The sequence below is a fragment of the Acomys russatus genome, chromosome 1 (genome assembly GCF_903995435.1).
Source record: "Acomys russatus chromosome 1, mAcoRus1.1, whole genome shotgun sequence".
NCBI lineage: Eukaryota > Metazoa > Chordata > Mammalia > Rodentia > Muridae > Acomys > Acomys russatus.
In genome coordinates this window covers 91530194-91633701 of record NC_067137.1, presented here as the reverse complement: position 1 = coordinate 91633701, position 103508 = coordinate 91530194, and the positions used below count along the sequence as shown (strand labels likewise).

At 47.5% G+C, this 103508-nt stretch overlaps 1 protein-coding gene across 2 annotated transcripts; it reads left to right on the top strand.

The window, feature by feature from the left end:
* The first annotated feature begins 1975 nt into the window (after nucleotides 1-1975).
* On the top strand, nucleotides 1976-61620 carry Map3k9 (mitogen-activated protein kinase kinase kinase 9). 2 transcript variants are annotated; one of them, XM_051148582.1, is made up of 12 exons: nucleotides 1976-2450; nucleotides 9535-9948; nucleotides 40825-41005; nucleotides 46877-47025; nucleotides 48162-48337; nucleotides 50284-50524; nucleotides 52169-52291; nucleotides 52825-52978; nucleotides 55319-55387; nucleotides 56678-56790; nucleotides 57686-58498; nucleotides 59821-61620. In XM_051148582.1, exons 1-12 carry the CDS (start codon nucleotides 2066-2068, stop codon nucleotides 60303-60305), a joined length of 3303 nt encoding a protein of 1100 aa, XP_051004539.1. In that variant the 5' UTR covers nucleotides 1976-2065; the 3' UTR covers nucleotides 60306-61620. The 2 variants fall into 2 exon arrangements, with proteins under 2 accessions (XP_051004539.1, XP_051004547.1); XM_051148590.1 differs by lacking the exon at nucleotides 55319-55387 and having other exon boundaries at nucleotides 1977-2450.
* Nucleotides 61621-103508: the final 41888 nt, after the last annotated feature.

Sequence of the window (103508 nt, the reverse complement as noted above, 5' to 3'; positions counted from 1 at the left end):
GCCATAGTGAGGGAGGAGAACAGAGCCGGGGTCCTCTGAAAGAGCGGCCAGTGCTCTTAACCGCTGACCACCTCTCCAGCTCCGCTAATGTGTGTGTTCTTTTTGTTTCTTCACCTACTTTGGAAAACTCTTCTTTCACACATATGAAAATTTTATTAAATAAAATATTAAAGTATTTGTTAAAACACTAATGGTTTTCTCCCCTCTCTTCCTCTTGTAGGTGGAGTGACAACTTTTTTTTTTTTTCCGTCGAGACTGGGTTTCTCTGTGTAGCCTTGGCTCTCTTTGTAGACCAGGCTGGCCTACTCCACATGCCTCTGCCTCCTCAAGTGCTGGAATTACAGGCGAGCACCTCTACGCAGGTGAGTGGCTTCATCTTAACACTAGAGAACCTGCCCAGACTCCCGCTTTACCATTTACCGATCCTCCCTAGACTTCAGCCTGTTAGACCTTCTTACGAACTTGACCGCATCAGGGAATTGACTTCTGGGACTCCATCCTCGGGACCTTCTGGGTTCTCTTTTGAACAGCGCCATCTCATCTCTCTCCTAAGACTTTAAATGCGCAAGGTGTCTACATTCACGGTATAGTCACAGTCGTCCGCAAACCACTGCATGGCCAACCTACAACACAGGAGACTTGCGCATCTGTGCTCCGCCCTTCACGGATGAGCCGGCAGCAGCGAATGTTAACCACTGGCCCAAGGTCATGTAGCTGCCTGGCTATTTTTTCCCCAAATTGCTCCAGTTTGCCTAACGAGAAACCTCAAATTCAAACGGAACCAAATAAGAGTTCATGCCTGTAATAGTTCATAGCACGTGCCTGTAATCCCAGTACTAGGGCAGCTGAGGCAGCAAGATTGTGTGAGGCCAGCCTGGGCTACACTATGAGATCTTGTCTCAAAAACACAAACAAACAGTGGAGTCCTAACTCTGGTTAAAGAAATCACATCTATTCCTGTCTTGGAAAAGGTAATACAGTCTGGTAGACATCATGGCTGGTTTGGAATACGGAAACCATCGCTATGATAGGCTTAAAAAAGCATATAAAATAGGTAAAGGTCTTCTTATTCCCTCTTAATCTTGTGTGTGTGAGGCATGTAACAAAAGGGCAGAGCATGGTTCAGCCCTTGCCCAAGAGTGGCAACACCAGCCTTTACTCTGCTTTGGTCCTTGATGTGATCTGTGTAGCCAGTCACCAGGGTCCTCGATACAGCCAGCTCCAAAAGGCAAGCGCAAACCAGCTGGTTCCGCACGACTTCCCTAGACTGCGGAAAGCCCGCTAGGTGACCTCCGCTTTCGGAATTCTAACAATGATGGCCTGGAACCTCTTCTCACGGAGATGTCTGCAGTCTTCCTTAAGGCCAGCAGAGCAATCCGAAGAGTTCTTCCATCCCAAGCGAGTGTGTGCGTGGAGGCGAAGGTAGACGGAAGCCCAGAGCCGACCAGGGGAGAAGTAGATCCAAGAGCTTGGTCATCTGAACCGGGAGCTGGCGCAGTTCGTAGGACGAAACGGCGCAGACAAAGACAGAGGCTCCGCAGCGGGCTCAGACCGTCCACACGCACGCAGTCTCACCTTCCGTAGCCACCCAATAAGGCCTCGGCCTCCCTCAGGAAACGGACAGCCGCAGCGGGCCAATGGGAGGACGGACTGGTTATGGAGGCGGGCCCATCTCAGAGGCCGCGCCCCCTGGTCCGCAGGGCTGGGGCGGAGCCAGACTCGCGTCAGGTGGTCCCGGGCGTGCGGGGGGCGGGGCGCACGGGACGGGGCGGGGAGGGAGCGGCCAGCGGGCGGCGGGCACTGGCGGCACGAGCAGGTGGGAGCCGCCGAGGGGCGAGGCCGCCCGCGGGGGCGCCAGGCGGCGGGCACTGCGCCGCGCTCTGTCCGCGGTGCGCGCTCGCGGTGCGCACCGGGCGTCCTCGGCTCTCGCGCGCCCCGCCTGCCCGGGCCCTACCTGCGGCGGCCGTCGGGGGCGCGGAGCCCCCAGCGCTGCCGAGCCGCATGAACAATAGGCGGCGGCGGCTCCCGCGGGCGGCCGCCCCGCACCCTATGGACCGGCCGCTCCATGGAGTCCTCCAGATCGCTTCTCGGCTGCCTGGCGAGCGCCGCTGTCGCCCCGCCGGGGGAGGATGCCACGGGCGCAGGGGCCGAGGAGGAGGAGGACGAAGAGGAGGCGGCGGCCGAGCTGGGATCTCACGCCGCGCTGCCCTACTGGACGGCTGTGTTCGAGTACGAAGCGGCGGGCGAGGACGAGCTGACCCTGCGCTTGGGCGATGTGGTAGAGGTGTTGTCCAAGGACTCGCAGGTGTCCGGCGATGAGGGCTGGTGGACCGGACAGCTGAACCAGCGGGTGGGCATTTTCCCCAGCAACTACGTGACCCCGCGCAGCGCCTTCTCCAGCCGCTGCCAGCCGGGTGCGGAGGACCCCAGCTGCTACCCGCCCATTCAGCGTAAGGAGAAGGCGGGCACCGGAGCTCGGTTGGGAGGGGAGGGTGAGGCCTGGGTTGGACGAGGAGAGGTCAGGGGATGACTGGCCCCGGTGTAGGTGGGTACGCGTGCTGCAGGGGCTTTAGCTGGTGCTATGGAGAAGCTCCAGAGCCGCAGGCCCTGCCTGGAACATTCGGCATCTTCACCTTCATCTGACTTGCTCAAGTAGCAACTCCTGAAACCCTAGCAGGAGTCTCAGCATGTCCCAACCATCCCTCCTTGTGCCCCTCAAGGTCTGGAATGGTTTCTGGAGAGCAGGTGGTTACTGTCATCAGTAACCTTAGTTCCCCAATCAAGGACCTGGAGGACCTCTTCTGTGGCTTGTCCCCGCCTCTTAAAGGTATTTGTCCAGGGAGAAGTGGAGGTGTCTCCCGCCTGTCTGGGCAGGCTCACAAGTCCCGGAAGCTTGCGTGAACTCAAGAGTCAGGTGCCTTTGAAATCTCGTGTTGATTTCTTTGGTTCTCGTACTGTACCTCAAAGTTGTACCTTGAGGAATATCGCCGAATAATACGCTAGGAAAGGTGTGTGTGTTGGGGGAGGGGGCAGCAAAGTCGTGAGTGGAGAAATAATTAGAGGGAGAAAGTAAGCCTGTCCCTCGCGGGAGCTCAGAATCAGCAGGTACAGTGGCTAGGTCCTTGTCATACTATTCAGAGAACGCATTTTTTTTCCATCCCAGATCCTTGCCTATCTTTGGCATTGGCCAAATCTCAGGGGGAGGGGGCAGGCCCAGGGTTCCCTCCCAGGGCCTTCCTCCTTGTGTCCTGATCTTCACTAATTTCCCAGGAACCCCCTGTTCCACGCCCCTAATGAAAATTTCTTTTCTTTTCCTTTTTCCATTTCATTTCCTTAACCACTTGTATATTTGGTTATTTTAGAAGATGGGAGTCTCTCCAAGTGCAGTTTAGCATTTAAGAGTTTCCATAAGCCTAGTTAGAAGGCATTATAACCATATACTTAGTCATTTGTTCCTTGTCCTATATACTTAGGTACTTTTGCACCCTACCTGAGTTAAAAGCCATTACAGAGGGCTAACTTTGACTTTTTAGTTTTAAATTTTCATCTGTGATAGTTATCTTTCTGACTATCACTTATTTTTACACGGACAATTGCATTACTTTAAGATGAATTTTAAGTACAATCGCAGCTTCTTTTTCTTCTTCTCCTTTTGACAGGTGAATTGTTCGGATCTCTAGCTCGCCTCAGATGTGCCCCCTTCCATTCAGAGTTTCTGCCTTATGCATTTTGATGTTGATAACACTTTAGGTTGTTTCTAAGAGCTACACATTTTTGACATATTTTGCAGTAGTGGTGAGGAGAAGGCCAGTCAAAGGTCCTGGCATGGTGTTTGGAATTAGTGTTGAAGATGAACTTGGCCATATGTTGAAAGACAGGGACAGTCTGACATATTAAGAAACAATGTGTTTCTTTGGTTGGTTGATATGGTTTTTTGAGACAGGATTTCTCTGTGTAGCCTTGGCTGCCTTGGAACTCTCTCTGTAGATCAGACTGGCCTGGAACTTGGAGATGCACCTGCCTCTACTTCCCGAGTGCTGGGATTAAAGGCTTAAAGGCATGCGCCACCACTGCCTGGCCACAGGGTGGTTTTAAGAGTGAGATTTTGAGGCCCTTTGTGGGTGGAGCTCTGTGCTGTTGTCTTTAGGGACAGCTAAGGTAAGAGTGAAGTTTATGAGCAGCCGCTCCTCATTTCCTCAGCGTCTTGTGCTCCGGCTGTCATAGCAGTCAGGAGCAAACGTGACTTAGGCTAAAAGGACCTTTTCCATGGAGCGTCAGACATAGCAACAGTGTGCTTCGTTCAGAGATGAGTCCTTGTAATGTGGCCAGGACTTCACCATTGTAGTAGACAGTGCCTTGGCTAGAGTGGATTCCTGGATCTGGAACCCAGGTGGGAGGACCTCGTGCTTGTGGAAAGAATTCACCCGATGAGCGTGGTGTGGAAAGTTCTGGTATGTCCTCTAACTTAACCTCACTTGGGACTGGCATTATTCTTGAGAGTTCCACAAGCCCCAGTGAAGAGCTCGGTCTTGAATACTCAGCGGCTACTGTGTTAAGTATCGAGGGATAGAAGGAGAAGACAGGAGTGTCTCACCTGGGAACTCTGCCCACCGGTTGAGCTAGTGTCACCCAGACAAGAAAGGTGATTGACAAACCTTGTCCCCCAGGACTTGGAATAGTAAAGCCACTGACAACACTTTCTCAGAGTTACCCTTTTGAACTTCCCCTCTGGGATTTGTAGCATGTAATATGTTCAGGGTTGTGAGTGTAAGGCCTAAGTCTAGTCAAGCAGGCAGAGTTAGATTTGCTTCTATAGTATCATTTTCAAGTGAAAATTCTGCTTCAAGCCATATTCAGATCAGAAGGAGAAGTTAATATCTTTTGTTAATATTTTGTCAAGACAAAACAGATTAGTGATATCATAAGACATTTTACATTCTGCTTTTATCCCTCCACTGTAGGTACCAGAGGTTGGCCCTCCATGGATGGCAAATCTATGTAACCTGGGTGCTCCCTCATCTGTTTTGTAAAAAGTGAAAAAATGTAAAGCTCCAGTTAGTCACCCTGGAGATACACAGCTAGTAAAGCATTTCTTCTATGCCAGTGTTAGTCTGTTTGTAACACAGAATTAAGGTCACTATTAATTTCCATTTGTTTCTCCTGAATTCACTACAAATGCAAGGACATAGTTTTAGATATGCCTAAGATTTGTATGTGTGTGTGATGTATGTGTTTGTGTGTGTATGTATGAATGGTGTGTGTGTGTGTGTGTGTGTGTGTGCAGATGCATGTACCCATGCACAGAGGATGCTGGGTGTCCTCTAATGATCTCTGCCTTATTCCCTTGAGTCAGTCTCTCACTGAACCTGGATCATTTTCAGCTAGACTGGAAGTCCCAGTGATGCTCGCATCTCTATCCTCCTCCCCGTTCTCCTCCCCCCCGCCCCCTCCCCCACCCTAGTGCTGAGGTTACATGCCATTCTTTTTCATGTGAGTCCTGGGAATCTAAACTCAGGTGTGCACAGCCAGCTCTCTTTCCCACTGAGCCTATTTTCTTTTTAAAAGTCATTTATTTCTTCCTTTTGGAACAGAATCTCACTATGTAGCCCAAGCTGTCCTTGAACTTCTCTTCCTGTATGTACCTCCTGAGTACTGAGACTACAGCTGTGTATCGCTCACTTGGCTCTGTATGTAACACTCTGTATGTGAAAGGAACACAGTATACCATTCCTTTGCTCCAAGCCTACAGGATGGGTCCGTGCAGTCGGTCTCCAAGCATACAATCTGGAGGAAATAACATCTTGACTCCAACATGAAATAAGGTTTTATTGTTGATATTCCTGGAAATAGGCTCCCACAGGGAAAAAAAATTAAAAAAAAAATGCGCTGAATGCAAATTGACCTGATTCTTGCTTAAAACCAGATCTTATTGGAGCAGAGAAGGAAAGGAGAGCCCGCATGCTCTCTGCAGCCGAAGGTCTAGTCCCGGGAAGCCCATCGAAGGGACGTCTTAGCAGGGAGAGAAAAAGAAAGTCCCCCCCTCCCAGGTTGTTTTGTCTGTTGGAAAACTGTGTTCTATACTTCCTTTGCAGGCTGGCTTCGTTATGGTGCTTAACTTAGTGGGCAAAGCTGAGATCTCAGCTTCTACACAGAGAGGTCGCTACCTTTCCTTCTACTCGAAGGGTCTGCCTGTCTCTGTACAGCTGCTGGAGGAGCTGTCCCTTTCAGCACCCTGGACCAGAGCCTTGTCTGTTTCTTACACTCTCAGGCGGTTAGGTAAACACTGAACACCTACTGTGTGTTGACAACTATGCTCCAGAGCTGAGAATCGGAGAGTGAGTATAAGAGGAAAACTATAGTTAATAAATTCAAAGACTTTGTTGAAGAAATAGGGTGATCAATACAATTCATTGAAGAGGCACAGAGCTTTTTATCAGTGTAAGGGCAAAGACCAAGCAGACATGTATTTTTCAGAAGGGTTTCTAGCCTTTCTTTACTGTAGGCATGTTTTCTCATTCATGTGGATGACATCAGGGAAAAGTTAGTAATTAGTCAGGATTCATTTTTAGGACTCAGAAACATTGAAGTTATTTTAAGCAAGAAATAGATTCAGCACAGGAAATTGGGTGCTTGCAGAATTGTTGGCTTGGAGAAGAGGCTCTTATGGGGCAAGCTCTGGGCAATGCAGGCCTGAACCACCAAGGAGTTGGCATTGTTCTTACAGACAAGGCTGAGCATCTGGAGCCGCCATGGAAGATGGGAGCTTCAGGAACACGCTGTTGTGTCTTCAGCCGGAGAGTAGGAAGCAGCATTCATTTGCACAGCCACAGAGCTCATGGCTGGGCACTGGCATACTGCTGCAGACAGCCATACTTGCCAGGAGGGGCAGCCAGAAAATATTCTCCATCTCGCTTTGTTTTGCAAATCTTGTGTGTCACTTAATCCACTTCCAGTACCTTTGCTGTAAGGAATCCTGGGACTTGTAGTTTCTTAGTTTTCTAGCCTCTGGTACTAAAAGGAGATGAGGTGCTAGAAGGATATTGGGATAAGTGCTGATTGCTGCTCTACAGCTTCTTCCATGTCCTTTGTACTTCAGGAGGATCCCCTTCCCGAAAGAGAATGACTTTCCTCTCTCTTCTTTATTTCATGGTATCAGGGTTTAAAACCAGCGCTACGCAAATACTGAGCTTGTGCTTTGCCTGCTGTGCTTTGAGCTGCGCTATGTCCTCAAGGGGTTAGTTAGCATCGTGGAACTTTGGGGGTCAAGGTGGACTCTGCTTCTTGTGTGCATAAAGACAGCCCACCTGGCTTTTCCTGAGCGTTTCCTTGGTGCAGATTGACAGTTGTATTGCTAAATACAAATGAACAGTGGGTCTGGGGAAGATTAGAAGTGCTAGAATTAAGAAAGAACAAATATTGAGGCCCATCGGCAGCTAAAAGAAGTGTGAGGTGTGGTGGGGCTGGCCACATAAGGAAGAACAGCCATCCAGTTTGCTCTTGACAAAAATCTAGAAATACATCTTTGTTTTCCTAGGATTTTGTTTTGTTTCCTGGTAGAGTGTGGTTATTTTCTTCCAGAGACTCTGACCCTCTCCCCCTCCTTTAAACAGATCTAAATTTCTTTATGCCCTACTGAGGTAAATTCTTTTTGTAGGTCACCCACTAACTACCTGGCACAGAGAGTACAGCGATGGCAGACAGAATCTCTGTCCTGTGGTTGGCCTAGTGTCACAGGTGATAGGCAGCTAATGAGTACTTAATTAGGGATAGCCTGGGTGCATCTTGCAGAATGGAGTCAGCTGCAAAGGCGTGTGACTAGCTTGCCCTCGTCTGGTCTTGAGGTCAGAAGTTTCTCAATGACACCGGTGTTTAAATTCAAATGCGAGAGATGAGTCTGAATCAGTCAAAAGCGAACAGAGACCAGGGCTTTAGGAGACACAGGACATGGGGCTGTGCCCAGTTCTTCACATCCTGTCTAGCCCAAGCTTACATTCACCGGTAGCTGCTGTGATCGTCTGTGAAAGCTGTGCAAACACTGCTGAAGGTATATCAGGTGTCCCAGGCTCTGGTTCTAGATCTCAGAAGCCGAATGAACGGTTGAAGTGACTGTCAGGGATTGCCTGAGGCGCTCATGTTCCTCACAAGGCTCTTTTCCTGTACCTCTTGGGAACTAGATCCTCATAGGACCAAATCCTGGAAGTCCTTCACATTGGCTTAGTTCTTTCCATGTCTAGAACCTCTGAGGCTCGGCAGGCCTGGGTCACTGCAAGGGCCTCCTTGATAATTTTTTTTTTTTTTTTTTTTTTTTTTTTTTTTTTTTGAGATAGGGTCTTTATTTAGACCAAGCTGGCCTCACACTTGCTCTGGAGCCTGGGTTGATCCTGAACTTCTAATTCTCCTGTCTTCATCTCCTTCATGTAGGATCACTGGTAGTGCTGTGCATTAAACCCTGAGCTTCATGCGTGCTAGGCACTACTGACTAAGATGCATCCCAGCCCCTTAGTGGCTCTTTGCTTCAGACCAGCAGTTCTCAACTTATGGTCAAATGACCCTTTCACAGGGGTCACATATCAGCTATGCTGTATATCAGATATTTATGTTACTATTCATGACAGTAGCAAAGTTACAGTTATGAAGTTGCAATGAAAATAATTTTATGGTTGGGGGTCAGTACAACATGAGGAACTGTGTTAAAGTCGCAGCATTACCACTCCAGATTTTCTTTTCCATTATATTCTGCATGGCTGTCAGAGTTAGTGTCCTTTCTAAACCACAAAACTCCTCTTCCGAAGGCAACATATGTGGCCCTTATTGATTATAGAATAACTATAAGTCCTTCAGAATGGCTCAAAAGCTTATTCTACCTTGTCACCCCCAACAAGGCTCAAGTCTTACCTCTTATCCCAGTACACACAGTCCAGCTGCTATGGACCTCCTGATGTCCTTTACATGTCATGTGCCCTGAGACTCCATGCTACTGCCCACATCCTTCTCTCTGTCTTTTACCCCATCCCATAATTGTCTGATGTGATTCCCCTCTACTCCTCCTCTCGGGCCCTTCTCACATGTTATTTTCACTCACCTCTCACCACATTACACCACCTTCTGTATTCATTGGTCGTATTTCTATAAAAGCTGTTTGCAAACCAAACTGTAGCTGCTGTGTGTCTGCTTAGCCCTGGGTTGTGGCTTCTCACTACTAAGAACAAATGAACCTAAGCGATTTTCAGAAAAGGTTGCCCCTGATATTCCCTTGAGTTAAAATGGGGTAGCCTTGGTACACCATTCTGCTGATAATCCAAGTAGGATTTACTTTACTGTAAACACTCATCGAGCATCTCGACTGTTTGCTCATCACTAAGAATATTATATATGAAATTAACCACAGTCCCTACTGCTTATGGGGTTTACTTTAGAGTGGGGAGACAGGGAGGCCCATTTACCTAGCATGGCTGTGTTTGCCCATCCAGTGTAAGTGTGGCTAGTTATACAGTGTTCAGAGTATACTGTTGACTTCCTGTTTTCTTCTTCCAGTGTTAGAGATTGACTTTGCGGAACTGACCCTGGAGGAGATCATCGGTATTGGGGGCTTTGGGAAAGTTTACCGAGCTTTCTGGGTCGGTGATGAGGTCGCCGTGAAAGCAGCTCGTCATGACCCTGATGAGGACATCAGCCAGACCATCGAGAATGTTCGCCAGGAGGCCAAGCTCTTTGCCATGCTGAAGCACCCGAACATCATTGCCCTCAGGGGGGTATGCCTGAAGGAGCCCAACCTCTGCTTGGTCATGGAGTTTGCTCGTGGAGGGCCTTTGAACAGAGTGCTGTCTGGGAAGAGGATTCCCCCGGACATCCTGGTCAACTGGGCTGTGCAGATCGCCAGAGGGATGAACTACCTACACGATGAGGCAATCGTTCCCATCATTCACCGAGACCTTAAGTCCAGTAACAGTGAGTATGGAGAGCAGCCACACCCTCACCGTGTGGCTTTGGTGGGCATGGGCTCCCAATGGGGAAAGAGGGACGAGGCAGCTGAGCAGTCCAGGGTAATTGTGAGTCCATTCCACAGGCAGAGTTTCAGTGTTTGAGTCTGATGTATTTATTTCCTGCTTGTGGGAAATGTGCATGTAATCCCCCAGAGAAGATTTCCCCTTTCTGGAGCAGCTGAGAAGGCAGACCTCTACAGTCTGTCTACATTTTTACCTCCACACCTCAGCTCACTGGAGAGGGAGCCATCGGGAGAAGGGGTGTGCGTTGAACTGGGATCCTGTGCAGGTGACAGTGTCAATCTGGAGAGTGTGACCTGTCTAGTGTTGTTTTAGACCTCTTGTTAGCCCAGGGGTGCTATTAATGAGTTCCATAACTCGTGTGTAATTGCAGGGAGCCGAGAAGTAACTGTGTGTTAAATACATGGAATCCATAAACTGGCCTGTAAAGTCGGTGTTAGGTATAATTAAGTAGGTAAGTTAGTAGAGACTTGAGTCTTACATGTGGGCTAGCAGAACAGCTGGGAATACGCTTCCTGGTGTCTCTCTGTCCATGCTGACTGCAGAGAGGGCGCTAGTGACTAATGGTATTTGTGTTCCCTGAAATATCCTCTTCCTGAGAGGAGGGTCTTTCACACGAAGAACTTTGGGGGGATGGCATAGGCTCTTGGGGCTACCCTCTGCATCTGTCCGCCTTGAGTCCATTGTTTCAGACCTTGTTTTTATCTGAGCTGTTCCTAACATGACTTATTTTTCTGTTGTGGGCCTGCTTTCCAAAATGCATTTGCAATTGTGTAAGTAGTGTTTGTTGTAGAAAATTAGAAAACACAATAGAAGAGATTATTTGCAATTCTTTCCCTTATTGAGAATGATTATTTTTTTGCCTTTTTGGTTTTTCAAGACAGGGTTTCTCTGTGTAGCCCTGGCTGTCCTGGAACTCAGTCTTAAGACCAGGCTGTCCTTGCACTCAAGATTTGCCCACCTCTGCCTCCCAAGTGCTGAGATTAAAGGTGTGTGCTACCACCTGTCCAGCTGAGGACAGGTGTTTGATTTGGCCTGTCCTACCGGACATTTAAGAAGTGTCTATGTGCAGAAATATATATATTGTACTTTAAGTTGCTTTAAAATGGCCTTTATTTCCTTTATCCCTTCAGTCTGATCTCTTTTCTTCATGATAATAGAAAACTTCCTCTTTGTGAGAATATAAACAATTAAGTATAGACTTTGATGGTGAGTGTATAAGATTTGAGTTATACGAGGTAAAATCTTACCTCTCCTTTTCTCTTTGCTGTGATTTTATGTTTTGTTTATCCCTTCTTGAAAACTATGTTCTTTCAGTAAATTAACTGAATTGAAACTTTTGGTGACTGATTTCAGCCCAGAGGTTGCTTTGGGTGGTGGGAGAAGAGGCAGCAGATGCATAGAAAATGTGATGGAAAAAAGAAAGAAAGAAAGAAAATGTGATGGAGAAACTGAATTTTCTTTAACATTTTCTCATGTCCTTACCGTTCTGAGAGAGCTAGGCAGGGTGCAGTAATGTTATATATAACTTGGCCCATTGAGAAACCTGATCCAGGATAATGGAAGTGTAAAAGTTTACAGTAGTTTCCTTGGTCAAGTTGAATCTTCAACCACATTCTGAAGCTACACATAGAAGCTTTACGTTCTTCAGGATTGTTGTGGAAATGGGGCTCTTGTGAAGGAGACGCTGCCTCGACAGGTTGTGCTGTTTGTAGGAGAGGGCAGGAGACTGCATGTCTCTTTCCAGGAGCCAGGGATCTGGTCCTGTCCATCCTTGAAAGCAGAGAGCTTTCAGGGAAGGGGTGGGCTTCTGCACAGAGTCTCTTAAAGGACGTTGTCAAGACATAGCTGTGTATAGCCCTGCTGGTGCTGATGGCAGTGTAGTCTGTAGATCTTACATGTGCCCTGTAGTTTGTGGGCGAGTGTTTGCCTGGGCCTGTGCATGCTAATACCAGCCCAGAGGCAGCATCATTGTCGCCCCATGGCCATCATTTCAGAAATGGTATGCTACCACTTTGTTCATTGCCTCCATCTTGGGGATTGTGGCTTCTTCGTGTTTCGTAGACAAGGGGACACTCTTCTGTGTTCTTTTGCTTTTATTAGGGCTTACAGAGGGTTGGACTTTTGGCCACTGCCGTATGGGGACAGGATAGTAGAAAGTGTCTGTTAGTGGAGTTTCAACTAGTCATGGACAGAATATGGCTGTGTGTGTGGAAAAGAGAAAGTAGTAGTAGTAGGCATCAGGCTGTTATGAAATCTTAGTAACAAGGAGCTGATTAAACTGTTCTTTTTACCTGGGCCGCCCGCTCCAGTCATTTGCCGTTTACCAGCAGTGGGATGTGCTGGGGGAGACTGTCCTTGTAAGTCTGTAATTGGCATTGGGTGTAGGTTGGACTCTGTGAATGGCAGCAGCTGAGAGATCCCCTCAGCTGCCTTTGAAAAGAAGCCTGAGGATTCCAGGGCAGCTGCACAGTGTGCCTGGGACTCCAGGCGCCTGTTTCTTATATCATAGTCCCAGACCTGGCTTCCATCCTCACTGTCTCCTGGCCCAAGACGGCAGTGAAGGGTTCCCTTTATTTGACTGAGGTACAGGCCTGAAGAAGGAGGAAAAGCAGAAGCACAAAAGATCTTTCTCCTTCAGCTGAGTCCCTACCCAGTCGCTGCCCAGAAGCCCCGTGTTTTGTATTAACTGCCCAGAATGTGCTAGCTGAAGAAGGGGCTTGGAAAGGGAGCCCCACTAATAATCAGGGTCTGTTACACAGAGGAGCAATAGGTCATGGAAGAGGCAGCCGGCAGCCTTTGCTATTGTGGCTTCGTATAGGGAAAACCCTTATCTCAGATGTTTAGGGTCACACAGCCAAGGAAGTTAGCCAGGCTGCTTTTAAAATTAATGGCTTATACTTCTTTACAGTATTACATCAGTGACTTGAACATCACATCTTAAAAATACCTGCAAAAAGCCACTGCCTATAAACATGGACCTGTGTCTGCTTCAAATGGGGAGACCAGTTACATGTTACTGGAGGCACTGGAGAATGATGGGCTGGTAAAGGAAACCTCGGTTATGGAGGGAGGTGCGTTTTTGTGTCATAGGAGGTTTGGCATGAAGGCATTTAGCAAAATCACAGTTGAATAGTTCCATAAAAAGTTACAGGGTATAGTGGTGAGATAGAAAATAAACCAGTCTTGCTGGGTGTGACAGCGCACACCTTTAATCCCAGCACTTGGGAGGCAGAGGCAAGCAGATCACTGTGAGTTTGAGGCCAGCCTGGTCTACAAAGTGAGTCTAGGACAGCCAAGGCTACACAGAGAAACCAAAAAGAAAAAAAAAAAAAAAAAAAAGAAAAAAGAAAAAGAAAAGGAACCAGTCTCACACATATACAATATACATTCAAGGGAAAAGATGGATGAACTTAGAAATCTTAACTTCAACTAGATGAAGTCAAGCATTCTAATTTCAATCAGATGAAGCTAAGACTCCCAGTTTCACCTGGATAAAGTCAAGCATACTAATTTCAATGCTGTTTATTGTTGGTCACTGTACTCCTGAGAAAAGAGAATTACCTCATAGCCAAAAAAGGCAATTAATTACTGAACAGATGAATTCTAAAATACAACAGGCTACATGTTTTCAAAACTAAACATTTTGGATCTATGTATCCATTACCTAAGTTCATAGTGAGTTCAGAGTGACAAAGGTTGACAAGGCCTAAAGGTTAACAGGGTCTAAAAGTTACAATATATGTCTTTTCAATTAGGACTGACCTGGCTACACATTTTCCAGCTATCTCTTAGTTCATAGTGAGTTTAAGACAATAATTTTATCTGTCTTTCATTCTAAGAAACAAAGTAAATTTAAAATGACAGCATATGATGCTACAAAGTGACAAGGTATAAGGAATTATAACAGAACAGTTTGTATATTTTGACATTAAGGTCCGTGATTAATTTAGACATTTCTAGGTAGCCCCATTATATCTTGGGTTCATGGTAAGTTTAAACCAACTTGCCTATATTTATGGTGAATATCAGGATTTGTGCTGCCATCTGGAATGAAGGCTTATCTGAGGCTACAAATCTGCTTCAAGGTTATCCCTTAGTGAGGTATCTGGAGGGCCACAAAGATATTAATTACATCCATACACTCTCTAAAATTCTTTTAGAGAATTTAAAACAATTTAACTTTTAAAACTATTTGAATCAAATCAGGAATTCCATAGTGAGGGATTAATTCATCTGAGCAGCAGTACATCTTCAGTAAGATCCTGTAGGAAGTTTGCTCAATCAGAAACACCCAGAGAGTGACAGTTCACACCAATGCCAGATTTTTTTTTTCTTTTTGGTTTTTCAAGACAGGGTTTCTCTGTGTAGCCTTGGCTGTCCTGGACTCGCTTTGTGGCCTCGAACTCACAGCGACCCACCTGCCTTTGCCTCCCTAAGTGCTGGGATTAAAGGCATGCACCATGACGCCCAGCTCTAATGCCAGATTTTAGAGAGACGCAGCAGTGCACAACTGACAGGATTGTCAGAGGCTGGAAGCAGTTCTGGGGTGCATCACGGTACCGACCTTGTAAAATACCAGATCACCTCCTAGAGAGCGCACATGCCTAATGTGCTCCTTTAACAGGATGGCTCCTGGCAGGGTGGCATTATGAAGTATAGTCATCCCTGTTCTTGATTGCCTCTGCCTCCTGTCTCCAGGTCCTCCTAAGTGCCATCCTGGCTAACCTGCTGTCCAGTGTCTACATGGAAGTCAGTTACTGGCTGCCAGGACCTGCTGGAACAGCTGCTATTACTGTGTAACTAGAATTGCTGCTAGCCTGCTCTGGCCAGCCTCAGCCCTTCACACTGCCACCCTGTCTGTACGGTGTTATTTGTCTGGACTGGCTGCTTCTCTTGCAATGCAAAGTTCATGCTCACACACCCACACCTTTTCCTGTGTTCATGTGTGTGCTGTGCCACTTTCCTTAGGGTTCACAAGCTCAGGGAGCTGAAGATGAGTTTTCTTACAGCATGGGGACTCAACTGCCATCTTCCCTTTGGCCTCACGCTGGCTTCCTTGAATTTTCTTACCCTGGTGTGTACTTGGGCCAGACATTAGCCAAAGTCTCTGCCTGTGGCTCTGTGGAGGGTTTTCTATGGCTGAGAGTTTGCTGGCTGATCCAGTAGACTTGACTCCAGCATATATTGCTGAGAGGTCACATTCCTGTCTGTAGATGAGCAGGTCAGGCACAGGCACCTTGGACAGGGCCAGTATGGCCTCACACTTCCCTGGAGGAGGAGGAAGATTACCCTTAAAAGCCTAGGGATGGTAGCGCACGCTTTTAATCCCAGCACTGGGGAGACAGAGGCAGGTAGATCTCTGAGTTCAAGGCCAGCCTGGTCTACAGAGAGAGGTCTAGGATAAATAAATAAACAAATAAATCTTAAGAAACAAAACAAAAGAGCACATCTCCACTGAGAGGCCCCCCAGTGTGGCTGCATTCATGTGCGCTGGATCTCTGTCTCCAGTCTTGTTGGAGTTCATTGCTACACTGAAGAGCCCTCTTTTATTTAATTTTATTTATTTATTTATATCTGGTTTTTCTTGACACAGGGTTTCTCTGTGTAACATCCCTGGCTATCTTGGAACTTGCTTTGTACACCAGGCTGGCCTTGAACTCACAGTGATCAGCCTGCCTCTGCCTCCCTGGATTAAAAGCATGCACTACCACGCCCGGTTGATGCTTCTTTTAAAGAGTCAAAAGATACTAGATTTTAAGATTTTACTGTGGAAAAGTATACAAACAGTAAACAAACAAACAAACAAACAAACAAAAAAGCTAACTTGGATTTGCCTCAGTCACAGGAGGCAGTGTGGAATTTTAGCTAGTGGCTGCCAGCCATGCTCAGAGCACTGTGTTCGGTGGATGGGATGGGAGGTACTTTCTGTAGCCAAAATACAGACGTAATCAAATAAAGTCAGAGTGAAGCAAATGACAAACCAGATTGGTGGGCGTGATTCTGCAGGAGAAAACAGTGTGGCCAGAGGCCTGACTTTTGGGGTGCTGATTTCCCTTTCCAATCCTTCCTGGCTGTCTGCTGTACCATCCAGCCTCCCTCCCTGTCCCCCTCCCCCTTTGCTTTTGGTAGCTCTGGAGCCTGAACTCAAGACCGTGGCTTGCACTTTCCTGTTGAGCTCCCCTGGCTTTCTTTGGATGTTATTAGTACAGCAGTCAGCTAGAGCACAGGCTTAGGCTCTGCCCTCCAGGAGTTCCCTATGGGATCGGGTAGAAGGACCTTGATTAAAACAATCTCACACTGGAGTTTAAAGTCAAGGCCAAGAAGGGCGGTTGGGACATGAGAATGATGATCCAGGCACATGCCTCAACACGGGCGTTGTGGGTGATCTGAGGAGCACTCATTGACTAGAAAGTGGGGAGAAAAGGGGGCTGAGAAGGTTCCAGAAAGAGGGCCCCCCACACCCATGTGAGACTGCCTTGGGAAGGCAAGTGGCATCATTGGCATTCCCTTTGGATTCTTTTACTTCAGTTCTTAGCTGTGACCAGCAGAGCTAAGGAACCACTGGGTCTCAGGAGGGACACTGAGCTCCTGGGCCCTCACCTGTTTCTGTAGACCCCCTCGTCCCCTTTTCTATTTCACCCTTCAGAGTCCTCTCTGCAGTTTCTTCACTGGGGCAGGGAGTAGCTCTAGACCTCGGGCAGGGAGTAGCTTGGGCACCATTTAGGCACTAGCAGAGCTTATGCTGGAATCGGGGCAGAAGGTTGCCTGTGTTGAGGACCATGGAAGGGATTTCTGGGCTGTGATTTGGGATGCTGATTTCAGGTGGATCTTAAAACTCTTTCCCTTGCCTCTCTGACTTCAAATTGAAGCTACGACGACCCTGAATGTTAAGCATAGTATTTTCCTGGCCCATCTCTATATGCTCTGTAAACAGAGCAGGCAGGAGGTAGTGGTGACCAACATTTTCAGATGGCCTATGGTCTTGCCATCGCTCAAGGTAAAGATGACAAGCAAGACAAGAGCCTGCTCCTTTCTCTCCTTTCCTTCGCGTCTCTTGGACAATTTTCTCTCCTTAACTTGGCGCTTCACCTTGTTCTCTGTGATGTGCCTCAGTGTTGCCTGTGAACACAAAGCCATGAGGTCATGAGGTCAGCTGTCTGGTGCACTCAGGAAAATATGGCCTCTTCTGTAGGCCCAGAGAGCACGGCTCTTTACATGGAGGTCCCTATGGGACCCTGGAAGCCTCCTGTAGAAGCACACTCTGTCCCTCTCACTAAGTCAGATTGTTAACATAGGGCCAGTCTACTCCAGACCTATGCAGTTTTAGGTTTGTTTTAGGGCAAGAAGGTTTAGGTTTTATTGATAAAAGTATGAGAGATGGTCACAAGTGATCATCATTAGAGAGATCTTAGAGGTGGCCTGGGATAGTCCTTGAGATCAACTGGCTAGACATTGTTGAATGCACCTTTCGAAGTTCCTGGAGATCTTAAATTCCTCCTCAGTAAAACGAGAGCTTTGGATGAGACCATGTCTGAGGTCCTTCCCAGCATTAGAAGTGAGCGTCAGTGTTGTTGGCGGTGGGTAGTGAGTACCGGTTTATCTGTGTACAGCAGACTGCAGTGTGCCCAGGCTCCCCTCTTTCAGGACTCCGTGCAGGGTCTGGGTCCCCTGAAAGAGATCCTTTGCCGAACTGTTTAATGGTGAAACAGCTGACCAGAGCCAGTGTGCACTTCTCTATCCCCATTGCTGCTGAGGCTGTGACAGATGGCCTTGCAGAGACAGAAGATGCTCTGGTCACATGAATCATGATGGGATTTACAACAGACCAAGGACAGTTGCAATCTTGAAAGCAGGATGCAGTTAGCTGTCACGTCTGTCCTTGGAACTAAGCAAGGGCCGGCAGTGGCTCAGCTCGGCTCTTGCTTTGACTTATATTTGCCCTTTGCACTCTGAATCAACACAGGCCTTCCTCGCATGGGGCTCAAGACCATATACATCGTGTTGTGTTTCTCTGTGTCCTTTCCAACATAATTTCCGGAGGACCTGGGGCCCTGTGTGAGTAACAAGAGTTAGATGTAGTAAAAGCTGAATTGCTGATTCCTTCCCTTTCCTGCTTCCCCAGGCTTCACCCTCTTTGTGGGAGATTTGGAGGTTTCCATGGAAAGAACAATGGCTTGGGGCCAGACAGATTTGGAATTATCCTGGTTAGGTTTTTTGTTTGTTTGTTTTATTTTTTGTTGGTTTTTTTTTTTGTTTGTTTTTTGTTCGTTTGGTTGGTTGGTTGGTTTTTGGTCAGCTTGACAGAAGCCAGGGCTGTCTGGGAAGAGGGAACTTCAGTGGAGAAAATGCCTCCCTCAGAGTTGGCCCTTGGATACATCTGTGGGGCATTTTCCTGATTAATGACTGATGTGGGAAGGTCCAGCCCACTGTGAGTGGTATCACCCTGGCAAGTGGTCCTGAGTTATATAAGAAAGCAGACTGAGCAAGCCATGGCTAGAACAAACCAGTAAGTGGTGTTCCTCCTTGGTCTCTACCTCAGTTCCTGTTTCAAGTTCCTGCTCTACCTTTTCTACCCTAGTTGCTTTTGGCTGTGGTGTTTATCACAGCAACAGAATGAACAAGAGCAGGTCAGATCTTTTCACGTAAGTACCTAGTGCCGTCCAGGAATCTTACCTATAAACTGTGGACAATACGGAAGACGGCAGCGATATGGAGGAAGATGGACTGAACCCAACACAGGCACCATGCCCAGCAAATTGTTCTATTTGACTTTATCTTTTTCCAAGAAGTAGGAGAAGCTTGTCCCCATCTCTGATCATTTTCAGTAGACACAGGTGTAACTGTACCTGACTGTGAATTGCCTTGCTGGAGTCAGGCCCCGCCTCCCTTCTGTGCTGGCTGGGTTTAGTTTCACTGTCACACCTCTGACAAGCCGATTTGTTTCCTCGGAAGCTATGTGACATGCTAGATCCCACAACCTCCTGATGATGGCACAAGGTCCTCTTGCAGAAAAGCATCATGGTTCTTGTTTCTTCTGGACACAGCCTTGGTCCCCTGGAAAATGCTACCCGTCTTGTCTTTTAGGACCTTTTGTCGGATGGAGTGGGACAGATGGCCAGTTGCTGGCTCTGCTGGACCCTCAGTTGATAATTAAAATACTTTCACTCCAGGAGGAAGGCAGGGATCTCTTCTCTGCTGCCCCTTCCCTTCTTTGCTGCTGTCATCTGCTACTGAGGTCAAAGAGAACGCCTTTTCTCACACCCCATCTAAGCCTGCTCCACAGCCTCTGACGACTTGGGAATAATTGGGGTGGGCTGAAATTCTCTGTTTCTTTCATTGCTTTGTGGTGTTATCTGGAAGGGAAGTCTAATGTGTCTGCTTACTTCCATCTGTGCCTACAAGAACTCTATTTCCTACAGTGCTCCCCAAGTCTATGGTGCACAGTATCTACTAGGTCCCCCAGAAATATTCATGGTTTTAAGCACTGCAGAGTCAGTCTTGTGTGTTTTCCTGTATGCGTTCCACGCAGGGACTGTTTCAAGTTTGCTGTTTTTCTTAGAGCCCCGTCTTAGCCTGTGAGCCCCCTTTTCCTGTGGAGATGAGTCACATGAACTGTAGCTGAACCTGGCTTTGTGTCCCCTCTGACTCTGCCAGCTGAGGACCTTGTATGGGGGGCATAGTCCATGTGCCTTTGTTTCTGTAGATGTGAACTAGGAATAATTGTAACATCACCTGTCTGATTTTATAGGATGGGAGTGAGGACTAAGTGGAGCTGCCCAGGTGAGCTCATGGCAGTCCCTGGCACTCCTGTTGGCCATCAGGCCTGCCCCTCAGCTGCTGCCCTTGGACCCCAGCATCTAGATCACACCCCATGCTGGCGCCTTTGGAATTTTGTCTTGTATTTGGGGTTTTCTGTGCTTTGGTGTGCTCTTTCTAGTTTCACTATAGATTTAAAAAAATAAAAATCAACACACAGCTAAAAGACAGTAAAAAAAATTGACACCCAAAGAAGTCAATCATCATCTTCCCTAAACCCCACCTTTACTTCTAAGAAACAAATTACAGTCAAGTTTTATTTTTTAAAAAAACTTTTTATTGCTTCATTGTGATTTTCACATTATGCACCCCAATCCCACTCATCTCCTTGTCCCTATCCACTCTCCACCCTTGCAACCTCCTCTCACCCGCAACAGAAAATAAAAGAAGAAAGAATTAAAAAAAAAAATCTTGTCCTGGACGCTGTAGTGTATCACATAGTATACTCTTCTGTCTACACATCTTTTCTTGTAAATGAATCATTGGTCTATTCTGAGGCCTCTGGCTCCTGCTACAATATCTATACTGGAATGTCACTGGGACTCCTCCGATATCCTGTTGTTGCCCTGTGTCATGGAGCCCATGCAGCTTTGGATCTGCAGGACTGGCCCTTTCATGAGCTCTAGCAGTTCGTAATTGGGCTTAGATGTTGGGGGTGGACCAACTCACAGCCCTGCATCTGGGCCTCAGAGGTAGCTCAGTTGATCAGCCCACCACATTTCCCATGCTCACACCCTTGGGGCGCCTCACCTGCACCCCTGCCACCAGGGTCAGCCCTACTGTGTTTCCCAGACAAGGTGCAGGGCCTGCTCTCCCAAGTGCTGCAGCCAGTGAGGGGCAGAGACAATTCTCTTGCTCTCTTGACCTCAGGGCCAGTTCTCTGGCCTGCCACCTGCAGGAGAGCAGGAGAGCTGCCCCTGCCCCATGCCAGCTGCAGCATTAGGTGAGCTCTTCACTGCTGAGCTCTAGCTCCATTCTTTGGGCGGCACAGTTCTGTCACCTTTTCCGGAGCACAGCTAGGTCGGAAGTGTTGCTGATGATACTGGAAAGAGGATCCATGCCCCACCCGAGGAATCAGGATGTTAAGGCCACATAAGGCCAAGGTCAGTGATGGGGATGAAGTGTATGTGTCCTTGGATGCTAACACAAAGTTCATCCTTTTCTTTATTGTGCTCTGTGGAAGGGCCAGATGCTTATTGCTCATGTGGGAAGTATCATATTTATGAAAAAAAAAAAAAAAAGATGTTCTAATTGTTCAGGCAGTCGAGTCCTGGCTACCTGTACACAAGGGCCAGAGGAGTAATTGTCTCTCAGCTGCCGGCTCAGCTGTATAAAGAGCTGTTTCCCGTCGTAAGTGTGGTCGGAGACCTGCCCTTCTAATTGCAGTTAGTAATAAGACTAGCTTGTGCTCCTGCTGCACAGCTGCTGACAAAAAGAAAAGGGACCCATCACAGCTGAGGCTGGCTGCAGAACTCCCGCTGCACAGGCAGGTTTTTTTCATAGAAGTTTTCTTCAGATGATGTGACGTTATTTTGATTTTCCTTTGCTTACCAGTCACACAGACAACAGTAAGTAGGGTGGCCTGGAGATGGGGTGAAGAGTAACCGTATTTGTATTTGGATCTTTAGAATTTTACTTGAACATCCAGGTGTGTCGGCACATGCATGCAGTCTTGGCACTTAAGAGGCAGAGGCAGGAGTCCGAGGCTATCCTCAGCTACCTGGCAAATTCCAGAGCAACCTGGGCTACATGACACCCAATCTCAAAGCAAGAGCAACAATAAAACATAAACAAACAAACAAACAGAAACATTTTATTTGAAACAATACCAAAAATGCTTCACACTAAGATATATGGCAGTTCCCTCATGTTAAAGTGGAGAAAACTGAGTTTCGGGGGGCTTGAATGCTTTGCTGAAGAGCACACAGCTAGAGAGTGGCAGAGCCTGAGCCCTGAGCTCTCGGTGCCTGGGTGGAGTTTCTCTACTCTATGCGCTGGGAACAAGCTGCACTCTGCAGGGCTCCAGTATCCAGTATAATGTAGTTTGACCCCGACTGTAAGCCTGGTCTTGGGCCCTTTGTGGGGTTCGCCTTTCCCACATCAGGAACTGCAGGACGAGTGTTCTTCCCCCTACCCAGGCACCTCTGCCACCTTCAGACCTCATGGTCCTAAAGTGCAAACCCTCACAGCCCTTCTGCCCAGGCCCCTTGGCCCAGGCCCCTCAAAAAGAAGCACAGCACGAATCTCAGTTTTGCTTTCATTCACATTTCTCCTGACCCAACATAGTTTTTACATACAGCTCTCCAAAAGCTCGGCTAACGTACAAGTCCTTCCTCTGCTGGGCTCTTGTTTTCATTTGAGTTTGTGTTGTAGTTTTGCTTTTATTTAAACCAAGAGAGTATAGATATATGTCAGATAATTGCGTATGGAATTAAACAAAATTTAAACCCAAAAAGTAATATAAAAGAGTTTGGACACCTTTGTTAGAGCCTGAGGTCATTCAGCTGTGGAGAGTGGGGAGGAAGTGGAGTAGTGCCACTACAGCTGAGTGTCATGCCAGGGTGCCTGTGCCTCAGGGAGGAGAGCCGAGCATGCCCTGCAATGCCCACTCACGCTAATTTGGATTAATACTGTGAGAGAAAACTGACTCCAGCATTCATTCCTAATGCTTCCATTTGGGCCTGTTGCTGGTGAAACAGCACCCAGCTGGCAGCCTGGAAAGCCCCAGCTGTTTCCCCGGCTCGGCTCGGCTCGGCTCGGCTCAGCTCAGCTCACTGTGGCTCACCATGAGAATCTTGATCTCGCTGCTCTGGAACTTTTGAACTTAATGTACTGGAAGGAAAAGAGAGGGGACAGTGACTGCAGTCCTGCAAAGCTGGCTTGGCAGAGACTCTGTGTGCATGCGTGCGTGTGTTTGGGGGTTTGAACCTTGGGCCTCCTCTCAGGTGCTGTAGCCATAGCCAGCCCCAGAGAAAGTCTTGTAAGAAGGAATTTGAGCAGGTAGTGGAGGAGCTCCTTTGTGTGAAGACACTGTGTGGGATTGAAAGGGAGTATTTGAAGCCCTGTTGCTCTGGATGCTGAGGAAAAGTGAGAGTCAGACAAATTTACCTTAAAATGTCTTCCCCTTCTGACTGGACACAGCTCTGCCCTGGGGTTCTTGTACATGAGCCTTTAGCTGAGACCTGACTGGGTTATGTGACCCACTGATTTTAACCAGGACTGTGTGTGTGGCCATACCACTATGCCTTACTGGTGAGGCAGGAACTCCCCACATTCCAGAATCTACCCTTAGCCAGTAGTTCATCCTCAAGGAAATCCACGTCTTGAGCTTCTCCTGAACCCACACCCGACCAGCAGTGAGCCCAGCTGCAGCTGCTGTGAGTTCACGGTTGCAGTTGTGCCTTGCTCAGAAGATGGAGGTTTACAGCTGTTCTCCGTATTTTCCAGTTCTTAGATCCTCCCTGGCCTCTCTTCTGCAATGCTCCCTAGCCGTAGGACGGATGGTATAGATGTCTTGCTTAGGACTGAGCAGTCAACATTCACAGGTGAGCCCCTTGAGCAGTCGTGAATCTCTGCATCCACTCTGTACTGGAAAGAAGGATTTACTGATTCAGGCTGAGAGTAGCGTTTGTCTGTGGGTGAAAACATACATATCTAGTAGGCAGGTCTTGTTTGTTTGTTCATAAATCCAAGCATGGATTTGTAACCTGAATCCAGGCTTTAAGTCCAATCAGAGAGGGATTGGTTACGTCCATAACAGTTATTGCCAGTATTGTGTAGTTGTGCATGGCTTGCTGTCCGTTTGCTATTGTAGGTTGTGTAGTTGTGCATGGCTTGCTGTCCGTTTGCTATTGTAGGTTGTTGGGTTCACAGCTGGGTCAGACTGTTGACACCTTTTCTCCTTTAGCAGCTTCCTAGTATCTTCTGGCACTATGACAGCCAGCCAGCAGGAAGAAAGTCTCTGTCTCAGTCCCAGCCTGACTCCTTTATTCTTGCAATCAGAGTGCATAGTGTCTGAGGCAATAGGCTCTAATTGTCTAGTTCTGCTGAGTTACCAAGAGGGATGGCAGGAGCCACTAAGACTTCCTTAGCCATGCCTGGTATTGGAATCTTTTAAAATAATCAATGGTGTCTGGAAGCATTATAATAGAGACTTTCAGGCCCCACCCCCGTGTGTCTGTCTTTTTAAATTGTGTTATAAGGGACTATATTGTTACGACATTTTGAAAAGATCTATTTCCCTTTTCTTCCTCCAACTTTTCTCATGCCTTCCCTCAAATTTATGGCCTCATTTTCCTTTAATGATTCTAATACATACACACACACACATAATCTGTACACATTTATTATACAGCCATACATATAAAAATAACACTTGCTGAGTCTGTTTAGTTCAGGGATGGTATTGATATTGATAACCAATTACAGGGCTCATCTTGGGAAAGACTTATTCTCTCTCAGCAGTCACTAGTCGCCTGTAGTATTTGGAACGGGGCCTGGTGAGGTTTCTTCTTTCCACAGTGGCATGTCTATTGGTGCTGACCTTGTCTGAGCCTTGTTTAGGCAGCCATATTATTTAGATAGTTTCAGCACAGCTTCCCTGCCTTTTCTAGGAGGCCCAGTCTCACAGCCGATTTCTTGATCCTCTGGCTCTCACAATCTTCCCGCCTCCTTTTCATAGACGTTGCCTGAGCTTTAGGTGCAGGTGTTGTGCTGTAGTTGTGCCACTGGGGCTGGGCACCCCGCGATCAGTTAGTTGTTCTCTACGCTTGGACCAGTTGTAGCTTTCTGACGTGGTCTCCGTGCGCTATAAAAGCTTCTTGATGAGTGGTGGGAGCTATGCTTGCCTGTGAGCGTAAGGATACATATGCAGACTGCAGGTAAGAGTTGTGTTGATTTAGTAAAGTGGTAGCAGTGGGTTCTCAGAGACCCATGGCATCATTAGCCCCAGGCGGTTAACTGGGTTTCCAGGACCAGAAATGATTTCCCTCCTGTCGAGTGGGAAGTCCTTAAGTGCAGTTAATGCCTGTTGGTTATGCCAAGTTAAGTGCTCCGCTATTGCACCTCTGGGAATCTCTTGTTATGCTGTTATTGTCCCTATGAATACACACACACACACACACACACACACACACACACACACACACACACACACACGCACGCACATATGTATATGTGTATATATGTATGTATGTGTATATATGTATTTATATGTATATCTTTCAGCCTGTTTGACCTCCCTCTGTGACTCATCTCCTTATCTCCAAAAGAAAGATTAAAAAAAAACCCTTTCACCTGGAGTTCATTCTTGACAGGGAATAAGGCATTAGAACATTTTCTTAGCAGTTTTTGAGTATGTCTGCTGCATTCCATATGCCTACTTGCAATCCACACTGAGAGAAAAGGGTGGATTCTCCTTCTTCTGCCCTGAACACTCCACCTTAGGGATCAGTGTGACTCTGAGTTTGCCCGGCCATGCTAGTTGGACATATTGGTTACTTAGGACGTGGCACCAATCAGGAAGCAGATTGCTCCACAATACTCAAGGCCTGCCCTCCCTACCCCAGGGACTGCCTTTTGGGGAAGAAGGCTTGTAAGAATTATGTTTGGAGGGAGACTGGAAAGGTATATATACAGGTTTCATCTTTCTTCCTGGTAGGCATAGAGATGTGAGAAGAGGCAGAAAAGCCTTCATAGCACAGTGTGAAGGACAGTGAGTGAGCAAAACTTGAGGTTGGTCTCCTTGTTCTTGTCAGTTTTGTTTTTTGTTCTTTGTTTTTTTGAGACAGGGTTTCTCGAACTCACAGAGATCCACCTGCCTCTGCCTCTCTGAGTGATAGGATTAAAGGTGTGTGCCACCACTACTGGCTTTCCTTGCTCTTGTTTAGAGAGGTTAAGAATGATTCACAGGAAATATTATTCGGTATGTCACAGCTTTCCACAGCCATTAAAAATACACTGTGGTTCTGAGTGATACCTCCCAGTGTTTTGGATCTGGGTCTCCTTGCCCCTGAGGTCTGTGGTATTTGTGGTATATGGTACTGTTTCTGTAGCCTTCAGATCATTTCTCTTCTCCATATCCTGGGTGATATGCAGGTGACGGCCTGGAGCGTTTGCATTGTGTGTGAATTATGGTTCTTAACCAGTTTGATTACCTAGCAAGTCTTCATGAAAATGGGGTGTGTTTGCTGTTGCTACAATGTTGTAGGAAATGTGGTGTGTCATCTGTCATCTACACAGCATAGACATCATTCTCATCTCATTCCTTCTGTCCTCTGCAGGCTTACTACATCAATACCCCAGACAATCAGAAAACTATGTTGCACAGTATAGAATAGTTTGCCAAAGATATATGGCCTCAGAGTTGGTAGAAGGAGAATTCCAAGCAAGATCTTAGTGGAAGAATTAGGTCTTAAAAACATTGGCGTGAGACTTAGGAGGTATTGGTCATAGGGTGGGTAGGCAACAGGCCTCTACCATGATGGGGCCAAGTATCCGTTGATGTCATGCCACAAAACAGTAAGCTCTCGAACATGAAATATTGAACACGGACATGACACTTCACATAGGTAAAGTATTTTATGTAGGCAGCTTGTCTTTGTGTGGCCTATTTCTGGCTTTGTGCAAAACCCTCAAACTCTGAGGCCTCTCCCCCATTTTTCCCCTGCAATGAGGACAACCCTGCTAACTCAGCATTGTAATAGGAAGGAAATGAAGTTATGGGTGTAAGCTGTTAGCGTAATGCCTGGCCTGCTCAGCGATGCACGCCAGTGATTCCAGCACTCAGGGAAACAGAAGTGGGCAGATCTCTGTGAGTTTGAGGCCAGCCTGGTCCAGGGCTACACAGAGAAACTCTATCTTGAAAACTCAAAAAACCAAACCAAACCAACTAACCAACCAACCAACCAAAACCAAGCAGAGCCGCTGCTTCTCTAGGAGCACAGATGGGACGGCACTTTCACATCGTCCTTCACTGCTTTCATTACCATTGCTTCACAACCAGCGGCCGGCGTAAGAACCTTCCATCATGCTCAGAGGTCCTTGGGTCAGGAATTTGTAAAGGGCTCAGTAGGATGTCTACTTCTTGGTGTCCTGGGCTTTAGCTGCAAAGACTCAGAGTGAGGCCACAGGGAGAGAAAGGGATAATCGTCCATCTGAAGAGTGTTTCCCATCTGGGAGGCTTTGAGGGATCATGGCCATGGCCCCCTGAAGGCCCTTCACTTTCTGTGATAGCTCAAGGCTGAAACAAAGCTGTACCCATGAACAAGGTAGAAACTGCACCGTCTTTTCTGAGGTAGCTTAGAAGCTGTGCAGTACTGTTTCTACACACTGCATAGTTATAGGGAGCCTCGAGGGCAAGCAAGGTCCAGTGCAGAAGACAGACCCACCTCTCAGCGGAGATACTGAGGTCATTCTGGAGAAAGCACTGAGGGAGGGAGGTGTGTGAACATGGAAATGCATTCTCCTGTGCTCACCAAGGAAGCAGACAGAGCGTGGAGTTGCAAGATCTGGGGCATCTGTGCAGCAGCCACACTCTGTGTGTGTGTCATTATGTCGGGAAAGAGGAACATGCTGACAAAACCCTCAATGGTCAGTTTACTTCCTCTTTCTCAGTTATTCTCATCCTGTTTATAGTTGGGTGTGACCAGGCCTGAATAATTGGGCTGTCCCTGGTCAGTTTGAGCTGTTAAAATGGGAGAAGGAAGCAGGACAGGAAGGTGCTTGAGGTTCTTTTTTCCGCTTTAAGACAGTGGCTGCCTGGAAGGCCTGCTTCTGGCTTTCTGCTTCCTACTTGTGATGTCTCTGTCTAGCTGGGCTCAGGGCTCAAGCCTCAGCTGTGTTATCTGGGCTTAATTTACACAAAGTGGCAATGACTGTAGATGTCTAATTTGACATCGTTTGAAGCAGCTATATTTTAGGATGTGAGAGAGGAGACGCGTGCTGGGAGACTCAGTTGGACAGCTGACTCCGACTTTTCTGTTTGAACCACAAGCAGCTTTTTCTCAGCAGTGTGGGAGCCATGGGAAGGGGTACAGTGGCCAAGCAGGAGATGAAAGTGAAGTCCCAGGAAGCTGGGGCTGGCCAGTGTCACTTTTCAAGTCTGATGAGTTACCACCTATAAATACATCAGTTCCCTATCTTGTCTCCCGCCCTGCAGCTCAGTAAGCTGTGGAAATCCACGTCATGCTGTTGAATCACGTGGCAAGCACAGGTGGTGCACACGATGAAGGCACATCTTTTGATTTGTTTCCCCTGCTCTGATCCACATGTATATACACTCTCCTGAGTCGGGAGTGGATGGAACCCCAAAACCCTTAAGTGTGAGCTGAGGCCCCAGTATCCAAGTCCTGTGAAGTAATTCCTGGACTGGGTCCCAAGCCCTGGGAAGCTTGATCTCTGTGTATGAAATTAATTTCTGTCTCTTTCTCTGCTTAGCCCCATCCTCAACCGGTAGTTGGCCTCAGCTATTTTATTAATTGCTTTTCTCACTGATGAGACAAAATGGCTGACAGAAGCAACCTAATGAAGGAAGGGTTTGTTTTGGCTCACTCTGAGGACAGCATGGCCGCAAGAGTAGCTGCAGCCTGAGCCCTCTGGATGCAGTATCTCCAAGCAGATACACCAGTACCGCTGCCCGGCTTATTTTAAACCCTTTTCCCATTCAGTCCAGGATTCTCCAGCCTACGGGATGGCTCCGCCCACATTCAGATTGGGTCTCCTCACTTTAACCTCTCTGGAAACAACCTTACAAATACCCTGAAGTGTGTCTCCTAGATGATTGTGAGTCCAGTCAAACCAACAGTCTCCTCTCTAGACAATGCCAGGTTACAAACTGTGTTCTTCCCGCCCGTCCATCGCTCTTGCACTTGACTGTGTTTCATTGCAGCCATAGTGGCTACACTGAAGCACAGATCTTATCACTTCTCTTCCGTGCTTAAAGACTCATACCACTCTAGTGTAACTTCTAAGCTCCTTGGCACAGTCCTATTCCCGCCCTTCACTCCCCTCCACCTCCTACTCTCCCAGCACCACCCACTACCACTGGCTCTGCCCTGCTCTCCCAGCACCACCCACTACCCAGGCCTTGCACTGAGCTGTGTCCTCCTGCCCTGCTTTTCCTTGTTGCTCTGACTGTGACTCCCCTACCCCAGCCTTCTGAGTAGCTGGGATTACAGGTCAGCACCTCCAGGCTCCACCTCTCTTCTTCACAAACGTTCTGCTCTACCTGCAAGGGATTGCTTCCTGGACGTCTTCACACTCACCTTACCCAGTGGGCTGGAATCACGTGATTCCCTCTGCCGGTTCAGAGTAACTTTCTCTTGATTCTCTTCCCTGCGCCAAGCCCCATCCTTTCTTTACAGCTCAGAGAGAGGCTTTGTGTTCTCCCTCTCACTGCGGTTCAGTTTCCTCAGTACCTTCCACTAACCTCATGAGAGCAGCAGGGCCCCCTACCTCATGACTCCCTCGCTGGGGAAGTACCTGCCACAGTTTCATGCACAGATGCAGTTTAGGAAGATCTCTTACAATGTGCTCACATGAGTAAGTTACGTAAAGATGGTTGATGTGGGGTAAGTGCTCAGTAAACAGTAGTGATTTACAGCCACCGTGGGTAGCGAAGCAGTGTGAGAACAGGGCCCGCTTCTTGCTGTTTTCCTGTAGGGGTCATCTGTAGGCTCTGCTCGCCGGCCCTCCCTGTGCCTACTGCTGACTGTCCAGGGGTCAGAACAGCTGGGTTTTTAACTTGCTGAGGCCTTGACTTCCCAGGCATGAGTACTGTCTGAGAGGAGCCTTACTTTCTTGGAGTAAGAGCCTGGGTTTTCTCTTGGTTTTCGTTCTGATCTTGGATAGGGACTGTATTCTAGAGGCTCTCGCCAACTACAGGCCCTTTGAGCCCCAGTTTTCTCGTGGGTAAAAAGGAGATGCTATGCAGTTTTCAGGGTTGCTGAGAGGATGCAAGAAACAGTAGCTGGGCTATTATTGATAAGCGACTCCTTCCCAGAGAACTAAGTGACACTGCAGTTAGGCAGGTGGGGCCTGATGTTCCAGCATGCCAGGCAGGCGACTCCCTGGGCAGAGGAAGGGCCTCTTACTTCAGGGCTGCCCCTAGCCACCCTGGTCACTTCTGTTTTCTGCCTACTCTTCAGCTTAGATCCCTGAGCCTTGAGGGAGGAGGTAGATGAAAATATCTCAGGAGGGGAAAAGCATGAGCAAAAAATATTATATGACAGGAAAAAGAAAAAGGATGGGTGACTAGGGCAACCTTGGGTTGGGATGTGAATGAAAAATGAAATAAAAGGAGGAAGACATGGCTACTCCTAAAAGTATGGAGAAGATTTTTATTGTAGGCATAAGGAGGAAAGCAGGCAGAGGGGAGAGTCAATGCTGAACACAGCCCGCAGACTAAACCAGACCATGAGAGCGCAGAGGAGAAGAGCAAGAGAGGTGGCCTGGGCCAAGAGGCCAAGAGAGCAGGGTAGCCAAAATGGATGCGTTATATAGAGATCAGGCTTGAGGAAGGGAAGTGGAAGCCTAGCTCCCCTGCAGAGAGGTTAGAGTAGGGGTAGGGGTGAGAAGTGCTGGGCGGAGCCACGGGTAGTGGGTGGTGCTGGGCGGAGCCACGGGTAGTGGGTGGTGCTGGGCGGAGCCACGGGTAGTGGGTGGTGCTGGGCGGAGCCACGGGTAGTGGGTGGTGCTGGGAGGAGCCACGGGTAGTGGGTGGTGCTGGGCGGAGCCACGGGTAGTGGGTGGTGCTGGGCGGATCCACGGGTAGTGGGTAGGCTGGGAGAGCTGAGTAGAGCCACGGGTGGAGGAGCCACACACAGGTAGTGGGAGAACTAGCCAGCATCAGCTTCGATAAATTAATAGGCACCTTAGACATCTGCCATGATTTCTGAGACCTAACAGGATAGAGTAAGGAAGGAAATCTGCTTCTTGTGAATGAACAGCTTCTTGTGAACTGTCATTGAGTGCTCCATGGTATGGCTAAAGGTGGGAGAATGAGTGAATATGAGAATATATAGACAACATCACAGGGGTGAGGAGAATGAGTGGCTGGGGGAGGGAAGCCATGAGCTGGAGGTGAGAAGGGCTAGGATGTGAGCATGAACTTTAAAATGTGTAGTAGGTATTTGTGATACTAGTGGACCTGGTGCTTTGGAATGCTAGTAGGCACCACAGATAGTCCTTATGCCTTTTAGAATGTGAGGAAATGGACTCTCCTTTGGAGCTGATGAATGGAACCTCTCTGGTGGAGGAGTGAAGGAGGTTTTTTCCTGGGGTGGGTGGGCAGTGGGTGATGTTTCTTCCAGCGTTGGTTCAGGCTGCTGGTGCACTGTGGGGCTGGAGTCCCGAGGTCTGCGACGTGACACTTGCCCTTGGCATCTGTACTGTGTGAGTCTTAGCATTTGTCACCACTCTCTGGAGACTGTTCTGCTGTCCTAAGGTAGAGTCACCGAGTAAGATACAACATTCTAGAAAAGAGAACAGAACAGGTAGTTCGATGATTTTTAAAATTTTTTAATTTTATTAATTTATTCAGATTACAACTCAATTGTTATCCCATCACTTGTATCCTCCCATTCCTCCCTCCCTCCCGCTTTCACCCTATTCCCCTCCCCTAGGTCTAAGACCAAGGAAGACCTCATCCCCCACTATATGGTCATAGGGTATCAAGTCTCTTCTTGGTAGTCTGCTTATTCTTTCTTTGAGTGCCATCAGGCCTCCCCACCAAGGGGAGGTGGTCAAATATGGGGCACCAGAGTTCATGTCAGAGTTAGTCCCTGCTCTCCACATAACTGTGGAGAATGTCCTGTCCACTGGCTAGATCAGAGTAGGGGTTTAATGTTTACTACTTGTATTGTCCTTGGTTAGTGCAATAGTTTGAGCAGAGTCCCCTGGGCCCCGATCCACCCATCACGATATTCTTCTTGTAGGTTTCTAGGACCCTCTGGGTCTTTCTATTTCCCCATCTCCTATATTTCTCTTACCTAGAGTCCCAGTAGGATGTCCTCACATCTATCCCAATCTCCTGGTAAGTGAAGACTTTTGTGGGACATCCCTTGATGATGATTTCTTATGGGTCTCAGAGGACAGTGTGATGGGAAAGGGTAGGGAGACAGGAACTGAGGAAGCCACAGGGCCTAGAGGTCAGTAGAAAAGGAGTGATAGATCAGGCTTGTCTTGTAGTTCTAATAGCCTACAGTCTGAAGAACTGATGGGAGAAGATTCTGGAAGTTGAGACAGAGAAGGTGCTGGATTGGTAATGTCTGTTGTGATCCCCAGCTGTGTTAGGCCTGGAGGTTACACATTCCCATTATGAGAGTGATGTTCTCCTAGGGGAAAACAGGCCTTCAGGGTCCTAGGAATTCCTATGCTTCTTCAGTCTTATCCTTGTATTTGTGAGCATCTTAGATTTGGAAGCTAGCACAAGCCTGATGTTCTGATGCTCTGCCTGCATTTGCCAGGTGGAGCATCTCATGCAGTTTGCAGGGGCGGGCCGTACTACTCAATGGCCGGTCTCAGATCTTCTCTAAAGGCTTCATACTTGGGGTAAGAGGGTTGCTTGTCCTGCCCATTAGCTCTGTTGTTTTAACTCTCAAGCTAATGTATTGTCTTGCCCCTGGTGCTTTCAGCACATATTTGTCCTGGATTGTGCCTGGAAGACTGGAGAAATGTCTGCCAGCGAGCATTTACCACCACACCTGGCCAGAGCTGTCCTGATCTTATGAGCTTCTGAGATCCCCAAATGCTTGCTTTTAATCTAGGAATAAAAGGTCATTACAGAATAGCACTCAAGTTGTTTGCTTTTAGGCTAAGATACCCCGCCCCCCTCTGAGTTCCAATGGAAGGAGCTTTGTCTTCAGGAGTAAAATTAGTGTTGGTAATAATTTTGGTAGCATCTCTCCTAGTTTTCATTTTAAACACGGGTTTTCTTTCTTTGGTGTGTCAATGCTGTGACAGTGCCATGCAGAAAGTTACCTGGAGTGCTGGTGTGTCCAGCAGAGATGCACGCACTAGTTTCTTTAGATTCTAAACTTTAGAACATAGGATTAGAGGAGGTTCTTGCCCAATTTTATACAATCTGAGGCTGTCCCAGGATAAGAAGATGGCTTCAGTGCTGTAGAGAAACAGAAGGCATAGAGACAAAATTGCTCAGCATCTGGCCAGTGTCTAGGGGCATTGTGGAGTGCTGGAGAAGCCAGAGTGACTTTCCAGGCCTGCCTCTTCCTCTTAGATATGGAAAAGCCGTTTAACTTTGAGCCCCAGTTTTCTTGTGGGTAAAGTGATGCTTTGCAGCTTGCAGGGCTGCCGGAAAGAGTGGCTCAGACACCATGTCTGTGGAATCCCTGTAGTGCAACAGATATAGAGGCATGCAAGAAACAGTAGCCACTGCTATTACTAAGTGACTTAAATATATTAATTAACTACATATAGAAATGTAATGAGTTTGACAGTTTAGGTGACCATAAAAAAAACCTGTCACTTGGATTCCCGCTACACAGAGATCTTTAGTGTTTGCATCTCCATATATGTCTTTAAGGTGCTTTTTCCATGTGACAGAAGACAGATAGAATAGCTAAAATTTAAATTGAACTATTAATTTTGCAGACTACTGTTTTATTATAATGTAGTTACAGATAGTGTTAAACTGTTTAGTATATTGTGTGTTGGTGTGTGTGTGTGTGTGTGTGTGTGTGTGTGTGTGTGTTTGCGTTTGTATGAGTAAATGCAGGCACATGCAGGTCCTGGTGCACATGTGTGTGTGTTAGAGTATAGCCTTGGGTGTCAGTTGGCTTTCCACGTTTTTTGAGATAGTGTTTCTTGCTGCTTTTCTACTGTGTGAGCAGGGCAGCTGGCCTGTGAGCTTCTAGGGATCCTCCTGGCTCAGCCTCCCATCTTCCCAGAGGAGCCCTAGGATTACAGAGGCTCGCTCTATTGTGTCTCGCTTTTCGTGGGTTCTGGGAATTCAGACTCAGGCCCTCAAGTGCTTTCCCCCATTGAGCCAGCTTCACAGCCCCTACTATGCTAGTTTCTGTGTTGGTGATAAACTCAGGGCCTTATGCGCAGTAAAGAAGTGCTAGGCTACTGAGACGCATGCGTGTCCCCAGTAAAAGAATTTTAAGTATCGCATAGATGACCTAGGTTAAAAAGACAAAGCAGGTCACTGTTGCTTAGGTATCTGTTAATGTAATTAAATGTAAAGTTCAAAATGGTGGAATCTCTTTAAGGCAAAACAGAAGTGTAGCCAGACACAATGGTATGCACCTGTATTCCCAGCTAATTGGGAGTCTGAGACAGGAGGATTTCATAAGCTAGATAGTGTTTCCTGGTTAACAGTGAATGACCTTCTCAAAAAGGGATATCAATTCATGCCTATAATCCCAGTACTTAAGAGGCAGAAGTACAGGAGGCCACAGCCATCCTTGGCTACATGGTGTGAGTAAAGGCCAGCCAGGGGTGCATGCTTCCTATTTCAGAAAAACAGAGAGAGGCTTAGAGAGAACCAAAGCATATACATGGCTAATAATAGAGAGCGAAGGTCTCTGATGCTTTTTCTGGCTGGTTAAACATCTTTGTGAGTCCTAGTTCAATTTCTTTTTCAACACTAAGTCCTTTAGCGTGGAGTCTGGTTCATTTGGATTTTCAATATACAGACTTTTTTTTTTCATGTAGAAAGATTTGTATCAAAACTTATTATAGAATGTGACATAATACTTTAAAAATATACAGCAGAAGCATATGTTTCAGGTTGGTTCATTTCACAGCAGCACAGAGGGGCTCTGCAAAACTCTCCTGAGAGCTGGCTCACTGGGATGCTGCTTCTGTGTAGCTGTGGAGTTTGAATCCATGTATGTGGTGGTTTGAGTGTGCAGTGTCCCTCCCAGGCTCCTGGGTTTGAACATTTGGTTCTTGGGGCGGGGGTGGAGGAAGGGGGAGGGGGGGTGACGAAGGGTGGGGAGGCATAGGTGTTGTGGGAAGGGGGTTGCTGTCTGGGGAAGCTACATGAAAGTGGATGGCAGAAACTGGACTGCGGGGTTGGCGTTAGACCCCAGTTATAACCCAGTCCAGGTTCCTGCCCAAGCTCTGTGTTTCTTGAGTGCCAATCCTATGTAACCCATGCCTTGTGCTCCCACTGTGGTGAGCTGCAACCCCCGAGCCATGAGCCAGAATAAACCTTCCCCCCAGGAGTTGTTTCTGCCCGGTATTCTGACACAGCAATGACAAAAGTAGCAACACAGAACATTTGTGGCAAGAGACAGAGCTGTTGCCATGATGGACCCGGCAGTTTAGTTCAGGCCCTTGGAACTGGTTTGTGGGAGGGATGTGGAAGGGTTTGAAGCTGCCGAATACTGTAAGCAGAGCTTAGTGGGGTATTCTGGTGGCAGTTCTGAAGACTAGGATGCAGCTAGAAATGCAGACAGCAGGCCGGTCTCCTGGTGCTTCTGAGGGGAACAAAGTCTACTTTGGTGGTTAGTGTTTTTGTCAACTTGACACAAGCTAGAGTCGTCTGAGAAAAGGCAATGTCAATTGAGAAACTGTCTCCATCCAGTTGGCCTCCAGTGGGCGTGGCACACTGTGGGTGCTGCCACCCCAGGGCAGGCGGTCCTGGGCTATATAAGAAAGTGGGCTGAGCAAGCCACGAAAAAAGCAAGCCAGGGAGCAGCACCCCTCCAAGGTCTCTCTTCACGTTTCTGCCTGAGTCCCAGTCCTTCATCAGGGACCACGAGCTGTAAGATGAAATAAGCCCTTCCCTCCCTGGGTTGCTTTCAGTCATGGTGTTTATCACAGCAGAAACCTAACAGGGTTGGCGCAACATCTCTGCCATTCACAGCTCTGCTGGCTCTGGTGTGGTCCCGGCTCGATGGTGGTCCTAGGTGGTAGCTGTCACTTTCCTCTTCCAGGCCACACAGTGTAGGGATGGGTGAAGATCAAGGCTCAAGGCCCCCCAGCCGCATACCACTGTCAAGTAACTGTTAATACTGATTGTTAACTGGCTGTCCTTGCAGCAAAAACTGACTGCATTACTGCATTGTGCTTTAAGTCACCATGCCCTTCTGGAACTGTGTACAGTGGATCTGTTGCTGTGCAGGGAAAGAGAACAAGTGAGGTGACCAACAGTGGGTCACAGATCTCAGGCTCTTCCTGCCATTAATCTCAGTCCTTCCATGACAGGCTGCCAGCATTGCTAGTGCTGCACAGGCCATTTCTGCTTTGTTTTCAGTTTGGCTTCTCTCACCGACAGTGCTGACTCTAACCTTCTGCTGTAACCCTTACTTACAGCTCTCTCCCTCCCTCCTTTCCCTCCCTCCTTTCCTCTCCTCTTCCTCTCCCTCTCCTCTCCCTCTCCCTCTTCCCTCCCTCTCATTTGCTAGCACTCTGGAGTTGGAGGCCTAGGGTTACTGTTGTGGATGGAAAAGGCCACAGGCACGTGGCTGCGTTAGGGCCTGTGATGTGCTGCTGACTGGCTGTATGTGCCTGCAGAAAGGGCAGCTATTTCTTCTTCTGGTTTTCAGCTGTGGGTAGGTGGTAATACTGAAATGTAAACACCCATAACTGTTCTCTTTGGGCTGCACACCACAGCATGGTTGTCTGGAGCCTTGGTTGAGGACTCAGTTATGTCTAGCTTCTGCTTTTCCTGCGGACCATCCTGTTTCAGTTTGAAAGTAGGCTTAGTAATTCACTTGCCTTCATTTTTGTTGAGAGGGTTAAAGATGATGATGAGTGTAACTCACGAAGGCCATGACCACTAGCTGTGGTATGTTTTCTCTTTAAGTCAGTGCTCACTATAACTTTAAGTAGCATCATAAAGACATTTCCTAAAGCAGAAAGGATAGTTTTAAAAGTTAGAGACCATTAGGATAGTTTCTTCAGTGACTGATGGAGGGCCCTAGAACAAGTATTTGCAGCCTAGTGCCCGAAGAGATTTAAAAGAAGCATTCTGTGATGCCTTGATTAAAAAAAAAAAAAAACTCAGTCAAGACACATTTGTCCAGTATCCTGTGCTCCACACAGGAGAGGCCATTATGGCTCAGCTTTGCGCTAGCTGAGACCAGGGAAAGATTCCGGTCCTGAGCACTCCTGGCTTTGTCTGTCTAGTTCAAGAGGAGGTGGATCCTTAGTGCCCAAAGACTCCATTTTCTCCACTCCTCCGTAGGCCTGTGTGCTTGTGACGAAGCCCGGCTTTGCTGGCTGTGCAGGTGGAACTTGGTGAGACTCTGCTGACGTGAACCCAGCCAGGGCCCCAGCTACTGCTGGCATCTCCCGGCCATGCTCCGGCAGCACCACACCTCTGCTGGAGCCTGGAGTCAGGGAGTCTAGGCAGTGAATCATTTGCCCAGTAAGCAAGTCTGCCCTCTCTTGGCCTTGCCCAAAGGGATAGAGTGGGCAGAGGGCCAGGCCGGGAGAGCTGGGGGATGTGCCCTGGCTGGCTGTACTGTTGTGCCTGGCAGTGGCCCCTGCCAGGTTTCCTGTTAGGCTCTTGCTGAGTCAGTGCAGAGGCACTGCCCCCATGTTAGCAGTGGCTCTGTGGGCACTCATAACTCCTGGCTGCAGCTGGGGTCCTAGATCACCCCTCTTCTTCCCTTGGAGACAATTGTAGTGCAGAAATGAAATGTCACAAATGTCACCTTGGGTACCCTAAAGCTGCAGTGGGAGGGCATGGGCTTTTTGCTTTCCCTCTGGCACAGTCACTTCCCCTAACATCTTTACCCTTGGGTTTTGGGTTCTGGATTTTTCCATTCTTACCTCAAGACAGTTGGCAGAGCTTGACTGAGCCCTGGGAAGACTGATGACGCTTTCAGGGAACTACAGACTTTAAGAATGTCAGAGGTAGAGAAGTAGAGTCCTGGAGAGGGCTTCACAGGTGTGGCACTGGGGCAGATCCGGCGTCCTAGGTCCCTGTCTGTCCCTCTTTTCTTCCTCTTCCTATGGAAGACACGCCCATATGAGGAGAATGGCACCGTGAATCCTCTTCTACTCTGTCTCAGCAGTTACCAGCTCATAGCTCTTCTTCCTTCGGTCACTCTGTCCATTGCCATCCTGTACTATTTTGAAGGAAACCACCAACAGCCAATTAACATGTAAATATTTCAGTGTGTACCTTTAAAACTTAAGGAGTACCCCTTTGAACACAAGCATAACTATGTGCTGAATCACAGAAGAGAGCCAAGGATGAGCCTGACTCAGCAAAGTACTCTGTGGCACCCGCCTGTAATTCCAACACTCAAAAGAAGGCAGAGGCAGGTGTGAGTTCAAGGCCAGCCTGGTCTACAAAGTGAGTCCAGGACAGCCAGGGCTACACAAAGAAAGCCCATCTTGTAAAACAAACAAACAAACAAAAACAAAAAACAAAACAAAAAATAATAATACATTTAAATAATAAAAAAAAGAAAGTGGCAGAAAACAAAAAGGCAGAGAGGAGACATTAGGCCCATCCTACAGAAGCTGCTGCTGCCAGGAGCATTTGTAATTCTCCCCTCCCCTCCCCAAATGAAACTTAGAAAACCATGATGGGGAATAAAAACACAGTAGAAGGGTCAGAAGTCAGAGCAACAAAACCCAGAAAGAAAAGAAAAGAAAAGGAAAGAGTATGGAAAAAGCAAATGAGAGAAGGCAATTGGAGCAGCTGTCAAGAAGGCTTAGAGCGCACAGGTGCCTGCTAGGAAGACTGATGGGCTGGGTTGATCCAAGACCAACGTGGAAGGAGAGAACTGATTCCTACAGCTGTCCTTCAACTTGCACTTCAATGCTGTTAGCATGAGCATGTCTACACACACACACACACACACACACACACAATATCTGATTTTTAAACATGCTGGAGAACTAGTTCATGAAGCCCATTACCAGACAAGTAGGTGGTAGAACCTTTGGGAGACGAGGCCTGGCTGACATAAGTAGGTGGTTAAGAGCAGGATTTGGAAGGTTGTAGCTCAGTTTCGGGGCAGTAGCATGAGGACCACCACCACCATTCGATCCTCTGCAGTGCCCTCCTTAATGTGGTGGACTGAGGTCCTCTGAAGCAGAGAACCTGGATAAAACTGTCGCCTGGCTGATGCATCACTCCCTCTGACTCAGCTCCACTTTGTGTCATCATCCCCCAGTACTTGTCAACGTTAATGTTAGGGAAGCCATCGGCAGAGAAAATGCACAGGTGCACCTCAGTCAGTAACTGGCCAGGCAGGAGGCGGCGCTTGCCGAGAGCCTGACCTCATGCATGGCTCCTGGAGCAAGATGTCATAGGTTCTGGAAGAGAAGGAGGAGTCAGGTCCCATGGCGGTCTAGAGGGAAAGGGGGTAGGCACTGTGTAGGCATACGAACTGCTGGGTTGTGTGCAGTTGGTTTTGGCTGCTGAGGAGGAACTAGCAGTGGGATAGCAGAGTAGACAAGCCAGTCAGCTGCAGCACCGAGGAAACTGAGTTAAGCTTAGAGACAGAATTTCTTTCTCAACTCTGGATCACGTAGCACAGATGTGGAGAACAAGGCTATGAGGTGAGGAATATAGATTCTACTCTAATCCCCATCCCCATCCCTCACCAACCAGACACTGACCCAACCGATCTTCACATCTCTTTTGACATGGATGAGACAGGGAGAGTCATCCTGCCTCTCAGAGATGCCTAAAGGACTCTGTAACAGGTTTCTTCCTCACAGGGGCGAAGAAAGAACCTTCCTTCTTGCCCTGAACTCCCACTTACACAGATTCAGGCAAGGCCATGTCCTGCTAAACAGGCTATGCTCACACAAAACTTTTGAACCATCCCACTTGGGACAAGGAGGCTTGTCCTGCCTTTATCCAGGTAGCTCCCTAGTCACCTAACTCCACAGAGTTCCTTGTTACAGTATGGCATCTTAGACAGCTTGGTTCAGGTGATTTTTAGCTAGAATTGTCCCCTGCCAGGTTACACCTATGGCTGGGACCACCATGTGGGTGTGGTGGCTGCCTCATCTGCCATCCTGGGTGCACCAGGCTGCCTCCCACACTTCAGTGCCTTGAGGTCACCGCTGCACCAGCTCCTCTTCCTTGAGCATGCTCACTGAGGATATCATGAGTGTGCGCAACTGTGTGTCTCTGACCTTCCACAGCTCATCAGTCAGTCTCAATTGGTTGGGGGACCTGCCTGGAGTATGACAAAAACCTCCAGAGTCCAAGAGTATCAGTGGTGTCCAACCCACAGCACGTGGACCTCAAGTATCTAAGGTCACTATGGATGTGCTCCAACACTAAATGTAGACTTATTTAAAACACAGAGGGGAGAGTTGTTTTCATGGGTTTGTTTTTGGGTTTTGGGGTTTTTTGGTGTTTTTGTTTTTGGGTTTTTTTTTTTCAATATATATTTTTTGTATCCCATGTTGAACATGTATTCTTCCTCACAGAGGTGAAGAGGGAACCTTCCTTCTTGTACTGTGATGGTGTCAGTTTCACAGTGTCAGAGGAGGGTGGGATATGCCTGTAATGGGGTCACAGAGTTGTCTAGACACTGAAACTTTGAAAATCTAACATACATCTCCAGTGACCTGTGAGTGGGTATAATATATGTGTGCTTTGATGCAGGGAGCCCAGGTGGCTGCTGTTCATAAGGGTCTGTGTGGCTCATAGCAATTCTGTCACTGCAGCAGGGGATCAGGCTCTAAGTCAGGCCGCCTGGAGAGTGACACCATGTTGTCTGAGTGCCCCTTATCCTACATTTGTGGGACCAGAGAGTTTCAGAATTGGGGTCCTTTTAGACTTGTAAACACCTTTGTAGACTTGACCTCTAAATAGCTTTTGGATAAAGGATGTTCGGCCTGCAATGCCTACCTTGTAAGGGCATCGCAGAGACTTGAGAAGATGTCAACCAAAGTATAGTGTGCAGAGTGAACTGTTGTGGGCTTCAGATGGTGTTTTTGCTGTCAGTGTATGTCAGCGGAACAGCAGAGTCTGCAGGAGGTGGCAGGTGGGCGGCAGAGGCCCTGTGGCTGGTGCTTACCTGGTTTCTTCTCTGTTGCCTTCTTCTCTCAGTATTGATCCTGCAGAAAGTGGAGAATGGAGACCTGAGTAACAAGATTCTGAAGATCACTGACTTTGGGCTGGCTCGGGAATGGCACCGGACCACCAAGATGAGTGCGGCAGGGACATACGCTTGGATGGCCCCTGAAGTCATCCGTGCTTCCATGTTTTCCAAAGGCAGCGATGTGTGGAGGTAAGGTGCAGCCCCTGAGTTCCCAGGTCTGTTTTGCCTGCACACTTCAGGACTTGGAACTGAGGTTGCATAGACCCAAGGCACCCCATGTAGGTCTGCGACCTCTGTAATGATTTCCTAGTGTTGCTAAGGAATGTTGTGGCAATTGCTTCATCTGTGCAGGCACAGCATGTCCTAGATGGCTGGCTCTTCAGCAAAGCTCAGATTCCGGGGCACCACGCACTTCCATCTCTGACCTGTAGGGTGGGAAATCCCCTGCATCAAGCAGTAGCTTGGTTCAGGCACCTGGCTGGACTTCAGGAGCTGCTACTGCTAAGTGTGGGGAGGACTTAACCCGGGGTCTTCCCTGTAAGCTGCTGAGCCAGTGGGTCCTCTCTGTGCTGTCTTCTTTTTGATAACTTGGAAAATATCCTTCCCAGTTATCTGCTTATTCTCTTACTCAGGGCTGTGTGTATGTTGGACATTTATCTAGAAATGGGAATAAAGGGGTCCCTAGCAGGTTCTAAGAACTGTGAAGTTACAGACTACACATGGCCAGATATCTCTACTAGCAAGTGTCAACCTAAGAGGTCACAAGGACATAGATCTAAAAAAATAATCATGTTGTCATTGAAGGAGGATAAGCTACTGTGGGACAGACTACCCTGTCTGAAGGACAGCAGTGACACCTTCACATACAGAAGAAATCTTAGCATCATTTTGTTAATTTAGAAAATAAGCAACTGGAGGTGTTTGGTTTTGCTTTAAGACTGATCTCCTATAGTTCGGGCTGGCTTCAGGTCAGATACACAGGCACGGATGCTCTTGACTTCCCAGTCCTCCCTGCTTTTGTATCCCCAGGCACTGGGGTCATAGGTGCCACCATCTAGGACGACACCTAGGATCTCCGGAGGAATTGTGTTTACTCTGTGAATTATGTGTAACACATCATAATAATTGTGTTTTCTAACCCATAAGTTTGAGATATTCTCATTCCTTTAGTTTCTTTCAGTGTTGTTTTCTATTCTGAATGTCTACTCTAATCTCCCAGTATATTAGTTACAGAATGAAGGGCCAACTGGGGAGTATGTTTTCCTCCTTGAAAATGTTTGACCTGATAGTCAACTGCTATAGATCTGTAAAAAGAGCAGTTCTATGTGGCCTGACACTAGCAATGTCTCACCACACACTAGTGAGATTGATAATAATTAGGCCTCGTCGATGTATTAATTAACCTGGCATTACAAGGAGACCCATCGATGTGGATGCTTATTTAAGAGAAGTGTGTTTCAGCTTCAAGAAGCAGTCTAGGAAGCCCAGGCTGGCAGGATAGCTGTGCCCCCATGGGACCCAGATTCTCCAGGTTCCCCATTGTCCTTGTCCCAGTGGTTTAATCTGAGCTGCAGTACTTCTGAGCTACAGTCTGCGGGGAAGGACACCAAGCTTATCCGTGGCCAGAAACTTGCCTTTGCTCTGGAGACCATCTGTGTGTTCTACACAGCTCCTCTGTCCCATTGTCTGCACTTGCTTATCCACTTGGACCTGAAGAGACACCAAATGCAACTTTAGCTACTGTGTGTCCAATGAAAATTCTCTCAGGAATCGGGAGAGAGTGATTGGAGGAGATATCCCCTCCTACCCCTTCGTCACAGCCGCTGGCCACCTCTCCCTCCCTTCCCTTTCTCTATGGGCTAACCTGCTTTGTTGTCCCGTCTCACTTCTCTGAGGCTTTGTTCTTTTCTCAGTTGCTTCTGCTGGTGATGATATGGACAGAGTCTCACCAGGCTCCATTCCTCTTCTTAGTGGGAAGGGAATGTGAACACCTAATTTAGGGTCTTAAAGTGACAGGAAGTGGTAGTCAGGAAAGAACAGGACTACTGCAGGGGCTTGTCCTCCATGGGGGAATAGACAGGACTCTTTCAACTTTTACCCAAATATCCTGTACAAGTCTAAGATTTGGGTCTTGTTCCAAAGTCAGTGTTGAAAGCCAGTTGCAGGAGCTGTAGTGAGAGGCATCCAATAAAATCATTCGGTTCCCTAACGGGAAAAGCTTAGTGATGAACTTCAGATCAGCGGAAAATACCGGTCTACCAGTGTCTTAGTCAGGCTTACTGCTACCCTATTGAAACATCACGACCAAAGCAAGTTGGGGAGGAAAGGGGTTACTCAGCTTATGTTTGCACATCGTTGTTCGTCAGTGAAGGAAGTCAGGATGGGAACTCAAGCAGGGTAGGCAGCTGGAGACAGAAGCTGATACAGAGGCCATGGAGGGGCGCTGCTTTCTTACAGAACCCAGGGCCACCAGCCCTGATGGGATGGAACCTTGCACAGTGGGTTGCGCCCTCCTCCATCACTAATTAAGAAAATACCCTACAGGCTTGCCTACAGCCAGATCTTATTGGGGGCATTGTCTCAATTGAGGCTTCCACCTTTCAGATGACTCTAGCCTAGGGCAAGTTGACTTTAAACTAGTCAGTAAACCAGTGACTCTCTAGCTTAGATTGTTCCCAGCGATGCTGGAGAGATGGCTCAGTGGTTAAGAGTCCTTACTGCTCTTGCAAGAAGATCCAAGTTTAGTTCTCAGCATCAGTGTTGAGCAACTTAAAACTGCCAGTAACCATAACTGGAGAGGGTCCGATGCTGTCCTGGACTCTGGGGGCACCTTCTCCCCTGTAATTAAAAAAATTAAGTAAAAATCCTTTTAAATAACAAAATGTTCCTAGGACTTAAACCCTTGGCCCTGTTTGGTTGATGGCTGCAGTTTGAAAAGATAATGCACCTGCTTTTTCCCAGCATTCTTAGCTCCAATGCTGTGGCATTTTCTTGAAATCACAGCTTACTGACTCCTTTATATGGGCCTTCACCCCTCACCACTCAAGCGTGCGCTGAATGGCTCCGAAATATCTTGTCTTTACTAGAGGAAGACATCTATTCATACAGAAATATTCACACCCTAGAAACATGTCACCATGAGGTTTTCTCCATCCACTTCAGCACGTCACCTGGTGTCCTTATGCAGGTCTCGTGTGGACAGCCATACTGAGATCTCACAATTGCAGCTCCCTGTCTTGTCTAAAGACACTACTAGCAGCAGGGGGCCTGGCCCTTTGAATCTTAGGGTTTTTCTGCCTCCTTTTCCGCAGTTTCCCATGAGTCTTAGGTATGGCGGTTATCCTGGAGATGTACCACTTGGGGCTGAACACCCTACGGTCGTTTACTCTGCACTTTGACATGATCTCTGTAATAGTCTCCACCTGATGCAAAAAGAAGATTGTTTGCTGAGAGATGAGAGCTGCAGTGATCTGTCTATAGACACCTATTAACAGAGTGAGAGGTGCCTTTAACTGGAGAATGTGAAGACTAAAAACTGGTAATATTATTCCCACTCTTTAGGAATCGTAGATTGGCAAACAAACAACTGCAGTGCATGGCAGTCAAAACTTAGTAGGCCATGGTAGGCTTACTGTGTCTGAAATTCAGCTCCTCTAGAGAGACAAGACAAGTTCTACGACTGACACATCCTGTCAAGATACATAGAGAAAGTGACAGTATCTCGAAGCCTTAATAAAGTAAAGGCAGGATGGCCGGATCATCCCAAGGTGCAGGTCTCCAAGCCCAGTGCCCTGGTACGTAGGCTGGCGCACTGTTTGGAGTCATGAGTGATTTGGAGCAGCCTGCTCACTCATCTTTATGTGCTGAGCCTTGTCCTCGGAACCCTGACTTTCCTCTTTCCCTAAGCCTTCAGGAGTTAGCTCAAAGGTTGCTTGCTTTTCCTGCTCTGGTCTGTTAGGGGTTCCTTCTTTGTGCCCTAATATGTCTGTGGTGGCTCATCTCCGTATTCTAGTTTTGTCTTTTCTGTGCCTCTCACTAATTTCTATGTAGATGACCTATGTCTTTTACTCTGATTCACAGTGACTGGAGCTGAGGGTTTATATCGACCACCAAGCCCATCCAAGACTTCACTTTCTTCCCTTGGGAAATAGTGCTCATACTTACCTACACCCTTGCACAGATTCAGGGTGATGAAAAATGCTGTCCTCTCTACACATGCAACCTATCATGAAAGGTTTTAGGCATGTTAACAGCACACCTTTAATCCCAGCATGCAGGAGGCAGAAGCCGGAGGATTCTTGAGTTTGAGGCCAGCCTGGGCTACAGAACAAGTTCCAGGAAAACTCAGGGCTACACAGAAAAACCCTATCTTGAAAACAAACAAACAACAACAACAGCAAATCAAACCGAGAAAACACATTGATAGGTCTGGCAGAGGGGCACAGTGGCCGAATACTTGCCTAGCATGTACAAACCCCTAGCTTCAATCTCCAGCATTGTGAAAATACAAAGGAAAACAGAGTCTAGTGCTGGCACAAACCTGTTATCTAGCACTCAGAAGATTGCAACAGGGTAGAAAGCTTGAAACAGCCTGGGCTACATAGCAAGGCCCTTTAAACAAATAAGATTTTCTGTTAAATACACACTGGGCTGTTTCTTCCTCCTCTTCCGCCCCCCTCCTCTTCTTCTTCCTCTTCTTCTTCTTCATCTTCCTTCTCCTCCTCTTCTTCCTCCTTTTCCTCTTCCTTCTTCTTCTTCTTTTGCCTTTACAAAAATGTTTAAATTGCATATTATATATATGTATGTAAATGAGCATTTTGCCTGGATGTGTGCATATGTGTGTGTCACATGCATGCCTGGTGTCCACAGAGGTGAGAAGGGGGTATGAGACCCCCCGGAACTGGAACTACAGATGGTTATTAGCCACCATGTAGATGTAGAAACTAAGCCTGGGTCCTCTGCAAGAGTAACAAGTACTCTTAACCACTGAGAGATCCCCATCGTCACTGTTATCATCATTTAATTTATATGGCCTTCATTGTAACTGCACACTAGTGAGGAGCTTTACGGTAAATTGAGACAGTGTGGCGCCTTCCTTCTGGGTGTTCATAGCATTATGTTTTCTTGTCCTAACTTATTCCTGGAATGACAGCATGCTGGGTGGGTTTTCCTGGTTTTGATTGTAGATCCATGGACGCTTTCTTCCATTAAGCTTTGTGTCCATTCCCTGCCTCGAGGAGATGAAGAACTGTTTCTATGAACTTGCTAGGTAGGAGACACTGGAATTCTCACAGCTAGTGTGCTGCTTTGCTCTGCTGACCCAGTCTTCCCTGTGGAGCTTTCCCAACAGAGCTAGGCAGAGGCCTCTGTGGAGATCCCACTCATACCAATCTGGAATCAGAAATGTATTTCACCTAGCAGACATTTAAAGACATATTTTACAGGAGCAAAAGCCATGTTGAATAGATGCTCACTGGTTTTTTTCTAAAGCTAAAAATAAACATAACCAGAACAAAAGTTGTCTAAAAACAGGAAGATTCTGTTTGGAAGCATCTCTTCTACAGGCGTATTTCATTAACAATAGCAGTGAGTCATGGTGGTGCACACCTATAATCCTAGCCCTTGGGAGGCTGAGGCAGGAGGATTATGAGTTCCAGGCCATGGCTATGTTAAATGGTCAGACCTTGTTTTAAAACAATAAAACTGATATGGCCATTGAATACTTATTTGCGCTCTGAAAGACTCATTGGGGTTTATGACAACTTGTGAGACTGATAGTGGCATTGCTCCTTACAGAGGAGAGATTAGAGGCTCAAAACAACAAAGTGATTTGACCATGAAGTCAGAGGTGGGGACTGCTGGAACAAGACTGAGACCAGATGTTCCTGGCTCCAGAGTCTGTGCTTTGAATCTAGTAGGCTTTGTGACTCCCCATTATATTGCTGTGGCTATTTCACCAGCCTTCCTGTGGACTGAGGATGACATGGGATGCCTGGAAGAACATCGGTAGCTGTTTGGGTGAGGTAGGAGCTATTATTTCTGTCTTTTTCCTCTCTACAGCTACGGAGTGCTGCTTTGGGAACTGCTGACTGGTGAGGTGCCCTTCCGAGGCATTGACGGCTTAGCAGTGGCTTATGGAGTGGCCATGAACAAACTCGCCCTTCCTATTCCTTCTACATGTCCAGAACCTTTTGCCAAACTCATGGAAGGTAAGCAACTCCTGGCCCGAGGAAAACTGGTGGCTGTTCACCTTTCTGCAGCGCTTGGAAGATACATCCCAATGTCATGATGTCTGCTGCAGAAAGGGGATGTGAAATCTTAGCCTCCCAGGGGGAAGGAGGAGTTGGGAGAGCTGTTTCTAGACAGTGGCTACACCCTGCCAAAGCAGGTTCCTTTCTGTAGGGACTGTAGAAATTAGTAACTAAAGCCTGCATCTTATGATGCAGTACAAAATAAGCTGCAGCTGCTTTCTTCCCAGACCTGCATATCTTGTGTGTAGAACAGAAGGTCATCTAGAAGAGAGGGGCTCTAAATGAGGTCACTGGCATCGTGAGGAACACAAAGCTAAGCAAAGCCAAGAGGGAATGTGCCTATGTGTTGCTGGCCGGGCAGCGACTGTGTAGAACTCACTCTTCCTGTCTCACCCTGATGCTTTTCTCTTTGCTTTCTTATCCCATTGAGATTGGGGGATAGTAGCTCTGTGTGTGTGTGTGTGTGTGTGTGTGTGTGTGTGTGTGTGTGTGTGTGTGTGTGTGTGAGAGAGAGAGAGAGAGAGAGAGAGAGAGAGAGAGAGAGAGAGAGAGAATTTGGGGCACAGTCACCATGGCCCACTGGAATCATGTAAGGGGTAATTGGGCAACGTGTCAGGCACAGAAAGCTTTGTTCTTGTTTTCCTTGGCTTACTCAACAGCGTGTACAGGGCACAGTGTTTGACTTCCAGTGTCCCCTCGTCGTGGTTATGATGACATAGTCTGCTTCACTGTCTGGGGATTCCCTAAACTCAGGGCTCTATTTCCTTTTCTTTCTTTCTTTCTTTTTTTTTTTTTTTTTAAAGATTTACTTACTTTTATGTGTATTGATGTTTTGCCTACATGTGTGTCTGTGTGAAGGTGCCAGATCCTCTGGAACTGGAATTACAGACAGTTGTGAGCTGCCATGTGGGTGCTGGGAATTGAACCCGGGTCCTCTGGAGGAGCAGCCAGTGCTCTTAACCTCTGAGCCATCCCTCCAGCCCTAGAAGGAGAAATTGAGGCCATTTTCCGGTAAGTGGGGCCATGCAGTGTCCCAAGGCTTCCGTTTGCCTCTGCCCACTCACGTTTCCTGCTTTTCTCGCTCTTCCATCCAGACTGCTGGAATCCAGACCCCCACGCACGTCCGTCTTTTCCAAGCATCCTGGACCAGCTGATGACCATAGAAGAGTCTGGTTTCTTTGAGATGCCCAAGGACTCCTTCCATTGCCTGCAGGATGACTGGAAACATGAGATTCAGGAGATGTTTGACCAACTCAGGGCCAAGGAAAAGGTAGAGAGGAGGGAAAAGCATGCATTGTCTCAGCAGACAGGCCTCACCGGGGCTCCTGCACTCAGTGCGCCTACCCACTCACACCAGTACCTTTCTCTGTGGGGTCCGCGTGATGATCCACATCACAGGGTAGCAGCCCGAAACAGTCAGTTTTCGTGTTTTTATGGGAAGCGTTCCAAACTCAAGTCATCTGGGGACTTTAGCACTCTTGGCTTGTCGGAGCTCTGCTTTGGGGTTTAATAGTCATTCCCCCAGTGGCCCTCTCCTTTTCTGTGGTACGGCCCGAGCAGTCAGCGTTCACACACATGAAATTGATAGTGTGCAGTTGGGCAGGGCCAAATGCAGGGACCTGAAAGGTAGTCATATAGTCTTGGTTAGTTTCCTTTTTTCTCTTCTCACTCCGTACTGTAGAAATTTGTGGAGTTAATAGTGTGATAGCCAGACATGGTAGCACATGCCTGTAATCTCAGCTCTCAGGAGGCTGAGGAAGGAGGATTGCAAGTTTGAGACCAAATTGGAGTACATTTTAAGTTCAACCGGCCAGGGCTATAAAGTGACTGCAAGACTAGCCTGGGCTACAATATAAAACCCTGTCGCAAAGGATTAAATGAATAAATAAATAGCAGTGTGATAATAATAGAATGTAAAATTGTATAACTTACTGTTTCTCTTTTTTTCCCCACTTGAAAAGCCTAATGAAACCTCTTTGTCCTGCCAGTATGATAGCATGTGGGGTCGGTGTGACTGTTTCCATCTCACAGCTGAGGGCCCGTGGCTTCCACCTTCCCGGAGCTAGTAAGTGAGGAAGTAGGACCTTGAACTGGGGCCACCTAAGTCCCAGCCCTATGTTCTTTGCATTACCACTGTTGTCCCTACACAGGTGGTTTAAAGGTAAATTCAGGATCTAATTCCAAGAGGCCAGTCTCCTTTGCAGCACTGTGACCCTAAGCAGAGTATCGTTTGGTAGATCATACAATTAACATGCCATAGCGGCTGCGGCTGTGGCTGCGGGGAGCTAGTGGCAAATCTTTAGGGTCCCTCTGAATGAGCCGATGATAGAGCTCCTTTCACTTCTACTCTTCCAGCTAGGAGGAGCCCTACAGTGTCTACAGTGGCTGGGTTTTGTTAAGATTGCTAAGTCACCAACTCTTGGCCACTTTTTTTTTTACAATCATAATATACTTTGTATATTACACAAGCCAGTAGGAAAAATGAAATTTTGATCTTGTCAAGTAGTTTCATTAGTTTTCTTTTCATGGTTTGACTTTACCACTGTCCACCACAGTCCAAAAGTATTAAATGGACCATTGCAGAAGTGAACAGTTTCATGGTTTCAGTTGCATGCTGTTCTGAGCATCATCATCATGCAGTCTTGTTCTGTCCTTCCTGGGGACGGTCATCCTCCTGACACTTGACAGTATTGATCTTGGATTTCTTGCTGGCTGCTGTGCTATGCCAGTTCTATGTTTAGGCAACCCTTATTTTATTTAATAAAGGTTCCAAAGGATAAGAGTAGCAACGCTGGGGATTTTAATGTAATATATTGTTATCAGTATACTATTAGTTGTTAATCTCTTACAATGCCTAACTTATAGTTTAAATTTTAAGATGGAGGCATTTTAAAGGAAGATGCACAATACACAGAGAGGTCAGAAGAATCCGTTGCTTCATACCTTCCCTGTGGGTCTTGGACATGCTCCCCAAGGATAAGGAGGCAGGTCATGTCTCCAGGCTTGCACTATGGCATTAGCCTCTCTGGCTGTATTCACAGTGTGGCTGGGCTCCACTTTCCTTTCACGCTGTTCTGGCGAGTATTCCCTTTCCGGCTAACTGCTGGGTGTTCTCTCTCTCCTGGGCACGATGGGAGAGCTCTCCGGGTTGTCTTAGCCCAGATCCTTTCTGCACTGAGCCCCGGTCTTCCCTTGGCTGGCTCTACCTGTCTGTAGGAGCTCCGCACCTGGGAGGAGGAGCTGACCCGGGCTGCGCTCCAGCAGAAGACCCAGGAGGAGCTGCTGCGACGCCGGGAGCAGGAACTGGCTGAGCGGGAGATCGACATCCTGGAGCGAGAGCTCAACATCATCATCCACCAGCTGTGCCAGGAGAAGCCCAGGGTGAAGAAACGCAAGGGCAAGTTTAGGAAGAGCCGGCTCAAGCTGAAGGATGGCAACCGCATCAGCCTCCCCTCGGGTCAGCGGCAGTGGGAAGCGGGAGCTGCTGTGGGAGTTTGTGGAGTCAGGGTGTGCTTGGAGACACAGACCATGACTCTCAAAGTGAAGCCTGTTGGAATGGTCCATGTCACTCAGTGGAGGACATGCTTTCTGGGGGACTATTCACTGTGAGTGACCGCAGAGTACCAGCCCACTAGGCCCAAGTTGCTCAAAGCATGCAACCCGCAAAGGCACACTCCACTTTAGACAAAAGCTGGATGTGTATCGTTGGGCCAGAGGATTCTCAGGTGTTAATATATGAGAAATCTTCTTTTGGGGGGGCGGGGTTTCAAGACAAGGTTTCCCTGTGTAGCCTTGGTCGGCCTGACTCGCTTTTTAGACCAGGCTGGCCTTGATCTCACAGCAATCTGCCTGCCTCTGCCTCCCAAGTGCTGGGATTAAAGGTGTACGCCACCACCCCGGGCATATATAAGAAGTCTTAACCCTACAAAGTAGCTTATCTCAAGTTTCTTTTAATAATTAGTTCTAAGTGCATTTAACATTAGGTTAAGATGTAAAGATTTCCTATTATAAGATTCATCAACAGCCTCTCAGAGGCACATTGGCTCCGTAAAGGTACATTTTTCAGTACTGCTACTGAATCCCCCTGGGGAAATCCAAAGAAATAAGAAACTGTGAGTTAGAGTCTTGGTGGAGTGTACTGTGCCCATGGGGGAAGATGAGTATTTCTATAGATAAAAAAAATCCTAGTCCTAAGGCCTTAGGAAGCAAGCTTATTAGAAGTTAAGGAAATGAAGAAAAGGCACAGAGTGGCTACGGGTGATCTTTGTAAGCTTGGGATGATGGCTTAGATACAGTCAAGGGAATTAAGTCATCAGATTGAAAGAATGTGCTCATGGGAGCATACACCCTTGTCACATATAATTTGGTTGTATTTTGTTGCTGTTGTTTGGGGTGTGTGTGTGTGTGTGTGTGTGTGTGTGTGTGTGTGTGTGTGTGTGTTTTCAAATAGTGTGGTCTCTTTAGGTACATTTGGAGCGTCTGGAGTGTACCAGGGCACTGCTGTTAACTAGCAGTGTGGGTATGAAGTTACTGTTCCCATGTGCAGGGAGCGGTTAGTCTGGTGGAGGCCCAGCGCCTCTCTGGTGGTTGAGGAAGCTCAGGATTTAAGAGCTGGGGGCTTCATGTTCTTCGTGCTGCATCAAGGCTGCCTTTAAGCTGTGTGAGGGTTGGGGTCCCTTCCCACTTCTGCTGTCTCCCTGAGTGCCCAGCATGGGCTTTGCCTACACTTGGAGAGGAGCACCAGACACTCCCTATTTGGTACCTAAAAAGGATGTGCATGGTGACAGATCATCTGAAACATAATTTCAAGTAGCATTTCCTAGAATAATCTACATGGTGACATGCATTGAAAAGCAACTCTCAGTCTGTAATCACATCATCTGTGTCTGTGAAACCAGGAGCTTTATGAAGACTGCCCTCAGTGTACTCACGTTGTCATGCGTCCCTTTGGGGAAAAGGGATGGCTCTGAGAGAAAACATTTCCCAGATAAACAAAACTTTTTAGGCCTATCCCTCAGGTCCGCCAGGAGACACAGACTTCTTGAATGAATGTGACTATGTGGTAACCCTGACACACGCATGTTTGTCTCCCCCCATGCAGATTTCCAGCACAAGTTCACCGTGCAGGCCTCCCCAACCATGGATAAAAGGAAGAGTCTGATCAGCAACCGGTCGAGCCCCCCGGCAAGCCCCACCATCATCCCTCGCCTCCGAGCCATCCAGTGTGAGACAGTTTTCAAACCTGAGGCCACACATACCAGGGGCACTTGTCCCCTGCTCTGCTCAGCCACTGACTAATCCAGGCTTGTCCACCCATAACATCTGCCACCGTCTCCAACAACGTGTATCCACATGCATGTACATTTGCATACCCTTAGCCTTCCTGCTATGTGTCTCCATGTTAACTTCTGTGTATCTCCTCTACCTTTAACCCCCAGTCAGATATCAGCACTGGGGATTATGGGTATGAAAAGTTCTTCAGGAAATTGTAAGCAGTTTGGAGACTGATATGATAAAGATGCAGGTTGGTGTCCCCCTTGGGGACCTCCACACTATCTGCCCTACTTTCCAAACTGAGGCTTTCCAAAGCCTAGGTCTTGAGAAAACTTGTCAAAGCCACAGCGTGGGTCAAACCTGGACTGGTTTATTTTTACTATAATATTTGCTTAAAATAAGTGTGTGTGTGTGTGTGTGTGTGTGTGTTGTCATCTGCCATTTTTGGAGACACTTATCTTACTTAACCTTTGTTATTCACAGTGACACCAGGAGAAAGTAGTAAAACCTGGGGCCGGAGCTCAGTTGTCCCAAAAGAAGAAGGAGAAGAGGAGGAGAAGAGAGCCCCAAAGAAGAAGGGCCGGACATGGGGACCAGGAACACTTGGGCAGAAAGAGCTCCCCTCAGGAGATGAAGGGTAAGGGCCGGCTGATGTGAAGTTCCTCTCACCTAAAGACCGGCACAACACTGTCAGATGTGACAAGAAGTGCTTTCTCTCGTGTGCGTTTTAATACTTTCTAGGAAAGTATAAAGGTTTTGTTTTATTTTTTAAAACAGACTAGCCGAGGCTGTCTCAATCTCTCCGTCCTCCTGCCTCCACCTCCTGAGTGCTGGAATTACAGATGGGCACTGCTACCACTAAGCAATTCTTGAGCTTTCTGGGGAGTTGCCCACTCTCCTAGATCCTGGGTTCTTTCATAGGGCAGGAGCTGTCAGGCTATTTCCACGAAGGGCCAGATGACATTTTAAGCTTGTGGCTGTGCATGGTGACAGAGAAATATAAAAGCTGCCCCAGACTCTGAGTAACACAGAAATGAATGAGCACATATGCCTGTGTTCCAGTCAGACTCACAGTGACAAGGGGCGGGCGGGCTGGGTTCAGCCCAATGTTTGCTGCCTCCTGCTGATGTTCTTCTCAAGGCAGCAGGTAGCCCAGAGATGACAGACATGAAGGGAATCAGGCCAAGTGCTCCACGTAGACCTGCGTCTTCCCCATACGTGTGTGCTAAGAGGAGGAGGGAGGACGAACAGGGTGAACGAGGCCCAGTACCTCAGCCCTGGGAGTGCCCTAGACTGTGCTGTGCACCCACTGGGCTGTTTTCCTACTATACCCCTAACCACACCCCTTAGTGCCCTCCTAGGCAAAGGGTCTTAGCGCCTTAAATATGCTGCATCCTCACTTGTAGGCTTGAGGCCTGGGAGACAAACTCTTCATAGGCCAGGCCACCGGATGTCACAGAGAGGGTCTTGGATGTGGACTCAGCTCCACATATAGCTGTGGGAGCTCGTGTTTGCTCACCTACAGAATGGGCTTAAGACTAGTACCCAGCTTGCAGAGTGCATGTAAAGGGTGGCTGAGTTACTCTTTGTGAAGTAAATCAATTAGCTGGCTCATGGTGGACATATGTAATTATCAACTGGGATGATTGTTTTCTGCCTTCCAGATCATCTACCTAACACCCAAAGTGTGACATCATAGTTTGTATTTCTTTTAGAATATGTCCTGGCTATTCTAAGTATGAGGATGGCAGTCCTGTCATCATTTTCAGTGGCATCCCATTGGTCACTGAATTGAGCCTCCAAGCCTGTCAAGCTAGCTTTGGTAATCTTTTGAGTACTAACGTTCACCTTCAAACTCTGCCTTCTTCATGTCTGAGCTCAAGAGGAAAATAACAAGTTATTTAAAAATTTGATCTATACTGACAAGTAAGACTTTGAAATCACTAAGTTCCTTTGAATAGAGAGTGTACACTTGTAGGAAAAGCCACCGTGCTGTGTGTGGATGCAGCACGAGTGGCCTTGGTTTGGGGGAAGATTTGCAGCAAATGTGCAGAACTCAGGAGAGGAGAGGAGAGGAGGGAGGAGACCCTTGCACTCTGCCCTCCGTGGCCTGGCTCTCAGGAACTCAGCCACCTTGAATCACTGGCTGTTTCTGACGTTGGCATGAAGTCTAGGGTTAACCAGCCTACCTGGAGTCTGGGGATTAATCTTTTTACACTAAGTTTTCAGTGAACATACACTGTAGCGGGTTTTACTGTGGCATATTTGTAATAAAGATCATTATGGCTTTTCTCACCCTCCCCCTCTGCCCTCCCCCTTCCCTCCTCTCCCCAAATAGGATTCTAGTGATTTTTTCTGGTTTTGCTTCACTTAATGTTTTTTTGTTTTGTTTTGTTGGTCTTGATAGTAAATTAACCTTCTTGCTACACCAACAAAATGTTAACTTTGTATTTGTTTTTCTTCTTATAAAAATCTGTCCTTGTAGACTTTTGAGGCAGTTAAGAAGCACATGCCTTGATTTTTTTTATTACTCTCAGTTCTCATTGAAGAAATAAAAGTGTACTCTAACAAGCTTGAGTGTGTATCTTTTTGATATCAGAAATGTTAGAGATCTCTCCATGATAGTGTTTCTAATTTTAGTGCAGGTTAACTGAAGAAAATTCATAATGGCAAAACCCTTGAATTCAGTAGAGTGACTCCCACCTTCCCCTTCCTCTAACAGCGCAGCTCACTGCTGGCAGCTTGGGCATTTTGGATTCCCAGCCCATTGAAGTTACCCTCTGGCTCTCCTTACATTGGAAGGGTCTGGGCCTGCAGAGCTCTGATGTGGCAGTCTTTTCCTGGGGTGGGTTTGCTGATTGGACAAGCAGAGGGCAGCTGGCCACCTAGCTGGTCCAGCAGGGGCAGTTTGACTATGGGGGAGGGTGAGCTGGCTGTGGTCTCCACTACATTTGCTGACTCTCTTTATTCATTGAAGATCCCCCCAGAGACGGGAAAAAACTAATGGCTTAAGTACCCCGTCAGAGTCTCCACATTTCCACTTGGGGTGAGTCTGGGCTCCACCCATCCACAAGCTGTATTGGGAGCAGCCTTTCCATTTCCTTGTCCTCATTTCTCATCTCTGCAAGGGACACCCTGGTTTGGTTTGGTTTTGCTTTGTTTTAAGAGCAGTGCACCTTGGGAAAATCCCTCTGTTGACCCACCCCAGTTGCTGGGATGCTCCTTGCACAGTGTTTCTAGTGAAAGCCATGTGACTGTGTATCCTTGAGCACTGGCTTTTATTTGCAATTCTGGCTTCCTTGGGGCCCAGGACTAGAGGAAATATCGTAACATTGCAGCCGGAAGTCCCAGGCTGTGGATTTGGCTTCTCTCTAGCTCTGTGTTCTGTGCTTCAATTTGTGAGTGTTTCTGACTGCACTTAAAACACACTTCTGAGGCCAAGGAGAAAGTTGAGCCTTCTCTCTCACTCTGGTGGCTTGAGACCCTGAGAGAATAGACTCTGCATGAATGGGTCTTTAGCATTTAAAAACAAGAGTCCCCTCTGGTTGACTGCTAGATTTTCAATGCCACCATAGCATGCTTATTCCTCACCACTCCCTTTTATTGCTCTCCAGGGAGAGATCAGATCCCTCTTTGTAAGGGAGCTGATGGGAATCCATTCTATCCTGAGAGCTTCCAGGCTTGCCCAGTGAGCAGGGATTTGAAATCAAGCTGCTGTCCTTTATCTCCATGCTCAGACAAACCAAGGGCTTGAGCACCACATAGTGTCTTCCCCATAGAGGTCTGTCTCGAGTGCACTGGGTTAGTGCAGCTTTGTTGCTTGATTTTTTTTTTTTTTTTTTCCTTTTGAAGAGTGAATGGCTTTGGAAGCTTAAGCATGCGAGATAGACGCTTGGAACGAGAAGCTGAGAAACATTATGAGTGGAGTGGCCCGGGCCATTTCTGCTGGCTCATCTGCCCCGTGCTTGCCTTGCACTGCAGGTGTCTGCACTGAAATACTTGTGATATTACGAGTGTTTTGTGTTCACTTCCATGAGTTGATTGCCTTTCCTTAAGAGTGGCTCAGACAAGACCCTCCCCAAGCTCAGCCCTTACTCTCTGTCTGCTTGCCTACCTACCCACTCAATCTTCCCATGATTCACAGCATGTGAGGGGCTGGGTTAAACCACCACTTCCATCCCCCAGCACCTGTGCTGTCCATGAAGTAGGAGGGCTCAGGAAGACCCGTCTGCTCCCCGCGCTTGTGGCGGGATTAAGTAGACAGTCTCTGAATGCCCGTGGAGGCCAGGGTAAGGCAAACAGCCAGTCCTGACAGGTCTCCTCCCTATCCCTTCAGCCTCAGGTCCCTGGTAGATGGATACAAACAGTGGTCATCCAGTGCCCCCAACCTGGGGAAGGGCCCGCGGAGCAGCCCCGCCCTGCCTGGGTTTACCAGCCTTATGGAGATAGGTAAGTATAGCTTTTGCCTGGGCTTCTTCCCATTTCCTTAGAGAACTCTTGGCCAGACTTCCAGAATTGTTTAAGGATTCCTAATACTATCTATAGGATTTGTCTTGTTTTTGTTCCCAGCCTCCGATCCCCTGCTCTCACTCTTCCATTTTTTCAGGTCTTCCTAAACCACAGTGTTCTTGTATTGTAGCTATGGAACCTATCTTTGGCTTCGTGCCCCAAGAATTCAGCAAGGATCTCCCTGGGGCAGTGTGCAAGGATGAGGACTTCCCCCTTTCCAAGCCTTTCCAGTGTTACTCTCTGGCTATTGAGTGGTGGCTGAGCTCTTCAGATGCTCCCCCAGTGTCCTTTTCTCTGTAATTTCCAAGTCACAGTAGACCCATAAGTAGAACAGATTGGCCTTCACCAATGTACAGGATTCTGGTTTCTTTTACAGACCAGCCTTAAGTTGTTTTGCTAAACATCATGCTATAAATCCAAAGCCTTTCCATTTCTAAGGTACAAGAATATTAGAAACATTTCTTTTATCTAGTGTTCTAGGAATTCATACTACATGTTCTTGTAAAAAGTCCCTGTCGAGCTAAAGGTGTAGCCGTGGTAGCTCACTTGCCTAGCATGGATGAAGTTGTCTTTAGCACTGTATACACACACTCAGAGGAGTCCGGAAGGAGGGAGCAGATTAGCTGATCCCCTTTCCTGCAGTAGAGGATTGGGCTTTGGAATGCAGGTGAATTTCCCATGTTGTTCTCAGTTGAATGTGGTAGAAAACATTCCCTGGTGGCTCCATGCCCAGGTTTATATCCTGCATCTCTGACACGGAGTCAGAGGAGCCAGAGTTGGGAGAAGGACCAGACCCATCACTCCATATTTCTGTATATATCTCTTGTTTTCACAGAGGATGAGGATAGTGAAGGCCTAGGAAGTAGAGAGAATCATCTACAGCATTCGCCCAACCAGTCCTACCTCTGTATCCCATTTCCTCGTGGAGAGGATGGGGATGGCCCCTCTAGTGATGGTGTTCATGAGGAGCCCACCCCAGTCAACTCAGCCACCAGTACCCCGCAGCTGACGCCAACAAACAGCCTCAAACGCAGTGGAACCCACCACCGGCGCTGTGAGGTGGCTCTGCTTGGCTGTGGAGCTGTTCTGGCAGCCACAGGCCTTGGGTTTGACTTGCTGGAAGCTGGCAAGTGCCCATTGCTTCCCCCAGAGGAACCTGAGCCACCAGTCCGAGAAGAGAAGAAGAAACGAGAGGGTCTTTTCCAAAGGGCCAGCCGTCCTCGTCGGAGTACCAGCCCCCCATCCCGGAAGATCTTCAAGAAGGAAGAGCCAATGATGTTGCTGGGAGATCCCTCTGCCTCCTTGACACTGCTGTCTCTCTCCTCTATCTCTGAATGCAATTCTACCCGCTCCCTGCTGCGCTCTGACAGTGATGAGATCGTGGTGTATGAAATGCCAGTCAGCCCAGCCGAAGCTCCACCCCCAACCCCATGCACCCACAACCCCCTGGTTAATGTCCAAGTGGAGCGCTTCAAGCGAGACCCCAACCAGTCCCTGACTCCCACCCATGTCACCCTCACAACGCCCACGCAGCCTAGTTGTCACAGGAGGACTCCTTCCGATGGGGCTCTTAAGCCAATGGCAGCCCCTCCCGCACTAGCCAGCAGGAGCCCCTCCAGCAATGGCCTGAGTCCTAGTCCGGGAGCAGGTGAGTTCTGGCCATTTTCTCTTTTCTCCTGGCTTCTTTTGTGGCCCTCAGGGCATAAAGATGTTTGTAGGTGGCTCATTTCCTCCTTTCTAATTCTGGATTCAAATAAGCCCCATTTCTTTTTTTCTTGCTCAACCATGCAAGAAATATGATCTGGGATTGGGAGGGTGTTCAGAGCTGCCTGACTTCTCTCTGCCCTGTATGATGAGCATCTTCTCCTGACTGTTGAAAGGAGATGGGTTGGCTACAGCAGGCCAGACATGGGCCTCAGTGGCATGCTGAGACCCTGCTTCAGGGTTCTGGCATCCAAGGGCAGCAGTCAAGCTTCTTGTTCCCTAAAGATTCTGCAGCTACAAGGAAGGTGTCTTCGCCACACCTAGGCAGGATGTTTTCTGCCACATACTTGGGTCTCTGCTATTAAAGCATTAGTTTAGACACACACCTAAGGCCAGCTGCTACGCACCCATCCATCACGTTCTCCATTACTAATCCTTGAGTCATACCCACCCGTTCACACCTGAGACGTGTCCAGTAGGTGGCTGTACACATGCACGAGCTTGCCTCCAGCCTCTGACCCCAGACACTCCTGCGACTGTGCACTTTCAACCTAGGACTTGCCCCCATTCCTTGCCCCTGAGTCAGGCTAAGAAACATCCCCATGTCCAGTGAGAGGCAAAGGCGGGTGCACCTTTTGGGTGCTAAGTGTGTGCAACAGTTGTATCACACCATTTGTCTGACTCTTCCTCCTATAGATTTGTTTGTTACACTCAGGTATGTGACCTCTTTGGAAATAGAGACATCTTTACATTTTTGCTACCTAGCTCCTTTTCCTGTCAAGGGTATTACATAGATGAATGCTGAATGGCAGGCATTCTCTTAAATCAAGGGTCAGCAAACTGTCTTGGGAGAGGACCGGATGGTAAATATTGTGGGTTTGCAGTTATATAGCCCTTTTCTGTAACTATCCAACCACACTGCTATAGATGGGAAGCAGCTGCAGAGCGTATCCAAAATGTGTCCCAGGAAACTTTATTTACAAATGCAAGTGCACATTTCACCTTAAATTAATTCACTATACATGTGCAACCCCCCCCCCCCCGCCACCGCAATATGTTGTTACCATTATTTGATCCAAGGCCACTGGTTCCCAGTCACTATGGCACCCCCAGCATATCGCATGGCACAGCAGAGGCTCTGTACACGAGAGTTTATTCCCTTTTGTCCCATGTGCCTCAGCATGTAAAAACCTGGGATGGGTGCATATCTCCCCTGGAAATAATGATGCCATCGATTGATGTCTTTCCCATTGTCTCCTTGACCAGGAATGTTGAAAACTCCCAGTCCCAGCAGAGACCCAGGTGACTTCCCCCGTCTCCCTGACCCCAATGTGGTCTTTCCCCCAACTCCAAGGCGCTGGAATACACAACGGGACTCTACCTTAGAGAGACCTAAGACTCTGGAGTTTCTGCCTCGGCCACGTCCCTCTGCCAACCGGCAGCGGCTGGACCCTTGGTGGTTTGTGTCTCCCAGCCATGCCCGCAGCGCCTCCCCAGCCAACAGCTCCAGCACAGAGACACCCAGCAACCTGGACTCCTGCTTTGCCAGCAGCAGCAGCACCGTAGAAGAGCGGCCTGGACTTCCAGCCCTGCTCCCTTTACAGGCAGGGACACTGCCTCCCACTGAGCGGACGCTTCTGGACCTGGACGCAGAGGGCCAGAGCCAGGATAGCACTGTGCCCCTATGCAGAGCTGAACTGAACGCACATGGGCCTTCCTCTTATGAGATCCAGCAGGAGTTCTGGTCTTAGTGTAAAAAGGGTCAGGGTGGCCAAAGGGGAATCCGAAAGAGATGGAGGGAGCTGCCTGGCTGGCACAGCACTGTCTGGGTTAGGCCCCCTAGGACCTAGACCTCCTCCTTGCACTGAGAATGCACTTTGAAGGTGGAAGGGATGGAAGCGGGGCCACCCGAGAGGGCCTCCTGCCCCATGTTCACTGGAAGGGCTGTGTCAGCTCTGGCCATGTAGGGGAGGAAAGGCTGTGTGCACGTCCCCACCCTCTGGTCTTCCTCACCTATAGGGTGACACTGCAGAGTCAGTCAGCCAATTCTATCCACTGCCTCTTCTCTGCCAGAGCTGTCCTGGAGTTCTTTGTCAGCCCATAGTTGCACCTGTTCACACACCAATGCTGGTGTCCTCTGGTTGGTCTGGCATAGCTTCCACTCTTCCCAGTGTCTCTTTTGGTATGTGATGAGTATCCTGTGACAGCTGATGGGGACAGGTTTGCCTTAGGAGAACTAGAGGGCTTGACAGACTTGGTACTACCTACCTGCTCAAATCTCAGTGAGAACCAAGGGTCCAGGGCAGGAGGAGAGGAGAGACAGTCAAGGAAAATACAGTCAGGTTGCGTGGGGAGGGTGCAAGAGTCATGCCTCAGTTTGGTTTGGCTTGGAGTTTTAGAAACAAAGGCAGAAATTGGTACCTATTGGATGGCTTCAGGTCACAGTTGCACCAGGTTTGAGTTTTAAGTATATTCATCTCAGGCATAGCTGCTCGGGAGATATACTCACTGACTCCAGTTCGGAAGTCAGGGACAGTGCCTGCATTTGTCTCTCTTGGTGGCCCTCTGTTCTTCCCTCCAGCTCCTGCCATCAGTGGGTTTTAGGTCATGTGTGGTTCACAGGTACACCTGAAGTGTGCCAGAATAGCACATGGGGGTGGGTCCTGGACCCTGAGGGTGTGGAACTATCTGTTTTGTGATCCCCTTGAAGGAAATAAACCCTTAGTTATAATGTTTGGGTACAGGAAGGCAGTAGCATGGTACAGTTCCTCAGGCGCTCAGTGGGACACTGACTGGGGCTACAAGGTCTCTACACAGAGAGCTGAGGCTGGGCCCTGCACCATGACCTGTGTAGGAGAGACTGAGAGGCTCGTGGTCACTCATTTGGGGTCTGTTTCTTTTACTTGAATATTGTGCTTCATCAAGAGCTTTCTCACATATTTTCTTCACTGTCCACATCCTCAGATCCCTCTGCGATGCAGGTGCACTGTGGCCCTTATGTGACAGTAACAGCTTGGTTGGGCTTGCCGCCTCCAGCGGTGTTGGAGTCAGTCTGCTGGTTGGCTGGTTTGCCGCCCGGGTGCCCAGAGGGGTTAGAGCGCTACACATACACAGGTGACAAGTTTCACCACTGCCATGTCTCTGTAACTGATAGAAACCCTGCTCTTAAAAGATGTCGGTTTCCACAAATTTGTTCTTTTAGGAGCTCATTTGCCCTTTGTCTCGACCCTTCAGCCCCCTGCACTAGTTTCAGACAGGGAAGCCATGCTGGTGGTGTCAGCCAGGGTTTTGCTGTAATATCTTATCTTTCATCTTGGCTCTGTGAAATGAGAATGGAAGAGTTCACTTTCACCCCCACTGGTGAACCTTCTCGGTAGTTCCAGCCAGCCTAGTGATGATGCTGGTGTTCTTGATGAGGGCTGGAGAATCTGTTGTGTGCCCCTTCTCTGGATCCTCAGAAACCCCTGTTCCAGGCCACAAAGACATCTGCACACCTTGACTGCATTAAGGCTTTAAGGTAGGCTGCAGCTTGCTCCAGCCCATGTTCCAGCTCCAGCCAGGGTTTTTCCTCCATGTTTGACTGTGGCCATCTTTCTGGAAAAGACATATTGTTACAGATGCAATATACACTGCGTGACAACTATATACCATGCAGTGACAGGTGGAATCTAGTTCTTGTCCACCCAACATTCAGACAGAGGAAGGCTTTGCTAAGGAAATAATTGTACTTGAGAGAAGTGAAGGTGGGGCTGCTGTGAAGATGTTGCTGAGAGCATGGGTTAAGATGGGGCAGCGGCGGATTTCTTGTTTACCTCCTCCAAGCCTGTGCAGTGCTGGGCCATTGTCAGCCACACTTTGTGCGAGCCTGGAGATGGGATGAATGTTAGGAAGTCACAGTTTGTGTGACTTAGGTTTCCTTATCTGTGGCCATGCTTAGGAACAGGCCTGGGAGCTGTGAATAAATCCACTTGAGTGACAGTAGCCAGCTTCTCCCTTTTCTCTCACTTCCTCACTTTCCTCAAAGACTTGGCTGTCTGCTTAGAACAGGTGTTTGTTATCTTCAGGCTACTAACAAGATCAGATAGTGGTCTTTTCTGTGTGTCTCCTCGGGCTTTCAGTTCACAGTGCTTATCCTTAGGGATCCAGACCATTGCTAGGAACTGTTCTTAAGGCTATCTCTGTGAAGCTGTGGAGGATGCTCTTAACTTGGTCGTCTTTGGCATCCCTGTGCTCAGGCAGACATCGTAATAATGATAGCGTACATCTGAACAACTCAGAGTAGGGCCAGCTTCTCCTAAGCCTACAAAATCACATCATTCCCCTTCACGTTCCATACACTTGTCTCAAAAACAGGAAGAAGACGACAGACAGACAGGCAGACAGACAGACATTGTTTGGATGATTGAGTCTGGCCACCATGATCTGAAACCACACAAATTGGCCCTACTCCTCTGTTCTGCTTTTATCGCATGACTTTGGTCCTGTGGCTTGGCCCCTCTCAGGTCTCTTTGTAAAAGCTTTCATTGTATGTTTCCCCTGCAAGGGCATTGAAACTCTGTGGCTCCTCCAGCTTGAGGGCAGTTCTTCTCCTACAGGATGAGTGTGCTGAAGCAGACAGCACGGTTCTCACCACCTTTGCCTCAGGGTATCTTGCTTTGGTTTTATCTTTTGCTTTCTGGAAGATGAGTGATTTGGAGTTGGCTTAACACGACTAGTGGGCACCCAGGCCAGGCACATGCTCTTCTACCACATTAGGGAGCCCAGGTGACAATAGCATCATTTTCTAATTCCTTCCCCTCCTCCACCCCCGACTCAACCTGGCTGGCTGGTTGTTCTTACCCTCTGTGTCTCACACGGGAGCTTGGTAGCAACGTCTGAGCAACAGTTTGCCATCTCTGCTTTTTGAGGATTATACCTGGGTCAGATTTGGTAAGAATATGAAGCCAGGCCAGTTCTGGAAGAATCTCTGGGGAAAGGGCCCCTAAGCCATGGGAAATATAGGTTATGACGTGATGCTCCTCTTAGAACTCCTTTGCCCTCAGGTTATTGCTCAGGGACATTGCAGGGTATCTAGACCTGACCTTTGCTCCATGCTTTTGCCCATACAGGCTCCGTGTTGTAGACATCACTTGCCCCGTGTGATGGTCCATTCTTAATTCCTGAGGTCATCTCTTCTGCTCTTCCTCTTCTGGCCTCTGTCACCCCGACTCACCCACCCTCATAGCCTGGTCTCCCGTATGCTAAGCAAGAACCTAGTAATATCAAGCTTTTAAGATATTAAAGAGCAGTGTCCCCTGGTGGCTGGGTGACTATGAGTAGACACTCAGGGTGTAAGTGCCCATATGTCCAGTGGTGCCTCGCCATGGATGCAGAACCCCCGACCTTTTTATCGTATGTTTATTTGATCATGTGCCTTTGGCTTGGTGTTTGAGGAATGACACAACCTGACAGGACAGGAGCACACATCTCCGCCTCTAGAAGACCAGAGAAGAAAGGCAGGTCTTACTTGGTGAAATACTGGACTCAGGACTTGTCTAGACCATGGAATTGGGGCAGAGGCAAGAGTGGCCCTCAGGGAGTTGTGGGTAGCAAGAATCTGCTGACTTAAGCTATTATTTTCAAGTAGAAATTTGCCAATATCTGGCCCTCAGCAGCCCTCCTATGAGTTGGGGTTGATGCCCACTCAACCCCTCCCCCTTCAGTTAAAGCCCTTCTAATGTCTTAGCTGGGTTTGAGGATACTCAGAAACCCAGCTACTCAGGAGACTAAGGCGAGGCCATTGCTTCAGACGCAGGTGTGAAGTCAGTCTGGGGCAACATAACAAGACCCTGTCTCTTAACTGTGTGTTACCCGAGCTCCAAGTCCAGCACAGGTAGCTTCACCTTGTAAGAATGCGTCCCTCGGTGGAGAAAAGTGTGAAGGTATGTGCGATAGGAGGTCAAAGGCCAATATTGGTCGTTTCATATGGCTCCATCATGTATCACTTGTCGTCTTTGGCTTAACCTGAGAATGACTTCCTGTCCAGATACAGCTGTTGTTGTTGGAAACATTTCCAGACAGCAAAAAAAAAAAAAACGTTTTCCTACTTCAAAGATTGTAATAAAATCCACATAAAAGGAGGATGGCCCTTCTCCTTGGACTCTTCCCTGGCATGGCCGCTTGGAGGCTCCCGTCTCCCGTACTGAGGTGGAGGGCAGGAACAGGAGCTGGAAGCTAATTAACAGGCATCTAACTAGTCTAGCCCAGACTCCAGGTTCCTGGCTGGCTCTGCAGGCCAGATGAGCTTCTTTTATTTCTTCACAAGCTGTGTCTGAGTGTTCCCATTTGCCGCCTTTGTCCATTTCTGGGCGTGGCCCCTAGAGGCACCTGGACTTCCCTAAGCTGCTGGGGAAGCCCTGGACTGCCTTTTCAGAACACTGGGTTTCTTGTTGAGCTCTGCCCTAGGATTGGCTGGGCCTTCCTGACTTCTTACTGCCTTGCTCCCTACATCCCTTTTGTGTCTCATGTTGGCAAAGAAAAGCTCCTGGGGACTGAGGAAGGTTCCCTGAGCTGGGAGCTCCATGCTGCTCTGGTGTCCTTTGAAAACCGGCCTGCCTTGCCTCAAATAGCCCTTGCCCGCCCACCCTTTGGTTGTCAGACATTAACATGACAACTAGATGTGTCTCAGGATGGGAAATTCGAATACAAATCTAGTGTTCAAAGACCAGCCTTTCTTACTGGCACAGGAGGGGTGGAAGCCCTACTCAGGTCAGAATGGCTGTTAGGGAAACTAACATGTGATGACCCTGTAAAATGATGTGGCCTGCTTTGCAGTCCCTCCCTGCCAGGTTTAAAAGTCCTGTGTTGCCCTCATTCTTGGAATCCTTCACACCTCAATACCTGCACAGACAGCCTTGGGGCTAAGCCCTGGTCATGTCATGGATGTTCTAACTAATTTTAGCATTTTAGAAAATTATATTGAAGTATGATTTAGCCTTTGATTATCGATTTCTTTTTTCATCCTCTTGAAATTTATATCCAATGCAAGTGCCTCACTCTCCTCAACATGGTACAGTGTGGGCCCTGCCTGCCTGTCTCCTGGATCTCCAGATGGAGCTGTGGCATTTGGCATAGGCTTTGTTTTACTCTCATTACCACCCCATGCTGCACGTTCATCCCGGGCAGCTCGCTGGCATGCAAATAGAGTGGGGAAGCACCCAGCTCTTAACGCTGGCACTGTAGCTGGGGTGACCTTTCCTTCCTTCCTGGTCTCTGGGTGCCTCCAGGTTCTCAGAGGCCATGTTCTGGGTGTTTGTGCACTCCAGTGATGACGGAGAGAAAAGCCTGTAGATTCTCAACTTAACACTTCTCTGGGAAGTCTAGAAGTGAACGGACCTCATTCATCGAGCCAGCATCTCAGAAGTGAGTGGAAGGGGCTCTTCTACCCCGCTGGATGTCAAGCATGGTATTCCTCGCCCCTCTCTTTCCACACCAAACCTTCTGAGTGGTACCTTTGCAGCCTCCACTGGGGTCAGGCTCGCTGCCATCGCCGCCTTCCTGCATCGTCATTTCACCTCACATCATTTGTTCTACCTCCAGTTCCAAGGCCACGTCTGCTATGGCTTTTATTTATTATTTTTATCATTATTTGGACAGGGTTTTTTATAGCCCAGACAGGCTTCAAACTTGCCAGAGGAGCCACCTTGTGCTCCTGATCCTCCTGCCTCCACTTCCCGGATGCTGAGATTACAGGCCTGCCACCGTTTTCCTTGTTGCTGTCAGAAGGAGACGTAGGTTTATCCTGGCCCGGACATGGAGTTGAATGGTAAACCTTAAGAATCAACTGAATCTTCCTCATAAGGAGGCTCTGTCTGCAGCTTTACATGCATGTATTCTGTGACTCCTTACAGCACTCCCAGAGTCACAGAGCTGGGAAGCAAGTTGTCAATCAATCGCTCTGCTCTACGGCATGTCTCTAACCCTCGAGGTGAAACCTGCTCATTTTGGGCCTGTGTAGGTTCTGAAATCACCTTTTTCCCTAAGGAGTTGTGTTCCCTGGCTGACCTGTGATCTCACCAGAGCTCAGCGAGCTTCATTGTTGCTGATGGCAGCTCATTCTCCTTCACCTTTCTCTCAGCTCTGCAGGGATTCTGATCTCCCTGGGATGACTATCTGCCCTGTAGCTCTACTCCCAGCACCACAGAAGGCTCTGGGTCTCCCCTGTCCTGTTCATAGCTTCCCTGATGTTGCTCCTCATTGCCAGTCCACTTTCCTTTGGGCTTAGAAGCCAATCCCAGCACGAGTCTTCTAGGTAAATCAGGCTGATGCCCTTTTGTCACCTTGAGCCTTGGTACCCAGCTATCAGGGAGATGGTCAGCTCACTAACGTTCTGCCCCCTACGGCCCCCGTTCTTCGCATTTCTCCACAGACATCGGTCTGAGGTTCTGTTCAAGGTCTCAAGGAGAAGCATTGGATGGCTTCTACTTTTCTGGAAAAGCTGTCTGGGGCTTTCTCTCCTTAGGGTCTTTGAGTCTAGAAGGTAAAGTGAAGTTTGTTTTGTCCTTCAGTATTTAACTACACATTTCCTTTCCTGTGCCAGTGTCTCCCCTTCTCTGTGTGTCCTTGTGCCCCCCATTGGCTTTGGAATTTAAATTATTGTGTGTTGTCAGAAATATTTAAAAATGGAAGAGTCCTGAAGGAAGCTTATTATCAAGTTCTTTCCTTTGGCTTTTTTCCCCCATATCTTTCGAGGTACTGTACATTGTTGACAGGGGATGCCAAGCAGGCTTGGCTCAGCGGCTGAGCCTCCCACTGTATTACTGATCTCAGCCTGGTCCCCACACCAGAGCTCTCAGAGACTTGAATAAAACTGTCATGATGGTCACTCCTGGTTTACTCTGGTCCTGTGTAACTTGTTCTAACCCATTCTTATTCTAATTAAACCAGCCCTTCAAGGGATTTGGCTGTTCCAGGGAAGTGTGACTCATAGGGAAAGAATATGCAGAGATAAGATTGTATAGAAAAAAAAACCATGGGTGAGAGGCCTCTGAGGGCCCTTGAGACCTCAGACTGACCTGTAGTCATACTCCTGAAAAAGAGGGATACAGATGGGCGGCATTTGCTGCGAGAGTACAGGGGAGTAGAAATGCCTCCATTCACTCCTTCTACCAGTTGGGTTCTGGGGAATCAGACTTAGGCCCTCAAGCTTGGCAGCAAGCACCCTTCTTATTTGACCCATCTCACCAACCAAAAGAAATCGATTTAATACAATACAGTTAGCACTGTGATGGGCTGCTGTGGTGGTACTGTGGATTGGATGGAACCTGAGCTGGTGACATACAGCCAACATCATAGATTTGCCTCTGGGAGCCCTGAGGGATGGAAGTGAGGCTGGCCAAACAGCTCAGTTAGTACTTGCAAGTACTAGGATCTTAGTTTGTTTCCCAGAACTCACACAAGAAAAGGTGAGCATGGTGGTGTGTGCTTGTCTGGGGAGGCAGGGATAGGCAAGACTCACTGGCTAGTCAGCCTGGCCAACTTGGTGAGATCCAAAGATCCAAGCCAGTGAGAGACCCTGTCTAAAAGGGGGCACAGGCAGATGGCACTGGCACCTGAAAAATAATACCCAGGCTCCTCTGGCCTCCACATACAGATCTGTGTACACATGCACACACAAATGGGAAAGAGAGAGGTGAGGGTGGGGAAAGGGAGAGAGGGAAGAAACGATAAACTGGCCTCCTCTCTTATTAATCTCTTTGTTTCTTTTGTTTTTTGAGACTGAGCCTCCTGTGTAGCCCATGCCTACCTCAGACTTCTGCCCCAGCCTCTTACGTGCTGGGATTACAAGCAGGCAGTGCCATGTTCGTGCCCCCTCTTTGTTCTGCAAGGAAACCCTGCTTCACCCTAAGTTCATGAGTCTGGTTGTATCACTGACTGCACTGTTAAAGAACCACTAAGACTATAAAAGAAATAATGAGGAAACGGCAAGTATCTATGGAAGTTAAAAGGCAGGCCATAAAAACCGTCAAGGGCAAAATGTAGGTAATGCATACCTATAATCCCACCAAACAGGGCTTAGGCAGGAGGCTCACAAATTGGAGGCCAACCTGACCTACATAGCAAATATCTGTCTCAAACAAGTGAAACAAAAACATTTTTTAAAATTGGTCCCAACTTCTGTGTGTATTTGTGTGTGTGTGTGTGTGTGTGTCCATTCAGATTTTTTAAATACATTTTAAAATTTATTATAATTTATTCAGATTACATCCAGATTGTTATCCCACTTGTATCTTCCCTTTCCCACCCTCCTTCCAGGCATACCAGAAAGACTGGGAAAAAAACCAATTATGATGTTTGTGGAAGGGTAACATAGGTGATTTTAGAATGCTCTTAGAACTTTCTAAAACTATTTTTTTTACAATAAATATAGGCTATTTTTATATCCAGCAGAACAATTACAAAGAAAGTAGCTTGGAGATAATTCTCCTGATAAATGTCCAGAGAGCCAGAGCACTCTTCTTTATTCCTCCTCCCAAAGGAGAGGTGGCCAGAATGTGAGCCACCAGCAAATTGTAGAAGCAGTACCTAGGGAGGATGTTTGAGCAGAGAAAGTTCTAGGAGGGGAGATGTGCTGGAACGTCAGGGCCTGGATGGGCTGACAGCAAGCTCTTAGGACAGCCCTGAGGTTACAGCCCTTCAGAAAGAAGCTGGGCAGGGCCCACCTCTACCACACCCTGCTTACCTGACTGTGGAACGTGTTTCATTCAAGGGTGATGGCTAATCCTGTGAGCCCTCAATCCCCACCCGATCTCGTCCAACCGGCTGAAGTTGGGGAACACGTTTTGGGCACAGGGAAGTGAGGTCAGGAGCACATTTTAGCCCAGGGAAGAGTAGTGGGACGCAGGGTAGGTGTCTGCCCAGATCACCCGTCCGCTGCCATCCAATCAGGACAACCTGCTGTGGTAGGCACTGGGCACTCCTTTGGAAGAAAGGAGTAGGACATCGGATCAGCCCTGGGACGTATGGAATGGGTCACATCTAATGGCATGACACCCAGAGTTTGTAAGGATGGATCTGTACTCCTCAGGCATGACCTGTGGGGCTCTCCCAACCTACCTTCCCCAACTCCCAACACAACTTCTGCCTTTTCCCATATCTAAAGCTATACTTGATTTTCTTGCTTGAGAACATCCGATGTGTGTGTTTGGGTGCATATGGAGTCCAGAGAACAATCTTGTCCGGGTGTCATCCTGGAGGACCTACTTCCATATCCTTGCACTGATTGCATGCTGAAAAACCCTGACTAGGGGTAGCTGGTGAGGGAATGAAGAAAGGGCCGACACACAGAATCCGGGGTTAGGTGATCTGGGCCCCGAGCTGAAGAAGCTCTAGCACCCTGGAAACTCAGTGTGTTTTTTATATACAGCTGAGCAGGGAGGTAGGGTCATTGTGTACAGCTGAACAAGGAGGCAGGGCTACTACAGAAAGATAACAAGCGGGGTTATTATAAACAGTTGAGCAAGGAGGGGGCATAGCTAATCTCTATAAGGTAGTAGTTTTCAGGCCACGAACTCGTGTGTGTGTGTGTGTGTGTGTGTGTGTGTGTGTGTGTGTGTGTGTGTGTTAGGGGGAGGGGTGGTGGGTGTTTTCATCACAGACTGTCAACATTTGCACTCAGACTAGAGAAAGAGTTTCTCCTCTGAACCTCCCCTGGAGGTAAAGCTTAGCCATTCCCATAGGTCTGAAGCATTGGATCCTTGCTATGGCTATGCCCTATGTCAATATGTCAATAATGTATGGCAATAATACATATTCATTCAGGACTCCTGTCACTCCTTACAGTCTACCTCCTTTGAGTCAGGGTCTCTCAGTGAACCTAGAGCATCCCCAATTAGGGTAGACTGACTGGTCAACAAGCCCCAGCGATCCTCCTGCGTCCACTTCCCCAACACTGGGACTGCAAACATGTATTACTTTTTCACGTGCTTGGCTATTCTGCACGTAGCTGCCAGGACTTAAACCCAGGCCCTCATGCCTGCAAGAAAGCTCTTCACTGCTCCACCTCCCAAGAAAAGACCCAGCCTCATCCTCTCATACATAGGTACTGACACCCACTGCAGTTTGGGATGCCATGTGAGTGGCAGTTTCAACTCTGGTTCTGTTGGTTGCTTTTCTTGACGCTGTGACAGAGTCTCTGAGAGAAATAATGTGAGGGGCCATCACGGCTTGTGGTGTGAGAGGGTTCTGTCCTGCGTTGCTGGCGCCATGTACCTAAGTAGAATGGTGTTACTATGGGAACATACCGTTGAGGAGCTGCTGCAGCTTGGGTGTTTGGGAAGAAGAGAGAGAAAGAGCAAGGGCCTGGGAACCAGGCATCAGTTCCAACAGCGTGCCACAGTTCCCTGTTATGTCTACTACTGCCTCCCAAAGTTTCCTCCATCTTCAAAAATAGCGCCACTATCTGAAGAGCAGGCCAAACATAAGCCTTTTGAGGAACACTTCCTACACATATCATAACATTCTGTCACTTCTGCCCCCATCCCCCGGGTACCCCCACGCCCCTCCCCACTGATTTCTCACCCATCTCATGATATAGAATAAATGCAGTTTATGTCCAAGAGTGCTCAGTCTTAGCAATTCTAGTATTGTTCAAGAGTCCTAAGTGAATGGCTCTTCTGAGACTCAAGAACATGCATATTTCTAAGATATGATGGGACCAGGTCACATTTCCACCCCAAAGGGAAGAATAGGAGGAAATCATGGAAGCATCCAGCCAAAGCAAGACCAAAGTCCAACAGGATAGATACGAAGTTCTACAGCATGTGGGGCGTGTAGTAGCATGGTATAAACTCCCAAAGGGTCAAGCAGCTCTGCCCCGTGGTGTTCATGTAGTCCACAAGGTCTCCATTTATTGCTCAGGGTTTTCCTGTTGTGCGACTTTTCTGGGAAAGATGTGAACAAACTTCTTACTACAGACAGGAAACCAAGGACAGCCAAAGAAATGAGTCTACCAAAGGCCATTTTGGTGAATCGGTGAGTTTATTGTACTCACAAGAACATGGAAGACTCAGCACTGCTGCATCACCCAAAAGCCAACAGCAGATTGAGGTCCAACTTACAGTGCTGTATCTCTGGAGGTCTCTGTAGGACATGCAGACAGCTCAGAGGATTAGAGTTCCCTCTCCCGTCAGCCATCTTCGCTGTGTATGTAATTGGAGAAGAAGGCGCTTTGTGAGTCTTGTAATTTCTGAGACTTGTGAATTGTTCATTTCCTAAATCTTCAGGAAAGCTTAATTTGGAACCCCTTGTATCTTAGCAACCCTCCCTCCAGGAGAGATGTTTCCGTTTGGAGGATGCTGTTCCACAGACACCCACGTGTTTGGTACCCTCAGCACCCTGGAATCTCCACTGAGGCTTTGGTTTCTCCTTCACCCATCCATGCTTTATCCTCTCTGCTGCCTGCAACGATCCTCATCCTGTCATATGCTTTGTTTGTTCTGCCAGGCCTTCCTTTGGAGTCTTGTGGAAACCTCTGTGGTCCCATAACTCTTAAATTCTTTATATCTTCAAAAGTCAGCATCACATGGAGAAAAGTCAATTGCCACCTCAAAGGGTGGCTGTGTCCTCTTGGACCTGAGAAGGTGGCAGATGAATCTGGGGAAGTAGTTATCTAGGAGACCTTATGCAAACAGGGAACCCTGGCTCTCTCTCCTCAGAGCCAAGTCCTTTGGGAGACTTAAAACTTTACCTGGACCTTTTTTTTTTTTTTTTTAACTTTTTATTGATTCTTTATGAATTTCACACCATGCACTCCTATCCCATTTATCCCCTAAACCCTTCGTATCAGCTTGCTGCCCTTGCCACATCTGCCACAAAAGAAAACAAAAACAAACAACAACAAACTACTACCACCACCACCACAACAGAAACATCTCATCGTGGAAGCTGCAGTGTGTCAGCGTGTCCCACAGTATAGTCCTTTGTCCACACATCTTCAATTGCAAATGTTTGTTGCAATGAGTCATCTGGTCTGGTTCGAGGCCTCTGGCTTCAATACTGGATCCTCACTGAGACTCCTCTCAGATAGTCTGTTGTTGCCCTGGGTCATAGAGGTTGTGCAGCTTTGGACTGGCAGGACCAGCCCTTACATACTCACTCCAGCAGTTCATAGGTCGGGTAGATGTTGGGGTGGTCCAACTCAAAGCCCTGGATCTGGACCTGGGTGGTAGCTAGGTTGGTCAGCCCACCAGCTCTCCTACACCCTCACAACCCCAGTGAGCTCTCCAGCACTGCCCTGGCTAGCTAACCCAATGCCACAACCAGTAAGGGGCAGTGTCAGCTCGCCTGCTTTCATGTCCTTGGGGCCAGCTTTCCCTCACCCATGTCCCCAGCTCTACTGTGCTTCCCTACTTGTACCTATTGATGATGGAGCTTGGCCAATTCCTGAGATGCCTTTAAGGCATTTTCCCCCATTGTTCCAATGCAAAGTACTTTTTTCCTCTTAAGGATAGTAACCTAACAACTTTAAACACATGCTTCTTTTCTGACTCTGCTATACATTTTCAAGTCCTTATGCTTGCAATCTGATGCCGGTTCTTACTGTAAACCTAGCTATAAGCCGCCAACAACAACCATGTCAAGGCTTAAAAGCTATCCTGTCTTAACCTTCTCTCTGCCACATTAACTGGTGCATTATTTTAAAATGCAGCCTCACTGAGAGTCTCTTAACACAAAATGCAGACTAATTGCTTTTCCAGCATGTAACATACATGGCCTCTAATCCAGTCACTGATCGAATCCACGTACTCACCTGAGATTTCATAAGCTTGTTTTTCTCTGTCTGCATTTCTGTTTGTATTCTGGCCTTTTGGACTCCCACCAGAACCACTCATGAGGCTTTTCTTGCCGCTGTATTCTAGATTTTCTCTAGCCTATACTCCAAACTCCCAAATCCAAGCTTGCAGTCAAGGTTAGATCCACAACACCAACCGTGCTTCTCTGGTCCTAATTTCTTTTTCTGTCAGTTATTGTCATTGTGGACAAATACCTGACAAGTATTTAAGATGAGGCTGGCTCGCAGTTTCAGAGAGTTTGTTCTATGGCTTCTTGACCACACACTTGGCAGTGAAAGCATGTCTGTGGTGAGGGATCTTCTTTACCTCAAGGCAGGCAAGAAGAGGGAAGGAAGCGTACCTGGAACCAAGCATCATCTTCAAAGGTACACACCCCCCTCAGTGAGCCACTCCCTTCAGCCAGTTCCTGCCTCCTGACATTTCTACCACAAACCATTGTCTGGGAACCAAGCAATCAACACGCAAGCCTGCAAGGGATGGGGGGCTTTCCATATCCAAACATAAAGTAGGTTAGCAGGGAGGTATTCAGGATAAACAGTGGCCTTGAAGATGGTGCTGAGTGGAGAGGCACATCACCCTGTAAAAGTATTTGCCTGAAAATGTATGCTTACAGACAGGTCGTCTCTGTTTAAAGACTACAGAGAGTTGTGAGAGTGAAGGAGACAGAAAGTACGCACTGTCTTTTTCGAGTTTATCATATACTGGGGAAAATAAGGTAAGGCAATAATGATAGCACTATGAGGATCTGAATATAAATTTCCATATGTGCCTAGATTTATATTTATGTCTTTACCATTTCTATGAAGAGGGAGATGTGGGAGGAGGCACAGACAGCAGGTGAAGCATGGTTTTAATTTAATACCCTGAAAGATGAGTAAGTCCCTGGATGCTGGTGACAAAGATGACCCTAAGCACTGGGGGCAGCCTGGGCATGAGTTTAAATTCTCTGCCTACTGTAAGGACAGAGAGAGGGGGAGAGAGAGAGAGAGAGAGAGAGAGAGAGAGAGAGAGAGAGAGAGAGAGAGAGAGAGAGAGCACTCTGCCTTCTTGTCATCTGGAATTTCTCATGGAGAGAGGTTCTTTGATCTGCCAATCTTTCCTTTACCATGAGAGAATCATGGGAAATGTACGTAGTGAGGGGATAAGGAAATCAAATCTAGACACAGTGGACCTTTTACTTGTTCCTCTCTCTGAGCAAACTATTTTAAAGTCATAGCATAAGCCTCCACAATCCGTCTTAGGAGTTTGTCTTACAACAGCAGCTTTCCAAGTTTGGGCTACTCATCCCTGGGATCTGTGGGATCAAAATTATTTTCACACCAGGCATGAAAATTATTTTCACAACAGCCTTTAGGAGGCGAACACAGGCTTGCTATAGCTTTGAGGTTATCTTCGGCTACATAATGAATTCTAAGCCAGCCTGGGTTAATTAGCTTGACCCTGTATCCGACACTCCTCTTCCCATAAAACTGTGTTGCCAGTCACATTCAATAGTGGTTTGCCTTTTGCAGTGTGCTGACATGGTGGGTGAAGTCTTAGCCCATGGTAGAGCTCCAAACTGGACACTGTTCCTGTGTGCTTCACCACAGGGTCAGTGGGTAAAGAGATGTAAGCTCCACCTAAGAATGCCTTTGACAAAGCAGGGAATCAAGTCCTGAACTGATACATTATGGCGTGACACCCCCCCCCCCAGGACGTCTTTTAAACATTCTGTGTGATGAAAGTTCATATCAACACTCAAGCTGTGCAGAATTCAAGATGGCAAGAAAGCAGAGGCTTCTGTTGCTGGTTTTACTGCTGTGGAGTGGATGCCATGTGAGTGTGGGTGCCCACGGAGACCGTAAGAGTGTCTGGGGGATGCACATACACTGGCAGAGTTGTAAGTGGACCTGAAGGCTGCTTCTCATGGAATACTATTTTTATTTAGAAGAATGATTGTCAATCAAACTACGGGTCTCCCGCCTCCATTATTTTGCAAGTATTTTCTTGAAGAGAAATGAATGAAGTAAGGTTGCCAGTTCAAGTAAAACAGCTATTTACTGGCAGTTAATAGAAGTTTAGCTTTTATATGATAATAAGAATTTCTGAAAATGTGTCATGAGCTTGACAGTTAAAGTTTCTTGATACTTGGTAGTTTTGGGGTTTTTTTCTTTTTTAGATGAGACTGATAGCCACATTAATGAGGGTTTTTGATGTCATATAATGAAATGTTTCAATATTTATGATATTTACTTATATGAGTAAACGAGCCAGTATTGTCCAAATAACAGTGAATGAAGTTACAAAATCATTCATTAAAAAAAGATTCATTTACAGAAGGGTCTGGGGGAAATAGCTTGGCAGTAGCAGCGCTTGCCACACACCAGTGTGAGCAGCTGAATTCGGATCTTCAGATACCCACATAAATGCTGAGTGCGTGTGATGGCAGCCTGCCCATAACTCCTGTATCGGGGACATGGGACCCCAACAGAGGAAGCTAGCAAGACTAGCCATATTAGCAAGCTCTGGGATTGATTGAGAGACCCTGACTCTGACTAAGATGGAAGAATGAGCAAGGATGATTTCCAACATCAACCTCAGGCCTCCACATGCATATTTACACACATGCTTGCACGCTCCTGTGTATTGTGAACTTGCCACTCTGACAGCTTGCCTTTCATTAACTCAGCAGCAACAGTTTATATCCTCGCCCCCTCTACCGTCCCACCTCCTAACCTCTCTCCCCCCACCGCCCCATGCCACCCCCCACTGCCAAGTCCTTTTGAATTACATAGCCACAGGCACCCCCCTTTAAACGATCCTGGCCACCCCAGATCTCTGTCTCTGCCTCTTTCTTGTTCATTCTACTTCCTGGTCTCTCTGCCGCGCTGTCTCTGTCTCTCTTTCTTTCTGTGTCTCTGTCTCTCTCTGTCTGTCTCTGTCTGTCTGTCTGTCTGTCTATCTGTCTGTCTGTCTCTCTCCCCCCCCTCCCCTAATAAAGCTCTTGTGCTGGATCTGTTGCATGCTGTGACTTTGTGGCATTCCTTGACTCCAACCCGCCAAGGTACCTTTCACAGCTTTATCCTAATACCATGTAAGTGCAAAACCATATATGCATATCCACAACACACACATGAAAATGAGGGGGATCCTATGACAGTTTAAGATAGTCTAGTGGCTTTTATCATGACATAGTATAAGATGTTTGTAGATTCTTCTAATTCTTTGTTTCAACTAAAGTTCATGAAACTATAACTTCCTGGGTCTGGATGTGGCATCAGAGAAGAATGCACACGGTCATCTGGAAAGACATTAAAACACGCCTCTTCCCTAACTTCATAGCTACATGAGGCCAAGCATAGGTTTCAGCCAGAACATCGAAAAAGATTGAGTACAGAATGGACATGAAAACTTGGGTATTTTCTTGTGAAACCAAGCACTAACACGAACAAAAGTTTTCACTCTTCATAAGGTTTTGATTTTTTTCTTTTCTTTTCTTTCTTTTTTTCTTTTCTTTTTTTTTTTTTTTTTTTTTTTTTTTTTTTTTTTTTTTTTTGGTTTTTTTTGTTTGTTTTGTTTTGCTTTGGAAAATACTGTTTTTCAGTCAAAATGTGTGAAGCATTTAATGGGCGTATTATCATCATCTTGAAATGAATTGGTAAATATTTAAAATATTTCTATTTGATTTTAGAGTAGGCTAGATTAAAAACAATCAGCACAGAAGGGTACGTTTAGGGGAAATGTTCAGAAAGACAATAGGAATATTAAGTATGTGAAGTACCACTAGGTGGGGCTGATGAGAATAAAGAGCCACTTTTTCTTTTTTCTTTTTTTGGCGGGGGTGAGGTGGGAGGGGGGCGGCTGCAGAGGGAAAGGAGAGTAGGGGTGAGATGAGAGAGAGCTGGGCTTTGAAATGGTACATTTATTGTATAAGATTTCTTACTGGCGATGGTGTTTGTAGACTCTATAGGGGAAAAAAAACCCAAAACCTGACAGACCTGAGACCTACCCAATAAGTTTTTCCCAAGCTAAAGAAGACAAATGATTTATGCCAAGTGGTGTATTGGACTTTGGGCTCTCTTTTCAATCCCTTCTGACAAAACCTATGCCCGTTCCACAAAGAAGCTCCCGCAAGCTAAGCAACTGAGCAGAGTAAGCAGGTGCAGGAAAAAGCCGAGTCTTCTCCACTCTGTGTGCTAACAAGATGATATGCACCTCTGGGGCTTCCAGGCAAAACTTCCAGGAGTCTTCCCCAGAAGGAGTATGTGATAGAAGCCTCGACACTGCTGCTCAGGCCCAGAGCTCGCAGGAAGCCAGCCGGGAGCCCTAGGAAGTAGCTGGGGTGAAGGCTGGTGGGTGATGGTTATTTTGAGAGCGTTGGCCAGGTCTCTGGGTGACAGAAAAGAAATTCTTCGTGTGAGGAACTTCCAGTGGGAACATGGGTAATAAGAGCAAAAGCTAAAACTGGGAGCTGGTTCAATGAATTGGGTTTCTGGGCTGCTAGAGAAGTGGGCGTCAGGGTACTTGTGTTCTCTGATACTTATCCACTCGTTCATATACACTCTTTCTAGGCACTATGCAAGATGCTGAGGAAGCAGCTGGTGCTGGAACAGACGTGATTTTACCCGGCCTTGTGCCCTTGTTTGGCAGAAACGAAGCCTATCCCGATAGACGTCTCCTGCCAGCCTCCCACCCCCCACCCCAGCTGTTAAAGTCTGCAAAGCGCACTCTGCTTGTCCTCTAAGATGTCACAAATGGAACAGGCTGATCTTCCACATGACGTAGGGATGGGAACTGTGGCTGTGAGAAGCCGACAGAGCGACGGGGATGCTCTTTTGGTTTGTTTCCCCTCTGCTCCATCTTCTTCCCACTGTTGCTTACTAAGCATCTACGAGGTGAAAGATGCTGAGGCAACCAGGCTTAAGAAGACACACATCTCCAGCCTGCTATGCGAGCTAACTACACCTGTGTGAACATCTGGGTGTAGCTAGCACTAGGAAGGACATCAGAGGATGGGAACCAACTTTAGGTCCAGGTGGTCGAGTAGAGTCACTCCCAGGAAGTGGGTTCAAGCTTTGGGTTCTTAATCTTGGCACTATTGACATTTTGGAACAGACAATCATTTGTTCTTGGGGACCATCCTGTGCACTAAGGACACTTAGCAGCACCACCAGCCTCTGCCAATTAGATGCAATAGTTCGGCACCCATTGTGACAATCAAGGATGGTACCAGATGTTGTCAACCATCGCTTGTGAGGTAAAATTACTTCCAAGTGAAAACTATTGGGGGAACCCATCAGGTAGAGTATATGCTGGCTGTGTAGGTCACAGTAATTTGTTTTTATTTTTAAGTAGATATCAAATATTCTCAAGCAGGGGTGACTTTATCTACTCTGAGTTTTGAAAAGTTCATTTAGTCAGCAGAGTGGGGACAGGCTGGCTGGAGCGATGTGATGCCCGTTGTGGCCATAGGAGGCATGATAACGTCAGTTGTCAACTTGACACAACTTGGGATCTCTCCTGAGAAGAGAGTCCCAATGAGGACTTATCTACATCGAATTGGCCTGTGGACATTTCTGTGGGGAGTTGTCTTGATAAAGTTAATTGACGTGGGAAGACCTACCTATTATAGCTGGCTCTGTTCCCTACGCAGGGCTCTTGAACTGTGTTAGGGTGGAGAAATGGAGCTGAGCATAAGCAGGCAAGAGGAGAGCATGAACACACACACACACACACACACACACACACACACACACACACACACACACACGCTCATTTCTCTCTGCTTTTGACTGTGTGTGTAATGTGACTAGCTGTTTCAACTTCCTGCCACCCTGATGTCCCTGTTGCTACGGATTGTAACTGGGAAGCTGTGAGCTAAAGCAAATCCCCTTTCCATCAAATTGCTTTTTGCCAGGCTATTTCACCTCACTAGATATGAGACTAGGAAGGGAGACTATTGCAATTGACCACCCCAAACCCAAGAAAGACGGCAGCTAGAGCTGGGTTGTTGACATCGGAAACAGGAGACAAATAATAAACACTTTCAGAGTGGGATGTCCAGGTCATGCTGATGTTTTGACATGGTGACCTCACCCTTTAACTCTCCTTTGCCACCTGGTAAAGTGGAGGCTTTGGCACAGGCGTTATACTTCAAGCCTGGCCACACTCCAAGCTTGCTAGGCGCTCTCATAGGAACTTGTTGTTGGAATTAACATTTGGTTTGTGAAGGTGGGAAAAGTGAGTGCTCCGGAGTTAGGGTTTTCTGTCCTCGATGATGCCTGCTGATAGCGTGTTTCATAAACACTGATTCCATTACTGAAAACCCAGACACACAGAGAACATGGCAGAGTGAAGAGAACGAAGGCTAATCTTGGTCAGATGCTGACATGGCACCTTCAACTCTCGAAAGACACTGGAGATGCAAAATCCGGTCATGAAGGCTGGAGAGATGGCTCAGCAGTGCAGAGCGCCAACTCCTCTTGCAGAGGGTCCTTGTTCAATTCCCAGCCTTCAAGTGACAAGTCACAGCTGTTACAGCTCCAGTCTCAGGGAATTCAATTCCCTCTTCTGGCCTCCACACGTGCCCAGATGTACGTACTCAACATAAAACAAAACAATCTAGTCAGCATCCCTACTCGAGCCCATGTAACATTGGGGGGCGGGTAGAAGGATAGTTACAACCTCAAAGAAGGAACAAGAAAGCTTATCGATTTGAACAGCGTCTGGGCCATGAGTGGTCAATGGCTCCTAACCATGACCGAAGTTGGACAGTAACTCACAGGCACTGAGGAAAGGACCTGAAGTGGTATAGTAAAAGCGTTAAGTATTAGAGGGAGCTGGGTGGATGGCCACAAAAGTCTCTAACCAAGTATTGGGGGCACGAGTAAAAAGCCTGTTTGTTAGTCTGTGATTGCATAGAACATGGCTGCCAGGATTTGAAATTGTAGCCCTGTGAGCATGTAATTAAGTGAGAAAAGCTCAGCTGGAAGGACTGGGACACCAAGTCATTGATGCAGCTTGCGATGATGGTCTTCTGATGGTAAAACTCCGGTTCTCGGTTCTCTGTCCCCAGCTTTCTTTGTATAATTTACCTCTAGACCTCCACATTTCAGGAGTAAGTAACTGTTCCCTTCAGAATGTTTTTCTGCTGTCTGTGTGAAAAGCCCTGTCAGGTTTGATGGCACTTGCTACTGAGCTATTCAGTAGAACATTTTCTTTCTTCGTTGTTGTTTTTGATGTTTTAGTTTTTCAAGTCAGGGTTTCTCTGTGTATGTAGCCTTGGCTGTTCTGGACTCAATCTGTAGACGCAGGCTGGCCTCAAACTCACAGTGATTCACCTGCCTCTGCCTCCAGAGTGCTGGGATTACAGGTGTGCACACCATGCCCAGCTGAGCATTTTCTTAATGGCAAACACAGGTACCTCATCTCAGCTCCAGCAGGAGCCACCCCATCTCTGCTGAGGCCCCGAAGTCTCTTCTGTTTAAAGCCACAGCACTACAGACCTGAGTGTGAACACACAACTATGTTCTTTCTCTGGAAAAAGCCTGAGGACACTCTGGGAATGGTGGCTCAGACCTGTAACCCTGCATTTGGGAAACTGAGACAGGAGGATAGAGAATTCAATGGCAGCTTAAACTACACAATGAGTTTGAGATCAGCCTGGCCTACAAAGCAAGACCCTGGCTCAAACAAGAAAACACAAAATCTGGAGACAAGCCTCATCAACTGAACTTCTCTGGCCACTCAGCTGCTGCGTAGTATTGGGAAATGAGAGACCCTAGATGGCAGGCCCATAGCTCTTTCCAGAATGACCCCTAGACCCCTCACTTGGCACTGGCACAACTACTTTTCTTCTCAACACTTATATGTCCCCTGCCCCTCCCCCAACACCTTTAACAAGCTCCCAGGGCTCCGTGCTGCTTTCTGTCAGAAGTATGTCCCTGCTGTTCATGTTTCATGGACTCAAAAGAGGAGTCTTGTAGCCTGGGGAACCAAATCCTTTGTGAAAGGGCAGGTCAAAGTTCACTTTTCAAGTCTCCGGTCAAGCATTTTACCTTGGCAAAGACACTTAGCATGCTACACTGGCCTGGAAGGGTGCTGCCCCTCCCCCAAAGTAAGCAGTTTCCTCCTTCAGCTCTGCCTGCACAGGCCCATGACATCATAACGACCCTGTGCGTGCACCCTGTAATTATATGAGTGGCAGCCAGCCCTTTCAAGAGATGCTTTGCTCCAGTCCTAGAATACTCTTAAAGACAGTGGCCAGATGGATGCCTTCTTCCCAGAGGAAGGAATCCAAGGCAGACAGCCATGGGTACACTGCAGGTGGAAAACTTGACCTGAAATGAGGACTAAGTCTCTGGAGCCTCCCCCCACCCCCCGCCATCTCTTGGTGCTGCATTCTGCCCATTTGGACTTTATCGCTGCCCTAGCAGGTAGAGGGTTTTCAGGAAAACTAGTTTCCGCATTCCCAGGCCAGTGAAGGGACCTGTCAGAGTCAGCTAAAGACATTCTCTGGCTTGGGCAATCAAGACATATTTGCCCTGGTTTCTTGGTTTTAGATATTCCATTTGATAGTAAACTTTCTTGTATGAAATGAGTCTTGACATGTAATCCAGGCTGGCCTGGACTCTCACAGTACACCTGCTTCCACCTCCCAGTTCTGTGATTACAGATGTGTGCTACATCTGGCTCTCAGCCTGCTCTATTTGATCATGCACTTAAATTTATTTTAAATAGCATTTTATTTATGTGTGTGTGTATATGTCTGTTTGCACATGTGTGCATGAGTGTGTATATGTGTGCATGGGTGTGTGTGTGTGTGTGTGTGTGTGTGTGTGTGTGTGTGTGTGTGTGTGTAGGTCAGAGGATGTATTACAGGAGTTGGTTCTCCCCTTCTACCATGTGGGTCCTGGGGCTTGAACTCAGGTTGTAAGCCTTGGTGGCAAGCACCTTCACTCGTCAACCTGATCATATACCTTTCAAACTCATATTCTAATTTGAGGTTGGAAAAAAAGCCACGCTACCTGGGCGTGGTGGTGCACACCTTTAATCCAGAAACCGGGAGGCAGAGACAGGTGGATCACTGTGAGTTCAAGGCCAGCCTGGTCTACAAAGTGAGTCCAGGACAGCTAAGGCTACACAGAAAGACCCTGTCTCATAAAAGAAAAAAAGAAAGAAAGAAAGAAAAGAAAAGCCACAAAACAATTATTAACATCTGGAATTCTTTGCCCTTTCCTGGTATCTAACTTGAGTTCCTCAAAGCCCTTCCTGGATGACCCACCCGGAAGCAGGAGCCTGTCATCTGGGAGCCTGGGATGATGCAGAACTGGAGTTAGGTCACAGCTTTTAACACCACAATGTGCAGTAATACTTGACCTCCTTGGCCCCTCCCTGTAGTCTTTGACAACTCTGGCCTCTAATTCCGCCCTGGTGAAGTCCTCCATCTGTATCTACAAGACACTATCTTGAAGATCCCCAAACCTGCAGGTGCTCAAGTCCCATCATACAACCTACAACATCTTCCTGTATATTAAATCACCTTGCTTGTTTATGATGCCAAATACAGGGGAAATGCTGTGGGAAGTGCTGTTATCCTGGCTGCAGGAGAATAACCATGAGAAGACAATCCTATACAAGTTCAGTGCAGTCACACTTCCCCTCATACAGTATTGATCTGAGCTGGTTGGAGTCCATAGTTGAAGGTGCGGAACCCACCAACATGGAAACTAACAGCACTTGGTTCATGCTTAGAGCCTTTGCACCCCGGCACCTCTTTCTCCGGAATGTTCTTTCTTTGGAGGTCTATGCACCTGTGCCATAGCCTTTCTGGGCCTTGGCTCAATCTTTTCACAATATATATTTCTCTAACCAGCAGCCTCCCATCCCCCACCGCCCCATCTTTATTGTTTCTCTCATGTCTCTGTGCACAGCATTTCATGATCACGCATACTTTCTGTTCACTGCCTGGCTTTGTTTTGTTTAAGTTTATATTTTTACTTTCAGTTATGTGTGCATACATGCATGTGCCATGTCCATGGTGGCTAGAAAGGATGTCAGATCCCCTGGAGCTTTGCAGGCAGTTTTGAGTGGCCAGATGTGGGTGCTGGGAACTGAATACAGGATAAGAGCAACATGTGCTGTCAACCTCGCAACAAACTCTCCAGCCTGAGAGCAGAGGTTTTGGTGGTTTTATTTGCTGTGGTGTCCCCAGAGTTCAGAACAGTGACAGGACCCTTGGAAGGAGATTATCAAATATAAACGGACGTAGACTTGAGCAAGTAACTGCGTGCATATTGTCCCTTGCCTAAAGAGGAGGTATGAAAATTAAACAGGAAAACTGCTGCAGATAAGAGTGATCACTAACACAAACCTAGGGCTTATTCAGTGTCTGTTTTGAAGTGTCCTGGGTACCGAGCATGGATTACCTTATTTAACGGCCTTTCACCTTCATTTTTGCAAAGAAGAAAGTTGAGGCTTCGAAAACTGGAGTCACCTTTCAGAGTCATGCAGGGGTCAGGTCCATTATAGTCTGAAGTCAGAGCCAGGACTCTTGATCTTCAGAATGTAGTTTAACCCAAGGCAATGGCCCTCTCTCCATCATCTGCAGCAGGGTCTGCCTCCCTTCTCTTCTGTGAGCCCGTCCCTCCTCTGAAAACATCTTGGAAGAGGCCCTCGCCTGAGGAGGTTGCGTGTGGTGGCAATGAGATGGGAAGATTGCTAGAAAGGCTCTTCTTGCCCCAGCTTACTTTTATCTGGACACTTTTTCCCCTCCTGCACTCTGCTGTGTCACTGAACACTGAGCTCTCTCTAAGCTCCAACACCCTGCCACAGGACACCTCGCCTCACAGAGGAGCCTGGCCCCCAGGGCCGTGGCCTGGACTTCTAGTCTGCTCCATAGTGCAGTCTGCCCTCGCTGAGGGACCGGGCTTTCCCCTCCCACACCTCTTGAGCTTGGATTTCCGGCTGTGGATTTGAGTGGGTGGATGAAGGAGACAAGTCCAATCCCTCCTCTAAAGTGACAGCGTAGTCAAGGGAGATTCCCAGAATCCAGAAGCCGAGGGCCAAGTAGACTGTGAGCAATGGCTGCGGTGCTTGAGTACCCGGGTCATTGTGGAAGGAACCGTGGAGAAGGAGACCACTGAGCAACTTTTTAAAAGATGGCCACAGGTAGAGGAACTCAGAGAGAGAGAGAGAGAGAGAGAGAGAGGAGAGAGAGAGGAGAGAGAGGAGAGAGAGAGAGAGAGAGAGAGAGAGAGAGAGAGAGAGAGAGAGAGAGAGAGAGAGAGAAGAGTGGCCTTAAGGGAGAGTGGAGTCACAGAAGTCATGGTTTAAATAAGAAACACGCCCCTTCACCCCACCAGGCTCATGCATTTGAACACTTGGTCCTAAGTTGGTGGCCCTGTCTGGGACCTTTAGGAGGCGAGTCTTGCTGGTGGAAATGGACTCTGAGGGTGTATGACCTCACCATACTGTACTGGTCACTCCCTTTGATTCCTGTGTGTATAAAAATGTTCCTGCAGCCATGCCTGTCCTTCCCCAGCTGCCATGGAACAGTCCCCTCTGGAACTGTAGCCAAAAACCAACTATCTTAAGTTGTTTCTGGTTCTAAAATTCCCTTTCAGGCATTTTGTTACAATGACAGAAAAATAACTAATATAGAACCAAAAGAGGGAAAACAAAAAAACAAGAGGAGTATCCATGTTAAAATGTTCCCTAGAGATCCAATGGATAAATCTGGCAGCCTCTCCTCTCCTGCTTCCCCTCTGCTCTCTCTTTCCCTCTCCCTCCCTCCACCCCTCCCCCCTCTCTCCCTCTCTCATCTCTTAGTCCTTAGATAATCAATATTTTCTGAGCATCCGCACCATGCTAGTTAGGGACAGTGCAGCATTCCCTCTGCCCACCCCCCTTACATCCAGAAGCTCATATGAAGCCTGCTATGGATTGAATGTCCCCCTCCAAAATGTCCACTGAAATCTAATTGTCCTTCTGGTTCAGATGTGAGCTGTTGACAGGTGATAAGGACTGAGTGTCCTATCCTCCAGTATAAACTCATGTCTGATTAAACAAACAAACAAATAAACAGAACAAACAAACAAAAGGTTGAGTACAGTTCAGTTTCCTTTGTCTGGGTGTCTCTGTTTCCCTTTGTCAAACCCTGGCTTATCAAAGGCACTGCTATTTTATCACTTGTACTAATAGGTAGATAGATGCTGTTGGGAATACACCCAGGGTGGGGTGAAACTGTGGAGGAGCCTCTGGTTTGTACTGCACAGATAGATAATGACAAAGGCCTTTTGGATGGACGAATAGATCAAGAAGAGCAGCAAGCATTGTTCTAGGTGTGGTGGGTGCTGCACGCCTGAGATCCCAGCACTCAGGAGGCTGAGGCAGAAGGATTGAGTGTTCAAGGCCAGCCTGGGCTGTATAAAGAGACCCTGTCTGCAAAGAAATGAACAAAGATAGGACATTTTCTTTTTCTTGAGTTTGGTAATGGGTTATTTCTTCTATCTGTTTGCTCATTTGTCCATCCAGTCAACATGTATGTGCTAGACTTGCAGCAAATGGGTCACTGGAAACAAAGCTGAGGAAACACAGATTTTTCTCTGTGTTGTGTTTGATGATTTATCACAGGCTAGGAATTCTTTTATTTACTTCTCACAATGGCTCCTAAGGTAGGTGTTATTTAACTCTGTGTTAGTATTAAGGGAATTAAAGTTCAGGAAAGTTGTATGATGACCCTAAGGGAACTCAGTAGGTAACAAAGAAGTGATTTGTATCTAGGTCACTGACACTATGGGCCCCCAGGAGACATTTGACAATGTCTGGAGAAATTTGGGGTTGTGCCAATGGGAGTGGTGGGGGAGGGGGTAAATACTCCAAAGTAATCTTTGCATCTTTGTGTTATTCTAGACAGGGTTTGCCATGTGTAGAACAGCCTCCTAGAATAGTTATCTAAGCCAAATATCAACAGTTCTGAGATAAGGAGGTCTAGTCTATTAATGCTCATCTCTTCTCATTACACCAAAGTAAGAAGTGGAGCTGAGCAGGGGGTCATAACAGAATAACACAGTATGAGAATGATGTGAAAAATATTCTAGAAGGCTAAACTACAAATGGTGAGAGAGATGAATTGGAGAGGGGGAAACTGAAGCTACGAAGACCACCCAAACCCTCACCCTCACCCTAACCCTCACCCTAGCCCTCGCCCTCACCCAAACCCTCACCCTAACCCTCGCCCTAACCCTAACCCTCACCCTAGCCCTAGCCTTCACCCTCGCCCTCGCCCTCACCCTAACCCTCACCCTAATCCAAACCCAAACCTTAACCCTAACCTTAACTCTCACCCTCACCCTCACCCTCGCCCTAGTCCTCACCCTGAGTCATGTCCAGGGGAGAGGCAGGAAGGACTTAGAACATGGGCGGCAGGGATAGAGGAAATGAAGAGAATATAAATGCAAGGGGAAGAACTTGATGACTATGAGCACGCAGAGGAAGGGAGAGGCAGGGAAAGTGAAGACAAGTCAGGATGACTCCATTTTTCCGAGTTCCTCCTCCTCCTTCCTTCCCACTCACCCTGTATCCCCCTGGGCTCCCTATCTAGCCTTTGGTCTAAGCTCCCATGTCCATCAAATGCGACATGGAAAAATCTGTGTTTCCTCTGCTTTGTTCACAGTGTGAAGAATCAGCAACCCCACCCCTGCAGCATCAGACCTTCACACATCTTTTTAATCTTATTTCCCTCTAGTATCCTGTTTATAGGGTCCTTTAAAAACTTCAACCAGTGCCTAGGATCGTTCTAAAGACAAACACATGGCTCCCGAGAGAACCTCTGGGGAATTGCAAACAGAGGAAGGAGGAAGGAAACCCTTTGTCTCTGTTTTCTCTGCACTGATTTCCAAAGGGCACTGCCTGTTGACAGGGCACCCCTGGGGCCTTGCGGGTGGCCCCCCTCCTTCCCTGGTCCTTTGCCTGTGCCAGTCCAGTCATCTGTCAGAGATCCAGCACTCTAGTCATGCCTGAGTCTGGGTGGCAGGGAGCTCGTGTGCTTGATCTCCTGCTTGGCTTCCCAGTCCCCTTGCAAATTCTAGTACCTGGGTAGCCTTGCTGGGAGGTCACTGGCATCTCAAGCCTTTGGGAAAAATCGGTCAGTAAGAAGTCTGTGGGAGTGCGGATGTAGCTCAGGAGGTAGAGCGTTTGCTAACAAGCAAGAAGCTGAAGCCTTGGGTTGGATCCCTGGCACCACATAAACTAGGTGTGCTGACACATACCACAACTCCAGAACTCCAGAGGCCAAGGCAGTAAGATCAGCAGTTCGAAGTCTTTCTTGGCAACAAAGTGAGTTTGAGGCCAGCCTGGGATCCATGAGACCCTGAATAATAATAATAATAATAATAATAATAATAATAATAATAATAATAATAATGATGATGATAATAATAATAATAATGATAATGATAATAATAATAATAATATAAACAAGGAAGGCTGCAAACCTGAGCCAATTGTTGTCACTAATAGCCTACCCTGCAGCTGTCCCCGTGGCTCTGAACAGCCATGCAGAGGGAGGCTTGCGCCTCTGAGCCACTGGCCAGCTCTGCAGCCCCTCCCTCCCATCCATCTCCCCTATCAGCCATTCCTCCTCTTCTTTCCAGCCAATCTTGCTGTTTTCCTTTCCTCCAGCCCTCATTCCTCACCTCTGCCCTTTCTACTTCTCCTAGTCTGTTCCCTACATCCAGGAGCATGGAGAAAATACTGCTTCTTCCTCGCTGTCCTCCCCCTGAGATCTCACATGTGACTTCCGGTCCCTCTTCAGGCCTCTGGTTCTGCACACATGCGCTTGCACGCGGCCACGTGCGCGCGCGCGCGCGCGCGCGTACACACACACACACACATGCAAGCACGCATGCTCGAACCCACGGCGTTTGTCTCTTCCTGTTCTTAGTAAAGGACTGGATTTAGTGTTCTGGGAGAGAAAGTACTCCAACCTTCCAACAGCCTGGGTTGGAATCTGGGCCTTCTTCCTTACATGAAGCTCCAGCTATATTTTAAACTCCTTCATACGCAAGGTTCCTCAGCCTATTCGTTAGCACTAAGCATAGCATCCACCTCGCAGAGCTGAGCACTGTGTGCTACGGAGAGGATTGTGTGAGTGAAGCAAACACTAGCCCAGCCCTTGAGAAACTGTGGAAGTTGGTATCTACGTGAAAATAAGTTGGTCTGCTGTATCTCTAAGAACGGCTCTGCTGAAAGAGGCAGAAAAGAAGAAATGGGGAAAGTCCTGACTTAGAAAGGTGGGCAGACCTCACCATGATGCCATAGTTACTACACTTTCTGGGAAAGAAAAGTATGCAACAACCTGCTGAGGCAGCAGCCATTGTATAGTGGTGGCTTGTGACCAGGAAAGGCTGAACCACATGGCATAGTTAGTGCTATGGCTGGGACTTCGGGAGGTTGCGGGGGTGACAACTCACCAAGGAACACAACTGAGGGAGGGAGGGAGTCCTGTGTGGGCAGAGCTGTGGAGCTGTGGGCAGAGCACCAGGCTCTAGTGACCTAGGGCAGCAGAGCTTGTGAGGCTCTAGGTCTAGAAGGAACACAGGGAAAATGTGCTTCCCTGGCAGTGTGTCTGAGGGTGGGTCAGAGGACCCGGGTGAGGACCGGGAGGTGGAATTGGAACCTATATGAGAGGATGCAATGCCTTCTTCAGATCTCTCAGAGTACCAAGCACACACATGGGTCACAGACAGACGTACGCACAGGCAAAATACTCATACATAAAGTAAAACGAATAAATCTAATTTGAAAAAGAAATAATATCTTCATCCAGCAGGCAAGCCAATTTGTAGGTCCAGGATCTCCTTCCTGGGCTCCTGTCTCAACAGCAGGGCCATCTCCAAGGACAGAGTTCTAGATAGTACCCAGGGCCCATGCCCAAGGGTGCGTGGACACCATTTATCCTGGAGCATCCCTCATGTCCCTGGTCCCCAGAGTCACACAGGTGCAAGTTGCCTTGGGCCCTGCTCTCATCAGAGACTCCGCTCTGCCTTGGGGACCACACCTTTTGTGAAGTGTGGGTTGGAGGAGGTAGCTCCAGGGAATGGCAGCAACCAAGCTGATCTGCAGGAGTGATGGAGGCTGCTGCTTAGAGCAGGAAATGTTACATAACAGCAGAGGCAGGACGAAGCTCTAAGTTTCCTCACCTGGTCTGAGCTCATGTGCAAGGGTGTTGTATTGAGAGGAGAGAGGGTGCCAGAGGCACGCCTGTGCAAAAGCTGCCAAGAAGCAACTCTTAAGGATTATTTTCTGGTACTTTCTATAGCATGACAAGACCAGGTAGAGCAGATGCTAGGAGCCACAGAAAAACTAGGGACTCAAAAGGACGGGCAGATGTGTACCTAAAGTAGTGGCCATGCCCATGTCCCAATCTAGACCCTTTCTCTGCTCAGGAAGGAAACAGACTCCCACACAACAGGTCAGTCATGTGACCAAGCCGACTGCAGTCCTAGTGACTCAGCAGGAAGAGCATTGTTGGCAGGGAGCTTGCCCAAGCAATAGCCAAGGCTGGCGTGTGCTGGCTGACTAGGTCACAGTTTGCTTTTCCACACTCTATCAGCAACGCTGTATCTGTCTACTCCCCTACCCATTCAGCTTTCAATCTAGCAAAAGAATCCTCAAGTCCCTAGCCAAAAGATACTTTTCATCAGCATGGCCAAAAATTAGTCATTTCATGCCAGGCTGTCAAGGAGGTCCTGTAGTTCAGAGCAAGAGGCCTCAGGGGCTCAAGGAGGTCCTACTTACCAGAAGAAAACACTTGAGCATTTTAACCATCTGCATTTACACACTGGCCATATGGCTGCTTGCTTAGTCTCCACTCTCAATACCTAGTTGCATAAGACCTCTGCATCTTGCCCTAGGCTGGGTATTAAACTCCATCCCATTTCTATCTGTCCCTGCTGAAGTTCTTCCCGCAGTGAAAGTTGCCCAAGACTCATAACTGGCAGAAATAGCTATGCCTTGACCAGTCTGTTTTCCAAGGCTTTGTTTATTAATATGGCTATGACTCCTTCACTAATCCAGTCCCAGCTACTTCCTTTCACCTACCATGTAGGAGCCAAGATGAAATTTCTAAACACACCCCGAGAGAGCATTTCTATCTGCATATCTCTGCTGGTGACATTTCTTTTCTCTCCATAGGGTGTCTCTCTTTTCTTACTGTGGCTAACTCACATTTATTCTTTAAAGACTATGAAACTGCTACTGTCTCCATGAACACGCCCACCTATTCCTCTGCTAAGAAATGAGCTCTCTCTAGCTAAGTGTAGCATGGCGGCACAGATCTGCTATCCCAGGACTTCTGGTATGGAAGTAGAATTCCAGCCGGAGCCAGAGAGTGACCCCCTGTCTATGCACAAAATAAGCAACTCCCCTCTGTCGTCTAGCATCCTAACATGTTCTTTTTCTTTCCCTACCCACCCTTTGATTTTTTTTTTTTTAAGACACAGTTTCTTTGTGTAGCCCTGGCTGTCCTACACTTGCTCTGTAGACCAGACATGCCTCAAACTCAGAGATCCACCTGCCTCTGCTTTCCCAGGACTGGGATTAAAGGTGTGCGCCATCACCAGCACCTAACGATTTCTGTTAAGCTATAATATGACAGGCTTTTACCATCACCACCACCACCACCACCACTACCACCACCACCACCGCTGCTGCCGCCGCCATCACCCCCATCACCATCACCACCATAACCACCACCAATAACACCACCACCACCACCACTACCACCACCACCACCACCAACACCGCTGCCACCGCTGCCACCACTACCACCACCACCACCACCACCACCACCACCACCACCATCATGACTGTTCTGCCCTCCTCTGCTTTATCTTCATCATCATTTCCTGTTACTTTACTAAACACCTGCTCTGCTGTGAGAATATCCTGAGCCTTATAATCGTCTTTGCTTTTCTAGCTTGAGAAATAATTGTCTGTGCATGTTTTCTTTCTTTTTAGGTTGCAATAATAAAGCAAAATAGGATTTGGAATCTAGTTCTGAGTTAGTATAGCGGTTTCATTACTTCATTATCATCCATTGAACCTTGGGTAAATCAGTCTGAGAATCAACCCTCTCGCTGGCAAAACCCCGATTCTAATACCTGACATGGGACAGTTGTGTTACATTAAATAATAATGGCCATCATTTATTGAATGCATATTACATGCTGGGCAGTACTTCAAATATCTTTTCTCCATTATCTTATTGAATAATTTAAATCCCCGAAACAACGCTATGAGGTACTTAGGGCAGAGAAGCCAGTAAATGAGAGAGCCAGAAGAATAAAAATCTTTGGCTTTAGAATCGGTACTTTTAATAACCCTGACCAATAGCTGCCTCAATAGCACGGGCCACCCCCAACAGGGGCTGTGAACTATTTGTACAATATTAGCCAGGTACCTGGAGAGATGCTATAAGCAGCAGAGGCTATTCTTACTCCTGTTTTTATTGCTGAGGGCCATAGTCTGTCCTGCACTTCTTTGCTCCCCCACGGCATCTCACCATAGCAATAGCTTGCAGTAGTCACGCCTTTTGCCCATGCTATCCTGAGCGAAGTCTCTAGCAAGGGAACAAATGAATGATTGAATTAATGAGTGAATGCAAAGAGAGGCAGGAAAAATCCTTCAACAATGGGTGAAGATGATCAGAAATGAGGATTGTCAGCTAGGCTAGAGGATGAGGGAGTGGAGGGGAGGCCCCAGGGACCTGGCTTATACTCCGCATTCAGCAGTATTTTCATTAATGACTCCAATGAGGGAGGATAGAGTGCACTAATTGAATTGGTGAAGGCTGGGAGGTGAAACAGAAGCTGAGCGCTTAGGAGGCAAGCTGGAGTGTGCAGACAGTCCTTGACAAATTAGAGAAATAAACAGAGTCAATAGATAGAGCTTCAGGAACTGCAGCCCGTAAGTGGTTCCCAGGGAGCAGCTGCCGCGAATGGATCTGCCCAGAGAAAACTTCGACCCACCTTTCTTTTAACTTCACCTGGCTGGGTTGCATTGTTGGACCAGGCCTGGGAGGTATAGTGTCCTTGACGAGGGTCAAGGTTTGGATCTAGGAACTGTATGGATAACCCCCATTTAAAAAGCTCATTGAGCCAGTGGCACACTGATGGATTCCCAGCACTCAGGGAGGCAGAGGCAGGCAAATCTCTATGAGTTTGAGGCCAGCCTGGTCTAAAAAGTGAGTCCAGGACAGCCAAGGCTACACAGGGAAACCCTGTCTCAAAAACAAACAAACCAAACCAAACCAAACCAAACAAACAAACAAAAAAAATGGTTAAGTGAGCCCCTCTCCTTACCGGCCCCTCCCCTCCCTTTACCTGTTTGTTTACCTTGTCACTATGGAGATTCCTGAATTTGTTTCCCCTACAACTTACACTCAGTAAAAATTTGCACTCACTCCGTGACACCTCATTCTGATACTCTGAGCAGTGCTAGCCTCTCTCTGCTTCCTGGACATCCTTAGCTTTATCTTCCCTGCTGCTTTGAATGTTAGCCTGACCTCATTTTCCTTAGGAAAATGTCCTGTGTGGAAAAAGTGGAAGCGAGACAGTACATCAGGTGGGGGATCCCCACACATTCTTACCAGACCTGAGAAAGAAAGGTTCCAGTGAAATGACAGCCATGGAAATGAGTAAGTCCCAGCTCCATGCTGTCTGGCCTTAGGCGGTACCTGAGCAGTCTGAGCTACACTCCTTTGGCTACAAGTATTTGAAAGCTACTTGATTTGTCTTAGCCAAACCAGAGTTTGGGGCTGGGGCTACAGCTCAGTGGTAAAACATACAGAACATTCCATTGGAAAAATAAGAGATGGCCAAATAAAACCTGGGACTTGGCTACTCAGCTGGGCCTTAAGAGATGTGACCTGGGGTAGGTGCACTGTTACGAACCACAGGAGTGTTGTCTTCTCTGACATTGGGAAGCGATGGCTCTCATCGCCCCCAACTGGAGAAGCTGTTAGCCTGTGGCACCTGCAGCTAGACACTGGGGGCTCCGGGATTACCTTGTAAAGGGCCTTGTGGAGAGGACACAGGTCTGTTTTCTGATCTGCCTTTCAAGAAAGAAGACCAGATCCACTAGGTCCAACTATTTTTGTGCCTTGGCCGGATCAGTAAGAAGTGGCCTGTTGAGTGGAGAGTGGGGTATCCCAAGTGCCAGAACGCCAGTAGAGCCCACCTGTACGCGTTGTGGGAGATATCTTCAAAGAAGTGGACACAGACACTTGAACGTGGCCTCTTGGTTCACACAATCATGTAAAAATAGGATAATGTGGGGACTGGGGGATGGCTCAGTGGGGAAAGTGTTCATTGTCCAAGCACGTGGAATTGAGTTCAGATCCCAGGACCTGCAAATAAACCTGGGTGAGATGGCTCCCTGTAACTCCAACTCTGGGGAGCAGAGATAGGCAGAACCCAGAGACTCGCCAAGCAGCCAGTCAGTGAGAGACCCTGCCTCAAAAAGAAAGGCGGAGAATAAACTATTGAGGAAGCCGTCCCAATGTGACCTCTTTGCGGAGTGCCCCGCACATGGGCGTACCACGCATATACACACTGTCTAGCTCATAATGAGTAAATAAAAACTTTACCTGAAGTATAGAGGCTGATATGTAGCAAGCACAGCCACTTGTTGAATGACTGCTGAACCCCAGTTCCCATCTAGGGGCAGGGTAGGGCTACTGAGTCATAGGTGTAACTGCCCAAACGACTTTTCATTTATTCTTGCTTTGTTGAGTACCCTCTGTGCTAGCCACATACTGTCCTGGTGCTAGAGACACGAGACACGGAAATACTGGTGTTCTAATGGGAAAGAAAGACAAAAAATAAAATAAAATAAAATAAAATAAAATAAGGGAGTAAATTTAAAACTAAAATGTGTGTTCCCAGAAAGTGACGAGGAGAAGAAATAAAATGGGAAAGAGCCATATAAACTGTCCAGCCAGGTGGGTGAATTTTAATGTTTTCACTGTGGTAGCCAAGGAGGAGCTCTCTCTCTCTCTCTCTCTCTCTCTCTCTCTCTCTCTCTCTCTCTCTCTCTCTCTCTCTCTCACACACACACACACACACACACACACACACACACACAATGTTTGATTTAAGGCATTGCCAACAAAATGATGGAGCTAGCTACAGTGTCTAGGAAGGATGAGGAGGATTCTGGGTAACTGGAATAGCCAGTGCAAAGGTCCTGAGGTGGGAGTCTGGCACTCTGAAGCAGATGGACAGACCATCTGATGAGGTCAGAGCATTCCTAGGCTCAGGATTTGTTGAACACTGTAGCAGTAGAAATAGTAAAAAACCAAAAACATTAGCTTTTACTCTGTGAGAGGAAGAAGCCGTTGGAGGGGTTTGTGCAGAGGATGCTGTTGGGAATCAAGCATGCTCCACCACCCTGCCTTTCAGTGACTCAGTTTATGCTGTCATTCACCATGGCCAGGTGTGACGCATTTCCACTATTGCTACCAGTTGCATGGCTACACATGTCGCATGTCAAAGGTCCCAGCCACCCCCAGTGGCTCTCTCTGTCTTGTTCATTCTCTCTGTCTGCCTCCCCACCCCCTCTCTCTTGGGTCCCCACTCCAAGTCAGCCTTTTGCTTTTCTTATCCCCTAGTAAACTTCTTGCATTAGATCTGTTGCATGGCGCGAGCTCTTAGTGGACCCACCAGAGGTACTTTCTGCCTCCTGACCCTAAGAGACACCAGCTGAATCCAGCACTAATAGGTTGCCTTTGGAATCAATTTCAGGAGTTATGGAAAGTCTAGTCAGAGGGCATTACTACAGATCTAGAATTCAGATCTTGGTCCAAGGTAGTGAATGATATTAGGAGTCAAAGAACTCGTCAATTCTAGATAAAATGTGAAAGCGGAAGTGATAGAATTTGCTGTGGCCTGCTCTAGCCTGTTCACAGTGACATCAATTTTGACTCCAGGGCCCCAGACACAACTTAACACTTCCAAAGCATACCTTTGTCCATGTGCTCAGGGGCCACATAGTTTCTATGCAGAGGACTGCTTAGATTCATGGTGTTGGCTTCTGAGGTCAGGTCAGGACTGCAAAGAACAGACAGCAGCGATGCAGCTGCAGGTCCCATGGGACAGACCTTGATAGCGAAGCCAGTCACTTCTGTCCACCCTTAGTGTACAGGACAGCACAGGGGTCCCCAGGACAGAGCTGCCACGCTGAGAAGTAAGCTTCTGACCCAGAAGCAGGCACTGAATTTGGACTCCAAGCCCTGCCCTCAGGGCCCTCAGTGGGCTTAAAAGGGAGTCATACGTGGGCACGTGACAGCCAGCCCTAACCAGTTGGCACTGTGCTTTTCTCTGCCCAGAAATGAACTTCTCTATCTCAGACCTGAGTTATAATTTACCCGGGCTCCCCTGTGATGACTGAAGGAACTTAGTAGGAGCCAGGCATCCCTTGAGGGCCATTGGCCGTTTGCTCTGAAATGCCTGGGAGATCATAATGGCCTGCAGGTGAGATGAGATAGGATAATGGGCTTCGTGCGAGGTCTCAACAGCTGCCCTTGCTTCTGTAAAAATCGTTTCTCGCTGTGGGAAAGGATGAAATGGTCTTTTTATTATGATACAGCAGGAAACTGAGAAACAACGAAGGGAAACACCACACTTTTCATGCTCAGCTGTGGATTCCATGGACAGTTACAATACACACTGTTCTGGTGTCTCGTCTTTAAAACACCACCTTAGCCCCCCCCCCCCCCCCCCGCCCCGTTCTGCACAGCATGCTGTTTGGCTCCAAGGCTTGCTGTCTTTCTGCTAGCTGTAAGAATAAATTCCTTTAATCTACATTTGAATTGAGCTTGAGTCTTGGTTTCTCTGAGTGGGGTCCATTGCCGCAACATGTGAACTCTTCAAAACCTCTCCACTCCTGTGTTTTATTATCTGGAACATTTGCTTCTCTGGGTTCCAGATCCTTCCGGCGCCTCATTCTTTTAATTCTATTTATCCAGAAAGATGGGTGACTTGCATGTCGCTGAGGTGGCATGACAACAGACGGGATGCTTTTGAGCTAGACTATTGGCCAAGGCTTGAGAATCCATCACTCTTCTGTCATTAGGTCTAACTTCTGAGCCTGAGCAACGATACTCATCTTAGTGGTGGGGAGGTAACGCCTGAAGGTGACACCTACGACCTTCGGTGTCTGTGTCCCACTTGGCTTTACTCTCACATTTCTTGCAAACTGTCTTTCTCTGTCAGCTGAAAGGCTATATGAGTGACAAAGGGAAAGGTGACACTTTCATTTGGGAAGAAGTGAACATGTCTGTTTTGGGGGTGTTAGCAGGTCTCCTCACTTGCACATTTTGGACTCTCAAGCAAGTGGAAGGAAGAGCCTGTTAACAATCCATTTGAGCTTTATGAACTGTGGACTATTTTCTGTGGTGACACAGAGTCCAGGAGCTGCTCCATGCAAGTCAAAGATAGGATAGTTCCCACCTAGAACCGTGGCTCGTAAGGCCATTTGTTCTGAGTGACCCATGCACAAGAGACACTTATATTCTGGCTCTCTTCCTGGGGCTTCAGAGAAAGCATCATATACTATGTATTGTTTTTGTTTTCATTTTTCTCAACTGAGACTCAGTGAGCAAAGTACGTCAGAATTATAGCTCCAAATTAGCATGCATTTGGGGACTTTGCTTTTGGGTACAAACGTGGTGATGCTTAGATGGCACGAGATGGAGAAAATACACAGGCAGAGAAAGCAGTGGGGCTGTGGAAGGCTCCGCTCTCTCAGGGCCACATAAGACACAATACCCTCAGCTTAAGCGTCAGACAGGTGATTTGTAAAAACAGTTTTAGCTATTCAACTTCTTGCTCTTCAACTTTATTACAAATGCTTATTCCTGGGGCTGGCGAGATGGCTCAGCAGTTAAGAGCACTGGCTGCTCTTCCAAAGGACCTAGGTTTGAGTCCCCACATTCACCTGGCAGCTCACAACTGTCTGTAACTCCAGTCTTAGGGCACCAGACCCACATATTGTATACAGACATACATGCAATCAAAACATCCATCCACTTAAAAATAAATAAATCTTTTTTTGGTTTTGTTTTGTTTTTATTTTTTATTATATTTCTTTTTTACATATACATTTATATTATTACACATAAATAAAACAAACTACATCCAGCAGGAAGAACCATGAAACAAGCAGGAATTATATAAATGTTACATTTGGCTATTTGTATTTGGCAAACTTGAAGAAAACATCTTTCCTGTCTTGGTGAGTCTTAAATTCTGAATAAAAATCAATATCTATCGTATCTCATCTCTATTAACTTAAAAAAAACTACCTTGACCTAAAAACATCTTAACCCCTAAACAACTAAGCTTAATTGTAAGACTAAACTATCTGGTCTTCAACCCCATCAGAGACTAGAGAAGGAATAAAACGTAATTACCTGAGTGAACCGAAAGTGCAGGTTAGCAGTTTCCAAAATGAAAAAACTGATGGAGACAGTTTACTGCCTGAAGAGTCACCCAAAATTCTCTATAATGTTGGAGCATCATCTTCAGCCTTCTGGCCCAATGTATCTGACAGACATATTTGCAAGGCAGGAGCTATTGAGGACTTGCTTACCCTGTTTCGGTAGAGTTTGGCTGCTGACTCTGCCTGCATCCAAGCTTGCCCGTTTTTAGACAGAATTCCATCTGTGGCAGAAATTAGGACAGTTTGCCCAGTGGCTGGTTTGCCACATTTAAAGCCATCTCCATAAGAAGATTCTTTGTTGCTCATCATCTTCTTTGAGGTAGGCTGGGTGAATAAATAAATCTTTAAAAACTAAATTCTTAAGCCGGGCATGGTGGTGCATGCCTTTAATCCCAGCACTCCAGAGGCAGAAGCAGACACAGGCGGGTTGATGTGAGTTTGAGGCCACCCTGATCTACAAAGTGAGTCTGGGACAGAAAAGGCTACAGAGAGAAATCCTGTCTCGAAAAAACAAAAAATGTAAAACAAAAAAAACTAAATTCTTACTCCTGACTGATGAGAGCCTGATGGGTTATTATTGACTTATTATCAAGGATGCAAGAGTAAGCAAGACACATGGGACCTCGCCTTTGCAGGGATGAAAACATGTACTAACAGCTGCATACTCAACATGTCACCGGATAGCTGGAGAGTAGTTTAAAGAATCCTAGGTTGTATCCAGGTCACTTATTACATGTTCTGTAGATAAGAACCTCTGTTTTTTCTAGCATTGATGCTGTACTGTTTGTGTGTGTGTGTGTGTGTGTGTGTGTGTGTGTGTGTGTGTGTGTGTGTGGTGATATTTTTTTGTTTGTCTTTGTTTACTTGAGACAGAGATCCCACGTGGTCTCAAACTCACTATGTCGCCACAGATGATCCTGAACTTCTTGTCTCTACCTCCCAAAAGCTGGGACTAGGGGTGTGTGCCCCCAGGTGATCTTATGCAGGGCTGGGGGTTAAACCCAGGTGCATAGTAGGACGCACTGTACCAGCTGAGCTACATCTCCAGCCCATGCTGTTAAATGACTTGGCTCAAACACTCGACGTACTCTTATTCCATATTTTTCCTGTATGAAAGCTTAAACGTTTCCTACTAAACAACCATGCTAGCTCCTCTATCTTGTTCTTTCTGTATGTAAACAGACACTTCATAGTTGAGAAGCTCTGGTTTCTATTTCAAGAGATACTGGGGTGCTTCAGCAGATGAGAAAGAATTGTCTACTTGGGGCTGGAGAGATGGCTCAGAGGTTAAGAGCACTGACTGCTCTTCCAAGGGACCCAGGTTCAATTCCCAGCAACCCACATGGCAGCTCACAACTGTCTGTAACTCCAAGATCTGACACCCTCATACCGACATACATGCAGGCAAAACACCAATGCACATAAAATAAAAAATAAATAAATCTTATTTTTAAAGAGAATCATCTACTTGACCCCTATTCATTGGCCTTCAAGGGAGTTCTCCCTCTTCTACATTATTTTCTATTTTATTCTATTTTCTATTCTCACTTCTATTCAAAGGTGCAAAATTATCAGACAATATTAGGCTTCCGTAGGGTGTAAAATTCACTCTGAAGCTCCTTTGCTATTATCTTTCTTGCTGACTTTTAGAAAAGCAAGTCATGGTTTCCATACCTCAGTCCAGTGTAGGCCAGGGGAGTGCAGACTGGAAACTGAGCTGCACAGGCGACGGCGGACAGACTACGACACACACAGAGTCATGCACCCACCACCAAAAACTCTCCGCTTTTCTGAGCGTGGTGACTCATGCCTGCCATCCCAGCACTTGAGGACAGCCTGGGTATAACACAGAGAGATTATTTTGTCTCTGATATGATAAATTATCTGGGTCCTAGTGCCCATTCTTGTTTGTGCTCTTGGTGTCAGAAGCCAGATCCTAAGGATGGTGTAGCAGTGCCAGAAGGATGAAATCCACGCAAGAGACAAGAAAAAAAAACGGAAAGGAACGGAGACGAAAGGAGCATTCGAAGGCAGACGGAGAAGACTGAGAGTGAGGCGAGGCTGATTCTGATTCTTCTTGAGTAGGCTGGACTCTACTGATGCATCATAGAAGAAGATTTCTCCTTAGAGCGATGACTTCTCCTTCTCCTTCTTTCCTTATTCTTCTTCTGACTTCTGCTTCTGCTTCTTCTTATTCTTTTCGCTCTTCTTCTTCTTCTCTTCTTCTTTCTTCTTCTTTTCTTCTTCCTTCTTACTCCTCTCCCTCTCTCCCCTCCTCCTTCTTCTTCTTCTTCTTCTTCTTCTTCTTCTTCTTCTTCTTCTTCTTCTCCTTCTTCTTCTTCTTCTTCTTCTTCTCCTTCTTCTTCTTCTTCTTCTTCTCCTTCTTCTTCTTCTTCTTCTTCTTCTTCTTCTTCTTCTTCCTTCCTTCCTTCTTTGGTTTTGTTCTTGTTTTGATTTGATTTTTCTTTTGTTTTGTTTTTGAGACAGGGTTTCTCTGTGTATCCCTGGCTTTCCTGGAACTCACTCTTTAGACCAGGTTGGCCTTGAACCCAAGTGCTGGGGTTAAAGGCATGTGCTGCCAGCCTCCCCCTGTGCCCCCCTCCCCGGAGATTTCTTTTTTATATGTCATCTGGTTGAATGAGTATTTTTGGCTTTAAGAATATCTAACCAAAAGTAAAACCAACCCATTGGGCTAAGAGAGGAAGGAAGACAATATAAATTAAGCATTTATTTTAAAAATTCAACTGTCTTTTCTTAGAGCAGCATAAAGGCAGTAACAGAGTCCAAGGCTTCTGCAGGCAGCTCTCTCCCCATCCCCAGTGGATTTATATGTACCTTTCTCTTCATTGGCTCATCAGCAGACAGTTACCAACCAACCCTGATCTTCTTCCTGTCTGGAACATCACGCCCCCATTTCCCGGCTTCCTTTCTTTAGGAGTCATTTATCTTTCAGACCACAGCTCCCTGGGATAAGGCTTACAATGCCAGCTTCCTAAAAACCATTGTGCATGTCAAGACTCTAACAAATGGTTTCACAGCTTTCTCTGAAAATAGCTTTTGAGGCAGAAGGCAAGGGTCTTAGAGAGCAAAGGAAGACAGTGAATGGGGCAGGCCCGTGGGCTTCCATTTGGGGAATAGAGGCTGGGAATCTCAAGAGGCCAGTCTGGCCAACTCCTCAAGGGCTGAAGGTGCTCAAAGCAAAAGCCATACCTTTCATGTGGATGTCTAAGACTTAATGCAGTTTTAGTTCGGGCTAAGGAGAGGGGAAAGTAGCCAGAGCGAGCAGATATAATTTAGGTTGAGGAGAAGATGGAAGAGTCCTTGTCATTCCAGAAAGAATGGAAGGTTCCTTCTAGGACCCAACTTCCTCTATTACTGCGGGCCAAGAACCTGGGTTTTGGGCTAGGAAAACCTGTATTCACCTCTTGGCATTTTTACTTAATCACATAGCTTTGGGCAGCGTATTTAACACCCTGCGTCTCAATGCCTTGTCAGTAACAAGGAGGTTAAAATAATAACTACTTCATACATTGGCATTTACAAGCTTACCCAGAAGAGCAAACCACAGGCTGGCACATGACAGCTGCAGCTGTTTCCGATGCTAGGATTGGATTACGCTGGAGGGAATAGGAAGAACCAAATGATAGGTTGGGGTGCGGATTAGAAGGGGGTGGGTTGGGGTTGTACAAAGAAGGACTTGGCTAACAGGAGGGTTGAGGTGGTACAGAGTCTTTACTCAGTTTCACAAGATGTTTAGAATGGTGGAAACCCCAGACTCTCCATGCCACTTAAGAATACTGTAGGTGATTTAGAAACAACACATGGATAGCTAAGGATATTGTCGAAGGAGGAATTAGGTGTATGCCTGGAAACTCGCTGGCTCTGCAGAATGTCTGCTTCTGCTCAGGAGACAGTCACTCCATGCCCTCCTGGTTACAATACAGGCCACAGACCAGCTGCCAAGCATTACCTGGGCTGGGATCATCTTAAGCAAAATCCTGGGCCTTGCTCCAGATTGACAGAACCAAAAAATCTACATTTTAACAAGATCATCAGATGGCTCATGGCACATCAAAGTTAGAATGTGTGTGTTGGGGGGGCGGGTGCAGAGCTTCGGGAGTGTTAACCACTTCCCGGCAGGACAGAATGCCACCAGGTGCTGTTCAGAATCTGGGCTGGAGGCATGCCTCAGTGAAAAGACCCTGGATGTCTAGCCTGCTTGACCCGAGTTCAAATTCCTGGGACCCTCTTGGTAGGAAGAACAAACCAACTCTACTAGCTGTCTTGTCACGGGGGTGGGGGGTAGAGGGCTGAGGAGGGAGAGAGAGACAGAGAGGGAGATGGAGAGGGAGAGAGTAAAGGAATAAATATAAGAATCTGATTATTAGGCAGGTTTGGCGGTGCATGCCTGTCATTCCAGCACTGGAGATGGAGGCAGGAGGATCAGGAGTTCAAGGTTGTCCTTGACTATACAAGGGAGTACCAGGACGGCCTGGGTTGTGTGACACCCTGTCTCAGACAAAACAAAATCTGATTGCATTATAATTTTAAATGAAGTTTATACTTTAGTGGGCTAATTATATCTTATTATTATCCCCATCCTCCCCTTAGGTTTAAAGACAGGGTCTCAATATGTAGCCTGGGCTGGACTTCAGAGTGTTGGGACCACAGGGATAGGCTTCTGCGGGCTCCTCTACAAAGAAAGTCTTTGAATATAGAACAATGCTGTAGAAATGCATATCACCAACATGTCCTCGACATAACAAACACTGCCGGCATTCACACACACACACACACACACACACACACACACACACACAAACGAGAGAGAGAGAGAGAGAGAGAGAGAGAGAGAGAGAGAGAGAGAGAGAGAGAGAGACAGAGACAGAGACAGACAGAGACAGACAGAGAGACAGAGACAGAGACAGAGAGAGACAGATCAGCTAGAGTCAGCATAAGTTATGATCACCAGACAGTGTCTATATTAGTTGATTCACTAGCGATTCTCTAATGCATAGCTTCTATTAATAGTTGTATTACAAATTCCTCTGTTGCCATCTGCCAGGGAATGCAATAAACCAGTCCACTCAACCCCCAGCAGCTCTGTACAATGATCCTCAGAAGGGCTGTGAGTGAAGCCCTTGCTGTGTCGATGGCCAGCGTTTCTTCCTTAACCCACTCTGTGCCTCACATTCTCAATTGCCAAGTGAGCAATGTGGGTGACAGAGTTTTAGCTTGTTGGATGTGCTTAGCTCCCTTTCCTCTTCTGCTGTCTCTTTTCCTCCTCCTTTGTATGTGGTGCTGGGGATGGAACCTGGGGCTCCTATGATGGGACCTCCCTTTCCTTTTTCAGAAGAGCCTTGGGTTATTTACTTTTGAAGCTTGTATCCATGTGTCGCGGTGTAGGGTTCGGCCCAAAGGCCCAAGGCTAGGACAGCAGGGCTTAATAGTTCACAAGGTAGCTGTGGTTGCAAAGAATAGGAGGACAATAAAGAAAGCCAGGAGTCCAGTCCTTCTGCGTGTTCAGGACAAGCCTGGCGGGACGTCAGTGACCTATATTACCTCATGCTCGGCTACAAGTCAGTGCCTCACTCGCACCAAAGTCTCTGACCAAAATGCCACCGGCATGCTTTTTTTTAC

What these genes read in the sequence shown, in the direction of transcription:
- Map3k9 (XM_051148582.1), top strand. Translation starts at nt 2,066, where the DNA reads ATGGAGTCCTCCAGATCGCTTCTCGGCTGCCTGGCGAGCGCCGCTGTC. An exon ending in CTGCTACCCGCCCATTCAGC is followed by an intron (nt 2,451 to 9,534) that starts GTAAGGAGAAGG and finishes TTCTTCTTCCAG; the next exon opens with TGTTAGAGATTGACTTTGCG. An exon ending in TCTCCACATTTCCACTTGGG is followed by an intron (nt 55,388 to 56,677) that starts GTGAGTCTGGGC and finishes CTATCCCTTCAG; the next exon opens with CCTCAGGTCCCTGGTAGATG.